Source organism: Salvelinus namaycush, chromosome 4 (assembly GCF_016432855.1).
Source record: "Salvelinus namaycush isolate Seneca chromosome 4, SaNama_1.0, whole genome shotgun sequence".
Taxonomy (NCBI): domain Eukaryota; kingdom Metazoa; phylum Chordata; class Actinopteri; order Salmoniformes; family Salmonidae; genus Salvelinus; species Salvelinus namaycush.
Genome location: NC_052310.1, coordinates 49,130,599 through 49,274,777, shown reverse-complemented (window position 1 = coordinate 49,274,777; position 144,179 = coordinate 49,130,599). Strand labels below are relative to the sequence as shown.

At 41.7% G+C, this 144,179-nt stretch overlaps 3 protein-coding genes across 3 annotated transcripts in view; 1 reads left to right on the top strand and 2 right to left on the bottom strand.

Annotated features, from left to right (window-relative positions):
• LOC120045907 (protein FAM13C-like) overlaps positions 1-7,470 on the top strand; it is a 16,301-nt gene extending 8,831 nt beyond the window's left edge. Inside the window, exons 10-12 of the mRNA XM_038990836.1 lie at positions 6,251-6,453; positions 6,568-6,669; positions 7,260-7,470. Of these exons, the coding sequence (XP_038846764.1) occupies positions 6,251-6,453; positions 6,568-6,669; positions 7,260-7,383 (429 nt within the window). The 3' untranslated portion in view covers positions 7,384-7,470. The remainder of the gene's footprint in view (positions 1-6,250; positions 6,454-6,567; positions 6,670-7,259) is intronic.
• A 1,626-nt stretch (positions 7,471-9,096) lies between these two features.
• On the bottom strand, positions 9,097-45,016 carry LOC120045644 (phytanoyl-CoA hydroxylase-interacting protein-like). The gene is made up of 5 exons (XM_038990560.1): positions 44,911-45,016; positions 15,226-15,422; positions 13,916-14,090; positions 13,656-13,773; positions 9,097-9,634 (listed from the first exon to the last, which is right to left on the bottom strand). The coding sequence occupies exons 1-5, from the start codon at positions 45,014-45,016 to the stop codon at positions 9,097-9,099; spliced, it is 1,134 nt and encodes a 377-aa protein (XP_038846488.1).
• Positions 45,017-70,190: 25,174 nt separating this feature from the next.
• Positions 70,191-140,271, bottom strand: LOC120046585 (protein bicaudal C homolog 1-A-like). The gene is made up of 21 exons (XM_038991951.1): positions 139,890-140,271; positions 112,065-112,111; positions 101,042-101,111; positions 93,639-93,718; positions 91,238-91,399; positions 90,189-90,242; positions 87,720-87,902; positions 86,462-86,713; positions 84,466-84,597; positions 81,401-81,584; positions 80,501-80,662; positions 79,950-80,137; positions 79,705-79,846; positions 78,539-78,710; positions 77,966-78,137; positions 77,809-77,848; positions 77,040-77,212; positions 76,618-76,780; positions 75,903-76,066; positions 73,859-73,973; positions 70,191-73,452 (listed from the first exon to the last, which is right to left on the bottom strand). Exons 1-21 carry the CDS (start codon positions 140,080-140,082, stop codon positions 73,325-73,327), a joined length of 2,976 nt encoding a protein of 991 aa, XP_038847879.1. The 5' UTR covers positions 140,083-140,271; the 3' UTR covers positions 70,191-73,324.
• Between the last annotated feature and the right edge of the window lie 3,908 nt (positions 140,272-144,179).

Genomic DNA, 144,179 nt, shown 5'->3' with positions numbered 1-144,179 from the left:
AGCACCCTACAGGTAGGTAAATGGTGGTTTCTTCCCTCTTCTTTCTGGCGAATGATGAAGAACTGCAGGCTACATGTGTGCAATGCAGAGGCCCATTGGAGGCTTGTCAACTTCAGAACATTAAAAAAAAACATAAAAAATCATCACCTGTCTGCCTTGATGTTCATAAAACTCCACCGACCTGCTCTTGCGCAGTGGAACCCAGAACGATACAGTGCATTCGGAAAGTATTCAGACTCCTTGACTTTTTCCACATTTTGTTACATTACAGCCGTATTCTAAACTGGATTAAATTGTTTTTTCCCCCTCATTAATCTACACACAATACCCCATAATGACAAAGCAATAACAGTTTTGTAGAACATTTTGCAAATGTATTAAAAATAAAAAACTGAAACATCACATTTACAAAAGTATTCAGGCCCTTTATTCAGTACTTTCACCGCATTCTTATCGGCAGACTCAATAGCCTTGGTTTCTCAAAAGACTGCCTCGCCTGGTTCACCAACATCTTTATGTTGGTGAATGGGGTGCCACAGGGTTCAATTCTCAGGCTGACTCTTTTCTCTGTATATATCAATGATGTCGCTCTTGCTCAAGTTTTGTCTGGGCCACTCAAGGACATTCAGAGACTTGTCCCGAAGCCACTCCTGCGTTGTCTTGGCTGTGTGCTTAAGGTCGTTGTCCTGTTGAAAGTTGGACCTTTGCCCCAGTCTGAGGTGCTGAGCACTCTGGTGCAGGTTTTCATCAAGGATCTCTCTATACTTTGCTCCGTTCATCTTTCCCTCGATCCTGACTAGTCTCTCAGTACCCGCCGCTGAAAAACATCCCCACAGCATGATGCTGCCACCACCATGCTTCATCTTAGGGATGGTGCCAGGTTTCCTCCAGACGTTACGCTTGGCATTCAGGCCAAAGAGTTCAATCTTGGTTTCATCAGACCAGAAAATCTTGTTTCTCATGATCTGAGAGTCCTTTAGGTGCCTTTTGGCAAACTCCAAGCGGGCTGTCATTTGCCTTTTACTGGTCACTCTATCATAAAGGTCTGATTGGTGGAGTGCTGCAGAGATGGTTGTCTTTCTGCAAGGTCCTCCCATCTCCACAGAGGAATTCTGAAGCTCTGTCAGAGTGACCATCGGGTTCTTGGTCACCTTCCTGACCAAGGCCCTTCTCCCTCGATTTCTCAGTTTGGCAGGACTGCCAGCTCTAGGAAGAGCCTTGGTGGTTCCAAACTTCTTCCATTGAAGAATGATGGAGGCCATTGTGTTCTTGGGACCTTCAATGCTGCAGAATTTGTTTGGTTACCCTTCCCCAGATCTGTGCCTCGACACAATCCTGTCTTGGAACTCTACGGACAATTTCTTCTACCTCATGGCTTGGTTTTTGCTCTGACATGCACTGTCAACTGTAGGACTTTATATAGACAGGTGTGTGTCTTTTCAAATCATGTCCAATCAATAGAATTGTCCACAGGTGGACTCCATTCCATTTGTAGAAACATCTAAAGGATGATCAATGGAAACAGGATGCACTTGAGCTCAATTTTGAGTATCATAGCAAAGGGTCTGAATACTTATGTAAATAAGGTATTTCTGTTTTTACTTTTAATACATTTGCAAAAATGTCTAAAAACCTGTTTTGACTTTGTCATTATGGGGTATTGTGTGTAGATTGATGAGTGAAAAATTATTTAATCCATTTAAGAGTAAGACTGTAAAGTAACAAAATGTAGAAAATGTCAAGGGGTCTGAATACTTTCTGAATGCACTGTATGTGACCACTTGGATACAGCAACACCGTTCTACTGAGGACACCCAAACCAGAGTGGCCACCGTAAAGCCCAAGAGCCTGACCCTCTCTGGATGTTGCTGTAGCCCTGTTTGGGATCTTTAGCCTATATTGACTATTGGTTGAGACACAGGGCCTTTTAGGGTAGGCTATTTCAGGGTGGGAAATTGGAAATGTGAATTAGGCCAAGATGGAGGTAATAATGCATTTAGGTTTATTGCGTCTCAATATAGTTTATTGAGATGCATGAATACACCACACCAAAATGTTGATTGTGTGGCCGTTTTAAAACACATTTCTTGCAATTTTACGTAGTAATGATTTATGTTCACTACTTGGTCAATTGATTTGATGATTAAATCTATGCAGATAAATTATATAAATTGATAGTTCTGGCCTTTGTTTTCTTTTATTCTGTAATAGGGTATATTGTAACCATGTGTTCAAGCTAATCAAAACAATGTTTATTTAGCGCTGTCCTTTTACAACCACGAAGAGCGCTCCAATCATTTACAATAACACTTATCAAGTTATGTTGCCTACGCCTAATAGTCCTACTCATCATTACTATTATTATTATTATTATAAATTATCACTTCTCACAAATGGTGTTCATTTAGTAAAGTTAGATCAAAGCTGAATCAATGTCTTGTATTTTATATAACTGAACCGAATAGCATAGCTGGCATTTAACATTACTGTTACACCAAAAACACCTACAGTTGAAGTCGGAAGTTTACATACACTTTAGCCAAATACATTTAAACTCAGTTTTTCACAATTCCTGACATTTATTCTTCGTAAAGGTTCCCTGTCTTAGGTCAGTTAGGATCACAACTTTATTTTAAGAATGTGAAATGTCAGAATAATAGTAGAGAGAATGATTTACTTCAGCTTCTATTTCTTTCATCGCATTCCCAGTGGGTCAGAAGTTTACATACACTCAATTAGTATTTGATAGCATTGCCTTTAAATTGTTTAACTTGGGTCAAACGTTTCGGGTAGCCTTCCACAAGCTTCCCACAATAAGTTGGGGGAATTTTGGCCCATTCCTCCTGACAGAGCTGGTGTAACGGAGTCAGGTTTGTAGGCCTCCTTGCTCGCACGCACTTTTTCAGTTCTGCCCACATATCTTCAATAGGATTGAGGTCAGGGCTTTGTGATGGCCTCTCCAATAACTTGAATTTGTTGTCCTTAAGCCATTTTGCCACAACTTTGGAAGTATGCTTGGGGTCATTGTCCATTTGGAAGACCCATTTGCGACCAAGCTTTAACTTTATAACCTGATGTCTTGAGATGTTGCTTCAATATATCCACATAATTTTCCATTCTCATGATGCCATCTATTTTGTGAAGTGCACCAGTCCTTCCTGCAGCAAAGCACCCCCACAACATGATGCTGCCACCCTCGTGCTTCACGGTTGGGATGGTGTTCTTCGGCTTGCAAGTCTCCCCCTTTTTCCTCCAAACATAACGATGGTCATTATGGACAAACAGTTCTATTTTTGTTTCACCAGACCAGAGAACATTTCTCCCAAAAATATTATCTTTGTCCCCATGTGCAGTTTCAAACCGTAGTCTGTCTTTTTTTTATGGCGGCTTTGGAGCAGTGGCTTCTTCCTTGCTGAGCGGCCTTTCAGTTTATGTCGATATAGGACTTGTTTTACTGTGGATATAGATACTTTTGTACCTGTTTCCTCCAGCACAAGGTCCATTGCTGTTGTTCTGGGATTGATTTGCACTTTTCGCACCAAAGTATGTTCATCTCTAGGAGACAGAACTCGTCTCCTTCCTGAGCGGTATGATGGCTGTGTGGTCCCATGGTGTTTATACTTGCGTACTATTGTTTGTGCAGATGAACATGGTACCTTGTGATTTGTGAAGGTCTACAATTATTTTTCTGAGGTCTTGGCTGATTTCTTTTCCCATGATGTCAAGCAAAGAGGCACTGAGTTTGAAGGTAGGCCTTGAAATACATCCACAGGTACACTTCCAATTGACTCAGCATCTCGGCATTCATCTCAGCAACGTGACATTCAAGAAGATTGAAATGCATAGGCTATTCCCATGAAACTGATTGAGATCAATCAAATTATTGGCATGGAGATGCAGTTTCACCAGTAAAACTTGAATAATTATAATTCATGATTGACAGTGATGATGGCCTATTTAGAAATTAGGTATGCCTAACTTGGTGTTTGAGGGTATTCAAAATATAACATTTTCTTGAGACAATATGTGTGGGAATAGGCGAACGTTGCAATTGGAGGATGCATTTTAGGCATCATTTTTTATAACAGGGCTCTCCAACCCTGTTCCTGGAGAGCTACCATCCTGTAGGTTTTCATTTTCAAGCCTAATTTAGGACACCTGATTCTAATAATTAGCTGGTTGATAAGATTAATCGAGTTAGTTACAACTGGGGTTGTAATGAAACCCTACAGGACAGTAGCACTTCAGGAACAGGGCTGAAGTGCCATGATAGGCTATTCAATAGGCTACATCTGTCAGTACAAACTTTGATTGAGGAAATGTTGATATTATTTACATATTTTTTTGCGCTCCATCTAAAAAAAAATTGCAATACACCACTGCAAGTAAGATCTTTGGTAGGTCTGTAACCGGTGGTGTCTGTATGTGTTCCCTGCTGGCTTCATCCATCTGAGCAGAAACCAAAATGCAACCGCCCCATGCTCATTATGAACAGGGTAATAAAGGACCTAGAATGACAGCACCATGGACAACTCCTCCGTTCACCTGCTATTTTGATCTGCCACTGACCACGTTTTAGCATTCTTCTCCATGTACATTGTCGTAGCCTATCGATTAGTCTACACTGTAATTCATTAAACTGGACTGGATTATTTTACCGCACCAGCATTGCAATCCAATGCATTCACGATTTATGCAATAAACTGAGATATATTGCTATGTTTTACATTTGGGCTATGCTATAGAAGGCTATATCGGTCCCCTAATACAGAAATAATAAAGGCCCAGTGAAAGATTGTGAAAGATTAAAAAAATTATACAAAACTATATACAGTATCAGTCAAGTTTGGACACACCAACTCATTCAAGGGATTTTCTATATTCCATAACACATATGGAATCATGTAGTAACCAAAAAAGTGTTAGACAAATCAAAATATATTTGATATTTGTGAATCTTCAAGGTAGCCACCCTTTGCCTTGATGACAGCTTTGCACACTTGGAATTCTCTCAACCAGCTTCATGAGAAATTATTTTCCAACAGTCTTGAAGGAGTTCCCACATATGCTGAGCACTTGTTGGCTGCTTTTCCTTCACTCTGTGGTCTAACTCATCCCAAACCATCTCAATTGGGTTGAGGTTGGGTGATTGTGGAGGCTAGGTCATCTGATGCAGCACTCCATCACTCTCCTTCTTGGTCAAATAGCCCTTACACACCTTGAGGTGTGTTGGGTCATTGTCCTGTTGAAAAACAAATGATAGTCCCACTAAGCCCAAACCAGATGGGATGGCGTATTGCTGCAGAATGCTGTGGTAGCCATGCTGGTTAAGTGTACCGTGAATTCTAAATAAATCACAGACAGTGTCACCACAAAGCATCCCCACACCCTCACACCTCCTCCTCCATGCTTCACGGTGGGAACCACATATGCGGAGATCATCCTTTCACCCACTCTGCCTCTCACAAAGACATGGCGGTTGGAACTAAACATCTCAGATTTGGACTCATCAGACCAAAGGACAGATTTCCACCAGTGTAATATCCATTGCTCGTGTTTCTTGGCCCAAGCAAGTCTCTTCTTCTTATTGGTGTCCTTTAGTAGTGGTTTCTTCGACCATGAAGGCCTGATTCACGCAGTCTCCTCTGAACAGTTGATGTGGAGATGTATCTGTTACTTGAACTCTGTGAAGCATTTTTTGGGCTGCAATTTCTGAGGCTGGTAACTCTAATGAACTTATCCTCTTTTCCTGTGGCGGTCCTCATGAGAGTCAGTTTCATCATAGCGCTTGATGGTTTTAGCGACTGCACTTGAAGAAACTTTCAAAGTTCTTTAAATTGACTGACCTTCATGTCTTAAAGTAATGATGGACTGTCATTTCTTTTTGCTTATTTGAGCTGTTCTTGCCAAAATATGGACTTGGTCTTTTACCAAATAGGGCTATCTTCTGTATACCACCCCTACCTTGTCACAACACAACTGATTGGCTCAAATATATTAAGAAGGAAATAAATTACACAAATGAACTTAACAAGGCACACATGTTAATTGAAATAGATTCCAGCTGACTACCTCATGAAGCTGGTTGAGAGAATGCCAAGAGTGTACAAAGCTGTCATCAGGCAAAGGGTGGCTACTTTGAAGAATTTGTTTATCACTTTTTGGTTACTACATAATTCCATATTTGTTATTTCATAGTTTTGATGTCTTCACTATTATTCTACAGCCTCTGTGCTCTGATTCCCTACAGGAAGAAGAGGAGTGTTCTGATGAAGAGTATGTGAAGGACAGCCCCTGTCTACCTCATACAGCGTTGCACTGTGTGTCTTCAGAAGAGTCACTGTGTCTACCGCATAATGAGGTAGCCAACACACCTCTCGTGTCACCTCTAGAGGAGATCAAAAGTCTACAGCCACCCAGCGTCACCACAGCAACACTGCACGAGGCATCAAGGTATGCCCCTGGTTAACTTCTCTTGCTAGTGCATAGAGATTAATTTGGGAGTGAGACCTTGCTGTATGTATTCTTGTCTCACTCCTCTCTGTGACCCCTCCTACTGTACTGTAGATCAGAGTTACTGGAGCAGCTGAGGGTGACACGAGCAGAGAAGAAGAGACTCCGTTCAGTACTCCGAGACTTTGAGGACCACTTCTACACACAGACCGGCAGGTAATACTCGTTACACTTCACTGTTTGCTTTTTCTTTAATTTTCTTTTAACAAACTGGAACATTTGGTATCCATAGTTCAACAATGCCTTGTGAAAAATAAAATAAAACATCCACCAAAAGAATTCAGCAGAATGATACAACAGCGTGATGCACACTCACGTTAATACGACACATAGAAGTACTCAGGAGAGAGACGGAGAGATAGACAACTGCTCTGAACTACAGTATACACATATTTTGTACATGTAGCTGTTTTTTTAAGTAGGGCTCTATTCAATCTGTAACACTGAAGCATTACAGATTCCCCAATAGAAATGTAAAGGTCATTTCCGATTGAGCCGACATAAGCAGCGTTTACCATGAATGCATTCTCCACTTAAGCGGGAACATTTCCTTTAAATTTCAATCACGCTGTAAAGCTGAATTTTCATGATGCAGATTGAATAGAGCCCTAAAATACAATGCTTTAATTACAATACTTACTGTACAATGTTATCTGAATAAGGCAACACAAGGACTATACCAGTAAAGGAAGCTGCAGCTTGTCTAAAATGTTAAGTTAGTATATTTCTCTTCCTCATCTTTAAAGGAATGCCCAGAAAGAGGACCGCGGGCCCATGGCAGAGGAGTACTGCGAGTACAAGAACCTAAAAGCTAAACTCCACTTACTGGAAGCCCTGCTCAGTAAACAGGATACTTACAAGACTGTCTAAGCCTCCTTCACAGTGGGACTTTTATTTTGAAACACTTTTTTACTCATTTATAGGACCTTTATTTTCAGAACAATTTTCAAAGTGAAATACCGGTACTTCTTGTCATGTTTCATGCCATGGTTACATGGTGATGCACTTTAAATTACTTTGATGTTGACTGACTCTCACTTTGGTTAAGAGTGATGGCAAGATGATTCAAGAGTTGCTGGGCGACATCCAGCAATTTTTTGTCCCTTAACAAGTACTTTGTTATTTATGATAACGAATGATATTTTATGCAACTGATGGAATTATAATATTTTATGCAACTGATGTAGCGAGTGTAACAGTTTAATTTTAAGGAAACAAAGAGAACAAATATAACACGGTTGATGTTAGATACATGTTATCAATTTCTAAGCTATTTTATGACACTATTGTTACTTGCATTTTCTTCTCGCAAAACTATTCTCAGTATAACAGGTGGTGTACTATGTTCAAATGTGGCACTTTGAAAAGTGCAATCTTGGCAAGGAGGATATGTCATCCAAATATACAATCCGACAATCCTGTAGAATGTTTGTGTATGTCAATCCGTTTTCAGTCCCACATTGTACTATGATATGTTTTAGTTAATAGTTGACATGATGCATTGTGGCAATTCAAGTTATACATTACCTTGAAAAAAATGTGTGATTGTTGGCATAGGGAAAGTTACTCCTGCAGCCAAATGTGTTTTTCATCCCAAAATGCTCATCTTTACTATGACCAGATCTCTTGACATTGTGCACTTCTGGTTTCTATATATATCAGTAAAAAATAAATATTTTCACATTTACTTTGCTAAACACAGTTTATGGTTTCCTTATAACTAGAATAAATAAAACATAACATTTCAGTTGACAGCATCATGCTCTTAAAGGCTACCAAGTAGTAGTTACCAAGTTGATCTCAGAGTTAATTTGCTTTTTAGTGGCTGTTGCATTACTATAGTTATTCTACAGCAAGTTATTTCCATTTGTGTTACCTTTGGCATAAAGATGATGACACTGCAGCCCTAAATTAGTACCAGTCTCTGCCAATAGAGGGAGGGAGGTATGGAGTAACTTGGATCTGTTTGATATGAAACCAAACTAACACCTTCCAGAAGAGACAGAAAAAGAGGAACACAACCACCTGTCTACCTGGACTGAAGTGAACAGAAAAGGTCAAAGGGAGAAGGAGATGTTTGAAAAACAACAGGAGGGAAAATCTATGAGAAAAGCTGTGTGAATAAATGCAGGCAACAATGAACGTTTGGTTAGAACATTTAAAGGGATCAGTCAGTTAATTGACCAGTGTTGGCTAGCCGGTTTGGATGATGCTGACAAAGGGTTGTTAGGGTCCCACACTTAAGCTGTAGATCTTTCAGTTGGGGCTCCTCCCTCTTTTGCATTGTTTCTCTTCTCATGGGGTTGACGGGAGGCTGGAATAGAGTTCCACACTTTTGGGAGGGTGGTCCTTTGAGGATGTAAAGGGTTATGGATGATGTGTTTTGTTTATGTGTATGTTTGTGTGTGTATGCTATTGGATTGTGAATTCTAGCACCGCACCCTGTTGTTACATTTCTTTCACAGTCTGGGTCCCTCTTTTGCACTGTTCTTCTTTTGGGAGGGTGGTTCTTTGTGGATATAGAGGTGTGTAAAGGTTGGGGTTACATGTGTGTGTGTAGCACAGGTCCAGTCCAGTCTCCCACTAGCGTCCCACGCTGATGTTGCAGGTCTTGCAGCTGGGGTCCTTCTTGGCGTTGACAGTAGAAAGGCTCATAAGCTGGTGCCCGCTGATCTCTGCCACCGTGCCCAGCGCCAGGTCGACGGGCTCCGTGTAAATCACCTCCAGGATCACATCCTGGGCGTGCCGGAACACCAATGCTCCGTCCTCGTCCAACGTGCACGTCAGGAAGTGGTTGTTGGTGACGTCGAGCGCTTGCAGCCTTGCCTTACAGAAGTCATCGCCGGGCGAGCCCTGTGGTGCCAGCACCAGTATGACGTAGTGGTAGGCTGTATACATGCAGTAGAAGTCCCCAAAGTAGAGATTAGTCTTGGGGTTGAACAGGGTCTCAGCCTGGATCTCAAAGCGTGTACGGCCATAGGGGGAGTCCTGGGGGGGCTTGCCTGTGTTGAACTCCGTGTTGCAGCTGAAGTAGATGCCTTCCAGCTTGCCACTGATGGGAGAGCCGTGGCTGCCACTGTTGTCCTTTACAGCTGGGAGCATCCGGTTCCCATGCACCTCCCTGGAGAGGAAACATGGACAACTTTCTGAGTATTCACTATACTATAGATTACAATGCATCATCAATACAACCAGGGATTAGGGTAGTAATTGGATCCTATGAAAAGCTTGTCGATGTGTTTCTTGATAATGCAAACAAGATCCAACTGCTCTTAAACGCTAGTAAAACCAAATGCATGCTTTTCAACCGTTCGCTGCCCGCACCCGCCCGCCCGACTAGCATCACCACCCTAGACGGTTCCGACCTAGAATATGTGGACAACTATAAATACCTAGGTGTCTGGTTAGACTGTAAACTCTCCTCCCAGACTCATATTAAACATTTCCAATCCAAAATCAAATCTAGAATCAGCTTTCTATTTTGCAACAAAGCCTCCTTCACTCACGCCGCCAAACTTACCCTAGTAAAATTGACTATCCTACCGATCCTCGACTTCGGCGATGTCATCTACAAAATAGCTTCCAATACTCTACTCAGCAAACTGGATGCAGTCTATCACAGTGCCATCCGTTTTGTTACCAAATCACCTTATATCACCCACCACTGCGACCTGTATGCTCTAGTCGGCTGGCCCTCGCTACATATTCGTCGCCAGACCCTCTGGCTCCAGGTCATCTATACGTCTCTGCTAGGTAAAGCTCTGCCTTATCTCAGTTCACTGGTCACGATAACAACACCCACCCGTAGCACACGTTCCAGCAGGTATATCTCACTGATCATCCCTAAAGCCAACACCTCATCTGGCAGCCTTTCCTTCCAGTTCTCTGCTGCCAGTGACTGGAACGAATTGCAAAAATCGCTGAAGTTGGAGACTTTTATTTCCCTCACCAACTTTAAACATCAGCTATCTGAGCAGCTAACCGATCGCTGCAGCTGTACATAGTTCATCTGTAAATAGCCCACCCAATCTACCTACCTCATCCCCTTACTGTTTTTATTAACTTTTCTGCTCTTTTGCACACCAGTATCTCTACTTGCACATCATCTGCTCATTTATCACTCCAGTTAATCTGCTAAATTGTAATTATTCACTCCTATGGCCTATTTATTGCCTACCTCCTCATGCCTTTTGCACACACTGTATATAGACTTTCTATATATTTTTTTCTACTGTGTCATTGACTTGTTTATTGTGTTATTGGCTTGTTTATTGTTTATTCCATGTGTAACTCTGTGTTGTTGTCTGTGTCACACTGCTTTGCTTTATCTTGGCCAGGTCGCAGTTGTAAATGAGAACTTGTTCTCAACTAGCCTACCTGGTTAAATAAAAGTGAAATTAAAAATTAAAAAGTTCTTAGAAAGGCTCAATTTCGGAAACAATGAGTAAAAAGACAGAGCTAGGGCTTGATTCAATCCATATCATAAAAATTCAGTGTTTCTAGCACGATGAAATGTCATGGTAATTTCAGATTTAAGCCGACATATGCTGTGTTTACTGAATGCAGTCTCCTTAAAATGTATATCTCGCTGTATCTCAGATCTTCAGCACAACGGATTGAATCGAGCCCCTGATAAATGTAATCTAGGGCTGAATTCAATTCTTATCACAGAAGTATCACGGAAGATCTGCGTTATAGCTCAATTTAAATTTAAAGGCAATGTTCCTGCGTTCGCGGATACTGCATTCACAGTAAACACTGCATATGTCAGCTCAATTGACAATACCTTTACATTTTAACACAGATCTTCCACGATACATCCGTGATACGGATAGAATCCAGCCCCTAGTTAATGCAAATTGCTCCTCAGTTTTCTGCTTGGTAAACAGACACCTTCCTTTGCACTAGACAGAACTCAGAAAAAACAACACACACACGGATTGTATTCGGAAAGATCTCTGGATGCCAAGAAATGAATAGTAGAAACTTGAAAAAAGCACAGTGCTCCTGAGGAACGTATAAATTGGCAGTCAGATCTCCTACGATGCAAATCCGAGCTCCAAATGCTTCAATTATTGGTGTAATTACATTGGTAACACTTTAAAAGGTTATCATGATAACCATAATTGTCTCTGTCATGGTAATTATCAAATTATTCAGGTCCCACCCGGGTCATCATAGCAAAGGCCTCATTTTACGGTCCTTCACGATGCTACACCACAGAGAAATGAAAATCAGAGAAGATAAAACTAGAGAGCAGAAATATCTGCTCCTCCCCCAAAAATACATAATCACTTAAGACACATCAGCAAACATTTTAAAACACAACAGACTCATCTCCTCTCAGTCTCGTTCACTCCGTTTCTCTCTCTCTCTATCTTGCTTTCCAGTCATGTTAGTCTGCCAGGTGTTCGCTACACACTCCGATTCCTCTTTCTTCAGAATATACTTTAAAAGGCTTTGCTTCTCCGAGCACAATGCTTTTTCTTCATTTATTCCAGCAATTACAGCGGTAGGTTTGAAATTATTTGGAAAAATTAATCCAAATCCAATGCATGCGGTCATTGGGAAGGTAATTTGTTCCAGCATATGCGCAAATGGAAAAAAATTATTATTATTTTTTTTTTAAATGTTATACTTAGCTTGTGTAAGCTGCTGTTTTGTAAAATAGTAATTTGGAGGTTTTGTGACCATGTTACTCTTCTAGTTCAGAATGGAGAAAAAACTACAAGTAAATAGATTTCAGAACTGTTATGTTACTGAACTATAATCTGCTAACCAGGGTACTTTACTTTTTGTATAATGCAATGTAGCAGAGTTTATGAATGGATTTGGAGAACTAATACGATTTCTGTCAACATTTTTTTTGCAATAATACCCTTCTGTTGAGCTTGGGCAACTTTAATGGGGGCCACAAAAAATCAGAACTCATCGTGAGGGGCCACAGTGGCTCGCGGGTCTGCATACCCACATCCATACCCACACACGCAGTCAGAGGCGGCCTTAGCCTTTTGGGGACCTTGCAAGCAAAACATTTTAGCTGCCCCCCTCTTAACAGAGGAGAGAAAAAAAAACATTTTAGAGTTAATTTCCTGCAATTCTACGCATTTTTCCATGGGGAGGAGAGAAGATTTAGCAACTTTAGAACTAATTTCATGCAGTTCTATTAATTTTGCAGTTTTTAATATGATATCTGAGTGACAGTAACAAAAAAATCAATGGGGGCCCATGGTCGGTAATTCGAACATGATTACTACAAGTTTAGATATACAGTATGGCTAAACTAACTTAGCAATCAAAAATGGATTTGCTGACATGGGCTAATTGAGTGACTGTCAGTGACATAACAATAAAAAAACTGCTGATTCACAATCAAATTTCAATTGTACCATTTTTTGGGGAGGGGGATTGATCCACGGGCCTACAAAAGGGGGGGCTGCCAGTTGCCCATCCCTAACTTCCCAAATACAGAACTAGCCCTACACATGCAGATATTTTTTATTGTTGTACTTCTACCCCTTTTTCTTCCCAATTGGTAGTTACAGTCTTGTCCCATCACTGCAACTCCCCTACGGACTCGGGAGAGGCGAAGGTCGAAAGCCATGGGTCCTCCGAAACACAACCCTGCCAAGCTGCACAGCTTCTTGACACACTGCTCGCTTAACCCGGAAGCCAGCTGGCGACCGAAGTCAGCTAGCAGGCGCTCAGCCCACCACAAGGACTCACTAGAGTGAGATGAGACAAGGAAATCCCGGCCGGCCAAACCCTCCCCTATCCTGGACGACACTGGGCCAATTGTGCACCGCCTCATGGGTCTCCCGGTCACAGCCGGCTGTGACACAGACTGGGATCAAACCCGTGTCTGTAGTGACGCCTCAAGCACTGCGATGCAGTGCCTTAGACCGCTGTGCCACTCGGGAGGACCCTGCACATGCAGATCTGAGCATATAAAAAAGGCTTCAAACCATAACATCTGGACCCTTTCCCTTGAGCTTTGAAGAAAGCATATGACCATTTCAGTTGAAAGGGAAGGCGGTATTAGCAAAGATCATGTGCAGCCCTATTTATCTCCATATTACGTGATTCCACTTGAAATGTGGACATCAGAATACATTTTCTGGTTGTTGTGCAGACATACGTACCTGGCCTGGTCAAAGTACTCTTTGTTCTGGTTCCTGTAGAACACAGAGAAGCGCAGCATCCTCCCTGCGATGACCTCAGCCTTCTCCAGCAGTTGGGTTAGATGTACTGTGGAATAATCTGGAAACAGGGGTTCGGATTAGCCATTAGACAAATATAAGAGAATATAGCATGTCCATCATATAAAAGGCAGAAGGTTTTAGGGATAGAGAAAATATCAAAAAGCTTTGTTTCCCTGCCCCTCTTCTGCTCCTTGCCTCACCGGCAGTGGTGAACTCTATGATCTCGCTCCACTCTGACACAGCGTAGTCTCCGTCAGTCTGTTTGGAAGCTGTCTGGACGGCCACAGTGTACTCTGTACGCGGGCTGAGGAACCAGTGACCCCTCACCGTCATGGGCAGAGGAACCGCCTTCGCCACCAGCTTAGTGGGGACATCCTGGACGGGGACACAGACAGAGTGCTTACACCTAACATACACAAAGCTTACAACTCTACACACAAACTCTGCATTAACACATTGTTCACTGTTCAGCTGCACAAGCAACATATCATATGTATCAATGGCAGTAGGGGCCTCCTTATTATATATATATATATATATATATATATATATATATATATATATATATATATATATACACTTTAATGCCACATACACACCAAAACAGAAACTCAGCATAAATACACCTCTCAGTGTTAAACTGCTCAAACGACACATGTATTGACTGTAGCATTCCCTTATCCCCATGTCCTCAAAATGTATTCACTGTATACTATGGAGCCTAGTATTATACTTCCTATCTCCTCCATCTATGCATTAGCTGCAGGACATTGATTGGGCCTGCACACCCTGCAGTATTACACCAGCCCCTGTGTAGCGACAACAGCAGTACATTAATGCACAACATCGTCCCTGCATGCTGTAATGAAAATAACTGCATGCGGTCTATATTCACACAGAGAATGGGAAGAAAAACACTTCCTTTAGGGGGGATTTTATGGTCACTACACCCATAATGTGAGCTGGGAGACTGATGAAATAGGTCTGTAAGATTTTACATTAGATGCATTCGATTAACGGCTGAAACAGCAGCCATCTTGTGCAATTAGTCTCTGCTAGCGTTATGTGATATCGTTACTGCTCAGAGATAAGTCTGCTAGTAGAGTACACAAGGCTATCTGGTGTTAGAGAGTGTGTGGGAGTGTCAGTTCTGAGCACTGGTAAAAGGTTACACCTGATACACTTCTTGTTTGGAGTAGAAAGGTTATGATGTGGGTAGATACTGGTTGGTGTTCTAGCTCTAACTAAATGACTTCCCTCATCATGTAAAAATAATTTGATAGACAACTTCCTGCTCGAGGGAGTTTTTCCCTAGCCACTGTGCTTCTGCCTCTGCATTGCTCACTTTTTGGGGGGTTTAGGCCAGGTATCTAAAGCACTTTGTGACAAATGCTGATGTGAAAAGGGCTTTATAAAATACATTTGATTGATTGATTGTATTACAGAATTAGGAAATGTCTGAGCTATTCCTTTGAAATAGCCTAGTTGTTGTCGTTGTGTGATAGGTTACCTTGTGTTTGAACTTGTTGGAGTTCTTGTTCTCCTTCTTATTGAGGTCAATGAAGTAGTGAGTGATGCGCTCCTTGACACGGGGCTCCATGTCCCAGCAAATCTTGAAAGAGTCACATGTGATGTTGCTGATCTTGATGTTCTGAGGGACAGGAAGCTCCTCCATCTCTACGATGCCGCTGTCCTGGGATTTATTACCTGTGGCACAGGGACAAAAGGAGTGGTTAGGCTTTAATGCTTTCACATTTTACTTAACTACTGACGTTTATTTTTTTGAGACACCAAATACATCAGATATGGCTGGCCCTACAGTCCCCTGCACTATAGGGTGCACTTCCAGCACTCAGCTGCCTCTGTGCTCTGTGGAGCACTTACCATAAAGCAGGGAGCTCCACCGTGTATCTGTTGTCATGGCAATGCTGCAATCCCTTCAGATTACAAGCACATACAGTATTAAATATTTCAAACGCTGGTGATTATCGTGACTCAACCCCACACAGATGGATCTCTTAATAAAGCCTTGCTTATTTCTTTCATGGGGGACATTTTAATTTAGTCACAAAGAAAATGTAAGTAAGAGGTGCTTTGATAAGCCTTTCAGTCAGGGTCTGTCAGACCATGTTCTAGTCCAGCACAGGTGTACGTGGCAAGGATTGGACAAATTCATCATTTCCTAATTAAATGTATTGTCAGACACCTTTTGGTGCTATGTTTATGTGTTTATGAAAATGTAATAACACAAATACTTCTATATTTCTTAATTCCATTCTTTAGTGTGTATTGTTATATATTACTGCACTGTTGGAGCTAGGAACACAAGAATTTCGCTACACCCACAATAACATCTGCTAAATACTGTGTGTATGTGACCAATAATACTTGATTTGATGTGCATGTGCACACTCTCCCTCTCTCTCACGCACACACGCACGCACACACACACACAAGACCCACAGAAATACAAATAGCCCTATACACCAAAACAAGTGAGTGAATAAGAGCTTTGTAACATGACCATGAGCTTAGAATCCACTACACACAAAAAAGAAACACTCTTGGCATGGCAACAATATGTTTTCTGTGCAAGCTCTAAATACAATAACTAGATGCAAGAATGTGGAATTCTGGGTTAATGCACAGGACACAATAAACAATGGGAAAAGCAGCAGACCATGGAACTCCTATCTCTGACCATGAGCTCTGAGGCTGGATGATAATTGAGTATTTCCACAAATTGGGTCAGGTTTTTCTCCCTATACACAAACACCATGGGTGAAACAGTTTCACCATGTTAGATTGACCATTCATATGGAGTATTTACAATCATGTCAAATTAATCATTTATACTGAGGTTATTGAACTAGGCATGAATAAATGTGTTTCTGCCAAGGGCCACCTTTCAACCTAGGTCGTCTGTTCTGTGCTAAACAAACTTCTGCCAAGCCAGTTGAAGAGTAGATATTTTCCAGAAAAGTAGCATATTACAATAAAACTTAGACACACTACTGGGACAACATACTCCCTTGACAAATGAAAGCAGGGGGGTTGTAACGGCAGTCTAAGTCGTCCTCCTCATCGGACGAGGAGAGGCGAGAAGGATCGGACCAATATGCAGCGTGTTGTGAAGACATAACGAATTTATTTAATAAAGACGAAAAACACTTCATAAACTACAAAACAATAAACGACGTTACAAGACCTGAACATGTGAACTTACAGACAACGAAGAACGCAATGAACAGGAACAGACTAACAAACGAAACAGCCCCGTGTGGTACAAACACTGACACAGGAACAAATGAACGAACGAACCGAAACAGTACCGTGAGGTGAACAAACACAGTCACAGCAAACAATCCCCCACAAACAAACAGTGTGAACAGCCTACCTTAATATGGTTCTCAATCAGAGGAAACGTAAAACACCTGCCCCTGATTGAGAACCATATCAGGCTAATTAAACATGAACCCAACATAGAAACACATAACATAGAATGTCCACCCCAACTCACGTCCTGACCATACTAAACAAATACAAAAACAAGGGAAAACAGGTCAGGAACGTGACAGGGGTGTAACTCACAATAACCCTTGTAGAAACAATTGTCTATTTTTCCTGTAGGCCCCACCCACTTTTGTCCTAAAGAGTGTTTAGCTGATTAACAGGAACAGTGATCTTTACCTCACAGAGAGGTCACCTTTCCTTATTGCCTAAGCTGCTCAATGAAAGAATGTACAGTAGTACCAAACAAAATGAATGAACCTGCCCCTAGGTAGAGTAAAGTAGCAACAGGTTGTAGACGTAGCAAAGTGGGTGGCAGGTAGCCTAGCAGTTATAGCGTTGGGCCAGAAGTCACTGGTTTGAATACTTGAGCCAACAAGGTGAAAAATCTGTTGGTGTCCTTCAGCAAGGCACTTACAGACTCAAACATGGAGAGGTTGAACAAGTCAGTGAAGACACCTGCCAGTTGGTCAGGGCATGCTGGGAGTACACGTCCTGGTAATCCGTCTGGCCCTGCGGCCTTGTGAATGTTGACCTGTCCTTCTGGACAGACTGGAGAGGTGGGTTGGCCTCCAGTCCAGTTCTAAATTGGTTTAGGACCTATTTAAAATCGGTCAAGAGTTTTGTCACCCTTGGATAACATAACTCAGAGAAAATAGATATCACGTGGCATTCCACAAGGTTAGATTTTGGGCCCGGTACTGTTCAGTTTTTAATATATGTTACCCCTTGGAAGCGTTATCAGAAAGCACAGCATTGATTTTCACTGCTACGCAGATGAAACGCAACTTTGCATATCTGTGTCATCCGAGGATTCTGAACCTATACTTTCTATTGCCTCTTGGGAGAGGCTGCTGACATCAGCCTTGCTGCTACTGATTCTTCACTCTTCTCTGTCACTGCAGCCTGACTGACTGCTCTGTATTGGCCTGGGTCATCAGCTGTGTTACAGATGCCTGATCCATCTATTGACTAAGATCATGAGTGCTTTCAGAAAATGTACTGTAGCCTATCTATAGGCTGCTCACCTACACTTGTTGAGGGATACACAATGAACGGTCATATACAAACGCATTCCTTAAAGCATAGATAAGTAGAACGCTGAGCTGTAGTCAATGACTAGCATTCTCACATAGGTGTTCCTTTTGTCCAGGTGTGAAAGGGCAGTGTGGAGTGCAATAGAGATTGCAATAGAGATATACGTTTGGGTCTTTGCGTGTCAAAAAAGATACAGTAGCACTGTCAAAGCTGTACAAAAAAGTCTGCAAACAAGCAAACAACAGCCACAAACGATGTGTTTACAATACCGCATTGGTAATATAGCATAATTTGTTCGACCGCAACTTCTGGGGTAGCTAGCTTTAGCTTGGTGCCTAGCTAGACCCAATACAACCCGCTTGAAAACAATGACCAGTAGAAACTGCAGTCATTTTCATTATTCTTAGCAATGATTTTGGAATCCTTGTGAGTAAGTATTAGCTAGGTTAGCCACTTGTTGTTAGCCTATTGAAATGTAACTTCAGTTCATGATAAATAGCTGGCCAGCTACCTAACCCTGTTGCCCAAAGCTAACATTATAAGCAGCCAGCTAGCTTCATCTGGCTAGTGAGGCTCGACCGGACCGGGTTATGTGTTGTGAAGCTAGCCACAATACGGATTAGGCACAATAGCGGAATATGCAGTTTGCGTTCAAAATAAAAGTATGTCATTGACAGTGATGCAAATAAATACAAATAGTAGAATTATGCCATACTTTTATTTTAAAGGCTAACCACATAGTCCACTATTGTGGCTAATCCTTATTTTGGTCAGTGTGGTGTGTGTGTGTGTGTGTGTGTGTGTGTGTGTGTGTGTGTGTGTGTGTGTGTGTGTGTGTGTGTGTGTGTGTGTGTGTGTGTGTGTGTGTGTGTGTGTAACCTTTATTTAACTAGGCAAGTCAGTTAAGAACAAATTCTTATTTACAATGACGGCCTACCCCGGACGACGCTGGGCCAATTGTGCGCCGCCCTATGGGACTCCCAATCACGGCCGGATGTGACACAGCCTGGATTCGAACGCGAGACTGTAGTGACGCCTCTTGCACTGAGATGCAGTGCCTTAGACCGCTGCGTCCATGTGTGTGTGTTAACTATTTAACTGTACTAGAATGCTTAAAAGGACGCTACATATTTTTTATATCAGTTATCGGTATTGGGTTTTTTGGCAAGGAAAATATCAGATATCGGTATCGGCCAAAAATGTAATATCGGTGCATCACTACTGGAATATGTTCCCGGGATTCTTCCGATGGCATTGAGGACAACACCACATCAGTCACTGGCTTCATCAATAAGTGCATCGAGGACGTTGTCCCCACAGTGACCGTACGTACATGCCCTGACCAGAAGGGTAGAGCTGCTGCTTTCAAGGAGTGGGACTCTAACCTACAAGCTTATAAGAAATCCCGCTATGCCCTCCGACGAACTATCAAGCAGGCAAAGCGTCAATACAGGACTAAGATCGAATCGTACTACACCGGCTACGACGCTAGTCGGATGTGGCAGGGCTTGCAAACTATTACAGACTACAAAGGGAAGCACAGCCGAGAGCTGCCCAGTGACACGAGCCTACCAGACGAGCTAAATAACTTCTATGCTCGCTTCGAGGCAAGTAACACTGAAACATGCATGACAGCATCAGCTGTTCCGGACAACTGTGTGATCACACTCTCTGCAGCCGATGGGAGTAAGACCTTTAAACAGGCCGCAGGGCCAGACGGATTACCAGGACGTGTACTGCGAGCATGTGCTGACCAACTGGCAAGTGTCTTCACTGACATTTTCAACCTCTCCCCATCTGAGTCTGTAATACCAACATGTTTCAAGCAGACCACCATAGTCCCTGTGCCCAAGAACACTAAGGTAACCTGCCTATATGACTACCGACCCTGCCATCCAGGACCTCTATACCAGGCGGTGTCAGAGGAAGGCCCTAAAAATTGTCAAAAACTCCTGCCACCCTAGTCATAGACTGTCGCTACCGCACAGCAAGCGGTACCGGAGCGCCAAGTCTAGGTCCAAGAGGCTTCTAAACAGCTTCTACCCCCAAGCCATAAGACTCCTGAACAGCAAATCAAATGGCTACCCAGACTATTTGCATTGCCCCCCCCCCCCCCTCCATATGCTCATGCTACTCTGTTATTATCTATGCATAGTCACTTTAATAACTCTCCCTACATGTACATATTACCTCAATTACCTCGACACTGGTTCCCTCGCACATTGACTCTTTACCGGTACCCCCTGTATATAGCCCCGCTATTGTTATTTACTGCTGCGCTTTAATTATGTGTTATTCTTATCTCTTACTTTTCTGGGGGTATTTTCTTAAAACTGCATTGTTGGTTAAGGGTTTGTAAGTAAGCATTTCACTGTAAGGTCGTCACCTGTTGTATTTGATTTGATTTGATTTATTAGGCCTAGGTCTAGAATGAACTGTGATACTGTAGCTGTGCTAAATGGTCAACTATGTCTAAGGGACACACACAGCTTGTTAAAATATCATATCTTTGTTTCCAAAGAGGGTGATACTAGTAGGTAGGTAGGTACTTGCTTAGCCATATTAGATTATTTTACACTTGCTAGACTAAATGGGCTACCAACTGTGTAGTCAACCATGAAATTACGTAGGGTATTTCCTTCTGACAAATAATAGGCCAAAATGCATGATCATTTTCATGCGATTTTCAGTCTGTGGAGCTTCTTTACCCTCTCTGGCCCTCTCCCCTGAGAAATAGAGAGAAATGGGAGCTGGAAGAAAGATGGCTCGGGCCTGTTAGCTAGCTAGCCATGCGCTATCGAAGCACTTGCACAGGTACACATCTGCATAGCTACTTGAATTAGCTAGGCTGTTAATGAGAAGTGCAGTAATTTACCCCGCAGCTAGCAAGCTTGTGGCACAATCATGTTCTGAGCAAAAAACTTTGGCATTCAATAACATTGATCCAGAGAGCTAAGGGAGTGCACGTTGTTTATTATAATCAAATCAAGCTTTATTTATATAGCACATTTCAAACATGAATGCAATGAAATGCGCTTCAGAGGAAAAAACAAAAACTATGAAAATACATATAGAAATATTTACTACCCAACAAACAAAAGAGGATAAAAAACAAAAGAATAACAATAAAAACTGAAAGACTAAAAAGCACTAAGGAAAAGCAAAGCTAAAGAGGTGTGTTTTAAGATCTCTTTTAAATATATCCACAGTCGCCCCCCCTCCGGTTCTCTGACAGGCTAATGCTATTCCAGAGGCTGAGGGCATAATAACAAAAGGCTGCCTCCGTGCCTCTTGGTCCTAGGCTTTGGGATAATTAAAAGGCCAGTGCCAGAGAACCTGAGGGACCTACTGAGTACATAACTTTCGTTATGTAATGTGGTGTAATGTGTGCTCTTCGTTTGGTCTTGGTCAGTACCCGTGCTGCAGCATTCTGTGTGTTTTGCAGTTGAGCAATGGCCGTCTTGGGTAGACCAGACACGAAAGCATTATAGTAGTAATAAAAGCATGGATGAGTCTCTCTGTATCAGCCTGAGATAGAAATATATTTTGGTCACATTCCTAATGTGTGATTCAAAATTGAGTTCAGAATCTAAAATGACACCTAGGTTTTTTACCTGGTGCTTTATCTTTATTGCCTGTGAATTAAAATGTGCAGCCAGATTTTCTCTGTGCTTTGGCTCCAATACTAAGTACCTCGGTCTTGTCTTGATTTAGCTGGAGGAAGTTGTGAACCATCCAAGTATTTAACTCACTACTACAGTATAATTTATCTGTGGAGCTAAAATCCTCTGATGACACAGAAATGCAAAGTTGGGTATCATCTGCGTAGCAGTGAAAATCAATGCCGTGCTTTCTGATAACGCTCCCAAGGGGTAACACATATAAACTGAACAGTACCGGACTCAAAATCTAACCTTGTGGAACACCACATGTGATATCTATTTTCTCTGAGTTATGTTCACCAAGGGTGACAAAAAAAACAATTGACCGGTTAAATAGGTCCTAAATCATTTTAGAACTGGACGGAGAGGCCAGCCCACCTTTCCAAGCCCTAATTTATGGATTTCACATGACCGGGAATACAGATATGCATCTGTTGTTCACAGAAATGCATCTGTTGTTCACACAAAAAGTAGACGTGGATCAGAAGCCCAGTCAGTACCTGGTGTGACCACTATGTACCTCATGCAGCATGACACATCACCTTCACACAAAGTTGATCAGGCTGTTGATTGTGGCCTGTGGAATGGTGTCCACTCTTCTTCAATGGCTGTACGAAGTTGCTGGATATTGGTGGCAACTGGAACACTCTGTCATACACGTCGATCAAGAGCATCCCAAACATGCTCAATGGGTGACATGTCTGGTGAGTATGCAGGCCATGGAAGAACTGGGGAATTTTTAGCTTCCAGGAATTGTGTACAGATCCTTAAGACATGGGGTTGTGCATTATCATGCTGAAATATGAGGTGATAGCAGTGGATAAATGGCACGACAATGGGCCTCAAGATCTCGTTACTGTATCTCTGTGCATTCAAATTGCCATTGATAAAATGCAATTATGTTCATTGTCCGTAGCTTATGCCTACCCTACCCATACCATAACCCCAACGCCACCATGGGGGCACTCTGTACACAATGTTGACATCAGCAAATCGCTCGCCCACACAACGCCATACACAATGTCTGCCATCTGCCCGGTACAGTTGAAACCAGGATTCATCTGTGAAGAGCATTCTTCTCCAACGTGCCAGCGGCCGTCGAAGGTGAGCATTTTCCCACTGAAGTCGGTTACGTTGCCAAATTGCACTCAGGTCAAGACCCTGGTAAGGACGAAGAGCACGCAGATGAGCTTCCCTGAGACGGCTTCTGACAGTTTGTGCAGAAATGATTCAGTTGTGCAAACACATAGTTTCACTAGCTGTGCAGGTGGCTGGTCTCAGACGATCCCACAGATGAAAAAGCCGGATGGGCTGGCATGGTTACACTTGGTCTGCGGTTGTGAGGCCGGTTGGACGTATTGCCAAATTCTCTAAAATGACGTTGGAGGTGGCTTATGGTAGAGAAATTAACATTACATTCTCTGGCAACAGCTCTGTTGTACATTCCTGCAGTCAGCATGCCAATTGCACGCTCCGTCAAAACTTGAGACATCGATGGCAATGTGTTGTGTGATCTGCACATTTTAGAGTGGCCTTTTATTGTCCCCAGCACAGGGTGCACCTGTGTAATGATAATGCTGTTTAATCAGCTTCTTGATATGCCACACTGGCCAGGTGGATGGATTATCTTGGCATAGCAGATATGCTCACTAACAGGGATGTAAACAAATGTGTGCACAAACATTTTGAGAAATAATACATTTCCAGGAACTTTTACTTCAGCTCATGAAACACGGGAGGAACACTTTACAGGTTGCATTTATATGTTTACAAATGGATTGCCCTTCCTTCAGCAAAATATATTTTACCAAAATCCTCTCTGAACACTTGAAAAAAAAAAACAAGTGACCCTCCACTATATCTACCGTCTACTGTTTACGCTCACTTCTTGGACAGACCAGAGAATTAGAGATGCAGTTTTAGATACTGTTCTTTAGAAACTGTTCTTCGTCCTTTAAGCATTACATGGCAACGCAGGAATTTTGATAGCGCACATGGCTGCGGGCCAGAAGGTTGTGAGTTTTCAGACCACGGTGGAAAATAGTAGAGGTGGAAAGATCTATTTTATAGTAAAAGCATTGAATGAATCTATCATCGTTTTTGCAGTTCCGAGGAAAAAATTTAAATGTCATGCAATTCTACATATTAGCATAAGCTTTTTAATACCACACAAATTACTGAAATTACAGGCTAAGAATAGATCAAGAGATAGGCCTGTGTTCATCTTATCATATTTATCCAATGCCTCCTAGGCCTACCGACACAGAAAAATGTAAGCTGGTTACTCTTCTTCCGAGGTCACAAGTGTTTCCCAAAACAACAACCTCTCACAGTCTCATGTCAGAATTAAACGTTCACCCAAACATCAAATTCCGAAGTGTTTAAGGTTAAGTTTAGGCATTAACTCAGAATTTGTATGGCCTGTCCCTAAACGCTGTCTGGGTTTAAACATATTCGATTGTACAGAAAGTGAATACCTTAATCAATGAATAGTGACAGTATAAGATTACTTCCCAAGCAAGTCAATTGTTTGTCTCCTCGGCTATAGAAGGTTTTGGCTCAGCCTCGATGTCAAAGAAACATAACAATGATATTCTCGTCTTTCCCGAGCATTTTACAGCTTGTTTCTAGCACCGCGGACCAATGCGCTGTTATAGATCACTTCATATAATCGGATGTTTTTTTATATACACTACCATTCAAAAGTTTGGGGTCACTTAGAAATGTCCTTGTTTTTGAAAGAAAAGCTATTTTTTTGTCCATTAAAATAACATCAAATTGGTCAGAAATACAGTGTAGACATTGTTAATGTTGTAAATGACAATTGTAGCTGGAAACGGCTGATTTTTTATGGAATATCTACATAGGCGTACAGAGGCCCATTTTTAGTAACCATCACTATTGTGTTCCAATGGCACGTTGTTAGCTAATCCAAATTGATCATTTTAAAAGGCTAATTGAGCATTAGAAAACCCTTTTGCAATTATGTTAGCACAGCTGGAAACTGTTGTTCTGATTAAAGAAGCAATAAAACTGTCCTTCTTTAGACTAGTTGAGTATTTGGAGAGTTGTGGGTTCGACTACAAACAAGAAACTGAAGATCTCAGTTGGGGTGTGAGTGGCTCTGCAGAGATGGACCAGGCTGCCTATCTACCTCCATCAGGCAAGAGGAGCCATTAATCTGGCTTAAAACCTTCAGGTTCTGTCATGGGCAGAGGGGTGTGAAGTCCACCATTGGGGATTTCTATCCACCTGGGGATACCAGCCCACGTGAGGTGGCCCTGCCCAGGTAAGGAGACCCATAAGTGCAACAAGATAGGCTACACTGTCTAGGATTTCTTCATAACCCCAAATAATAGACCTGCCTGTCTTGTCTGATAACTGCATATAACCTCGCTACTGTTATTTTACTGCTGCTCTATTTGTTTAAAAAAAAATTACTGTATGTATTCGGCGCATGTGAATAATACGATTTGATTATATCGCATAGTATGCATTTGTTGATGTAGTAACCACGAGCACAACCGTTCCTTGATTTTAACTGGCGGCTTTATTCTGTAGATTTAGTCAGAATTATCACCTTCCGTGAGAACTATAAAGTAAATGGAAATACAGTTAAGCACACTCTTACAACCTCCTTATCTTACGAGTGACTTATTAGCTTGGTATAACTCTGAAGTGCTTACATACACAAACAGTTTTGCCGGCGCTATAACAGTATCAGATTAAACACATGAATAAAGGAAAAATACCTCATTGGCTGCTTATTACAGAATGGAGGAAATCAAACTTCACACTTATTATTCCTGGCATGAATTCACACTTCATTTTTAATTATTATAACTTTACCATCCTAACATACTTACGAACTACACCTGACATGAAAATTTAGCTAACACAGCGCGGGATTGCCTTCCCTCCAAAAGTGTGTTGCTACAATAAGGATCCCCGTTACAACAGTTATTAGCTACGTAGTTCCACTCGTCTTATCATTTCCCCCGCAAAGCGAACACGTAAACAATTCAAACAAAAAACAACGACATAACCTGTAAGTCTAACTGTCAGTTACAGTTGAAGCTCAATTTTTAAATTCAAAACTCCCTACCATCATGTCTAAGCCGATATGTCGCCAATGTTGATAAACATTTGCAAATCAATTGAGGTACACAACACACTACCCGCCTCTCATTACCGAGAACAACTATACCGGATTTTTGCAAGTTCGTTAGCATTAGGGTTGTTAAATGTTTTGCCCAAACCTAGCTCATATTCTAGACATTGGATTAAAACCAGGCTACTGCGTCCATTAGGTGACCATTTATATTTAGATCCATTTGGACTGAATACGTTTGTAGGTGCAACAGTTTTTATTATATTCACAATTTACCGCTCACATGCACATTTTTGCCTAGTAAAAACCAATGATGTGCTGAATATCAGGTAGCTAGGTATATTTAGCTATGGAAGTTTTTCCATATGGCTGAAGTCATCTGCGTAAACTGCTGACCTGTACACTTGCGTGTAATCAGAGCACAAGCTAATAAATTAGCTAACGTCCTTGGCTGCTATTACGGGCCCGTTGGATTCAACGAACTTTGGGGACACTGCCACGCTGCTAATGTATAATACATGCAAACACCAAAACAGACGTGTCGCTGTTAGAAGATCCCGAGAAAATTCTAGCCCTTACCTTATGCATTAATTCAGTACATTCCATTCTCTGTCAATGCAAATTTATTGTCATTATAATCCAAATTTGCGTTGACTGATCAAGTGTCAAGTTACTTTTCAATGTGTTTCCGAAAAGCTGAAGTCGCCATCCACAAGTAAAAAGCAGCAGGGTTGCTCAAGAAGCATCCAGGTAACGTTAAAACAACGCCATCATAATGATCATTTCTTGCTTGTGCGACCTGTGCGCAAGTCAAAATAAAGCGCCTTGTTTGCTAACTTGGTTGCCTACGTGATAAAATGAAACTGTTTTCAACATATCAACTGTTTCATAAAAAAAGTATGTTTAACCAAACAAGATAAACGTTCAATCAGTACTTAGTGAATGAACCAACATATTTTGGAATGGGCAGCTTGGTAGGCCACCAAGCTGCCTATTTAAATGGTGTCTATTTGAAGTATCTGTAACAGGGTTCGTAGTGTAACGGTTAGCGTCACTGGGATTTGAAAGATATTTTGACCATTCTCTTTCGTGTATAGTTTGACACCCGCTCCCATTCCGGACACCGGCGCATGCACGCACGGGGTGTGCTTATTTTTTTTAAATGTCTTAGATGTATGTAAAATAGACTTTGGGCTCATTCGGAATCGTTGAGTGGCAAGGAACAGGGAGTGTGACGTGTACTAGTAGTTGTGCGCGCGTCTTGCTACTACGGAGGAGAGAACCGTGGCGAGACCAGCTCTCAAACTCTCAAGACGACGTTGCCCTCATTCATTAGATGCACGCCATCCCTACCGTACAAATGCATGCGATAAGTTGCACAGGTTGTAAACGTTTATCCTTTTCAGGCGCAACTTTCTGTCATTTGAGAAGCTATGACTTACGCTTATTCATATGCACACAGTACATTGCACACTATCAGTAGCATTTATGTATGTTCTGTTCCAAATCTGAGTACTCCCGTCTGTTTTCATATTTATACATTTGGGAATGTGTTTTTTTTTGTTTTTTTTTTTTAACTGGAGTTGGACAGCTGTGTACAGCTTTATTAAGAACATTGGTACCTAAAGGATTTAGAGCACCTATCCAATGTCAGATTTATAAGAATGTATTCTTAAGTGTTTTGTACTTGTTGAATTTCTTTGTATTTTACAGGTGTTTCTCAGCAGTTTGTCATTTGTAAACAGTGTTTGTATCAGCACTTACCAAAATTCCTATTGATGAGCTGAAGGGTTATGCAGGCTTTTGTTCAAGCCCAGTGCTACCACACCTGATTTTACTGCTCAGCTATTCATCAATACCTCAGCTGCTCATCAAGACCTTATATAGTAGAAGGTGTGGTAGACCTGGGCTTGAACAGGAGAGCCTGCATAACCCTGTAGCCCATCGAGATATAATGGCCATCCCTGAATTGTATGTACAAAGTTTACTGATGAATGTACATTGCTCAAATTGGTCCACCTCTGAGGAGCCTCCAATTGCTAAAACAGGACCATGTTTGCAAAAGTGTTTCTGAGCTTATGTCAATATTACATAGGTAAGCTAACGGTTACAGAAATCAAGAATGCAGACAGGCTCCATAGACCTATCTATATGAGTGGCTGTCGAACCCAACGTAAAAGGTGGTGTGTATCTACTGACTAAAATTGGGTAATGCCTTAGTGTGGGGTGGTAAGAATGCAATACATTACCTTGTATGTGGTACAAATCACGTTATTGTGGGAGCACCTCTAAGAGTATTAGGCTGTTTGAGAAGGTGCTGTTTGAGAAGGTTTGAATCCTAAGCAACCTGCCCAAACATTGTTTGATGTACAATAGACCAACATACTGTAGTAGGTCAAAGCTGTGAGCTGGAAAACCTTGGTAGAGCATGGGTGAAGTACACATTGCGGTGCTCATGTGAATTTATTTTGTTTTTTGGCTTCAGACCAATGGCTACTTCTCACTTAAAATAGGCCTATAACATACGTTTTGTGTAAGTTTGTGATCAGCAGCATGCTCTGTCTATCAGTATATACATAAGGAAGAGGCATTACTCATCTAATTTCTATCTTCCCTGTCTCTCTCTGTCTTATCAGGGGCAGTATGTATTTCCTGTCGCCTCATGCCACCGGCCCAGAGCCACACTACTTTGCGCTTTTGGAAATCCAAGACCCTGTCTGCCTCCTGCTGTGGGTCATCAGGCTCATAGAGTGTGAGAGATCACATGGTGAGAGCACATCTGTCAATAAAAGTGTAGTTAATTTCCTGTCTTGACCTGTTGCTTAGCATCTGACTTTTTTGTTTCAGGTGTTCTTCATGGATAGTAATAAAGGCACCTGCCTGTTCTCTCTTTTTTTGCTATTGGAAGAAGACCACTACTCACCGCCGACGCTCCACCTTCATTCTATGGATGCGATTGTTTTTATTTTCTATTGTCTGTTTGTGTTCAGTGTTCACTATTAATAAGAAAAGTTTGCTCAAGTTAATATTTTAATGGCACACCTAATAAAACATAGTCGAGCATTGAACATTCATTGTTTTGTTGTGATCATTTTACTATACTGTATGAGTCATAGAAAGTTTGCTTTACATTAATGGAGCTGTTGGCCTGTTTGGCCCAGGCCTTGTGATACTGTAGATGCGTATGAGTCAGACATGACTGCTTTTCATGGTATTGTAGGTCTTCTCCCAAGCTAACCTAGTGTGATGATGATCCTTGCCTGAGGCCTAGAATGTGTTGGCTCACATAACTAGCACCAAGCAATGGTCACAGACTATTCAAGTTCAAGGCCTGTTCCAGATCGGCTTCGAGGTCATTGTTGTCAATATGCCCGTTAGATAATGGAGGCCGTGAGGTCCAGCCCTGACAGACTTATGATAAACTAACAGTGCGTATAATGAGGGTAAATGTTAGGTCATTAAAAATACATTTACCAATGCAACATAGCTCAAGAGCTCATCAAACCCAAAAGAAAGGACGCAGTGGAAAACAGAATTTTGCCTGGGTGGGAGACAGGGAGTCCATGGAAGTACATACTGTATACATTATTTGCATTTCTGAAATGGCATGCAATATATTCCAATTTAATTTCAGAGGATTAGAAATGAGCCTTGTCATACTGCATGCTCTAAGCCAGCTGTCTGGTGTGTAAAGACACTGAGCTCACAGTTATGTAACTAGCTTATTCACACAATCCCACGGGTGCAGTGGGGTGTTTATCCTTGTCACATTTTGAAATAGAAACATTGGCATGATACAGGTCTGACTTAAATCTGCATTGCTGTTTTTATGCAGTTGCTTTCCCAATGAAATGTGTGTGAGCTCTGTAAATAACATATTTTATAAATATGATACATAAACATTGGCATAGCAGGTTTCATTCAATGATTGAATTCATGGCTTACAATCTCATTTACGAGCTACAGTATGTACAGGGAAGGCCAAGAATTGCAGTTTGCTGCAAATGTGTCCTTTACCTTAACCTTGTCAAATGAAACTAATCGAGTTTAATATAATTTGAGCACTAGGGTGAAGTTAAACAAAATCAATATCAACCTAGTTAACATACATGGCGTGTCTTGTGACTTGAGTGGAGTTTTCCTGAGTGTCGACATGACCCATAGGCTATGAATACAAAGTCGAAGCATTTGGAAATCTGAATGCTGTTGTAAATCCGTAGGTGCTGCCTAGGACCATTTGTTTTTGGTCCATTCTTACTCTAAAAGACTCCAACACAACACTACAAACACCAAGTGGGATTTAGGGCAGGCCTTTGAAAATCACTGTTTTGTCCTTATACACTGGCAAGAGAGCACAAGCTGAGAGTGAAAGACGTTGCCAGAGAAATAACATCCTACTAGTAGCGAAACAAAGCTCAGTTCATACAGCTCCATACAGTTACTGTGTGTTACGTATTATTCCAATCACAGGGTAATTGATCAACAAAGAAAACAACATAAAAACAATGTCTAAGAATTCTGAGTGATGGACTAAATAAAACCATGTATATCACAAAAGAAGCCCGCTGTAAATATAACCAGCTGTTCTAGCAAACTAATTCAATCCAAAATGCCTCTTGGGGAAGGACGATAAGAGCGTTCATTCTTAACTTGTCAAAAAATAGATGAGTCATTGTGTTTCATTAGCATAGAATTTGTTAATGACACCAGAGTGAAATGAAATTAGGCCTATGTTAAATCCCTCAACAGAATACTTTGGCTTAAAAATCAATCCATTATGGAACTTTTTACATAGCATTGTTGATATACATCATAATTTTGATCAATAATACCCTTTTACCTAAATAACCATTTCAATTTCAACATAATTTTGTCCTCCAACTAGGTTACACATTCTGTTCACAAGAAAGGGTTAAATCTGCAGAGAGCTCTAAGAGCAGTGTCTGGTCTGGATGAGGTGGACAGCAGCAGTGTAACTGACATGGATTACTCTTCCTGCCAGACACACTCATGGGTCAACTGCCCACACAAAATATGGTCTCTGAGTTGTCAGAGAGCCAGGACAATGAATCAAATCACATCTTTGATATGATTTGCTTACACCACTGGTATGGAGAGTATGACTGATCTCTATTGATCTCTCCATTTCCCCATAAAGTTCCTGGAGTTATCGCTTAAAAGGTTTCTCCATTATTTCCACTGGCTTTTAGGGGATTTGAGTCTAAACCTCTCTTGTTAGTACATTGTAGAAAAACAAATGGCAACAGGCCTGAGCTAAAGTTTGGTAAAATTGGGCTCTTGGGGAGGGGCTTTACTGTTACTGTTCATTTAGTTGTTGCTACTGCAAGACAGATGGTAGGCTCAACTCACACACTCGGCCTGTATCCGACAGTGAGGCTGGCTCTGATGGTGTCACAGCTGGAATGGCGGTTGGGAGGTCTCTCAGAAAACTGACACAGTACTTGGTTAAATGAAGTTCACCCATCCATCATGGACCACCCAGTAACCTTCCCTGAACCTTAGACACTGTCACTAGCTGGCTAATACTCGGCACTCTACCTTGCACCTTAGAGACTCCTGCCATATGTACATAGATTCATTGAACACTAGTCACTTTAACAATGTTAACATACTGTTTTATCCACTTTATTTGCATATGCTGTATTATAGTCATGGCTTATCCTATATAACTACTGCTGTACAGACCTTTTCTATTCACATACTGCCCATTCTGTCTATACACACCCTTCACATATGTACAATATACTGTATATTTATATTCCGGACTATGGTCCGGAAGCTAATTTTCTGCAATTCTATACATTTGTCCTTGTGGTTTTGTACTGTCCATTTAAATACTGTTTTCACAACAAAGTTCATTCTAATATTTATATTACTGTACATTGTATTTTAGTTACACTGTTTATACACACTGCATATTTATTTATATACTGGATTCTTGACATAGCTCACTCTAATATACACTGAGTGTACAAAACATTAAGAACATCTGCTCATTCAATGACATAGACTGACCAGGTGGATCCAGGTGAAAGCTATGATCCCTTATTGATGTCACGTGTTAAATCCACTTCAATCAGTGTAGATAAAGGGGAAGAGACAGGTTAAAGAAGGACTTTTAAACCTTGAGTCAATTGAGACATGGATTGTGTATGTTTGCCAATCAAATCAAATCAAATGTTATTTGTCACATGCGCAGAATACAACAGGTGTAGTCCTTACACTGAAACGCTTACTTACAAGCCCTTAACCAGCAATGCAGTTTTAAGAAAATACATAAAAAAGTAAGAGATAAGAATAATAAATAATTAAAGAGCAGCAGTAAATACCAATAGCGGGGTTATATACAGGGGGTACCGGTACAGAGTCAATGTGCGGGGGCACCCTGTGTCGAGGGAATTTAGGTAATATGTACATGTAGGTAGAGTTATTAATGTGACTATGCATAGATAATAACAGAGAGTAGCAGCAACGTAGAATGGGGGTGGGGGGTGGCAATGCAAATAGTCTGTGTAGGCATTTGATTAGATGTTCAGGAGTCTTATGGCTTGGGGGTAGATGTTACGGTTCCCTCCGGAACTTTCATTACGCACACCTGTCCCCTATTTCCACTGATTAGTACTTGTATAAGTGTGCCCTTTGGTTTCCGTTGGGCTGTCCATTATTGTTACAATGTCCGTTGGTCGTGTGAGTACCTGTGCTATGTTGTTTTGGCTTTCGTGCCACGTATATTGTGCAGATGATTACGGGTCTCGTCCCATGTGATAATCATTGTGCAATTGTGTATTTATTCGAGGTACTCCTCGCTCTTTTGTTTGGGTTTCTCCCCTGTGTTTTGTATTCGTGTTTGTTTGTTCTTCGTCCCCGTGCCTTTACACGGCACGCTGTAAATTGGGAAATAAAAACCCCTATTACGCATTCCTGCGCCTGTCTCCCGAACCCTTCATACCGACGTGACCGGCCCGTCCGACGACCACGCAACTTCGACAGCTGCATCGGGTCCTGATCAACCTGCACTGCGTTACTGTGATCGCCCTCGAGGCCGGTGTCGTTGCGCTGCTAATGCAGCGTGTCAAGGGGTTACTGTCACGGATCCCTCCGGATCTTTCATTACGCACACCTGTCCCCTATTCCCACTGATTAGTACTTGTATAAGTGTGCCCTTTGGTTTCCATTGGGCTGTTGATTATTGTTGCAGTGTCCGTTGGTGCGTGTGAGTACCTGTGCTGTGTGTTTGGGCTTTTGTGTCCTTGTGGATTGCACAGATGATTATGGTTCTCGTCCTGTGTATTAATCATTGTGAGCACGTGTCATTTATTTGAGGTACTCCTCGCTATTTTGTTTGGGTTTCAACCCTGTGTTATTGTTTGGTCTTCGTCTCCGTGCCTTTACATGGCACGCCGTAATTTGGGTACAATAAAAACCCTTATTACGCATTCCTGCGTCTGTCTCTCGAATCATTTATACCAATGTGACAGTAGAAGCTGTTTAGAAGCCTCTTGGACCTAGACTTGGCGCTCCGGTACCACTTGCCGTGCCGTAGCAGAGAGAACAGACTACGACAAGGGTGTCTGGAGTCTTTCACGATTTTTAGGGCCCTCCTATGACAGCACCTGGTATAGAGGTCCTGGATGGCGGGAAACTTGGCCACTGTGATGTACTGGGCCGGACGCACTACCTTCTGTAGAGCCTTGCGGTTGGAGGTCGAGCAGTTGCCATACCAGGCAGTGATGCAACCCGTCAGGATGCTTTCGATGGTGCAGCTGTAAAACCTTTTGAGGATCTGAGGACCCATGCCAAATCTTTTCAGTCTCCTGAGGGGGAATAGGTTTTGTCATGCCCTCTTCACAACTGTCTTGGTGTGCTTGGACCATGTTAGTTTGTTGGTGATGTGGACGCCAAGGAACTTGAAGCTCTCAACCTGCTCCACTACAGCCCCGTTGATGAGAATGGGGATGTATGCAGTCCTCTTTTTCCTGTAGTCCACAATCATCTCCTTTGTCTTGATCGCGTTGAGGGAGAGGTTGTTGTCCTTGCACCACACGGTCAGGTCTCTGTCCTCCTCCCTATAGGCTGTCTCATCGTTGTCGGTGATCAGGCCTACCACTTTTGTGTCATCGGCAAACTTAATGATGGTGTTGGAGTCATTCCTGGCCGGGCAGTCTTGAGTAAAAAGGGAGTACAGGAGGGGACAGAGTACGCACCCCTGAGGGGCGACCGTGTTGAGGATCAGCGTGGCGGATGTGTTGTTACCTACCCTTACCACCTGGGGGCGGCCCGTTAGGAAGTCCAGGATCCAGTTGCAGAGGGAGGTGTTTAGTCCCAGGGTCCTTAGCTTCATGATAAGCTTTGAAGGGACTATGGTGTTGAACGGTGAGCTGTAGTCAATGAATAGCATTCTCACATAGGTGTTCCTATGTGAGAGGAACACCTATGTTTGGGTAGCTCTTCCTTTTGTCCAGGTGTGAAAGGGAAGTGTGGAGTCAAATAGACGTTGCATCATCTGTGGATCTGTTGGGACGGTATGCAAATTGGAGTGGGTCTAGGGTTTCTGGGATAATGGTGTTGATGTAAGCCATGACCAGCCTTTCAAAGCATTTCATGGCTACAGACGTGAGTGCTACGGGTCAGTAGTCATTTAGGCAGGTTACCTTAGTGTTCTTGGCCACATGGACTATGGTGGTCTGATTGAAACATTTTGGTATTAGAGACTCAGACAGGGAGAGGTTGAAAATGTCAGTGAAGACACTTGCCAGTTGGTCAGCACATGCTCGGAGTACACGTTCTGGTAATTCGTCTGGCCCTGCGGCCTTGTGAATGTTGACCTGTTTAAAGGTCTTACTCACATCGGCTGCGGAGAGCGTGATCACATAGTTGTCCGGAACAGCTGATGCTCTCAAGCATGTTTCAGTGTTACTTGCCTCGAAGCGAGCATAGAAGTTATTTAGCTCGTCTGGTAGGCTCGTGTCACTGGGTAGCTCTCGGCTGTGCTTCCCTTTGTAGTCTATAATAGTTTGCAAGCCCTGCCACATCCGACGAGCGTCAGAGTTAGTATAGTACGATTCGATCTTAATGGTTTGTCAGAGGGCAGAGCGGGATTTCTTATTAGCTTCCGGGTTAGAGTCCCGCACTTGAAAAGCGGCAGCTCTACCCTTTAGCTCAGTGTGAATGTCGCCTGTAATCCATGGCTTCTGGTTGGGGTATGTACATACAGTCACTGTGGGGACGACGTCATCGATGCACTGATTGATGAAGCCAGTGACTGATGTGGTGTACTCCTCAATGCCATCGGAAGAATCCCGGAACATATTCCAGTCTCTGCTAGCAAAACAGTCCTGTAGTTTAGCATCTGCTTCATCTGACTACTTTTTTATAGACCGAGTCACTGGTGCTTCCTGCTTTAATTTGTGTTTGTCAGCAGGAATCAGGAGGATAGAATTATGGTCAGATTTGCCAAATGGAGGGCGAGGGAGAGCTTTGTACGTGTCTCTCTGTATGGAGTAAAGGTGGTCTAGAGTTTTTTTCCCTCTGGTTGCACATTTAACATGCTGATAGAAATTGGGTTAAATTGATTTAAGTTTCCCTGCATTGAAGTCCCCGGCCACTAGGAGTGTCGCCTCTGGATTAGCGTTTTCTTGTTTGCTTATGGCGGTATACAGCTCATTGAGTGTGGTCTTAGTGTCAGCATCAGTCGGTGGTGGTATGTAGACAGCTACGAAAAATATAGATGAAAACTCTCTAGGTAGATAGTGTGGTCTACAGCTTATCATGAGATATTCTACCTCAGGCGAACAAAACCTCAAGACTTCCTTAGATATCGTGCACCAGCTGTTGTTTACAAATATGCATAGGCCCCCGCCCCATGTCTTACCAGAGGCAGCTGTTCTATCCTGCCGATAGTGTATAACCCGCCAGCTGTATGTTATTAATGTCATCGTTCAGCCACGACTCGGTGAAAAATAAGATATTACAGTATTTAATGTCCTGTTGGTAGGATATACGTGCTTTCAGTTTGTCCCATTTATTTTCCAGCGATTGAACGTTAGCTAACAGTACTGATGGCAAAGGCAGATTAGCCACTCATCGCCTGATCCTCACAAGGCACCCCGATCTCTTTCCACGAAATCTCAGTTTCTTTCTCCAGCGAAGGATGGGTTTGAGGGCCTGTTCAGGTGTTTGGAGTATATCCTTCCCGTCCGACTCATTAAAGAAAAATTATTTGTCCAATTCGAGGTGAGAAATCGCTGTTCTGATGTCCAGAAGCTATTTTCGGTCATAAGAGATGGTAGCAGCAACAATATGTACAAAATAAGTTACAAACAATGCGAAAAAAACTAACAAAATAGCACGGTTGGTTAAGAGCCAATAAAACGGCAACCATCCCCTCCGGCTCCATCATTCAGAGGGTGAATAGGCAAGCCTAAAAATGCAAGTGCCTTTGAAGGGTGTATGGTAACAGGTACCAGGCGTACTGATTTGTGTCAAGAACTGCAACACTGCTGGGTTTTTCACGCTCAACAGTTTCCTGTGTGTATCAAGAATGGTCCACCACCCAAAAGACATCCAGCCAATTTGACACAACTGTGGTAAGCATTGGAATCAACATGGGCCAGCAACCCTGTAGAATGCTTTTGACACCTTGTACAGTCCATGCCAATTGCAAAAATCTCTGAAGTTGGAGACTTTTATCTCCCTCAACAACTTTAAACATGTGCTATCCGAGCAGCTAACCGATCGCTGCAGCTGTACATAGTCCATCGGTATATAGCCCACCCAATTTACCTACCTCACCCCCCATACTGCTTTTATTTATTTACTTTTCTGCTCTTTTGCACACCAGTATCTCTACTTGCACATGATCATCTGATGATTTATCACTCCAGTGTTAATCTGCTAAATTGTAATTATTCGATTTATTGCCTACCTCCTCATGCCTTTTGCACACATTGTATATAGATTCTCTTTTTTCTACCATGTTATTGACTTGTTTATTGTTTACTCCATGTGTAACTCTGTGTTGTTGTCTGTTCACACTGCTATGCTTTATCTTGGCCAGGTCGCAGTTGCAAATGAGAACTTGTTCTCAACTAGCCCACCTGGTTAAATAAAGGTGAAATAAAAAAAATAAAAAAAAAATGCCCTGACGGATTGAGGCTGTTCTGAGGGCAAAATGGGGGGGCCGACAAACAATTTGTTAGTTCGACATGATGGGATCTTTTTGTGTTGGTAAAATTTATTATGTGAGAAATGGCAGTGGAAATGCCTTTTTACACATATATGGATATAATAACCATCATATCAAAGTTAACTTGGGAGTCACCTGAATATAAACGTCCCTTTTTCAGGACCCTGTCTTTCAAAGATAATTCGTAAAATCCAAATAACTTCACAGATCTTCATTGTAAAGGGTTTAAACACTATTTCTCATGCTTGTTCAATGAAGCGTAAACAGTTAATGAACATGCACCTGTGGAACGGTCGTTAAGACACTAACAGCTTACAGACGGTAGGCAATTAAGATCACAGTTATGAAAACTTAGGACACTAAAGAGGCCTTTCTACTGATTCTGAAAAACACCAAATGAAAGATGCCCAGGGTCCCTGCTCATCTGCGTGAACGTGCCGTAGGCATGCTGCAAGGAGGCATGAGGAATGCAGATGTGGCCAGGGCAATAAAATGCAATGTCCGTACTGTGAGACGCCTAAGACAGCGCTACAAGAAGAAAGGACAGACAGCTGATCATCCTCGCAGTGGCAGACCACGTGTAGGCTGAGAGAGGCTAGACTGAGGGCTTGTAGGCCTGTTGTAAGGCAGGTCCTCACCAGACATCACCGGCAACAACGTTGCCTATGGGCTCAAACCCACCGTCGCTGGATCAGACAGGACTGGCAAAAAGTGCTCTTCACTGACGAGTCGCGGTTTTGTCTCACCAGGAGTGATGGTCAGATTTGCGTTTATCGTCGAAGGAATAAGCATTACACCGAGGCCTGTACTCTGGAGCGGGATCGATTTGGAGGTGGAGGGTCCGTCATGGTCTGGGGCGGTGTGTCACAGCATCATCAGACTGAGCTTGTTGTCATTGCAGGCAATCTCAACACTGTGCGTTACAGGGAAGACATCCTCCTCCCTCATGTGGTACCCTTCCTGCAGGCTCATCCTGACATGACCCTCCAGCATGACAATGCCACCAGCCATACTGCTCATTCTGTGCGTGATTTCCTGCAAGACAAGAATGTCAGTGTTCTGCCATGGCCAGCGAAGAGACCGGATCTCAATCCCATTGAGCACGTCTGCGACCTGTTGGATCGGAGGGTGAGGTCTAGGGCCATTCCCCCCAGAAATGTCCGGGAACTTGCAGGTGCCTTGGTAGAAGAGTGGGGTAACATCTCACAGCAAGAACTGGCAAATCTGGTGCAGTCCACGTGGAGGAGATGCCACACCAGATAGTGACTGTTACTTTTGATTTTGACCCCCCCTTTGTTCAGGGACACATTATTCCATTTCTGTTAGTCACATGTCTGTGGACCTTGTTCAGTTTATGTCTCAGTTGTTGAATCTTGTTATGTTCATACAAATATTTACACATGTTAAGTTTGCTGAAAATAAACGCAGTTGACATTGAGAGGACGTTTCTTTTTTTGCTGAGTTCATGTAGTGTGGTTTGTCCTCCCACTACGACTCGGAAAACCATGCAGTTTATTAGGCAACAGATTCAATAAGTCATCACGAACTTCACAGGGTGGTGAAAGTGCACAAGATATGCTTGATCCAATAAATATTGAGGGTCTTATTCTGGTAACATTATGATCGATGTTTGGCTGCCGTTTGAAAAATATAAATAATCTCGCTCTTATCCATAATAATCTCATAATGTAGGTAGCCTACCTGCACTGTATCCGCCAGCTGTTGGCTAGAGCGCACGTGCCAAGACCAGAGTGGGCACGTTTGGGACAAAACCATCACAGTGTTGAAAATGTGATGGAAACCCTTTTAACTAGCATTTTTCATTCGGTACAGATAAATGTAACCACAAAAGTCATTTTTTCTGTGTACTATGTTATCACGCACAGACTTTTATCCACAATAAGTTAGTTTGCTGGAAACACATCTCTGGTGGTAAAATGTGCATATTGTTTAGTGCAGATTTTTGAATATTCACATGAAAATCTGGATAGAAACCTAGCTACTGTTGAAGTGCTATTTGGGTTGTTAATTGGAATCGTTCTGATATTTCTTGATTTCTTGTATTATTGCTTTATTGGATTATTTGTGTACTTGTTTGACATTTTACTGCATTGTTAGGAGCTAGTAACATAAACATTTTGCTGCATCCACTATAACATCTGCAAAACTGTGTAAGCGAGCAATAAACTTTGATTTTATCAAATCAGATCAAATGTTATTGGTCACATATACATATTTAGCAGATGTTAATGCAGGTGTAGTGCAATGTTTGAGTTCTTATCTCCAACAGTGCAGTAGAATCTAACAATTCACAACAATACACAAATCTAAAAGTAAAAGAATGGAATAAAGAAATATATAAATATTAGATAGAGCAATGTCAGAGTGGCATTGATTAAAATACAGTAGAATAGAATACAGTATATACATATAAGATGAGTAAAGCAGAAATAACACACAAAAAAATGAAATACTGCAAAGTTGCTTAGTAGCTAGAAGCAGAGCTGTCATGTCTGTCTGCACCATCTTGCCAACATGGTAACTAAACTGAACTGGTAACCACTGGACATAGACGTGATACATGTATATTGAGATTAGTCCTGGTTGGCACACATTTGAAGTGTGGCTGAATTTCTTATACAGTTTTTAAATAGGATGTCTGTCTTAAACATTAAAATTGTAATGGGTCCTTCAAATGTTGATGTCAGTTCCAGTTATTTTCTTTCTCTATGCAGTTCCCAGAGCTATTCTTGAGACAGAGGGGAAAGGCTCAGTCACATGTGCCTTCTCAATGCTGAAAACCCCCACCACTTTATACACATCGCAATGCTAAAATATTGATGGGCCTCTGACAAAGCCATTTTCTAGTCTGGGTTGGCTTGGGAATTCTCACGTTTGTGTTGACGATTAAATATTGATATTTGCTAGATATTTTTAGACAGGGTTGTGATACTGAAATTAACATTAAATTAGCAATTTTATAAATACATTGGAGAAAATCCAATACATTTCCAAGAGAACTAAATGTATTGTATTCCTAGACAGCAAACAATTCGTTAAAGGGCACAGTCCCTACATTTCGACAAGCCTAGCAGCGTAAAAAGTAAAACACAGAGAACATTAATTAAAGTGACACCAACCCATCAAAATAACTTGCTGCCAGCTTTAGTCTGTCAAAGCAGGATAAACTATCAAATCAAATTGTATTTGTCACATGCGCCGAATACAACAGGTGTAGACCTTACAGTGAAATGCTTACTTACAACCCCTTAACCAACCAAGTTTTAAGAAAATACAAAAAAAAAAAGTAAAAGTAAAAGTAAATAACAATAGCGGGGCTATATACAGGTGGTACCGGTACAGAGTCAATGTGCGGGGGCACCGGTGTCGAGGTAGTTGAGGTAATTATGTACATGCAGGTAGGGTTATTAAAGTGGCTATGCATAGATTATAACAGAGAGTAGCAGCAGTGTAGAATGGGGGGGGGGGGGTGCAAATAGTCTGGGTAGCCATTTGATTAGCTGTTCAGGAGTCTTATGGCTTGTTTAGAAGCCTCTTGGACCTAGACTTGGCACTCCGGTACCGCTTGCCATGCGGTAACAGAGCGAACGGTATGACTAGGGTGGCTGGAGTTTTTGACAACTTTTAGGGCCTTCCTCTGACACCTACATGTGAAGTTGAGGAAAACTGTCTGTGGTGTTAGTGAGAATGCATTTTCAGGAGATGATCCTGTCCTACACTTGATTAATTCTAAAAACATGGTTTAAACTGATTTCATGTTTAGGTGGGCTGTCAATAGGCATGGTTTTATTGTTATTATCATGATGTTGGACCTATCATCAATGATATTGGATCAGATATATTGTAATCTACATGCAAATAGGAGTGCTCAACCCCAAAACACACACAGATGGTCATAGGCCACATCAAGCATCATCAAAGCTAGTGAACAAATCAGCCTGTCTTGGGAAAGGAGCTTCATACTCAACATCCAATTATAATGTTTGGTAAAGAATGTAGGCGCTTTTTATTACCCTGTCATTTCATTTCCCCTCAGGATCTGTAAAGTAATGACAGAGATTGTTGTGCTGTTGTACTACAAACAGTGGGCAGCTCAAGCACACTTATCCCTTATTTACCCAGTATTGACTGACAAATTGGAGAGTGCTTGTTTGCTGCAAAGGGGCCAAAGCACAGAGCACAGAGCACAGAGCTGGCACCAACAGCAACATCCATAAAAAAGTTCAGCCTATACCTATACCTATATATACTAAAATTTGAGTTTTAAAATCAGGCCAGAGTCGTAAGGGAATATAAAGAGCATCCCACTCCATTATATGATGGGCAGCCGCCCCAGGAAATGAGAAATAGAACCAGAGGTACAATTGGTGCACTGTGTTGGCAGGGTCTAACTGCCCTGCTTGTGTGGCCTAATGAAGACCACCATTGACTGGATAGGGCCTAGACAACAGCCCCTATGTACAAATCAAAAGACACATTATCAAGCTCAGTTTGAGCGTTCACTTTCAATATCTTTCTAAATGCACATCTGTAATATTTCTGTGACTAGGCCATAGATTATAGTTAGTTGATTATTGTCTTGCAATAAAATGTACAGTGCCTTTGGAAAGTATTCAGACCCCTTGACTTTTCCCACATTTTGCTACGTTACAGCCTTATTCTAAAATTGATTAAATTCTTTTTTTTCTTCATCAATTTATTACAAATAAAAAACTGAAATATCACATTTACATAAGTATTCAGATCTTTTACTCAGTCATTTGTCAAAGCACCTTTACCACAGGTGGACTTAAATACTCTCAGGAGAGACCTGAAAATTGCTGTGCAGAGACGCTCCCCATCCAACCAGACAGAGCTTGAGGGGATCTGCAGCATCATACCCAAGAAGACTCAATGCTGTAAATGCTTCATAATGACAATTACAGCATTGAGTGTTCTTGTCATTATGTGCATGTGATATTTCAGCGATTACAGCATCTAGTCTTCCTAGGTATGACGCTACAAGCTTGGCACACCTGTATTTGGGGAGTTTTTCCCATTCTTCTCTGCAGATCCTCTCAAGCTCTGTCAGGTTGGATGGGGAGCGTTGCTGCACAGCTATTTTCAGGTCTCTCCAGAGATGCTTGATTAGGTTCAAGTCCCGGCTCTGGCTGGGCCACTCAAAGTCATTCAGAGACTTGCACCGAAGCTACTGCTGTGCTGTCTTGGCTGTGTGTTTAGGGTCATTGTTCTGTTGGAAGGTGAACCTTCGCCCAAGTCTGAGGTCCTGAGCACTCTGGAGCAGGTTTCCATCGAGGATCTCCCTGTAGGTGGATAGGTGGAGTTCTGCAGAGATTGCTGTCCATCTGGAAGTTTCTCCCATCTCCACAGTGGAACTCTAGAGCTCTGTCAGAGTGACCATCGGGTTCTTGGTCACCTCCATGACCAAGGCTCTTCTCCCCCGATTGCTTAGTTTGGCCGGGCGGCCAGCTCTAGGAAGAAGAGTCCTGGTGGTTCCAAACATCTTTTATTTAGGAATGATGGAGGCCACTGTGTTCTTGGGGACCTTCAACGCTGCAGACATTTTTTGGTACTCTTCCCCAGATTTGTGCCTTCACACAATCCTTTCTCTGAGCTCTACGGACAATTCCTTCGACCTCATGGCTTGGTTTTTGCTCTAACATGCACTGTCAACTGTGGACCTTATATAGACAGGTATGTGCCTTCCCAAATCATGTCCAAGCAATTGAATTTACCACAGGTGGACTCAAATCAAGTTGTAGAAACATCTCAAGGATGATCAATGGAAACAGGATGCACCTGAGCTCAATTTCGAATCTAATAGCAAAGGGTCTGAATACCTATGTAAATAAGGTATTTCTGTTTATTTATTTTTATAAATTTGCAAAAATGTTTAAAACACAGTTTTGACTTTGTCATTATGGGGTAATGTGTGTAGATTTCTGAGGAGTTTTTTTTATTTAATACATTTTAGAATAAGGCTGTAACGCAACAAAATGTGAAAAAAGTCAAGAGGTCTGAATACTTTCTAAAGGCACTGTAATGCAATATAGCACTGAGTATGTATAGCGTATTATGTAGCAAATTAATTTGTCCATGTTCTCTCACTCTATTGTAAAATTGTCTGAGTAATTAGAGTGAAGGGTGTGGATGCTCCATCTTTAGCTTTGTTTATACCTGGCACATCTTTGGTCCTGATTTTGTCCACATTCTGATTATGCCCACATTTTCAGATATGGTATTAACACACCTGGTATTAAAATGTGTCTCTTATCCATCGACTGTTTCCACATTGTGACCAGATTTCCTGGTCCCTCCCTGTATGCAAATTATTTCATGGATAGTCTTTCACAATAATATTTATTTATTTATTTTAAGCCACATATTGATGTCATAAGTCAATGGTACCACCTGTCAATGATTTTAGAAGATGGATCATGATGATTTAAATAGTTTCACTGTCCAGAGCCATCTACAATTGTGAGATAACCAGACACAATGTTTGCCTGACTACCTCGGGAGGGGGCAAGAAGATCTGATCACAATCTGATCACAATGTGTCTTTTGAACATCCACACCTGTCTACAAATGTGGGCACAATTAGGACAAAGGACACATGTTAACACCAGGTATAAACGAGGCTTCTGTCTGCAGATGTGTGCAGCCATCTTTGAGCCCAGTCCCCCATTGATGATGACTTGCTATTTTTTCATTCAGATCAGCCAACATAGGCTATACATCGACAGAGTAGCCTAGGCTGGGCCTAGGAACAGCTGGTCTCCATTTGCATCTATTTCTCAAAACTATCTTAATGTTGCAAATGTTTTAATATTCCTGAAATCGAAATGTAAACTTCAACAAAACCTTTTAATGATCAGACCATAATGTTTTAACCATTGTACAGTGATTCCTCTGTTGCATACCAAAATAGTTGTATTTTCAAAATGCAGCTGAATCCTCAAAGATAGTAGCTTTTCTTAGTCAGATCATGTTAAATAATGCAGTTCAAATCTATCTTTGTATCGGCTTGTGGATGTGGTTTCTGACTTAAAACAGCTCTAACTGTAGGCTACTTCAATATATACTATATATGTGTAATGTCAAGCTTTGTTCAGAGCTGCACCAGGCATGAATAACGTTAGTTTCCCCTTTTCATTGAAACCTTAGCAAAAGCGATACACCGGCTGCTGTCCACGTCCATGGTTCTGAAATGGTGAAACTCCATTTTCCTGAAATGCCATCATGTGGAATTTATGCCCGTTTCATAGTGAAACCCTAAATGCATATGATGCATACAAAAGATAGGTTATGTGAGGAAAATGCATTGATGTCCTCAGCTATTCCGCGCACGCAGCAGCGCACCAGTCGCCGTCCAAATCGGATTAACTGTAAACCTGCCGTATTATTACATTTTCATCATAAAATAAGGGAGAAACAGAAACCCTAGCCACTATTTGGACCCTTATTCAGTCATTCTGGCACCACTATAGATGGCTAGTAGAGCGTGGCTGTAATCTTTCATTAGCTGATGGAAGGGAATATTCTAATGCCCACAAAATGAAATTGGTGGAGTGGATGGGGGTAATCCCTGGAATTTCAACGCCTAGGCTACATGACAATCCAAAATGCAGTTTATTGTGCGCTTACCCTCTCGCTCGCATAACTGTATACCGTCCAAGCTGAGGTTCTTTATCATGCCCTCACACGGACTCATCGGGCTGGTTAAGTTGTGTCCCAATCTTGGAACCTCCATTTCTACAACAGAGCCGGGATGCCTCTCCTGGTATCGGTGGAATTTCGCTCGTTTTGCCGCAGGACTTGCTTTCTTCACATTCGATCAAGAAAGAGAGAGATAGAGTGACCGGTTCCCAGCCCCTTCGCTCCCTCGCAGCATCTCTCTCCAGGGTGGTGGGGCTAAAGGCGCGTCAGCAAATCGTCACGAGCGCATAGCACACTGCCAATTTGACGCTGCAACGTGAGAGGCATACATACTGCGAAGATATGCCAGTCCTTATAATGTATTGTCTATATTACACTTTTCTACTTAATAGGTCCCAGGCGCGCGCTATCGTCCATGTAAGCCACAAGTGTTTCCCCTATTCTGCCGCAGGACAGTGGAACACGAATACCCGAGATTGAGCAACAATTTATGTAGCCTAACTTCCACCCCCACCGGTTTAACTCAATTTTAACCTACATACACATTGTTTATTTTGCGTTTCGTTTCTGCTAACGTCATCCAAACAAGATCCATAGGCCTATAGCCTTATTTGGAGATATCTGCGCGTCTCGCGTTCTCTCCACAGGAGCGCAGGTGCAAGTGGCCCACGCATTAATGAAGCGGGAACGACCCATCTCACCTTTCATAACAAGAAGAATAATGTATTTTGAACAGCTGTGGCCTATCTCTGCCACAATCCTTTAGCCATGCGCCTTTTCTTGAGTCTAACGTGACACAGAAAGTCTATTCACATGCGAGATTTCACAGATGGCTTCATTCTAAACGTATGAAAGACTACAAACTATAAATGTATTTATCCATGAAATTGCCTTGAGACGATTAATACTGACCTCACAGTTAGCTCTCTCTCTCTCTCTCTGTCTGTCTGTCTGTCTGTCGCGGTTATCTCTCCCCACACCAGGTCTATCACTCCGCCACAATGACAGGATCGTCCAAACATGAGGGTCAAACCAAACTCACAGACAACAATGAAAGACCAGTCCTTGTATGTCAAATATTTATTCAGTGCTGAAGCAGAACTAAATATGCTATTGGCAATAGGATTAAAATTGAACAATATGATAATATTTAATTCCAATAGAAAACGGGATGCCCTCCCACTGGGCACAGACTTCAGTTCAATGTCTAATTTTGATTTACATTTGGTCGAGTTGTCAACTAACCTTGAATTCAACTTGAAATCATCACATGTCATCATGTCATTGGATTTAGGTTAAAAGTTAATGACAAAAAGTGGAAATGCCTTTTGTTGATTATTTTTTGCAAATCTAATCATTTTCCCACATTGATTCAACGAAACCACGATGATTCAACCAGCTTCAATCGACATTAGCGCAACATTGGAGTGACGAGGTGTTACTTTACATTCCACCATTGTTTTGAGCGTCTCAGGGTATTTGGACAAATATGTGTGTTATCTTTTCAGCAGGCCCACACTCTGTCTGCGACTGCACCAACAGGACTACTGAGTCATCATGCTGAGAAGGCAGAGGCAGTAACTAACTGCTGCGTATATGTGATTTAATACACTTGGGAATAGGGAATCCCTAAACCCGCCTATATAGATACACGCAGGCACTAACAAAAGGACGCGCACGTGCTTGTAAACACACACACACGCACGCACGCACACACACACACACACACACACACACACACACACACACACACACACACACACACACACACACACACACACACACACACACACACACACACACTATGGAAACACAAAACATGACAAATGCCAATTCCTGCAGCATATTCAATGTCAACTAAGAATGTGTTGCTGTTCATATTAGGCTACCGTGTCTTTATCAGTGTGCTACTTAATTTTGGTCCAATACAGGGCAAATATGAAGACCCCGCTGATATGGTACTGGTGCTCCTTGTATATATAGCGTCATTGTGTATTTTCATTCCTCTTGTGTTATTATTTTTTTGTCTTTAAAAAAAACTGCATAGTTGGGAAAGGGTGAATTGAACATCCATAAGACATTAATCACCATGGCTTTTTCAAATGCAGCACACTAATGATATTCTAACTCTAAAATTGTATTTGTCAATGGCGCTGAATACATCTCCGTTTTGTCGTTTGTCGTTATTCGACTGGCCGGTGTTGCCCGGAGTTCATTCGCCCGGGAGCCATCTCCTGCCTCTCGTCCCCCATCTGATAGCGGAGTCAAATGAGCACAGCAAGAGGAGCATGGCAATCAACGATGGTCGCATGTCACGAGCCGTGGAAGCAGTGGCGGAACTAGAGTTTTATACATGGGGTGGCCATGGGGTGACCAGGGGGTGGCCAAGGCTACTTCAGGGGGTCCATAGACCATGACAGAAAATTTGTGTGTAACACTAACCTGGCATCTAAGGAGCATGAATGAATCCTATGATTGCTGATTAGCGGTAGAAGTGAAAGTTCACTTAACCTGGAGTTCTTCAATGTGGCAAATAGTGTGGTCCAAAAGGATTACTTCACTAGAATTCTTTAACATACTACTGCAGCTCTCTCTCTCGCACGCACGCACAGTACTGTACTCACGTACTGGAGAGACTTGGGTCACTCTGTTTTCATGAATATATAATCTGGGTGAACATCCTAAAGATTTTCAGAAAATAAAGCTCAAGCACCAAGAAATTGGATAGTTTATTTACAAATAATCACATTTACAAAAAAACTAACTGCAATTTGTCATACCAGGTATCAAGCAGAAATGGACTTGAAAAACAAAACATTTTTTGGTGCACATATTTATCAAAGTTCCAAAGACTGGGCCTAATATAGTTTATAAGAGGTCAAACAGTAAGTTTTGTAGTGATTACTACGTTGCTGAAGTAAATAACATTTGTTGGTCTGTGGTGTGTAATGAGGAGCAAACAGACGATGCACTTGACACATTTATGAAATTGCTTATCCCAGTTACTAATAAGCATGCACCCATGTGGATTGATGAGAAATTGACAAATTGTATGGTTGAGAGCAATGAGGCAAAAGGAATGTCAAATACGTCTGGCTGGACAATCGATTGGCAAACATAATGCAAATTGATAAATTATGTGAATAAACTGAATACAAAAAATAAGAAGAAACTACACTATCAAACAAAGATAAATGACATGAAGAATGATAATAAAAAGCTTTGGAGCACCTTCAATGAAATTTTGGTAAAAAAGGCAAACTCAGCTCCATCATTCATTGAATCAGATGGCTCATTCATTACAAAACTGACTGATATTGCCAACTATTTAAATAATTTTTTAATTGGCAAGATTAGCAAACTTAGGCATGACATGCCAGCAACAAATGCTGACACTACACATCCAAGTATATCTGAACAAATTATGAAAGACAAGAATTGTAATTTTGAATTCCTTATAGTGAGTGTGGAAGAGGTGAAAAAATCATTGTTGCCTATCAACAATGACAAGCCACCGGGGTCTGACAACTTGGATAGAAAATTACTGAGGATAATAGCGGATGATATTGCCACTCTATTTGCCATATCTTCAATTTAAGCCTACTAGAAAGTGTGTGCCCTCCGGCCTGGAAGAAAAAGTAATTCCGCTACCTAAGAATAGTAAAGCCCCCTTCAGTGTCTAAAATAGCCGACCAATCATCCTGTTACCAACCCTTAGTAAAGTTGTTGAAAGAATTGTGTTTGACCAGATACAATGTTATTTTACAGTAAACAAATTGATGACAGACTTTCAGCATGCTTATAGGGAAGGAAATTCAACAGGCACAGCACTTACACAAATGACTGATGATTGGCTGAGAGAAATTGATGATAAAAAGATTGTGGGGGCTGTTTTGTTAGACTTTAGTGTGGCTTTTGACATTATCGATAATAGTCTGCTGCTGGAAAAATGTATCTGTTATGGATTTACATCCCCTGCTATATTGTGGATAAAGAGTTACCTGTCTAACAGAACACATAGGGTGTTCTTTAATCCAGGTACAATAAGGAATTCCCCAGGGCAGCTGTCTAGGCCCCTTACTTTTTTCTATCTTTACTAACGACATGCTAACGATCCATGGCTTTGGGTAAAGCCAGTGTGTCTATGTATGCGAATGACTCAACACTATACACTTCAGCTACTACAGCAACTGAAATGACTGCAACACTTAACAAAGAGCTGCAGATAGTTTCAGAATAGGTGGCAAGGAAGAAGTTAGTCCTAAATATTTCAAAAACGAAAACCCTAAATTTCAACTAAATGTTGTAATAAATTAATGTGGAAATTTAGCAAGTTGGAGTGACTAAACTGCTTGGTGTCACGATCGTCGTTGTAAGCATACTCAGACCAAAGCGCAGCGTGGGATCGGTTCGACATCTTTTTATTATAAGAGAACCGAACAAAAAAACAATAAAGAATACACGAAACGTGACGTTCTGTAGTGCTCACAGGCAACAACACAAAAACAAGATCCCACAAAACACAGTGGGGAAATGGCTGCCTAAATATGATCCCCAATCAGAGACAACGATAAACAGCTGCCTCTGATTGGGAACCATATCAGGCCAACATAGAAACAAAACACCTAGATAGGAACACCCCCCCAAGTCACACCCCGACTTAACCAAAATAGAGAATAAAAAAGTCTCTCTATGGTCAGGGAGTGACACTTGGAGTAACCCTGGCTTGTAAACTGTCATGGTAAAAATATATTGATACAACAGTAGCTCAGATGGGGAGAAGTCTGTCTATAATAAAGCACTGCTCTACCTTCTTAACAGCACTATTAACAAGGCAGGTCCTACAGGCTCTAGTTTTGTCGCACCTGGACTACTGTTCAGTCGTGTGGTCAGGTGCCACAAAGAGGGACTTAGGACAGGGCAGCACAGCTGGCCCTTGAATGTACACAGGGAGCAAACATTAAATGTTAATCTCTTCTTGCTCAAAGTAGAGGAGAGATTGACTTCATCACAACTTGTATTTGTGAGAGATATTGACATGTTGAAAGCACCGAGCTGTCTGTTTAAACGACTAGCACACAGTTCAGACACCCATGCATACCCCACAAGACATGCCACAGGAGGTCTCTTCATAGTCCCCAAGTCCAGGACAGACTATGGGAGGCGCACAATAGTACATAGAGTCATGACTACATGGAACTCTATTCCCCATCAGGTAACTGATGCAAGCGGTAGAATCAGATTTAAAAAACAGATAAAATACACCTTATGGAACAGCGGGGACTGTGAAGCAACACAAACATAGGCACAGACACATGCATACACACACATGATAACATACGCACACATACACATGGATTTTGTGTTGTACATATATGGTAGTGAAGTATGGGCCTGACAGCACACACTTAGCGTGTTGTGAATTCTGTAATGAATGTAATGTTTTTAAAATGGTATAGCTGCCGTAGCGAATGGGGATCCATAATAAATACAAATACAACATTGTATTCAGCCGCATGTGACAAATAACATTTTATTTGATTTTGAGTTAGAATCTGATCAATGTGCTGCGTTTGGAATGCCATGGTGATTAAGGTCTTATAGCAGCACCGTATATGATGAGTGTGTGTGTATGTGTGTGTACGTACAGTATGTAGTGTATGTTTGTTTGTGTGTGTGTGGGTTTGTGTGAGTGTGAGTGTCAGTGTAGAGAGTGTTTCGATAGAGTCGTGTGAGTATGCATAGGGTCAGTGCAAAATAGGGTCAATGCAGAAAGTCTGTGTAATCATTCGATAACAAATTCCGCAGTCTTATGGCTTGGGGATAGAAGCTGTCTTGGAGCCTGTTGGTCCGAAGATTCGATGCCCCAGTAACGCTTGCCGGACACTAGCAGGGAGAACAGTCTATGGCTTGGGTGGCTGAAGTCTTTGGCAATTTTTCGGGCCCTCCTCTTACACCGCCTGATGTAGAGGTCCTGGATGGCAGGGAGCTCGGCCTCAGTGATGTACTGGGCCGTCCGGACCACCCTCTGTAGCACTTTGCGGTCGAGGGCGGTGCAGTTGCCATACCAAGGCCAGTGCTCACTTTCAGTAATGAGATTTCCTGGCCAAAAGTATATCTCACTAAAATTGAAGGTCAATATGTTTATTGCTTTCTCTAAAGCTATTTGTATGACAAAAGATACCAGAGAAATATTACTCTCAAATCAAGCTATTAAAACAAATATAACCAAATATAACCAAATACACACAGTATGTTTTATAAAGTCTGGAAACTGTTACAGTATAATGTAAAATGTAGACCTACTACAATAGCCTCTGGATTGTAGACAACATGAGTCGTTTCTGTGTATGTTTGCACACAGTGTTATATCAGGCCAGCTTTGGAGAGACAGACTTGGTAATGACCCCTGTTGTGTTATTGCAGTGCTTTGATTAACAGAGAAAACAGATTAAGACAGCATCTGTTTTGGATGGTCTGTTTACAGTACAATTTAATGTAATTAACCGAAAGGTAATCCATATACAGTCATCGCACAGCCATATAACTTCTATAACCTCTATAACCTCTACTAGCTAACTAACAGGAATATAAATTCTATCATTTATAACATGATTATTACCTCTATAATTTTCCTTGCTTACAATTTGAGCATTATCTCTGTGCTTATCTGGTTCTAGGGAGGAGGAAGATAAGGATGACTGATTCTGTATCCCTTCTCCCCCTCCCATGCTCAACCCTAGGGGGAGTCACCCTGCATTAGCATCAGAGCCCGCCGTGGGAGGGGATGTCGCTGCGCCTTCCGCACTGATCTGTGGCCATACCAGTCCATTTCTTTAGTTCCCGTCTCTTCTCATTGCAAAGGCTCTTACTAAATGCACACATGCGGCCCATTTGTGTGTGTGTGTGTGTGTGTGTGTGTGTGTGTGTGTCATGTCTTCATATTGTATTGGCAGTTTCATCATATTGCTCACTCTGTTCCACTTAGATCACAGAGCCCACATGAGACCAAGGTGACAGATTGAAGGAGAGAGAGGAGAAAAACCCACAGGGGGAAAAGGGAGTGACTTGACAAGTCAAAATAAAATAAAAATACATTTGCTACAGATTGAAGGGTGGATGTGTGTGTGTTGGCTTTAGGCAGCCTGACATGGGTAGTTTAATGGGGGAGTGTGACCTTTATAGACCAGTGTCGGTATGTGTATTCAATGTGTATCTAAACATGTATGTGTCTATGGACTCCTTTAGTGGCCATCTAATCTACAACTCTCATCTTGGTCTCATCTGGACCAGAGAGCTAATTTGGCCTTTCACAGCCACTGTGGAGACTGGCAGAAGCCCAGTAGCAGTCCTCTTATAGGGATTAACACTTAGCTTACTGATGACTGCCCCCCTGGGGTGAACACTGGACATGCAATGGTGTCACAGTCGTTATGGGCCGCTGAAATCTCTGACTTCCGACTTCAGCGCGTTCAAGACAACTAGGAACTTTGGAGAAAAAAACTAGCTCCGACTGGGATTTTTTTTTTAACGGTTATCCAACTCGGGATTTCAAGCCGTGAACTCAAGCTTCTTTCTAGAGCTCCGACTTTCCGACCTTAAGATCACAGATGTCATGATTTGACCCCGTTTTTTTTCAGAGATCCCAGTTGTTTTGAAATTACCATTACAGTTTACCAACACAGTTCATCTCACAGTTAATCTTTTACGCTGCTGCTAATCTCTGTTTATCATATATGCAGTCACTTTAACTATACATTCATGTACATACTACCTCAATTGGGCCGACCAACCAGTGTTCCCGCACATTGGCTAACTGGGCTATCTGCATTGTGTCCCACCCACCACCCCCTCTTTTACGGTACTGCTACTCTCTGTTCATCATATATGCATAGTCACTTTAACCATATCTACATGTACATACTACCTCAATCAGCCTGACTAACCGGTGTCTTTTATGTAGCCTCGCTACTTCTATAGCCTCGCTACTGTATATAGCCTGTCTTTTTACTGTTGTTTTATTTCTTTACTTACCTATTGTTCACCTAATACCTTTTTTGCACTATTGGTTAGAGCCTGTAAGTAAGCATTTCACTGTAAGGTGAACACCTGTTCTATTCAGCACACGTGACAAATACACTTTGATTTGATTTGGTAATGTGTTTGAGTGTGTGCATGTCTCAGTGAGTGAAATGGAGCTTGCCTTTGATTTGCATTGAACTCGGCCTTTGCTGTTAGATTAATGGCCATGCACAAAGTGAGAGAGTTTCCAGAGCCTGCTCACCAAGACTTGTTCGTTCCATCCAAGTTATGAGTGGAAATCTAATAATTATAATAGATAAATAAGCATAAAAAGACAGTTGTAAGGAAGATTCCATGGTGTTATCACTTAAATGCTTTGATCACATGAGAGTGCAGTATGAGTCATTCACTACCTTGGTGGATGTAATCATGTTCAAGTTTGTTTATTCATCATATACACGATATACAGGAAACTGCCAAAATAAAGGAAACACTTGAGTAAATGAGGGATACAAAGTATATTGAAAGCAGGTGCTTCCCAACAGGTGTGGTTCCTGAGTTAATTAAGCAATTAACATCCCATTACACTGCAAAAACAAATCTAGTGGATTCATCTAATCATTATTTTGTAACTGATTTGACAGCCTTTTTGTGTTTACTCAACTTTTCAGTCAAAGTATTACCTGAACTTAACAATTTTAGTTCGCCCAAACTCCACCTTGAGAAAACAATTTGGTTAGGAACACCCACAAAGTGCTTTTAACAATGTTTTCAACATACATAATTGATACACATTGACATTGTGCATGTCTACAGTAATTATTATTCAACTAACTGGGATTTGAACAACCTCTTGGTTCACGGCATTCCGATTATCCCTGCTATGGCACCATGTCTGTGTAAATTATCAGTTCATCTGACTATTCTCTCATCATCCATTTCATTTACTTATTTACTTGTTTTGGGGATTTCCGTTTTAATGTTACTCCTTAAGCACTATGATAAATAATAGTTTTTCTTGAGTGCACTTTTAACAGAGCTGTGATTTACTGTGAAGTGCAAAGTATAGGAATACAGGTGAAATCAGTCATTGATACAGACATAGTGGCGTAGCAGTAAGATAGGAATGCTGTGAACCAAGAGGTTGTGAATTCAAATCGCAGGTGAGGACATGTTCGATAATAGTTACTGTAGAAATGAACATAGACAATGTAATCGTGTGTCAAATAAACTCGTCAAAAAAAGAAACGTCCCTTTTTCAGGACCCTGTCTTTCAAAGATAATTTGTAAAAATCCAAATAACCTCACAGATCTTCATTGTAAAGGGTTAAATAACTGTTTCCCATGCTTGTTCAATGAACCGTAAACAATTAATGAACATGCACCTGTGGGACGGTTGTTAAGACACTAACAGCTTACAGACGGTAGGCAATTAAGGTCACAGTTATGAAAACTTAGGACACTAAAGAGGCTTTCTACTGACTCTGAAAAACACAAAAAGAAACATGCCCAGGGTCCCTGCTCATCTGCGTGAACGTGCCTTAGGCATGCTGCAAGGAGGCATGAGGACTGCAGATGTGGCCAGGGCAATAAATTCTAATGTCCGTACTATGAGACGCCTAAGACAGCACTACAGGGAGACAAGACAGACAGCTGATCATCCTCATAGTGGCTGACCATGTGTAACAACACCTGCACAGGATCGGTACATCCGAAAATCACACCTATGGGACAGGTACAGGATGGCAAAAACAACTGCCCGAGTTACACCAGGAATGCACCTCCATCACTGCTCACACTGGCCGCAATAGGCTGAGAGAGGCTGGACTGAGCGCTTGTAGGCCTGTTGTAAGGTAGGTCCTCACCAGACATCCACAGCAACAATGGGCACAAACCCACCATCGCTGGACCAGACAGGACTGGCAAAAGATGCTTTTCACTGACGAGTCACGGTTTTGTCTCACCAGGGGTGATGGTCGGATTTGCGTTTATCATTGAATGAATGAACTTTACACCGAGGCCTGTACTCTGGAGCGGAATCGATTTGGAGGTGGAGGGTCCATCATGGTCTGGGGCGGTGTGTCACAGCATCATCGGACTGAGCTTGTTGTCATTGCAGGCAACCTCAATGCTGTGCGTTACAGGGAAGACATCTTCCTCCCTAATGTGTAACTACTCCTGCAGGCTCATCCTGACATGACCCTCCAGCATGACAATGCCACCAGCCATACTGCTCGTTCTGTTCGTGATTTCCTGCAAGACAGGAATGTCAGTGTTCTGTCATGGCCAGCGAAGAGCCTGGAAGTTTGCTGAAAATAAACACAGTTGACAGTCAGAGGACGTTTCTTTCTTTGCTGAGTTTATGTAAGTTGAAAACATTGTATGTTAAAAACACTTTTGAATGTGTGTTGGTGTCCCTAATGTTTTTGCTAAATGTGGGCCAACTAAAAATGTTACATTCAGTTAACACTTTGATCGAAAAGTTTAGTAAACAAAGGCTATGGAACCAGTTACTATATAATGATTAGTTGAATCAACTAGATTTTTTTTTACAGTGCATGCTTAGGGTCATGCACAAAAATACCCAGTTGACGGATCCGGAGCAGACCGGTTGCCTTCGCTGAGGTGCAGAAACCTGACGAACGGGCTGAGGCGTGAGAGCCTGATGAGCCGGCTGAGACCTCCCTGGTTTCCTCGGTCGAGGCATGGGAGCCTGTCAAGCCAGCTGAGGCAGGGGAACCTGACAAAGCGCTGGTTCGGACACCAGGACCCGACATCCCCTCCAACACAAAAAAATAAAACACCCACCCTGATGCTTCCCTTTGGTGAGGTGTCATTCTGTAACGTGTGCGCTGGGAGTCGGGAACCAAGTTCAGGGAGTGCATAATTGAATGAACATGAACAACGTACAGACAGCAATATGAAATAGAAACAATGACGCCTGGGAATGGAACCAAACGGAGTGACATATATAGGGCAGGTAATCAAGGAGGTGATGGAGTCCAGGTGAGTCTGATCAAATCAAATCAAAGTTTATTTGTCACGTGCGCCGAATACAACAGGTGTAGACCTTACAGTGAAATGCTTACCTAACCAATAGTGCAAAAAGGGTATTAGGTGAACAATAGGTAGAAAAAGAAATAAAACAACAGTAAAAAGACAGGCTATATACAGTAGCGAGGCTATATAAAAGACACCGGTTAGTCAGGCTGATTGAGGTAGTATGTACATGTAGATATGGTTAAAGTGACCATGCATATATGATGAACAGAGAGTAGCAGTAGCATAAAATAGGGGGTTGGATAGGGGGTTGGCGGGTGGTGGGTTGGACACAATGCAGATAGCCCGGTTAGCCAATGTGCAGGAGCACTGGTTGGTCGGCCCAATTGAAGTAGTACGTACATAAATGTATAGTTAAAGTGACTATGCATATACGATAAACAGAGAGTAGCAGCAGCGTAAAAAAAAGGGGTTGGGGGGGGCACACAATGCAAATAGTCCGGGTAGCCATTTGATTACATATTCAGGAGTCTTATGGCTTGGCGGTAAAAACTGTTGAGATTCCTTTTTGTCCTAGACTTGGCACTCCGGTACCGCTTGCCATGCGGTAGTAGAGAGAACAGTCTATGACTGTGGTGGCTGGGGTCTTTGACAATTTTTAGGGCCTTCCTCTGACACCGCCTGGTGTAGAGGTCCTGGATGGCAGACAGCTTCTGACCGCTTGCCATTCGGTCAGAGGCCCGAGCAATTGCCGTACCAGGCAGTGATGCAACCAGTCAGGATGCTCTCGATGTTGCAGCTGTAGAACATTTTGAGGATCTCAGGATCCATGCCAAATCTTTTTAGTTTCCTGAGGGGGAATAGGGTTTGTCGTGCCCTCTTCATGACTGTCTTGGTGTGTTTGGACCATTCTAGTTTGTTGTTGATATGGACACCAAGGAACTTGAAGCTCTCAACCTGCTCCACTACAGCCCCGTCGATGAGAATGGGGGCATGCTCTGTCCTCCTTTTCCTGTAGTCCACAATCATCTCCTTAGTCTTGGTTACGTTGAGGGATAGGTTGTTATTCTTGCACCACTTGGCCAGATCTCTGACCTCCTCCCTATAGGCTGTCTCGTCGTTGTCGGTGATCAGGCCTACCACTGTTGTGTCGTCTGCAAACTTAAATGATGGTGTTGGAGTCGTGCCTGGCCATGCAGTCGTGGGTGAACAGGGAGTACAGGATCGTGGATTTATCGGTGGTGACAGTGTTTCCTAGTCTCAGTGCAGTGGGCAGCTGGGAGGAGGTGCTCTTATTCTCCATGGACTTTACAGTGTTCCAAAACTTTTTGGAGTTAGAGCTACAGGATGCAAATTTCTGTTTGAAAAATCTAGCCTTTGCTTTCCTAACTGACTGTGTGTATTGGTTCCTGACTTCCCTGAAAGTTGCATATCATGGGGACTATTCGATGCTAGTGCAATACGCCACAGGATGTTTTTGTGCTGGTCGAGGGCAGTCAGGTCTGGAGTGAACCAAGGGCTGCATCTGTTCTTAGTTCTACTTTTTTGAAAGGGACATGCTTATTTAAGATGGTGAGGAAACTACTTTAAAGAACAACCAGGCATCCTCTACTGACGGGATGAGGTCAGTATCCTTCCAGGATACCCGGGCCAGGTCGAATAGAAGTTCTGCTCGCAGAAATGTTTTAGGGAGCATTTGACAGTGATGAGGGGTGGTCATTTGACCGCGTACCCATAATGGATGCAGGGAATGAGGCAGTGATCGCTGAGATCCTTATTGAAAACAGCAGAGGTGTATTTGGAGGGCAAGTTGGTCAGGATAATATCTATGAGGGTGTCCATGTTTACGGGTTTAGGGTTGTAGGGTGGGTTCCTTGATAATTTGTGTGAGATTGAGGGCATCTAGCTTAGATTGTAGGACGACCGGGGTGTTAAGCATATCCCAGTTTAGGTCACCTAACAGAACGAACTCTGAAGATAGATGGGGGCAATCAATTCACATATGGTGTCCAGGGCACAGCTGGGAGCTGAGGGGGGTCTATAACAGGCGGCAACAGTGAGAGACTTATTTCTGGAGAGATTCATTTTTAAAATTAGAATCTCGAACTGTTTGGGCATAGACCTGGAAAGTATGACAGAACTTTGCATGCTATCTCTGCAGTAGATTGCAACTCCTCCCCCTTTGGCAGTTATATCTTGATGGAAAATTTTGAAGTTGGGGTTGGAAATCTCAGAATTTTTATTTATGTTCCCTGGTTGACACAGACTTAAGCCTTCTACCTTCCTTCTGGATCCTATCCCCACCACCTTCTTTCAAAACTGTTTTTAGAAGAAGTGCAAGCTATTATTAATCATTGCCTGTTCACAGGCACTTTCCCCACTGCAGAAAAAACATCTAGATTCTTCAGCTACATTATTGTATTTTTGAAAAATGCTTTTCTTTTTAAATTTCAATCTGGTTTTCGTAACCACCACAGCACAAAGACAGCCTTAGTTAGTGGTAAATGATCTTAGTGCCAACACAGATGCCAAACAGCTCTCTGTCCTTGTACTCTTGGATTTAAGTGCTGCATTTGACACTGTTGACCATGATGTCCTTCTGGACAGACTGGAGAGGTGGGTTGGCCTCCAGTCCAATTCTAAATTGGTTTAGGACCTATTAACTGGTCAAGAGTTTTTGTCACCCTTGGTGATCATAACTCAGAGAAAATACATATCACATGTGGTGTTCCACAAGGTTAGATTTTGGAGCCGGTACTGTTCAGTTTATATTGCTGTGCGTTTTGTTGCTGTGCGTTTTGCTGCCAACTTTACTTTACTTTGCTAGCTGACAACTTTACGTTTTTTTGTTTTGTTTTTGTTTTTAATTACCGTTTATATTTTTAGTTTTTCCATCGCAACTTTTTTCCCTCATTCAACTTTTTCACTCCGGACGCTTTATCTGGACATGGTTCGTCAACACCTTCAACAGCCGAAGCTAAGTAGTAACATTAACATGATGTCTTCTAATTGCAGTCGCTGTACTCATAATATACAGGAGAACGATCGCCTTTCGGCGAGAATAGCTGTGCTACAAGCCCAGCTTCAGACGCAATCGTTAGGCAAGGGTAATTTCAGTGTAGGAAAGGAAGAAACAGCGTCTGTGCCACCAGTAAGTACAGATAGTAACGTTAGTATAAACCCCCCCGCACAGTCCCCACAGCCGGACAACTTTCTCATGGCTTCTGGAGGGAAATGCTGTTGGAATGCTCAACCGGTGTCGCTCATTCAGCCGACAGAAACTTTCAACCGGTTCTCCCCATTATGTAGCGAGTCGGAGTCTGAGTCTGAGTCTTCTCTTGTCTCTACTCCTCCCGTTACGGGGTCTGAGACGCCGAAGGCTCCCACCATTAGCTCTGACAAATTGAAAACCCTAGTCATTGGCGACTCCATTACCCGCAGTATTAGACTTAAAACGAATCACCCAGCGATCATACACTGTTTACCAGGGGGCAGGGCTACCGACGTTAAGGCTAATCTAAAGATGGTGCTGGCTAAAGCTAAATCTGGCGAGTGTAGAGAGTATAGAGATATTGTTATCCACGTCGGCACCAACGATGTTAGAATGAAACAGTCAGAGGTCACCAAGTGCAACATAGCTTCAGCGTGTAAATCAGCTAGAAAGATGTGTCGGCATCGAGTAATTGTCTCTGGCCCCCTTCCAGTTAGGGGGAGTGACGAGCTCTACAGCAGAGTCTCAGCACTCAATCGCTGGTTGAAAACTGTTTTCTGCCCCTCCCAAAAGATAGAATTTGTAGATAATTGGCCCTCTTTCTGGGACTCACCCACAAACAGGACCAAGCCTGACCTGCTGAGGAGTGACGGACTCCATCCTAGCTGGAGGGGTGCTCTCATCTTATCTACCAACATAGATAGGGCTCTAACTCCTCTAGCCCCACAATGAAATAGGGTGCAGGCCAGGCAGCAGGCTGTTAGCCAACCTGCCAGCTTAGTGGAGTCTGCCAATAGCACAGTCAGTGTAGTCAGCTCAGCCATACCCATTGAGACTGTGTCTGTGCCTCGACCTAGGTTGGGCAAAACTAAACATGGCGGTGTTCGCCTTAGCAATCTTATTAGGATAAAGACCTCCTCCATTCCTGCCATTATTGAAAGAGATCGTGATACCTCACATCTCAAAATAGGGTTACTTAATGTTAGATCCCTCACTTCAAAGGCAGTCATAGTCAATGAACTAATCACTGATCATAATCTTGATGTGATTGGCCTGACTGAAACATGGCTTAAGCCTGATGAATTTACTGTGTTAAATGAGGCCTCACCTCCTGGTTACACTAGTGACCATATCCCCCGTGCATCCCGCAAAGGCGGAGGTGTTGCTAACATTTACGATAGCAAATTTCAATTTACAAAAAAAAAAATGGCGTTTTCGTCTTTTGAGCTTCTAGTCATGAAATCTATGCAGCCTACTCAATCACTTTTTATAGCTACTGTTTACAGGCCTCCTGGGCCATATACAGCATTCCTCTCTGAGTTTCCTGAATTCCTATCAGACCTTGTAGTCATAGCAGATCATATTCTAATTTTTGGTGATTTTAATATTCACATGGAGAAGTCCACAGACCCACTCCAAAAGTCTTTCGGAGCCATCATCGACTCAGTGGGTTTTGTCCAACATGTCTCTGGACCTACTCACTGCCACAGTCATACTCTGGACCTAGTTTTGTCCCATGGAATAAATGTTGTAGATCTTAATGTTTTTCCACATAATCCTGGACTATCGGACCACCATTTTATTACGTTTGCAATCGCAACAAATAATCTGCTCAGACTGCAACCAAGAAGCATCAAAAGTCGTGCTATAAATTCTCAGACAACACAAAAATTCCTTGATGCCCTTCCAGACTCCTTCTGCCTACCCAAGGACGTCAGAGGACAAAAATCATTTAACCACTTAACTGAGGAACTCAATTTAACCTTGCGCAATACCCTAGATGCAGTTGCACCCCTAAAAACGAAAAACATTTGTCATAAGAAACTAGCTCCCTGGTATACAGAAAATACCCGAGCTTTGAAGCAAGCTTCCAGGAAATTGGAACGGAAATGGCGCCACACCAAACTGGAAGTCTTCCGACTAGCTTGGAAAGACAGTACCGTGCAGTACCGAAGAGCCCTCACTGCTGCTCGATCATCCTACTTTTCCAACTTAATCGAGGAAAATAAGAACAATCCAAAATTTCTTTTTGATACTGTTGCAAAGCTAACTAAAAAGCAGCATTCCCCAAGAGAGGATGGCTTTCACTTCAGCAGTAATAAATTCATGAACTTCTTTGAGGAAAAGATCATGACCATTAGAAAGCAAATTACGGACTCCTCTTTGAATCTGCGTATTCCTCCAGGGCTTAGCTGTCCTGGATCTGCACAGCTCTGCGAGGGCCTGGGATCGGGAGAGACACTTAAGTGTTTTAGTACTATATCTCTTGACACAATGATGAAAATATTCATGGCCTCTAAACCTTCAAGCTGCATACTGGATCCTATTCCTACTAAACTGCTGAAGGAGCTGCTTCCTGTGCTTGGCCCTCCTATGTTGAACATAATAAACAGCTCTCTATCCACTGGATGTGTACCAAACTCACTAAAAGTGGCAGTGATAAAGCCTCTCTTGAAAAAGCCAAACCTTGACCCGGAAAATATAAAAAACTATCGGCCTATATCGAATCTTCCATTCCTCTCAAAAATTTTAGAAAAAGCTGTTGCGCAGCAACTCACTGCCTTTCTGAAGACAAACAATGTATACGAAATGCTTCAGTCTGGTTTTAGACCCCATCATAGCACTGAGACTGCACTTGTGAAGGTGGTAAATGACCTTTTAATGGCGTCAGACCGAGGCTCTGCATCTGTCCTCGTGCTACTAGACCTTAGTGCTGCCTTTGACACCATCGATCACCACATTCTTTTGGAGAGACTGGAAACCCAAATTGGTCTACACGGACAAGTTCTGGCCTGGTTTAGATCTTACCTGTCGGAAAGATATCAGTTTGTCTCTGTGAATGGTCTGTCCTCTGACAAATCAACTGTACATTTCGGTGTTCCTCAAGGTTCCGTTTTAGGACCACTATTGTTTTCACTATATATTTTACCTCTTGGGGATGTTATTCGAAAACATAATGTTAACTTTCACTGCTATGCGGATGACACACAGCTGTACATTTCAATGAAACATGGTGAAGCCCCAAAATTGCCCTCGCTAGAAGCCTGTGTTTCAGACATAAGGAAGTGGATGGCTGAAAACTTTCTACTTTTAAACTCGGACAAAACAGAGATGCTTGTTCTAGGTCCCAAGAAACAAAGAGATCTTCTGTTAAATCTGACAATTCATCTTGATGGTTGTAAAGTCGTCTCAAATAAAACTGTGAAGGACCTCGGCGTTACTCTTGACCCTGATCTCTCTTTTGACGAACATATCAAGACTGTTTCAAGGACAGCTTTTTTCCATCTACGTAACATTGCAAAAATCAGAAATTTTCTGTCCAAAAATGATGCAGAAAAATTAATCCATGCATTTGTTACTTCTAGGTTAGACTACTGCAATGCTCTACTTTCCGGCTACCCGGATAAAGCACTAAATAAACTTCAGTTAGTGCTAAATACGGCTGCTAGAATCCTGACTAGAACCAAGAAATTTGATCATATTACTCCAGTGCTAGCTTCCCTACACTGGCTTCCTGTTAAGGCAAGGGCTGATTTCAAGGTTTTACTGTTAACCTATAAAGCGTTACATGGGCTTGCTCCTACCTATCTTTCCGAGTTGGTCCTGCCGTACATACCAATACGTACGCTACGGTCACAAGACGCAGGCCTCCTAATTGTCCCTAGAATTTCTAAGCAAACAGCGGGAGGCAGGGCTTTCTCCTATAGATCTCCATTTTTATGGAACAGTCTGCCTACCCATGTGAGAGACGCAGACTCGGTCTCAACCTTTAAGTCTTTACTGAAGACTTATCTCTTCAGTAGGTCATATGATTGAGTGTAGTCTGGCCAAGGAGTGTGAAGGTGAACGGAAAGGCTCTGGAGCAACGAACCGCCCTTGCTGTCTCTGCCAGGCCGGTTCCCCTCTCTCCACTGGGATTCTCTGCCTCTAACCCTGTTACAGGGGCTGAGTCACTGGCTTGCTGGTGCTCTTTCATGCCGTCCCTAGGAGGGGTGCGTCACTTGAGTGGGTTGAGTTACTGACGTGATCTTCCTGTCTGGGTTGGCGCCCCCCCTTGGTTTGTGCTGTGGTGGAGATCTTTGTGGGCTATACTCGGCCTTGTCTCAGGATTGTAAGTTGGTGGTTGAGGATATCCCTCTAGTGGTGCGGGGGCTGTGCTTTGGCAAAGTGGGTGGGGTTATATCCTTCCTGTTTGGCCCTGTCCGGGGGTTTCTTCGGATGGGGCCACAGTGTCTCCTGACCGCTCCTGTCTCAGCCTCCAGTATTTATGCTGCAGTAGTTTATGTGTCGGGGGGCTAGGGTCAGTTGGTTATACCTGGAGTACTTCTCCTGTCTTATCCAGTGTCCTGTGTGAATTTAAGTATGCTCTCTCTAATTCTCTCGTTCTCTCTTTCTCTCTGAGAACCTGAGCCCTAGGACCATACGTCAGGACTACCGGGCATGATGACACCTTGCTGTCCCCAGTCCGCCTGGCCTTGCTGCTATTCCAGTTTCAACTGTTCTGCCTGCGGTTACGGAACCCCTACCTGTCCCAGACCTGCTGTTTTCAACTCTTAATGATCGGCTATGAAAAGCCAACTGAGATTTATTCCTGATTATTATTTGACCATGCTTGTCATTTATGAACATTTTGAAAATCTTGGCTCTCTCTAATTTTCTCCTTCTCTCTTTCTTTCTCTCGGAGGACCTGAGCCCTAGGACCATACGTCGGGACTACCGGCCGTGGTGACTCCTTGCTGTCCCCAGTCCGCCTGGCCTTGCTGCTATTCCAGTTTCAACTGTTCTGCCTGCGGTTATGGAACCCCTACCTGTCCCAGACCTGCTGTTTTCAACTCTTAATGATCGGCTATGAAAAGCCAACAGATTTATTCCTGATTATTATTTGACCATGCTTGTCATTTATGAACATTTTGAAAATCTTGGCTCTCTCTAATTTTCTCCTTCTCTCTTTCTTTCTCTCGGAGGACCTGGGCCCTAGGACCATGCGTCGGGACTGCCGCCCGTGGTGACTCCTTGCTGTCCCCAGTCCGCCTGGCCTTGCTGCTATTCCAGTTTCAGCTGTTCTGCCTGCGGTTATGGAACCGCCACCTGTCCCAGACCTGTTGTTTTTCAACTCTTAATGATCAGCTATGAAAAGCCAACTGAAAATTATTCATGATTATTATTTGACCATGCTTGTCACTTATGAACATTTTTGAACATCTTGGCATAGTTCTGTTATAATCTCCACCCGGCACAGCCAGAAGAGGACTGGCCACCCCTCATAGCCTGGTTCCTCTCTAGGTTTCTTCCTAGGTTTTGGCCTTTCTAGGGAGTTTTTCCTAGCCACCGTGCTTCTACACCTGCATTACTAGCTGTTTGGGGTTTTAGGCTGGGTTTCTGTACAGCACTTCGAGATATTAGCTGATGTACGAAGGGCTATATAAAATAAAATTGATTGATATATGTTACCCCTTGGCAGTGTTATCAGAAAGCACAACATTGATTTTCACTGATACGCTGACGATATACAACTTTACATTTCTGTGGTGGCAGCAGGTAGCCAGCCTAGCAGCTAAGAGCATTGGGCCAGTAACCAGAAGGTAGCTGGTTCAAATCACAGAGCCAACTAGGTGAAAATCTACCGATGTGCCCTTAAGCAAGGAACTTAACCCTAATTGCTCTGGACAAGAGCGTAAATGTGTCATCAGAGGATTTTAGCTCCACGGATAGATTATTAGACAGTATTAGTGATTTAAATACTTGGATGGCTCACAACTTCCTCCAGCTAAATCAAGACAAGACTGTGGTACTTATTATTGGAGCCAAAGCACCGAGAGAGAATCCAACCACACATTTTAATTCACAGGCAATACAGATAAAACACCATCTAAAAAACCTGGTTGTTATTTTAGATTCTGATGTAAATTTCGAATCAAACATTAGGAATGTGACCAAAATAGCTTTTTACCGCCGTTTCTTTCTCAGGCTGATACAGAGAGACTCATCCATGCTTTTATTACAAGCAGGGTTGACTACTGTAATGCTCTCCTGTCTGAACTACCCAAGAAAGCCATTGGTTAACTGCAAAACATGCAGAATGCTGCAGCACGGGTACTGACCAAGACCAGAAACTGTGGACATATTTAAAAGAGATCTTAAAACACACCTTTTTAGCTCTGCTTTCCTTAGGGTGTTTTTTAGTTGTTCAGTTTTTGTTATTATTTTGTTTTACATTTGTTGTGTAGTAAATATTTCAAGTTTTATTTGTTATTTATTAGATTTTTCATGTGAAGCACATTGCATTGCATGTCTGAAATATGCTGTATAAATAAAGCTTGATTTGATTTGAATAGACTTCCAGACACTTTGAAGCTGCTCTGGTAGCTCCTGGTGGCCAAACACCCTATTAAGACACTTTGGCAGTTACCTGTACATGGGGTACACAGCGCAATGAAATGCTTACTTGCAGGATGTCATGTGGGAGTAAACTGAAATGAAAGTATTTCCGATTCACTTAGGCCCAAACATGACTCTGAATCACAAGGACGCTCTTGATTAAACTAAACTAAACGTAGACTAAATAACTGTGACCTTAGACACTGACAGGGTGACTTTGTGAGCCAGAGCTGATGAGGATAGAATCAAAGAAAGCACGGTTGCGTAACATACAGTGATTTCACAGTGTTCAGACCTCTGTGAGGCCAAGTGTGTTTGTAATGTTCTGACTAAACATTATCATGGCCAAATCTGATTATCTCCTCTAAGAATTTGGGGAATTATAATTTAAAAAAATGAATAATAATGTAACATTATAATCCACTGTATAGCCTGCTATACAGACTAGTGTGTATATGATACTTCAAATTAACACCACCCAAATGACCATATCCTTTCTCATCCACACCTTCCAGCGATGTTTGCCTGTCAGAGTACTGGTCTGTTGTGGGTTTACTGCTGGGGGGGGGGGGGGGGGGGGGGTCATTGAACGCATGGTTAGTTTGTAATTAAATAACTTTTAGTCTCCATGGTTTATTCTGTGACACTTGTAGTACTAGCAGTAGCAGCTTCTCGCTTTGGTACAGCACTTAAAATATAAATTTTCACACAAATAAATAACTTCTGCTGCTCCATTACATTATACTCTATGATTACATTTTAGATATACAGTTGAAGTTAGAAGTTTACATACACTTAGGGTGGAGTCATTAACTTGTTTTTCATCCAATCCACAAATTTCTTGTTAACAAACTATCGTTTTGGCAAGTCGGTTAGGACATCTACTTTGTGCATAACACAAGTCATTTTTCCAACAATTGTTTACAGACAGATTATTTCACTTAATCACAATTACAGTGGGTCAGAAGTGTACATACACTGAGTTGACTGTGCCTTTAAACAGCTTGGAAAATTCCAGAAAATGATGTCATGGCTTTAGAATCTTTTTATAGGCTAATTGACATCATTTGAGTCAATTGGAGGTATACCTGTGGATGTATTTCAAGGCCTACCTTCAAACTCAGTGCCTCTTTGCTTGACATCATGGGAAAATAAAATAAAAATCAGCCAAGACCTCAGAAAAAATATTGTAGACCTCCACAAGTCTGGTTCCTCCTTGGGAGCAATTTCCAAACGCCTGAAGGTACCACGTTCATCTGTACAAACAATAGTAGGCAAGTATAAAGACCATGGGACAACGCAGCCGTCATACCGCTCAGGAAGGAGACGCGTTCTGTCTCCTAGAGATGAATGTACTTTGGTGCGAAAAGTGGAAATCAATCCCAGAACAACAGCAAAGGACCTTGTGAAGATGCTGGAGGAAACAGGTACAAAATTATCTATATCCACAGTAAAACGCGTCCTATATCGACATAACCTGAAAGGCCGCTCAGCAAGGAAGAAGCCACTGCTCCAAAACCGCCATAGAAAAGCCAGACTACGGTTTGCAACTGCACATGTGGACAAATATCATACTTTTTGGAGAAATGTCCTCTGGTCTGATGAAACAAAAATAGAACTGTTTGGCCATAATGACCATCGTTATGTTTGGAGGAAAAAGAGGCAGGCTAGCAAGCCGAAGAACACCATCCCAACCGTGAAGCACGGGGGTGGCAGCATCATGTTGTGGGGGTGCTTTGCTGAGAGAGTCTCTGGGTTCGCGCCCAGGCTCTGTCGCAGCCGGCCGCGACCGGGAGGTCCGTGGGGCGACGCACAATTGGCTTAGCGTCGTCCGGGTTAGGGAGGGTTTGGCCGGTAGGGATATCCTTGTCTCATCGCGCTCCAGCGACTCCTGTGGCGGGCCGGGCGCAGTGCGCGCTAACCAAGGAGGCCAGGTGCACGGTGTTTCCTCCGACACATTGGTGCGGCTGGCTTCCGGGTTGGAGGTGCGCTGTGTTAAGAAGCAGTGCGGCTTGGTTGGGTTGTGCTTCGGAGGACGCGTGGCTTTCGACCTTCGTCTCTCCCGAGCCCGTACGGGAGTTGTAGCGATGAGACAAGATAGTAATTACTAGCGATTGGATACCACGAAAAATTGGGGAGAAAAGGGGATAAAATGTATTTTTAAAAAAATAAAAAAAATGTCAGGAATTGTGAAAAACTGAGTTTAAATGTATTAGGCTAAGGTGTATGTGAACTTTCGACTTCAACTGTACATTTCATTCATGTGGCAGCTGCCCAAAAGAACAGGCATAAGTGTTCTAAAAATGAAACCTCTCAAAAGCAATATACTGTAGAGACCAGGGTCGAAGTCAATTCCATTTGAATTTCAATCAATGCATTGTTTTTATTTTATTTATTATTTAACCTTTAGTTAACTAGGCAAGTCAAGAAGTTGAATAGAAAGTACAGAATATTTCTACAAAAGTCATACATTAAAACAGTGAAGCTACTAAGGTGACAAGAGGTCAGGTGATGACACTGTCTGGAAAGCCTTCCCTGTCTGGAACTATCCTCAGTGACATTTGCAGGGGAGGAGAAAATATTTTTGAATGCCATGTTTTTAACTCTTATTTTTAGATATCATCACACCGTCTTCGTTGATGTCAAAAGGGTAGCACTGTTTACAGGACAGATGAAACATGTCTCTATTGTTATTTCAATAACTTAATTCAAACTGAGTAACAATTCCAGGAGGTATTTCTTCTTCCCACCACATCCATTGGACATGAACTATAGATTCACATAAATGCAGTGTTATGTTGTGTAACATAAACACATTCAGCTTTCTCTCCCCAGCATGGCTCCTATTCAGATAACGATGCTCTGTGAGATAATGAGGGGAATTATAGTCTACACACTATGCTTTAGAAAACAGTTAAATGAAGTCACCTGTTTCTAGCGTGAAAGGAGAAGATCCATTTGCAATGGATGAAAGATTTCTACATCAGAGACCATACATCTGCTGTGGGAAAGAGGGCTGCAATGGGCCTCAAATTTTACAACCTCATAAAATGAGCATAATTAAATCATTCTGTAAGCTAAATAAGATATACCATAAATAGGCCTACATGAAAGATAGTCCTACATACAAGAATTTGACATTTTGACACCAGTAAAAAGATGAACTATTATTTCCTCTTAAAAGCTATTTTCTGCAAAAGCCTAATAAATAATTAAAGGAGCATGTTCTGATATTAACCACTAAGGCTGAATTATTACAAATGCTTTTTTGTAATTTAGCTCAATATATTGGTAAGCCAAGTGGAGTGTTTTTGTTACTGTAGTACCCCCTGGAGGAGATAAACACAAACATTCAGTCAGTCATGGATTGGATTTACATAGTGTTTTTTCCACCAGGTGCTGATAGGGGTTTACATCGCATGCAGCAGAAACTCCCCACATCCACCACCAATGTGTAGCACCCACCTGGGTAATGCTATGGATGCCATTTTTACGCCAGAGAGCTCATCCCACATCAGTTGGAGCGAGAGAGAAATACAATAGATTGTCAAAGTCAAAAAGGGAAAGGGTATAGCTGTGACCTGAGTGGAAGGATGATGCATTCAGCAGAACACGTTGCTACCCTCAGTGCACCGCTGACCCTTGTGTCACTATTACACAGGACTGGATTACATCTGCCAGCTGGTGCCTCTCTCCCTCCCTCCTCTCTACAGGTCATCTGAGGGAAGAGAGGGAAATAGAGAGGGGCAGATACAGTGGAAAGATAACAGTACAGCATCCTTGTTCAGTACGGTGTCAATGCATGCAGGATGGGTGGTATGGGTTAGTGTGGTTCCTCTATGGAGTGGATGGTATGGGTTAGTGTGGTTCCTCTCAGGAGTGGATGGTATGGGTTAGTGTGGTTCCTCTATGGAGTGGATGGTATGGGTTAGTGTGGTTCCTCTATGGAGTGGATGGTATGGGTTAGTGTGGTTCCTCTCAGGAGTGGATGGTATGGGTTAGTGTGGTTCCTCTCAGGAGTGGATGGTATGGGTTAGTGTGGTTCCTCTATGGAGTGGATGGTATGGGTTAGTGTGGTTCCTCTCAGGAGTGGATGGTATGGGTTAGTGTGGTTCCTCTCAGGAGTGGATGGTATGGGTTAGTGTGGTTCCTCTCAGGAGTGGATGGTATGGGTTAGTGTGGTTCCTCTCAGGAGTGGATGGTATGGGTTAGTGTGGTTCCTCTATGGAGTGGATGGTGTGGGTTAGTGTGGTTCCTCTCAGGAGTGGATGGTATGGGTTAGTGTGGTTCCTCTATGGAGTGGATGGTATGGGTTAGTGTGGTTGCTCTCAGGAGTGGATGGTATGGGTTAGTGTGGTTCCTCTATGGAGTGGATGGTATGGGTTAGTGTGGTTCCTCTATGGAGTGCATCTATTCTCTGTGATTAGATCAAGGAGATCCTGCCTCTGGGGATTAGTGGAAAGCTCTGGCACCAATCGGACATCAAGAACTGATTATCGGAGCGTTTGGGTCTCACACACAGGCTTTCCTCAGCTCTGGTTACCAGAGTGTTCTATCAATTTCACTCTTCACACTTTTCCACTGAATATTCTTCCTCACTGTAATAGTCAAATGTATATGTGCTCTGAACAAAAACAAAAAGGAAACATCTTACTGCATACATTTATTACCTTTGTAATAACACTTCAATGTTTTGAACAAACTTTTTTGCTCATTTGATAACTCCTCCAAAACACATCTGTACTATATTTACAGATATAACAACATAGCTAAAACAATGTCCTTCTCAACAATCGTATCAACAAGAGCTATAGGCAAAGTTCCTCAATTCTTCTGTAGAACCTTTTTTGGAACAGTACCTTTCTCTCACACAAAACTGGAGATAAATTGCTAACAAGCATGGCTGCACAGGATACAAAAGAGATGCAAAACATACATAAATTCCTTAGTGGTTTACATTCATTATAAATGTTGTACCATTTCATCTAACTCAGTATAAGGTAGACCCTTCAAATGTATCCCTTTGGGAATAACAAGAACTAAACACACACATTTAAGACATAATAAGTGTAGGGACAGGAAGCTGGTGGTAAACTTTGATTGCAAATTACTCATTAAACCAGATAAAAAAGCATCAATAATCCTCACTAACAACATTCACTTGACAGACAACATCTCTATTACCCTCCAAGCACACAAATGACCGCAGGCGTAACTTTACAGAAGCAAAAAAAAATATTGTCTGGTTTGCAGGGTAGCTACCATGGCTCAACATAACTGAACTGACATAATCAATGCTGAACAGCTTCAATATAGTACCATGATAAAGGGTTGAACACAACCCATATTTTTGGTAGAACAAATCCCTTTTAATTTCCTGTCTTTTTAAGATTTCAAAGAAAATGACACACTACTGGTCAGAAATGACAACCAAGTCAGGATATCTTATTGATACGATAGTGACATTGGCTCAAATCAGTTAGAAGTGGTATGGCGTAAACACAAGATACAACAGATCTTCATGAGAAAAAGCATGCAAAAAGAGAAAGTGACTTCTCTCTGTGCGTGATTAAAGAATGGGTGATGCTAAGACTTCTGCTGTCAGTGATGTTGCTGTTGTGTGGAAACAAAGTTTTGGCATGTAAGTTGCTTTGAAATGTTCTCTCTATATCTGCTTCAGCATTCTGTACCTACTGTCATTTAGCTTCAAGATTTCGTTTTTCACTTTGGGCTCAACATAGAGTTCACTGCATTGTCCGTCAAATACCGTACCATCTACCAACAAACATTCTGCAAATGAAGATGAGTACTTCAAACTAACAGTCTATATGATAGAATGCACAAAGACTATCAACTTCCAGGCTTAATATGGGGGTTCAATCTTAAACAGTTACAGCAAAAACATTCCAGAGTCAGACAGCATAACAAAAGGGTATGAGAATACTGTTTTACATGAACATAATACAGAGATCAGAGTGACTTCGTCCTTTGATGATAAGCAGCACCACTGCACCCCTAATCCTGTTACTTCATCAAATATAGCTTTACAAGAATCCCAGATATCTGATTGCACAACTGATACTGAAAATTGGATATTTCCACTATTCTTAATTTAAGCTAGAATACATGTTATGAGGACACAATCTTGGTAAATGTAGAAATGTGTCTAGGCAGGGGCTGTCATATGAAATAAAGTTGAGTTTACATCTATGGTGTGAGTTCCCTCCTAGGTGAGAGGTAGTGTCAGTCCAAATAGCTATATTCTAATAGAAACAATTCCCTGCTGAGCAGCTTAGAGAGAGAAGTGGAGGCATTCTACACTGTAGTAGTGTGGAGGCATTCTACACTGTAGTAGTGTGGAGGCATTCTACACTGTAGTAGTGTGGAGGCATTCTACACTGTAGTAGTGTGGAGGCATTCTACACTGTAGTAGTGTGGAGGCCTTCTACACTGTAGTAGTGTGGAGGCCTTCTACACTGTAGTAGTGTGGAGGCATTCTACACTGTAGTAGTGTGGAGGCATTCTACACTGTAGTAGTGTGGAGGCATTCTACACTGTAGTAGTGTGGAGGCATTCTACACTGTAGTAGTGTGGAGGCATTCTACACTGTAGTAGGTTGCTTCTCTGTCCGCAGCTCTAAAAGCGGTTAAAGTGTAAGGAAAGATAAAAGCACACAGTCTTGGAATAATGACATGTCTCCTGAATAGATAGAGGAACACATAGTAGGATTCAACACAGAAAGACTAACTGACAAAGACCATTGACATGACTACAGGAGACAATGACAATGACTAAGAAAACCACAGGAGGCCAACAAACAGAATCAGAGAGAGGGGCCTGCTGTTTTGACAGACTGCTCTCTTTCTCTGCTGCAGTCTCATGACACAGCCTGACGGCACCAAAGATTATGGGGTAAAGGTAATTATCAAAGAGACTAATAATGAACTAATTAGAAACCACAGGAACTCATTCGTGAATGTATAAAGTAATGAAAACATAAAAAAATACATGAAACTGATTATTACCCCAGAAAGAAAATTAAAATTATGTGAATACAAAATAATACAAAATAATATTTTTCTAAATACATATGACATACAGACTGCAGCCCAACTACAGCAGCTGCTGGTGGATACAACACTGGCCTTCGTGGAATGTCAATCAATCAAAACACTGAGGGGTCCAAGGTCAATCCACTAGGTTCTGCGTTTAGTTGTTGATGTCACTTTATTGACTTCATTTCCCCATCTCACTAAGTGCTTACATTTGGCTTGGTACAAATACATCTGTGCTTTGAGTTAATACAAAATGCATAGGTATTCCAATATGAGAAATCAGGCTTTCACAGGCAAAATTGTTAAAGTGCATGTCATTGATAACACAGCATACTACAAATGCAGTATCAATGTAATTATTTTGTACTAATCATTTGGCCTGTTCCCTTTAACAAAAATTGACAACTACTGGGCAGTACCTGTCCTTCATAATTAGTAAAATACCCTTCATGCATAGATACTCCACAGAAACATCTAACCACTATGTGGAGTGAACACTGGACTTTCTATACCACAGATGGCTCTTCTTATTTTTGGCACTTCTGGTTAAACTATGGCTTCTTGTTATGGCCTTAAAAAAAGAGAGAGAAAAAAAAGAGTTGAATAGTCATTGTTCAGCATAAGCTGGAGGGTGGACCACTGAGACCCAGATAGGCTGGAGACTGGCCTACAGAAGCCCAAAGAGAGGCACTGAAGGCTGGTTCTCTGTCGTGTTAGGTCCTGGCGGAGTGGAGCTCTACCACCGACCGCTGACACTAGCCATGTCAGCGTGGAACTGACGAGACAGGCGACCGCTGGCTCCCCCTTCCAGGAAGGAGGATCTGATAGGAGCCTCAAACAGCTTCCTTCGGTTCTTGTTCAGTTCTGGAAAAGACAAAAGAACACAATATTGCATATCAATTGCAATTCTTAAAGATATAAATGTTCGATACCATATGTTTTTCCATTGAGAAATACAAGTCCGACAAGTCAATTCAAACTGTAATCCATATGAAAAGAAGTTCCAGTTTATTGGTCTTCCGATGCAGTCAAGACTTAAAATCAACAATGACAGGAAAATGTGCTTCAAATAGCCAATGAAAAATGAGAACAGCTCAAAGCATTGAAGTCCATTTCACACCGTCTCCATCAGGAGAGGTTCTGGCACGCCCAACACACCCCTCAACACTTCTGACAGACTTCTGACAGGAGCTATTATCAGCGGATCAGCCTGATCTCCCACATGTCATTGGAACTGGGTTCACACAAACACACAATGTTTGGACATTACCGTAGTCATTCACACCAGAGATGGCAAGCAGCATTTTCCTGCGTGCACCAAATGTGGTGATGCCCAGCTCTTTCAGGTCCTGGTCTGTAAGAGTGAGGAAGGTCTGGAGATCGATCTGAAAAAGAGTGCATGTGTACAGTCAGTATGTTTATTATGTCACTGCACACAATACCATTTTTTGGATAACAAAATTAATTCCCCCTTTGCCACATAAAAAACCTGGGGCCTCATTTATAAACTGTGCGTACGTACAGAATATAGCCCAAAATGTTTGTGCGCCAGTACACACAAAAGTTGTCATTTATAAAAATGTAACTTGATGTGAGAAAGTTCTCACCTCCCTGCAAACGTTAGAAATATTGTATTGCAAGCTGGGGTGATATGATAAGCTTATTCATAAAAAAAAACAAAAAAAACAAGAAAACATTAACAAGAATGCAGCCATTTGCCATTAATGAGAAGAGCAAAAATCAATGTGTTTTGTTTTTAGAATCTAAAATAACTAAACAGAAATCTTTTTCCTATTTATTTTCTTTTCATAACCATTGCAGAATTAATTCCTCATCTTTTCTGTTCGTGATTGGTTCATATTCCTGAAGTAGCCATACAACAAATTACAATGTGCATCTCTCATTTCATAGGACCTAGTAGCCAAGTAAATAGATAGGCTATATGTATTTCAAGTTTTGCAATCCCATAGGCAGCACAGTTTATAATATGCAGTCGAATTTAAAAGGTGAACAGTTGATATTTTACATTGAAGTAGGCCTATTTATGCTACTGTTAGTACTGTAATTGCATTTTGGGACATTCGTGTAATCTTTTTTTTCCTTTAAGAAATCGCTGGCATTCCATCATATTTAGGTTGGGGGAAACGTTGATGCAAAACATTGTTGAATTCAAATGTTCTGTTGACAGGTCCACAACAATTTGCCATTGTTTTCTCTTTCAGAAACTGACAAAGTCCTTTACCAGATACAACATAAATTACTGCTAAAGATAAAAACCTACATTTTGAGATTATGGCTAAAAACAATATTATTTGTATTTGTCAAACAGCAGCCAAGCATCGATCATCATGTCACCAGAATAAGACCCTCGTTATTTATTGGAAAGGATCATTAAGCTCATCCCCTTGCACTTTCACCACCCTGTGAAGTTCATCATCATTTATTTAATCTGTGGCCTAATAAACTGTATGGTTTCCCGAGTTGTAGTGGGAGGACCACACAACATATCACGTGACTCCAAGTTTACATGGGTTATTCTATTAATATTTGCGCATAAAGGAGTTTCCTCTGCCATTTCTCGCATAATTACATTTTACAGACACAAAAAAATCCCACCATGTCTAACGAACAAAATGCCTGTCGGCTCGGTCGTGACGTTTTTCATGCATCAGTTAATTCATCTGCATGAAATGGTTGGATGGAAACGTGGTTATTGTCACCTTAAAAGGTGAATAGCGAGCATTTTCCAGGAAGAGTTTTAATGCTTGTTCACACTCACACAGTTTTACGACAGGTCTGATTTATAACGGTAAACATGCATATGAATGGCGTGCACCAAGTTTATATATTTCAATATTTTTGTAGGTGCGCAGACTTTTCAGAAATGGCGCACATAGAAATTTAGTGTGAAATTTACAACGGTTATAAATGAGGCCCCTGAAGCCTATCCATTATCAAGCATTTGCAATATGTGTGCTCTGATTTCAATAAAAGTAGTTGGATATAAATAGTCTAGTCACTGGACCATGAGGACCACTCCAAAATATGTTGCAAAAAAAGCTTAGTCTAGGTCAAGCAATGGGCAGCTAAAATGGAACTCAAAGCTCCCAGAAAAATGTTTAAATCCATTTATTTATTGACAATTTCCACTCGAAAAGTTTAATATCAGCATGAAAATCTTAGCCTAAGCACTGGTCTATCCATCCGTAAATTCTAGCCTCTCTCTGATATAGTCAGCCAAGCAGGGATGGATGGAGGTGTCTGCTCCCATGTTAATGTGGCTATCCCATGCTACGGCAGCTATAGACCAGTACCTCCTGCTGTTGGAACACGTCTGTGTATTTCCCCAGGCCCAGCTTGCTGAACAGCTCCGGCAGGTCCGACCCTTTCAGAGAGGACTGAAGACTGCACCCGTTGCTCCCGGTGATCGAGGAGATACAGTCCATGTAGTTACTGCTGCTCAGATAGTGCTCTGCAGCTGCCAATCAAAATATGTCACAGGAACACAAGACAAGTCAGACAGTCATCATTAAAGACTTTCATAGAAAGTTATCATTGTAAAAAAGAATGTATGCAACATAAAATAAACCCTGACGTATCTTGCTGCCAAAACATTGTGACTAAATATTTGTATCCAATTAGAGCAAGAGAATGCTTTTTGATTGTTTTTAATGTGTGCAATATAAGCCAACATACTGTGGATAAAATGTGCTTCTCTACAGCATTTTCGGTAGTGATAGGCTTTGATAAATAATTGGATACAAGGGCAAAAACAGGAGTCGGATATGAACAGAAGTATCTGGTCTCTAGTGCAGGTGTGTTGGAGGAATGAACCCATCTACTCCCACACCCCCTAACGTTTTCATTAATGAGGCAATTTTTACACAGCATCTGCTGTTCAAGGTTAGATGTTTTGAATTATTTATCATCAAAACTTTTAAGAGTTTACTTTAATTACATGGGAGTGTGATGATCTAGCCTTCTTGCCTTTCATTCAAAGTTCAGATGGGTATCTGCTGAGTAGCTCACCGGATTTGTTCTGCTTCCTCTTGGGACTGCAAACAGACACTGGGAATTCGGCGTGGCTGGGAAGACCGTTCCCACCCACATTCCTGTCTCTCCAGTTGTCAGAGTCACTGCCGTTGCCCACCCCCTCTCTGCTGCCGGAGCGGGAAAGAGACAGGGGGGAGCCCTGGGGGAACAGAAAGGGGACATCAGATCATACTGGGCTGTAGTTTTAACTTCGCATTATTTGGTTTAGTTCTGTGAATCAGAGTATCAATTTAGTTTAGTTTTCAATAATTTACTTTTTGCTTTACATGTTGGCTTTCATTGTTTATGCAATCCATGATGATGCTTCATATTAGTCTTTGCATAAGCTCCATATCAGGAATGTTACTATAAACACGTTCTCTTCAACAGCAGAAAAAACCTGGTCCATTGGTGTTTACCTCATAGTCGGAGTTTACCTCGTAGGTGGTACTCATGGTGGGTTTGTAGGGCACGTGGTTGGCCCTGCGCAGCTCCTTGATGGTCTCTGCTGGCATAGACTTGGAGAAACCCAGACCACTCCACGTGTTAGTGGGGGTCCGCACCTCAGTCACAACAGGCTTCTTCAACATGGCTGGACACAGACACAGATAAACACCTCTGTCACCAATTAGTGCGAAAGGTCAGAAAAACGGACACAGCATTCCTTTATTTTCCTCCCCAATTTCGTGATATCCAATTGGTAGTTAGTCTTGTCCCATCGCTGCAACTCCCATACGGACTCGGGAGAGGCGAAGGTCGAGAGAGACGTGCGTCCTCCGAAACACAACCCTGCCAAGCCGCACTGCTTCTTGCCACAATGCTCGCTTAACCCGGAAGCCAGCCGCACCAATGTGTCGAAGGAAACACCGTACACCTGGCGACGGTGTCAGCGTGCACTGCGCCCGGCCCCGCCACAGGAGTCGCTAGAGCGCCACAGGAGTCGCTAGTGCGCGATGGGACAAGGACATCCCGGCCGGCCCAACCCTCCCCTAACACGGATGACACTGGTCCAATTGTGTGCTCCCTCATGGGTCTCCCGGTCACGCCCGGCTGCGGCGCAGCCTGGGATCGTACCCGGATCTGTAGTGACACCTCTAGTGATGCAGTGCCTTAGAACGCTGCGCCACTCGGAAGGAACACAGTATCCCTTGAGACTAGACAGGAATCGCCTGAAAGATTGACACTTACCCTTGGTTGCTAACAGCTTTTTCTGTTCATATTCAAGCGCCTAAAAAAGAAATGGAGAGGAAGGTCAATGTCAGTTTTAATACTTGTCAAATTCCCATTAGTCATTTATTGATACGTGAGTGTGTGTATGTGAGAGAGAGAAGTGGAGATGGAATACCTCTAGTTGGCCCTGCATGTTAGCAAAGGAAGAATGTGGTGCCAAGCGGATCCTGTCCCTCTCATTCTGCTGTGCTGCCCTCTCTGCTGCCCGCTCACTGCCCGGTGCCCTCTTATCTGTCACTGGGCTGTCTGAAGCACTCGACTCTGGGTCTGACAGTAGGCAGTCTGAGCTGTGGGAGGGGCACAAAAGAGAGGAACAACTATATTAAAAAGACAAGGTACAAACCCCATCACAATAGAGTAGCCTATAGCACAGAAAGGACATACAGCACAGCTCAACAGGGTATGGCATATTTAGACAAAGCATGACAGAATGCAGTACAACAGTGCAGTCCCCGGCTTTGTCTCCAAATAGCACCCTCCTCAAGCCCTTTTCCCTACTGAAGTTCCTCCTGGAAAACTTAAGTCCTTTCTACATCAGCAGTTGTCACAAAGTGCTATTATTTTCTATTCTATGAATGTATGGGAGTCATACCCACTGAACTAGAATGAGTTCTAGTCCTATGTTCATATCCTTTAGGCATGGGAATGGAAGAGTGAGGACATCACTTAGATGTAGGTAGTGTCTTACTGTAGCTCTGGACAGACATACTGGAGATGGGAGTTCTTGGTCCCCTGGAGGAGCTCCACCGCCTGCCGTTTCCCTGACGTCTTACAGGAAGCCAGCATCTGTTTCAGCTCGTTTCCATTTGCTGAGTGAGATGGGCTTCTGGGCATGCCCACTTCCACAAAGGTGTCAGAGCCTGGTGGAGAGAACGTAAACGAGCATTTGTGAAGAAACGGTAACGTGGGATATTATATTTCTTCCTTCATGATTTAATAATGTCGATCAGTAGGCTATATATCTGGCTGTATGTACTATTATATCCTTTACATGTGACAAATAAGATACAAAGAATTGCTAGATTCTTATAGAATCCCTGTGTTTGACAACCAAGTTTTTGTACTTCCATTGCAACCTCTTCTTTAGAGTGCATTATTGCTTAGCTTTCCATTGCCTGTCATGCATATATTACAGTACGTTCTTTGCACCTGTAAGTCACTCTGCATGATGGCATGAGCATGACTAAATGTAGCTGCTAAACCTCACAGTAGGCACCTGTGTTGATAAAAAACAAAAGCGGTCAATAATGAAGGGGCTTTTTTCTTCTTCTCCCCCTCTTCCAGGCAGTAACCCAGCCTGCATAACATGATCTGTGTGTGTATCTAGACCTTGACAGCGTAAAATAATAATATGTCAGTCATCTTAATTAACATCTCCAAGCTATTATGTTTAGTTGATTCACCCTGGGCTCGATGGTAACGGGGAGCAGAGCCAGAGCCAGTTGGGACAGGTTGGAGAACACAGGAGGTGGTCAGGGAGAGGAAACAGTTACTACTGTCACCAGCCAAGCTGGGGCTGAGGAGTCCACGGAGCTCCAGCTCCAACAACATGGGAACGTGAGGAGTGTGAGAGCAAGGCTACACTCAAACCACACATGTTAGAGATGCAGGAAACTCGGGACCTCAACCACTGGAATACCAGTCATTAAATGTCACCCTATTGCAACCTAATAAAAGTGGTTTAATAATGGGGACTAGACCGCATAAAACAAATATATTGTGGTATAAATTAATTTAGCAGTTTACAAGGCCAAATACCTAGGTTTCCTTGTGGGTTCCATAAACCTCTTTATAGTATATCTACAAGAGCTATACATGTCCATGTTGTCTGTAGGTGCGGTGTGTGTGTGGTACCTTCGTCTTGGTTGGACTTGCTGGAGCGGGGTTCTGACGGGTTGTGTCCGCTGGCCTCCTGGACCGAGTCACACTGGTTGGGGTTCAGAACCGTGTCTGCCAGTGACGCACTGGACATCCTACCATAGACTGAGCCAGGATGCTGCATACAAACACAAATGTAGCTCTATACATTATACTCACTATAGGCAAGGTATATATTCAATGTAACAGCTAGTGAGTATATGTCTATGAAAGTCATTCACCTTGACATGTCCATTGATGGTACAGGGGCCTTTGGAGCAGTCAGGGACCCCGTTGGTCTGCTTGTCGATTGGGGCAAGCCCGGGGGGAGGGGGGGGGGTGTTCTGGGTGTACCCCTGGACCCCAGAGAGCAGGATACTGCTCAGAGTGGCCTGGGCTACAGGGTGCATCATCAACTGAGACGAGAAGCCTGGATACACGAGGGAGAAAATACTACACCTTTATCATAACATTTTCATCATATAATCATTTATTACATTATACAGAACAATCTCAAAGTGCATAACTATTTTAAATGGACACAACTAGACATGGCAACTGACAAAAAAAGCACAGCTGATGCTACAAAGGACACAGCTATTAACAGAAATCCTTCCTAAAGAGAAAGGTATTTAGGGACGTTTTAAAGAGCCCAGAGTCTGTGGTGCCTTCAGGTAGTCCGGGAGGGCATTCCAGAGGCTGGGTATCAATCCCTTATAGCTATTTGTGAACAAGGTGCGAAACCTGAAGGTGTGAGACAGAGAGAGATTGTGCACTAGCCGTCTGTACTCACCTTGGGTGCTGGTGAGAGAGCTAGGCCACAGTGAGGAGGAGGGAGACGGGGTGCTGGGGATGGGGTTCTGCATAGGGCTCATGGAAGAGTTCAGACTGTTGAGAACAGAGTTTGGAGCTGGGGAGCTACTGAGAGAATGGGGCACTGATGCACCTAGGAAGCCTGGAGGAGAGAAAAACACAGAGAAGGCTGTACCTCAATACAGTATCACTCTAAAAATATTTTCTTCCCACACCAGTGATAGATATTATTGCATACTACCACATCACTCATCAAGTCCTTTCATATCAGTGGTCAGAAAATAAAGAGAGAGACATTTGAGAGAACTGGTCTTTGACAAATATAACTCAACAGTCAATAACTCCATGTTAAACTGCTACTCTATGTTTCAACCAAATGTATCAAAGAAGACAAACAGGTTTGTGGGTTTTACAAACAGATCATTTAACTCCAGAAATAAGGCTTGGATTTCCTTGGCAGGCTGGGCTGTAATCTGATGGAGAGGGATGTAGTAATTAACTATAGGCTGAGATGTGGAGGCCCATATCTTACCCATGAGCCTTTGGGTTCATACTGTACACCCCAGGAAGGGACTGTCAATGTGGTCAGTTTCCAGACATAAACCTCCTAACAGTTTATCCCATGATACATAACTCATGATTTATTCCGTTGTAAAGGAGTTTGTCTCATGTTATTTTCAATTGTATTTCTTATTACTTATTTTCGCAAGATAACAATACAGTTGGATTACATACAGTAAGACACAAGCCTCTTTCTCCAATCACTGGTCTATAAACGTGTGGGAAAAGGCCTAGGGATGACATTTGTAGAAAGACAATAGATTTCCTTTGAGCATTCTCATAATGGTGTAAGAGGTGGATGCAAAGAGAACTCCAGTACCCAGACTGCTCAGCCCCAGGCCAGCTGAGGCCAGGATGTCCAGGCCGACAGGACAGATGAGGGTGGGGCCGTTGGTGGAGGGGGACATGGCTGATGACACCCCGTTGCTCTCCAGACCCAACAGAAACTTCCGGGCCTCGTACATGTTCACTGCATTCCGCTCCACACTCTTTACTATCACAGACTGAGGAAGGGAGTGTGAGAAAGAGAGAGATGGAGAGACAGACAAGTGGAACAGAGAAAACAACAACATGGCAGGTTGTCATCAGTATGAACTGTACTTCAGCAACATGAGCGAGGAGAATAGGAGATAATACTGGTTCTTCAACTTCTGTAGCATAATTCGTCTTTCTTTAATGCAATTAACAGTGAAATCAAAAGGGATTAGTAAATTGTCAAAACATAATCTTGATACAGTGGTTTTATTTCAATTTAAGTGTGAGAAAGCGTATGTGAGTTTGGGGAGCATATTCAACTTTCTCCAGTTTCAACATTACCATATAGAGTGCTTAGAACATAGCGATGAATAAAAAATTAACATGCACATAAATGTTGTCTTTGGACCTGCATTTTCCAAAGAGGGCCCTGCCAAATTGAGTCCAGTCACCATCTTTCTTTCTCCACACCCTTCTTAATGGAGTAGCCGAATAGCCAGAAGCAGAGCGGTGTTTGGAAGGCCATTTGGATTAGTGCTGTGATCTCGTTAATGTATAGGTCTGGGTAGGGCTGAGTTTACATTGGCACCACACCACTGTTCCCCACGGGCCTGTCTGGGATTAGGCATCATGCCAGGGCACAAGGAGGGAAGGGCACCTGGCTAAAATGTTTAGGTTGGGGCCAAGTAGGTTTGGTGTGGCTAATATATTGTTTGGATTTGGCTTATGATGTGCAGTGCTTTACAGTTAAGGCCAGGAGATTTTCCTGACCTTTTGACCTGATCAGAAAACACCTTGGGCCCTAGCTGTACCATCACTCTAGTAAAGTAGCTCTGGATTTGACCACTATGTCTACCATAAGCCACCTCCAAAGTAGTTTTAGAGAATTTGACAGTACGTCCAACTGGCCTCACAACGGCAGACAATGTGCAACCACGCCAGCCCAGGACCTCCACATACAGCTTCTTAACCTGATGGATCGCCTGGGACCAGCCACCAGGACAGCCAATGAAACTGAGGAGTATTTCTGTCTGTAGTAAAGCCCTGTTGTGGGGAAAAACTCATTCTGATTGGCTGGGACTGGCTCCCCACAGTGAGTGGGCCTGGCGCCCAAGTGGGTGGGCCTATACCCTCCCAAGCCCACCCATGGCTGCACCCCTGCCCAGTCATGTGAAATCCATAGATTAGTGCCTAATTCATTCATTTCAATTGACTGATTTCCTTAAATGAACTGTAAATGTGAACTGTAACCTGTAAAATCGTTGAAATTGCCACATGTTGCGTTTATATTTTTGTTCAGTATATGCCAATTTATCTTACAATTTCTACCAATCTGCGTGCCAGTTATGGTTTAAATATGCAAATTTTTGTGTAACGGTTTCATTTAAATGTATAATAACGTCTTCGTATCTCAAATTCATTGTTATGTGCTTAATCAAAATTCTATTTAAATCTAAATGAAAATGATACAAACCTAAAAAGTAACTTTTATTGCCATCTCGTACAATGCTGTGTACTACTCCCTTCACAGAACAGAGCAAACTGGCTCTAACCAGAATAGAAAGAGGAGTGGGAGGCCCCGGTGCACAACTGAGCAAGGGGACAAGTACATTAGAGTGTCTAGTTTGAGAAACAGATGCCTCACTAGTCATCAACTGGCAGCTTCATTAAAATAGTACCCGCAAAACACCAGTCTCAACGTCAACAGTGAAGAGGCGACTTCGGGATGCTGGCCTTCTAGACAGAGTTCCTCTGTCCAATGTCTGTGTTATTTTGCACATCTTAATCTTTTCTTTTTATTGGCCAATCTGAGATATGGCTTTTCTTTGCAACTCTGCCCAGAAGGCCAGCACCCTGGAGTCACCTCTTGACTGTTGGTAGGGGGTGTATACAGAAGCCTTATTTGGTAAAAGACCAAGTCCATATTATGGCAAGAACATCTCAAAGAAGCAAAGAGAAATGCCAGTCCATCATTACTTTAAGACATGAAGGTCAGTCAATCTGGAAAATGTCAAGAACTTTGAAAGATTCTTCAAGTGCAGTCGCAAAAACCATCAAGAGCTATGATGAAACTGTCTCTCATGAGGACCGCAACAGGAAAGGAAGACCCAGAGTTACCTCTGCTGCAGAGGAGTTACCAGCCTTAGAAATTGCAGTGGAAATTGGTGGAAATCTGTCCTTTGGTCTTATCAGTCCAAATTTTAGATTTTTGGTTCCAACCGCCATGTCACCGTGAAGCATGGAGGAGGTGTTATGGTGTGGAGGTGCTTTGCTGGTGACACTGTGATTTATTTAGAATTGAAGGCACACTTAACTAGTACGGCTACCACAAAATCAAAATCAAATCAAACCACAGCATTCTGCAGATACGCCATCCCATCTGGTTTGCGCATAGTGGGACTATCAATTGTTTTTCAACAGGACAATGACCCAACACACATCCAGGCTGTGTAAGGGTTATTTGACCAAGAAGGAGAGTGATGGAGTGCTGCATCAGATGACCTGGCCTCCACATTCACCTGACCTCAACCCAATTGAGATGGTTTGGGATGAGTTGGACCGGAGAGTGAAGGAAAAGCAACCAACAAGTGCTCAGCATATGTGGGAACTCCTTCAAGACTGTTGGAAAAGCCTTCCAGGAGAAGCTGAAATGCATTTCAGGTGACTACCACATGAAGCTGGTTGAGAGAATGCCAAGAGTGTGCAAAGCTGTCATCAAGGCAAAGGGTGGCTACTTTGAACAATCTCAAATATATTTTGATTTGTTAAATACTTTTTTGGTTACTACATGATTCCATATGTGTTATTTCATAGTTCTGATTATTCAACAATGTAAAAAATATTAAAAATGAATTAAGAAAAACCTAATTGGGGTCAGCACTAACTAGATGTTCATGTTTAGTGTGGTACCTTGCTGGGCTGCTTTGGTTTGGGCTTGATGCTGATGAAGACATCCAGCTGCTCCATCAGAGCTGTGATACACTGGGGCTCCACCTCAATGTCCTCTTTAATGTCAAACATCAGTACCAGGGGCAGGCAGCCCTGTGGAACACACATCATCACATCCTATGAAACAGACCCTTGTTATAGAACTATCACCATGGGGCAGAGTTTTTCCTGACCAGACATTTAAATTACATGACATTTAAAAGTATCCCCACAAACCGAATAGGGGTTGAAAATAAGATAAGCACCTAAATTGGAACGCAGTGGCTGTACAGTCATTAACATGCTATACACATGTTGTCAGAGCTCAGGGTCTCCACTTTACAGCGCTGTATGGGATTCAACTGACTGACGCTCTAAGCGTGAGCACGAAGCACAAGATGCCCCCATAGCAACATTTTTTTGTTGTCTGAGAAAGAGGACTATGTTTTCTGAAAGATGAGAAATTGAGGATTATAATAAATACCACTTTGATGTCATACAAGCAAACCACACACCCTTGAGTCCAAATCTGCGCTTCATATTTCCAAATGATAAAGCTCACGTCATTTACAGTATCATCATTTGTGATCACTATGTTTGATGTACAGCTACAAGGATGACATGGAGTCATACCCTGGGTTGTTCTGAACAGAATGAGCTTATGTTTGTTGTATTGTGAAAATTAGCTGTGGAACATGCAGCTGAATGTACTCCATAATATGCGCATCAAAATTACCAACCGTTTCCCTAAAGTGCTTCTGAAAGCCTAACACTGTAAGATTGTATTGTATAACTTAGCTAGTCATGTTGGCAATAGAATAAGCTTTCAAATGATGCCCACAGACTGCGATTTATAATGGAATGTTTTTGGATTGCATAAAAAAACAACAGTAATTGTGTGATGGTGGGGATGCAGGGCTGTGCTGCAAACAAATTGTGCACACTTTGGAGAGGTTTGTGGCCTCTTGGAGATACCAGTTAGACCTCTCACTCAAACCCTTGACATTTGTTTGTCTTATGTTGCACCTACCACACAATTTCCACTAATATTTTTTATTTTGTTACTAAATGTATCCAGAGTATTTTCTGATTTTGTTATTGAGAAATGCCTACGAAAAGCACAGTAAATGTAAAATGCACAAAAAAATCCAGTGTAATGTTTGGGATCAGTCTCGTGTCAGGTGAACTGTTGTATCCTCACATTTGGTCTAATCATTTCCCCATAATCTCCAAAGTGTTCTCCTTTCAATTGCTACCATGGTTATGCATATGCTTCTCATATTTACTCTGTTTGAAACATTTTCATGTGGCCCTATCCATCGATATAGGCCAATTGTCACACGTGTAAAGGGTTGAGAGAAAGCTCAGTTGAAAAACAACACTACTTGGGAAATTCCAAAACAATTGACCAAAACAGCCTGTTTTGCATGATCCCACCACGAATTCCTTCCTACTTTATATTCAGCTGGGCGATAGAGGACTTCCCACCGTGTGTAATTAAATCAGTTTGGGCCAAGCTGGTGGTGACAGGCAGGGTCCGGAGCTGTAATTTACAGTCTGAGAGATGGTCTAAAGATGGCTCTCTGTGGGGGAGGCTCATCTCCTTGTCAAATGCCCAAAGGGGCCTCTTCTTGTGTGTCCCACTTCCAGACAGAGAAAAGTTAAGTTTACAAAACAACTTTAAATTTTTCTACTTTGGTTAAGACTGACGCCACAGACAAAGAACGGCAACACTGGCTAGCATAGCTGCTCTATATTATGGTTAACGTTTAAGCAGGACGCCAATAAGTCTTTTACCCAAAAGACAATTAAATGACCAACAATTTACACATTTGCAACCCACATAACTGATAAAGTGCCTTGGTCAGAGACAAAACAAAACTGTGGTTTAAATCAACAAAAATCCATATGCAGGGTAATTTTCCAACAGAAACAAGGCAATTATTCTAATCTATACAAACCATGCATGGACACATACCATGAGGTACTGGCGCGCCAGGCAGACAGACTCGATGGTGCCCTGGATGTAGACAGTAGATTTCTTCTGGGGGCTGTTAGGGTCAGGGAAGTGGATCTGGGCTCCTGTTCTCTGGGTGATGTGTTTGATGTTGCTGCCGTTACGGCCCATCATGAAGAGGTGGTGCTGAGGGGCGATGTCCAGGTGGGTACTGACTGAGATGGCACTGGCAAGGCTTCCCGCCAGGTGCTCCAGCAGCATGGCAGTGCCCCTCTGGGATGAGAAGAAAATCACAAATCTATCAATTCAATCAGTAAATCTGCAGCATCTAGTAATATTTTGACTAGGATAAAAAAAAAAAAAATCTTTCAGTGTGTGGACAAATGCTCAAAGGTGAGTGAGTGACTGTGTGGATAGAACTTTCTACTAAAGTTACCCTCTGGGGCAAGGAAAAAAACACAGCTAAAATTAGATTAATTTGCACATCCAAATGTGGCAGAAGAGCAGGAAGAAAAACCAATGAAAATTGTCCAGTCTGTTTGCTTCTCCCAAGAGCAATATTTATTCGAGCTAGTGAAACAACATTTCAACCATAGTTTACACCAAAGTAAACCACTGTTTTTCCATTTCACCAGGCAGCCGACAGAATTGTCGGATTCCCTGCCTCCTCTGCCTCTGCAAACAATCACTGGAGGAATTGGAAGGACTTCCAATGGAACTCCAGCCTTCAGCCACTGAGGCCAGCACAGCAATCCACAGTGGTTTTGGCAGACCCCTTTTACAGAGCAAGATCTCCAACCACATAGCATACATACTCCCCCAAAACCCCAGCCCCGATCTGGCCAGCATCCCAAGTCAAAAGGAACCCTCTACCCATCCACTAACTCAACTCCCCCTAGGCTGGGTTGTACTGAATTGCCATAGTGAGGGTGGGTCAGCGGTAGGTGTGTGGGGGGGGGGGGTCCTGGGATGTTGGATTGAAAGGCTCTAGGCACCAGCCATAGCTCTAATGCCCAGGGTGGAGGAAGGGGAGAGGAAGAGGGCGCTCCAGACGACTTATATTAGACATTTACTCAGGAGGGAGATTTACTTGCTCATGGGTTACAGAACAGTGCTTGGCTTTAAAAGCAACAGTACTGTAATTCCCACTAGGGAGCTGACCAAGCAACCCTCTGGTCACAGCAGTCCACTTTTCTAACCACAAAGCCCCAACCCCTGTTATTCTGTAAGTAGTGTGGTGTGTTGGTGGGTAGATGTGTGGGGTGTGGCCAGGCCTCACCTTGACGGCACTAGAGTTGTTCTGGGAGCCGCGGACCACTCCGGTGGTCCCGTAGAGACGTGTGGGGGGCTTGAAGGATACGGTTAGGTTGTAGGTCTGGGAGATGTGCTGCACTGTGGGGGAGCCTGGGTCAGGCTGCACGATGGCCGGCAACTCAAACGACAAAACTAGAGGGAGCAGCTCCTGAGAGAGATCGACGAATAGACAAAGATAAAGATTGTGAGATAGAATTACAAAGAGGGAGGTAGAGAGAGAGAGCGAGACATGCATACAGTTATTGCCATCTTGCTATTACCATCATCATACTATTCTTTTGCGATCTTTACACAAATGTCCTGTAGTAAGTAACAGAGTCCATTTGAATAGTGAAACAGTAAAGACATAAGAGTGAAAACACATGTTGAGAGAGATCTCTTAACATAGGGTAGGCATGTGCACATCTACACAGACATAACATGTCCCACTTCAGCTGGGTTGTGGCCAAACACGGCATAGACATGTTTTAACTCAATAAAACCCCTTGGTGTCTATCACAACGGGTTGAACTGTGCCAATACTCAGAAGGGACCTAACGCATTACGCCCTTCATCAGGCACATGCTACAGCACACTTCCATTAGGAGCCGATTAAACATACAGTACAATGCTGTAGTAGCAGATCATGTCTGCTCCTAGACGGTCTGTTGATATTCAGACTGTAAATGTTAAGGTTAAGTCACTAAATCATACATCAAGTCACGCCATCAAAGAGAAGAGACCTGACTAAAAGTGGACCCCATCACTCAAATCACAGAAGTCATTCAAACAGCCTAGAGAGGCCAGATTTTGCCAAAAAGTTCATACATACACTTAAGTCTACTCGTGTACGCGCACGCACACACTTATCCAAACACTCCGTCTTGGGCAGTGCGCCATAGCTTAGGCTGCCAGAGAAGGGCAAACAGCATGAATTACACTGACCAAAGAAATGAGCCCATGATTAATCCCATATGTTTCTGGGCCTACTTTTATATCGCATTTCAGGGGTTCCACTGTTAAGGCAGAGATATTTAGGTCAGTGAGAAGGGAAACACAGAGAGGACAAACAGTACGGCCCGACCAGGCTATGAATGAAGAATGGCTCAGACAGAGCTGACATAAGCTTTTTAAAACAGGTCTTCCTGGCAACTTTAAGCTTCATATTTATTCAATCTGAAGGTGTGCGTGACTTCTGCAGACAAGGGCAGAAAGGCAAATATTGTATAAAGACTGTATAACGACTACATAAATCACGGACAAAGCTACAGACTAAAACTTCCATCATACACCATCACGTCTTCAAGGGCTGCAGTACAACTCAACTTTATCCTTCCCTTCAAAACAGCTCTAACAAAGACCTGGCACAAACAAACTATAGCGAAGGTAAAAACCCATCCAATCACTGTTTTGGTCACAGGCAGAGAGGGGTGAGGCCACCCAGGACCATTTACTTTTAACCCAAACAGTACAGAGGCAGATCCGGAGCAAACAAACTATGAAAGGTTTATATCAAAGTGGCAACTGACAGTGATTTGTTCCTTTTCATTCATTTCTTATGGCAGCCAACATGGATATCAGTGCGAAACAAAGTAGGGCTTGTATTTGGGTGAAGGAGTGGAGGGTTGCTGGACGTTTGGGAGGAGGGTCGCTGGGCAGGTGTTAATACTGTATGTGGGGTGGCTGTACAGATGTCCTATGGTTGGTGAGTAGTTGTACTAAGTGGTATGAGTAAGTCCAGTGTACAGGTTTGGGTAGTGGGCAGTAGCTGGGCTGCTGTTTGAAAAGAGGGGTGCTGAGTGATTGGGTGGACTGGTGGAGTATGGCTGCTAGTGTTTGGCTTTGGGAGGAGAGGATTCATGTCGCTATTACAGCTTATTTACTAAACCCCTTCCTACAACAATGGTATGCTCAAACATTACTTCTAAATTCAATTGGTTAACTTTTTTTAATCAAGGAAGTGCATGAACTCGGTTGCTCCCTGTTGCCTGTGAAAACACAATCACGTGTGCTCGCACTCTTGCGCTCTACTTTCTTCTCCCTCTTTCTTTCCTCTCTCATTGAGCTTATTTGTCTTGGTCCACTTGGAAAAAAAGCACATGCGTGTGAAGAATTGTGATGGCGGCGAAACACAAGGAAGGTCTGGACAGCAGAGGCTCACACGAGCGGAATGGCCCACCGCCCTCTGAGCTGGAGCCGAATCTGAGGCGAGCCGAGCACACTCTACAAGGCCAGACGCACTGTGTGCTGGGTTTGAACTGTTTCCTATGTGCCCTGTGCCACATAGGCTACGGCCAGAGCATTACCTCCGAGTTCACAGGCTCCACAGCTATCACATGCAGTTATAGGACAACTAAAGGATGACTGTAGTGACACAGGCTTACAATATAACAGCCTGTTCCGAGTTCTATAGTCCAGACCTCCGAGACCTTCATAGAAATGACATCCAACTTACCCTGATTTTGGCGCGAGCTGCCTCTACCCCTCCTGGCTGACCTGCAATGGACACCTGTTCAGATGGAGCGACAGAAGTCATTGTTATAGTTTAGCTATTACGGTTACATCAAAACTGGAATCTAAAACTGGAAAAAAAATGTATTTCCATTTGGTCCGGTCATTCTAATTTCCATAGCTTATGTTATGTTTTTATCAAAACCCAATCAGAATAACATCATGAAGAGAAAAATGGTTTGTAGGCTTTTACCATATTTAAAAACCAACCCGTAATTTCAAAAATTGCCTTTCAACACTTCACATCCTGAATGCGTGCCTGCAATTAAAATAATTGCGACAGAAATCTAAAAAGGAGATAAATGCCTTCATTAGATATCCTGCCAGCGGAGCGGTAATCTCTCTCCTCCTCTCTTCCTTTTCAAGCCTTTCATCTGTAACTCACCATAATGGAGTAAGGCAAGCGCTGACCCAAAGAACCATAACTTCTGCCAACTTTAATCAGCACTTCTGAACAAATTAAGCCTCAGTATTTGAGACCAGCTGTTACCATCTAGTTTGGGTCAGCACTTCCTCCTCACGCAAATGCATGCCCACACACTGGGCTTGAGGTACAAGGTGTTTAAGGTAAAGGATAGCTTGCAAAGTTTGGTGTGTGATTGCATGACACATGCGAAGAGATTGGCAGCTTGCCTCCTCCAGAGGTGTATGTAAATGGAAATTACAGCCGCTTCCAACTGCTTGTCTATCCAATCCAGCCCAAACACACTGGCTTCCTACGGCACAGCCAATCAAAACAACCAATTACAGCAACATGGTCATTTAAAGCCACTCTAGCAACTAACAAATGGGACATACTCAAATGAGAACAAACCAGCTTAATATGTGGTTAAAATAGTAAATACAGGTGAATAAAGCCTGTGCAAATATAGAACCTTTGACAGTCCCACACAAATGTGGTTAATGATGGCACAGCACATTCATTCATATTCAGTCTATCAGATCCTGTGTACATTGTTAATTGTACATATACAGTGGTGTATCTCTCCGTACCTGGTTGCTCTTCTCCGCCTGATTGTTGCGGTTGGAGTCGGGGAAGTGGATGTGGCAACCCGTGTCCTCCATCACCTTCTTGATGTTGTTGCCTCCCTTGCCGATGACGTGGGAGTGCTCTGTGTGGGACACGTCCATCTTAAGGGTTACCCTGTTAGTCTGCTGGAGGAGAGGAAGAAGGGGGAGACACTCATCTTAAGGGTTACCCTGTTAGTCTGCTGGAGGAGAGTAAGGAGGGGGAGACCATCTTAAGGGTTACCCTGTTAGTCTGCTGGAGGAGAGGAAGGAGGAGGAGACACTCCTCTTAAGGGTTACCCTGTTAGTCTGCTGGAGGAGAGGAAGGAGGGGGAGACACTCATCTTAAGGGTTACCCTGTTAGTCTGCTGGAGGAGAGTAAGGAGGGGGAGACACTCATCTTAAGGGTTACCCTGTTAGTTTGCTGGAGGAGAGGAAGGAGGGAGAGACACTCATCTTAAGGGTTACCCTGTTAGTTTGCTGGAGGAGAGGAAGGAGGGAGAGACACTCATCTTAAGGGTTACCCTGTTAGTTTGCTGGAGGAGAGGAAGGAGGGGGAGACACTCATCTTAAGGGTTACCCTGTTAGTTTGCTGGAGGAGAGGAAGGAGGGGGAGACACTCATCTTAAGGGTTACCCTGTTAGTCTGCTGGAGGAGAGTAAGGAGGGGGAGACACTCATCTTAAGGGTTACCCTGTTAGTCTGCTGGAGGAGAGGAAGGAGGGGGAGACACTCATCTTAAGGGTTACCCTGTTAGTTTGCTGGAGGAGAGGAAGGAGGGGGAGACACTCATCTTAAGGGTTACCCTGTTAGTCTGCTGGAGGAGAGGAAGGAGGGGGAGACACTCATCTTAAGGGTTACCCTGTTAGTTTGCTGGAGGAGAGGAAGGAGGGAGAGACACACTCATCTTAAGGGTTACCCTGTTAGTTTGCTGGAGGAGAGGAAGGAGGGAGAGACACTCATCTTAAGGGTTACCCTGTTAGTTTGCTGGAGGAGAGGAAGGAGGGAGAGACACTCATCTTAAGGGTTACCCTGTTAGTTTGCTGGAGGAGAGGAAGGAGGGGGAGACACTCATCTTAAGGGTTACCCTGTTAGTTTGCTGGAGGAGAGGAAGGAGGGAGAGACACTCATCTTAAGGGTTACCCTGTTAGTTTGCTGGAGGAGAGGAAGGAGGGGGAGACACTCATCTTAAGGGTTACCCTGTTAGTTTGCTGGAGGAGAGGAAGGAGGGGGAGACACTCATCTTAAGGGTTACCCTGTTAGTCTGCTGGAGGAGAGGAAGGAGGGGGAGACCCTCATCTTAAGCATGGCCTGCCAGACAATGTACTTAATAATACTTAGTGAATGATACGATAGAAATCTTACATGCATAAATATTCAATTCTATACCACATATATGACTGTAAACCATGGCAATATTGTGAATATTGACACAGCTTGAATGCCCCTCGCGTAATAAGCCGAAGACAAATAGGATGCATCTCTTCCACCAAGACCCTGGCTCTGGTCCGACACCACTGCCAGGCAGATGGTTCCACCATGAGAAGCTCCACTTAGAGAGGCATGAGGACTATAACCAATCATATCAAACATAAACCCTTTCAGATGGCTAATTACACAGAGAGCTAAAGCAGATGAGCCTAAAAGTATGTTAAATATTTCAAAAAGTTTAATTCGACAAATCCATTGCTATAAAATGCCGACTAATCATGGTTGTTTCATGTTGAACTCATTGGGGTGCAATATGTGAATACATTCAGTTGGACAACTGACTAGGTATACCCTTTATGTAGGCAATCATGTGTGACTGTGCAGAGAAAATACTTGTTTAGAGTGTTAGGCTAAAACCTGCCCACAGGGGGTGCTATGGTGTGCCCCTTTTGGGATGTGGATGTTGGTTGCCATAGAGACAGGATATGCACCATGCCGAGCCAATACACACTCAGGAAATTAAGTACTGGCCATCTTGGTGGCAATTCATATCACACGTCTGAGAAAGCCGCCTGTCATTTGAACTCTGTTGGAGATGGAGTGAGTGAGCCAAATAAGGTGTGAGAGAGAGGGAAAATGGACTGGGAAAGATGTGGAAGGGAGTTATTTTCTAAAATGGTGGACCCCTGCCACCTCGGTGAGATCCACAGGGCCCCTTACTCTCCATCCATCTCACTTTGCCTCCATCACTCCGTTTCTCAGTGTGTTACCAAGCCACTCAAATTGAAACAGAACCAATTAGGAAGTAAACCAAGGTTTCCTAGAGCATGAAATGACAGCCAGAGACACTCACTGGATACATCTGTGACTACCATCCCCTAGTTGATAAATTACCGATGTCAGTGTTGGTGTTGCCATGAGAACAAAACAAACACCTTTCCATCATTCATACGCACCTTTGTGTCGAGGACTGACATGATTCGGTCTTTGGCTTCCCTCACATTGTCTCTCTTTCCACAAACCTTAATGTGCGGATCTGAAGGGAGAGACGTGATGGAGAGGTTGAGATTGAGGTACGGATAGAACAAAAGGAGACAGAAAGAGGCTATGAAGAGATTATATTATCACCTTTTCCCAAGACTATACATCAGGTGAATGCATTGATGGCATTCATGATTATGACATCAGACAAAACACTGTTGAGGTAAATGCTAATTTCAGATGTGCCAACTCTCATTATGGGCTGTTACACAGCAATGTTGGATCAAATGTGTAACCCCCCCCCCGACATTTAGAAAGTTTGCATAGAAAATAGACACAACAACTGCCTGCTAGGGTGCGTTTCTGTTTAACTATCTTGTGTCGATAAAAACAGCTGGAAGTATGCTCAATGCTCATGACTGTAGAGTCCATTTGGCCGTGTGGCGAGCCAGGTCCTAGGAGCCCCGTGTTGACTGTATGGAGGGGCAGGAAGTCAGTTAAGCTCCTTCCAGGAATCCCCCTCCCCCCACACACCACAAATAGCTCAGATTTACTGTACTCCTACAGAAGAAAATATTTCTATTTAGAGTTTACTTACGGACATTTTTTAACCTATTGACATTTGTTGGGTTTAGAGATTTTAGAGCTGTTGAGCAGGAAAATGCAGATAAAAGCCTATACTGTTAAACAGAATAGTACATGGAAATGTAGGTAATCACTGAAAGAAACAGAACAGTGTGTTATACTGCGCTGTATAGGCCTAACACCACAACAAACTCCAATTACATAAACCAAACAGAAACTCTCCATAGAGTTTGGGGCTAGAGCGTTGGACTAGTAACCGCAAGATGGAATCCCGGCGCTGACAAGGTAAAAATCTGTCGTTCTGCCCTTGAACAAGGCAGTTCCTAGGCCGTCATTGAAAAAAAGAATTTGTTCTTAACTGACTTGCCTAGTTAAATAAAGGTACGATTTTTTTTTTTTTTTTTTTAAAGAGTCACAAAACATAAAGTGAGGGGAAAGCACATGAACTGGCCCTGATCCCCACTGAGGAGAGATCTGGGTTGGCTAGGCTCTGGAATGCTGCTGCAGGGAAGCGTTTAGGAGCCTCTGTGCTCCACGTTTTACGGGCCTATGGGGGGATTGTGGGAGCAGTGGAAGGCTGTGTGGATCTCGTCAGTGTGACATGGGACCTTCGTGGCTTCAACACTGAGGTGAGATCACAGAAGGGTGAAAAAACAGCTGTGAGACGATATTTTGTTCCCCACAAAAACAACCCAAAAGCCTCTCAAGTCCACAATGGGTTACATCACGATAGGAGTGGGTGCCGTCTGAGACAGAAAAACAAAGTAAAAACACAGCAGTATTAGAAGAGACCCTCATAGCTTTGGTTTCAGGAAACGTTCCAAACACACAGCTGTGACTAGAGACCAGCAGAGGGTGTTGGCCTTCCGCTCCCCTACCCATCTGGCACTCATTACATTAGGGGGCTAAATTAGTGTTGCTATGTGTGATGTTAAACACCCCCACATTTTTTAAGTGTGACGCGTGTACGCTTATGATTGATTGTGGAATAGAAAATGAACACCTTAAGTCTTAATTTGGCACACAAAACACTCAGAAATACATACAATATGACAGCTGAGAAGAAAGGTCTTGGAAGTTGACACTTGACACAAAAGAAACCATTTGACCCCTCTCTGCTTACCGTCAACGCTAATGACTTTTTCCAGAATGGGTTTACATTATTTAAAGCCAGGCACCACAGGCTAAAATATAATTTTTGCATCTACTTATCCATTTTGATTTTTTTGCGGGGTATTTTGGTCCATTAATAGGAGTATTTTCAAGAAGAAAAAAATAAGTGTCAAAAAGTTAAATATACATTTATTTTACTAGTTTTAAGTTTTATACTACTGTCAAACTTTCAGGAATTGTAACCACTTTTAAATGGAAATGCATCCATAATTTCATAGAATGTAACAAACTGGACTACATACATTAATTAGTAACTTACTTTGAAGAGATGGTGACTGATTGAGTCTAATAGGTGTTTCGCGTTTGGTAGTGTAAATCCATTGTACTTGGTCTTTAAAGCAGCAATCACCGCAGCTGAAACAATGAAGTATTTTCCCTCACCCTGTTTCGGTAAAAAGCTTGATCTCTCTTTTGTTGCTGATCATTTTCCTGCCCTGCAGGAAATGCAAACTTGTAGTGTATTAGAGGTTAAATACGGCTTCTACAATTTGTGATTTCCACTTAAAAATGTCAGACTTGCTTGATTTGCCCTGACGAAAAATTTAGCAACCAAAAATGGATGTAGCAACTGCAGATTGCCCCTTTAACTGCCATTTCCCAAAAGTCACTCTTCCCACATGCCAAAACATTTTTCTCAGTCTCAAAAGCATCTACATTAACCAACTTCTAAGTGGTTATTCTTAGACATATTCTCCAGACTTAAACAAAGGGAATTGTTGATATGCTGTCAAAACACTTTTAGCGATTACATTTTCTTTTTAAAAGCGTACATTTATTATTTTACAGATAGAAAAATGAAAAAGGTATTCCACAATCTGCTATGTATAAATCCAGTCCTGGAGTGTCTTAACAAAATAAAACCTAAATATTTAGGCTGAATTCATCTAGTGTCCAGAAAAATGTATTTGCATGATATGCAAATACGTTCCTGTTTTATGAGATTACCTAAATTGCATATACAGTGCCTTGCAAAAGTATTCACCCCCTTGGCATTTTTCCTATTTTGTTGCAATACAACCTGTAATTTAAATAGATTTTTATTTGGACTTCATGTAATGGACATACACAAAATAGTCCAAATTGGTGAAGTGAAAAAAATGTAGTTTCAAAAAAAAAAAAAAAAAAAAAAGGAAAGGTGGTGTGTGCATATGTATTCACCCCCTTTGCTATGAAGCCCCTAAATAAGATCTGGTGCAACCAATTACCTTCAGAAGTCACATAATTAGATAAATAAAGTCCACCTGTGTGCAATCTAAGTGTCACATGATCTGTCACATGATCTCAGTATATATACACCTGTTCTGAAAGGCCCCAGAGTCTGCAACACCGTTAAGCAAGGGGCACCACCAAGCAAGCGGTACTATGATGACCAAGGAGCTCTCCAAACAGGTCAGGGACAAAGTTGTGGAGAAGTACAGATCAGGGTTGGGTTATAAAAAAATATTTGAAACTTTGAACATCCCACGGAGCACCATTAAATCCATTATTAAAACATTTAAAGAATAGGGCACCACAACAAACCTGCCAAGAGAGGGCCGCCCACCAAAACTCATGGACCAGGCAAGGAGGGCATTAAGCAGAGAGGCAACAAAGAGACCAAAGATAACCCTGAAGGAGCTGCAAAGCTCCACAGTGGAGATTGGAGTATCTGTCCATAGGACCATTTAAGCCGTACACTCCACAGAGCTGGGCTTTATGACAGAGCAGTCAGAAAAAATAAGCAAACATGTTTGGTGTTCGCCAAAAGGCATGTGGGAGACTCCCCCATACATATAGAAGAAGGTACTCTGGTCAGATGAGACAAAAATGTAGCTTTTTGGCCATCAAGGAAAACACTGTCTGGCGCAAACCCAACACCTCTCATCACCCGAGAACACCATCCCCACAGTGAAGCATGGTGGGGGCAGCATCATGCTGTGGATATGTTCTTCCATCGGCAGGGACTGGGAAACTGGTCAGAATTTAAGGAATAATGGATGGCGCTAAATACAGAGAAATTCTTGAGGGAAACCTGTTTCAGTCTTCCAGTGATTTGAGACTGGGATGGAGGTTCACCTTCCAGCATTAAGTACACGTTTAAAACCAACCAGGGCTTTCTGTAAGGCAACAAAGTCAGATTGCAGCTCAAACATAGCATGGTCAATAGTTGGGGCAATGGCATACATAACAGTGTAGTCTGCATACAGAATTAATAGATAGACCAATATTATTTATATAAATAGTAAAGCGAACAGGTCCCAATACCAATCCCTGCAGTACACATTTAGCAATATACAGGAAACTAGACTTGGCACCATCAGAAAACACGCATTGTGTCCTATCTGACAGATAATTCTCAAACACTTGCAAGAAGCCCGATCCAGGCCTATTTGAGCCAGCCTTTGAATTAGAGCATAATGGTCAACAATGTCATAAGCCTTGGAAAGGTCTATAAATAAGGCAGCACAATGTTTTTTTATGATCTAAGAAATGTAAGTTAACACATCATCTAGAACACATATAGCAGACTTTTGAACAAATAAAACCTGACTGGTACACATTTAAAACAGAATAGGAAGTTTCAAAAGTTATTAGCTGAGAGTTGGCCTGTGATTCTAAAACTTTGGAAAGGCAAGATAACTACCATCCAATTTATCTAAGTCAGAAGGATCTCATCTGTGTAGGGGGAGGACTTGTGCTGCTTGCCTAAAGTGGAGCAAACCACTCGATTTTGTCCCTATGTTATATCGGCATTGAACATGTCACCCTCCCTAGGAGAGGTGGTGACCTTGACAATTTATTGTTAAAACGAGAGGCTGCCTGGATCTGTAATTTAAAGACCCTTGCTCCCTTCGGTCTCAACGTAGACTTTGATCTGAAGCCATTCTTGTGATTCTGCTATTCATTGTAAATGTTTGTAGGCCTATGGTGAAATGTTCTGGTAAAGTGTAATATTAGCCTAAGATACTGTTTCTCCTATGAATCACTGACAGAATATTCATGATTCCAGAAAGTGGTACAAATAGTTTGAGTTTTGACAACCCCCAATTTAAAAATGATTGACTTTCAGATAGCTGGTGATTCAAATTTAAACGTAATGGAGTAGCAGAATGGCATGGGTATCCATAATTTGTCTCCTGTAGTTGTGTTGATGGCTAACCTCAGCTCAAACTCACAGGTGTACGATATCCAGTCATTGTGGGTAGATGTCAGGGTTGATTACAGTACCTAGAAGACAGAGTACTCTCTCCCCTCTAGCTGTTAAGCAGAAAGGGTCACAAATACATGTATTTTTTCCTCCAAATGCACAAAAATGCAGTGCATACACCCATGAGATAACTGGAAGAGATTATTGGACATTGTTCATACCCCTCCTTTTGGAATATATAATACTAAAAGGCTGATAGCCAACAAATCATAGGGCTGAATATAAATGGACAAACTGTTCTTCCAATGTGAATGAGCTTAAGAGGTTGACTAGGAGTAGAAGAGCTGTTAAAAAGATTTAGGGCTGTCCCCGACTCAATGAAATCTTAGTCGAGCGAGAGTGGTCTGTTCTTTCAACCAATCGATTGGTCAACATTTTAAAAACGTGTATTTTTCAATATATAGATATAACAGTTTTGCTTCCGCCCTATAGCCCTAGGCTATTTGCGCAAGGGATACGAAGTAATCAGTTAGGACTATTTTATGATCTTTCCACCAAATCAGAGCATGAAGACTTTTCAAATAGGCTACATTGTGGAACTATTGTCATTCTCAATGGATATAAAAACTGGCTTTGTTGACTTGCTGTTTGAGGCAACGAAGAAAATACTTTGAAAAGCTCCACAGTGATGGTGAGTTAAGACAATCAGAAATAGTATCAGATCCCCAAATGGGCACATTTATAGGCCTACATTTGTGAGCAGGCCAGGTAGCCTAGGCCTAGTTATGTGTAATCAGGTGCGTGTCCTTACTCCAGATGGACAGGAGCGCTCCAAACAAAAAGACAATGAACACATTGACAAATTGTAAATGGAATGAACTAAACCAAAACTTATAGCCTAGGTTGTGCGCTCTGCAAACAACGTGTTCACTCCTACAGTACAATGACAACGGTAAGACGGTAATAATAATATATTGAATGCACTAACAGAAATTACAGTAACCAAATAAACATTGATGATTCGAAATTATGGGAATTAACGGTAAATGTACTACTGGTGATACTGGTGTGCCATCCCTGCGGCCTTCACAATGGATTAGTCCACTGAGACAGGCGTGAATCAGACAGGTATCTCATGTGCCATCATTTAAAAACATATATATACACTTGACAACAAAAAAATCTGGGTCGACAAACAGCCTATTGACCAAACAATCGACTAAATGGGGTCAGCCCTAAACATTCCAGTGTAAACTCCAACTTCTGGGTCAAGTTCAGGAAGTTGTTTTGGGATTTCACATCTTCATGCATACTGGCATTCCATTGGGGTCAACAAAGGGGGCATGTCGAAACCAACCCCTCCCCCCCCCCAAACAAGCTTTAAATAGCAGTAGTATTTTATTGGCAGTGCACTGGAACTTCTCAGACATTACATGCAGATAACTCCTAACTCAACATCCCTCGTACAAACTCACAAATTGGTGCAAATTCTGACCAGAATGGCAAACTCTGAAATTACTGACCAGAGAGAAAAGTAGAAGCTTTCATCTTTAAACATAAATGTTTTTAAAGTAAGTGGTGAAACGATGAATGCTGCTGCAACCTTGATATACATGTCCCCTCTATAATTACTTCCAGTGGTGTAAAGTACTTAAAAGTAGTACTTTAAGTACTTAAGTATTTTAACTTAAATAGTATCTGTACTTTACTTATGATATTTGACAACTTTTTCTCCACTACATTCCTAAAGAAAATATGTACTTTTTACTCCCATACAGTACATTATCCCCGACACCCAAAAGTACTCGTTACATTTCAAATGCTCAGGCAGGGCAGCAATATGGTACAATTCATGCATCTATAACTGTGTCATCCCTACTGCCTCTGATCTGGCAGACTCACTAAACACAAATACTGCATTTGTAAATTATGTCCAAGTGTCGGAGTGTGCCCGTCTGTCCATAAATAAAATTAAAACACAAGACATTTGGTGTATAACTTTTACTCAAGTATGACAATTGAGTACTTTTTCTACCACTGTACTTAAGTACATTTAAAACCAGATACTTTTACTCAAGTAGTATTTTACTGGGTGACTTTCACTTTTACTTGAGTCATTTTCTATTATGGCATCTTTACCTTTACTCAAGTATGACAAAGGAGTACTTTTTCCACCACTGATTACTTCACTAAGCACATTCTTTCAGTTAAAAATAAAACACTGATTCTTCTCGATTATAAAAATGACTTAGGGGGGTCATTCAGGGCTAAAACTAACAAACCTATGTTGTCATTGCAAATTAACTGATTTTTAGTCTTCATGTACAGACATCAGCAAATATCTTCCAAAAACAAAACTTAAGACTTACATCCGGTAATGAAAAAGCAACATTGGAGTCAAATGTAGAGCAGTTAACAAGAAGGATGTTCTGTTACTTTTGATATAACCACCGCTGAACTGTTGTTGTACAATCAAAAACAGACAACATTCACCTTTTTTGGACTTGGCTCCGATCTTCAATTTGGAAGGCCACGCTATCTGTGTTTTGGTTTCATCCATGACCTGAAACAGATATTGGTCACATTCAATAAAAGGAAAAAGAAAGTGTCATTACATATCTATGTTTAATATACTGAACAAAAATGGAGATCAGGAAAACAATAACACCATAATGCTTCTTCTTGAGACTGCCTATACTGTAGTCCGTTTAAATGACCAATTTTACATGACAGATAACTTGGTACACATTGATATATACAAATCTTAACACGTGTCATTTTAAACATAACAGAAATCCTGCCTCACTTCAAATAAACAGTATAAATGAGGACCACGTTCTAGTAAGCACTAGCCAGAAAAATTCACACGTCTGCTGTGTTTATGGCTGATTGAATGTGGCTCGAGGCTTGTCTAAACTTTGGACAATGCCTCATTGCCTCTACTGCCCTACACCTCCTCAAACCTCTTGCCATGCTGACTTTGGAGAGCACGCACCTATGAAGAGAGGTCTACGATCTACACATTTTGGGGAGAAATCAACCAGAAATGGTATGATCCAGCGAAAACATGGCTTTTGATATAAGCTTACTGAAACAAATGTACTCTGTGACAAAAAAAGCCAACATCTCCATATTTTCTGAAAGTGGACTGGGTGTTGTTGGCTTAGGAACACGTGAAAAGTGTCAGCTGCAATCTATGTGAGAGCCCTTTGACAAAGCTACCCATCGTAACCAGGAGCATATGCATGAATGTGAAACAAAAAAAGAAAGAGCAAAAGTACAAGTCCGAGAGGAAAGAGTGTGTTATTCTGAGGTACTACAGGCATCGTCCACACGCTCATGAGGCCGCTCACCGTCACATAACTTCCTGAACATAGACTGGGGATCAAACAGTTCAGCCATGAGAAACATGAACCATCTGCATCGCCTAATGGAGACCTGCTGACTGGTGGTTTACATTAGAAACTAAAATCTCAGAAAACCATCCATCTCCAAAACACAGAGATCTGTCCTTGTCCTTCAATTTCCTTGTTTTCACAAAGGTCCTGTCGTGATTATTTGTTTTAACGCGTACCAGGGGCTCGTGTTTTTAGGTGGAAAAGGAATGAACTCAGACTGTCTTGGACACGTGAGCACCCTATGAATGTTCCCTCATACAGTATGAAGCTGCTCCATGTTCTTCATTGACTCCAGTGGTTATGCAAGGACCTCCAAACCTCACATGGGAACCCATGCAGAGAGAGACAATATGCTTAGAGCAGATGTCCATGTCGATAAAAAGTTTGGATGGAAATCTGGTTATGTGAATAAAGTCTAATAAAAAAATGTAATGACAGACCTGATGGGAACTTAGATTCACGCAATGATATGTTTTGTGGTCCTCTCACTACGACTCAGGAAAGCATGCAGTTTATTAGGCTCAAGATGAAATAAGTTACGATGAACTTCACATGGTGGTAAAAGTATGTTTGGTTTTTGGCATAATGGAGCCCATGTCATCCAAAGTTTTCCAAAAAGCACCTGGATGATCATCAAGACCTTTGGAAGAATATTCTATGGACAGATGATTCAAAAGTATAACTTTTTGGATGACGTGGGTCCCATCATGCCTGGCGAAAACCAAACTGCATTCCACTGTAAGAACCTCATACCAACAGTCAAGTATGGTGGTTGTAGTGTGATGGTTTGGGGATGCTTTGCTGCCTCAGAACCTGGACGACTTGCCTTAATAGAAGGAACCATGAAATGGAAGGAACCATGAATTCTCCAACGTATCAGAGACTTCTACAGGAGAATGTCAGGTCATCCATCTGGGAGCTGAAGCTGAAGCGCAGCTGGGTCACGCAGCAAGACAATGATCCAAAACACACAATCATGTCTACATTAAAATGGCTAAAATGAACACATTTGAAGTTTTGGAATGGCCTAGTCAAAGTCCAGACCTAATCCCAATTGAGACGTTGTAGCAGGACTTGAAACGAGAAGTTCATACTTAAAAACCCACAAATGTCGCTGAGTTACAGCAGTTCTGCATGGAAGAGTGGGACAAAAATCCTCCACAGCGACGTGAGAGACTGATCAACAACTACAGAAAGCGTTTGGTTTTAGTCATTGCAGCTAAAAGGTGGCACAACCAGTTATTGAGTGTAAGGGGGCATTTACCTTTTCACACAGGGACATTGGGTGTTGCATAACTTTGTTTTTTAAATAAATTCTGATAATAATCTGATAACATTCAGTATCAAAAATATGAGTGGGGAAAAGGGACAAATGCTTTTTCACGTGACTGTATGTGATCATATACAAATGTAAGAAAAGCAACTATTTCAATGAAGAACACAGCCTTCATTCTGCAATTTTCTATCTTAATCCAGTACATTATTCATAGAGGAAATGTCAAAATTCTTCCATATGTTTGGGAAGTGTAGGCCTGCTTGGCATCCTCCAAACTGACCGACAGATTTTCCAGAGCCAGTCTGAAACACCTGTTGGGCAGTGCTAGTTGAACATGTGCATTTTCACTCCAGTATGACACACTCTTAAAGACCACTGATGGTTGAGTGGATGGCCCTTCAAGCATCACTGAGTGTCTCAAACATACTATAATCAAAATACAAATATGGAAAGTGAAGTGGAGCATAAAGAATAGTTCACAATCTTACTTTGGGCCAACAATATGAAGATGAGGATAAATATTTTTGCAGTTATTAGAGGGCCCCATGTAAACATGAATAATGATTATATCTATTTATAAGCACATTCGACTGCTCTGGTCAATTCAAATTGCAAAGATAAGATTTATTGAACCTTTGAAAATGTAGCCTATACAACATAACTCAAATATCTGGTCAGAGTTAGGCTAAATTATCCATCCCCGTTGTTTACACACCACATATGGGCTGATGAACTGCCATGCAAGCACATAATTATGCTATGTAGCATCACTGATTGTGCGGCCTATCCACAAACCTTACAAACATAGGTTTTGAAAAAAATAAATACTTACTATTTTTTTTATTAAAAAAGTCTCAATTTAATCCAGTTGCTATGTCTCTGCATTCTTCATTGAAACCAATAAAACAAATCCACTACAGTATTGGCAGCCAAAAAATGCTTCCACGATATAAAACCCATTCCTACAGTATAACAAATGTGTCTTGTTGAGTTGCATTTTTCATTCTCTCACTAAAGACCTTGGCTCATGTTACTGGTCTTGGGTATTATATTTGTCTAATGGCAAGAAAAGCCCTGCCAAGCTAGAGTTCTCATGAAAGCCCTTGGCTGTGGCACTTCTAACCATTTCACAAGATAATACAAATAAAATAGAGAACCAAGAAGGTCGTCTTTTGGGTGAAAAAAAAATAAAAAAGACATATTTTTGGATGGACTTCCTATCTAACGAACAGAATAGAGCAGTTTGTTTTCTGAATCGAACAGATACTGATGTATAGGATTCTAAACTGCTTGGACTTCATGTGGGGGGCGGCAGGTAGCCTAGTGGTTAGAGCGTTGGACTAGTAACTGAAAGGTTGCAAGATCGAATCCCGAGCTGACAAGGTAAAAATCTGTTGTTCTGCCTCTGAACAAGGCAGTTAACCCACTGTTCCTAGGCCGTCATTGAAAATAAGAATTTGTCCTTACCTTTATTTAACTAGGCAAGTCAGTTAAAATAAAAATGTGGAAACGGTTTTGCTTCCAACTATGAGGACATGGTATACAGTTGACCTCCAATAATCTAGGACTCTGTAAATAACATTTTACACTGGGAAATATAGCCCCAGGGATTTCCAAATTCCACATATATGATAAGGCCCACCTTTACCAACGTTCCACACCAGCACTGCATCAGAGAGACTGTCTTTTTAGCACATTCTCTCCATCATGATACACGTGAGCATATTATCATAAATTTTATATGAACCACCCCCGTAGTAGACTTTCACTCTATAAACAAAACTATGTGCTCCCACTCAACAGTATGACAAACACATCTCTGGAACATTTTGTTCATCATATCCATCAGGAATTTCGCTCTGCGCCCCTCCCCCCTTTGGCTCTTTCCCTGCCCAATTTTATCAGTCTCATGGGCCAATAATGGGGTTTCTGCTTAATTCCACAAAATTATTTTGTCCCGGTGAAGAAACACAACTCGCCTTTTTATTCTCTATGGTGCTTTGAAATTCTTCAGGTACACCAGAGCAACTACAGTATGCAGATTTATGCATTTCTTCCAAAATATAGACATTTCCAAAACTAGACACATTCCAGGAAAGGCCAGGGAATGGACTATGATCAGATATGATATCACATGATACAATGGATACAGGGATTGTATACTGTAGCATAGCAACATGCAATGCAACACAAAAGTTATGAGATGATCACTGCCCTTTGTTGCATCCAATCAGGAAATGTATGCCTCAGTAAAGGCCAGGCATGTTTGGAAAGCCAGTTAATACAAATCAGATCAAAACCCTAATATATGCAATTATATAGATTCCCTAAGTCCAAACTTTACAGGCAATTACATTTTTTGCCACCCTCTATTTCTTCTCTATAGGGTCTTGTTCAGGAACTTGCTTCCTCTCCATAGTTGCGGTTCTTGGCAAGGCCATACAGATGGGAGTGATTTCTGACAGACCACACACCATTTTAAGGGTGGATAGCGTTTATTTTTATGAAGGGCCCAGCAAATACCTCTCAAATGGGTCAGCTATTTGCACAAATTAGGTTAACTATACATTTAACGTTCCACTCTTCAGTCTTTCTGCTACTGTGCCCTTTTCAAGTAATGCATACATTTAGCATTGTGATCAGTTTCATTACATATTACACTGATTGGATCTTGCAGGAGGGTCAGATACATACGTAGTGCTATAACCCAAATCGAACTGGATGTCATTTTGGGAATGTCATCAAAAACAGTCACATGTGCTTTGTGCACGTGAGAGTATACAATGCCTGTAGAAAGTCTACACTCCCCTTGGATTTCTTCACATTTTATTGTGTTAAAAAGTGGGATTCAAATTGACTTAGTGATTTTTTGTCAACGATCTACACAAAATACTTGAATGTCAAAGTGGATGAAAAATTCACATTTTTAAAAGATTAAGGAAAAATAAAACCCTAATACGCCCTGATTAGGTAAGTCTTCACCCCCCTGAGTCAATACATGTTAGAATCACCGTTGGCAGCGAATACAGCTGTGATTCTTCTTGGGTAAGTCTCATAAGAGCTTTACACACCTGCATTGTGCAATATTTGCCCATTCTTTTTTTTTTTATCTTCAAGCTCTGTTAAGATGTTGGCTAGATAGACATTTTCAAGTCTTGCCATAGATTTTCAACTAGATTTAAGTCAAAACTGTAGCTTGGCCACTCAGGAACATTCACTGTCTTCTTGGTAAGCAACTCCAGTATAGATCTGGCTTTGTGTTGTAGGTTATTGTCCTGCTGATGGTGAAATCCTCTCCCAGTATCTGGTGAAAAGCAGACTGAAACAGGTTTTCCCCTAGGATTTTGTCTGTGCTAAACCATCCTGTTTCTTTCATCTTAAAAAACTCCAGTCTTTCCAGATGTCAAGAATACTCATAACCTAGGGCTGTTGTGACCGTATTACCGCCACACCGGCGGTCACGAGTCACGAAGGCAGTCAAATTCCATGTGACCGTTTAGTCACGGTAATTAGGCTTCTCCAAGCTGTGATGCTGCTGATGGTCATTAATAGCCTGCCAAACTTGATAACTCCCTGGTACTCAGCACTCTATCATCCCTCTAATTGAACTAGTGTAGCCCACAGCCATTTGGCATAGCCAGATCAGGACCAAACGTAAGGACAATTCAGAGTATGCTATTCTGTAATAGACTACATTTTCTTCATATCATGCTTCTTTAGACCTGTCGAAAATAAAGAATGGATTTATTGTGAAGGTGCAGGCTATATTACATGGATTTATTAGACTTTTTAAAATGTAGATCTGCATCAGTGGCTTGTAGGCTATTTGTGGAAGCCAGAAGATGCTAAATGTGTTTATGTTAATTAACGGTCAATTACCGTGAGACCGACAGCTATTTGCTTGACAATCACCGACTGATGAACTTTCGTGACCGCCACAGCACTACTCATACCATGATGCAGCCACCACCATGCTTGAAAATAAGGAGGCAGTTACTCTGTGATGTGTTGTGTTGTGTTGGATTTGACTCAAACATAAGACTTTGAATTTAGGCCAAAAAGTTGTGTTTTTTTGCAGTTTTATTTTAGTGCCTTTTATTTTAATGCATACATATGCATGTTTTGGAATATTTGTATTCTTCTTTTCACTCTGTCATATAGGTCATTAAGGTAAAGTCACTACAATGTTGTTGATCCATCCTCAGTTTTCTCCCATCACAGCCATTGAACTCTGCCATAGCTGTTTAAAAAATGGTCTCGGGTGACATCCCTAAGCAGTTTTGTTCCTGTCCTGCAACTCAATTCAACTGCATCTTTGATGTGCCTGGGTGGTTTAATACATCATCCACAGCATAATTATTAATTTGACCATGCTTGAAGAGATATTTAATGTCTGATTTGTTATTGTTACCCATCACTGCCCTTCTTTATGAGGCTTTTAAAAATCTCCCTGGTCTTTAGTAGTTGAATCTGTGCTTGAAATCCAATACTTGACTGAGGTACCTTACAGATGTTGTATGTACTGTATGGGGCACAGAGGAAGGGGTAGTCATTCAAAATCATGTCACACACTATTATTTCACACAGTGAGTCCATATAACTTATTTGTATTTATTATGGATCCCCATTAGCTGCTGCAGCTACTCTTCCTTATTATGGGATTTATTAGGCAAAATGTTACTTCTGAACTAATTTAGGCTTGCCTAAACAAATGGGGTGAATACTTAAGCAACGACTATATTTTAGTTATTTAATTTGTTATTCATTTGTAAAAGTTTGTAGAATTTTCTTCTCACTTTGACATCATGGAGTAATTTGTGTAGATCAATGATAAAAAAAATGACAATGAAATCTATTTCAATCCCACTTCGTAATGCAACAAAAAGGTTCAAGGGGGTGTAGACGTTCTGTAGAGTTTTCTATGTGTGTGTGAGGCATGGTGGCAATCAACATGGATGGAGTGGACTGTCTTCCTGTATCACTGTTGATTCAGCTGTGTGTGTGTGTGCGTCTGTGTGTGTGTGTGTGTGTGTGTGTGTGTGTGTGTGAGAGAGAGAGAGAGATAGACAGAGGGTTTAGGGGTTAAAGGGATGGGGTGGGTGTTCTCCTGTTTCAGCTGAGAGTCTTAGTTAGTGATCCATCCACTGTTTTCTTCCCATGAGACTGATCGCATGAATTTAACATGTGCCAACAATCCATGTGCTAACTCTCACGAGCTCCATTATGTTTGGGGAGAAGACCTTTACCTTAAGGTGTTCAACTAATATGTGCATAGTTCAAAAGACTATCCTAAATTAGGAGCAACTGCACAATATCTGCTACTTTTTAAAACATAAAATGTTTTCAAGTACTTAGAGGAACCAACCAATTTAGATTGGTTTGCTGTAATGGACACCTCGCAAAGTCAGCAACTTCACTTAAATAATCATACAATTAATTCCTTCATTGCGATGTGATGACTAATTTTCACCCTTTCTTCACTTTCTTCCTCTACCTTGCTATCCCTCTAGTCTCTACCAAAATAATCAAAAGATTTTCTTTTCTCACCCACTAGACAGCACAAAACTACAGGGCGGTGTTGTACTTCTAAAATAATGAAGTAGAATCCTTCTGGCCTCAGATCAGAGTGCATCAGTGCTCGTATATCAAGCTGGCGTTGTTTACAAAACCACAGCCGAGGGATGAGGGAGGGAGGGACTGGCTCAGCACTCAAATGAATTTGACTGAAGCCTCCACTAAAGCTCTGTGGTCCATAGTCTACCAGTCCAACTCTTCACAGTCCAATAGCCCACCAATCCAACACACCAAAAGGTTTAATGGTCCACGATCTACCAGTCAAACTATTCACCGTTCAAACATCGTATGGTCCAACAGCCTGTCGAACTGTTCAATGGTCTTTGAGTTAAATTGTCAAGTAGTTTCCACAATACATAATAGCCTACACAAAGTATGTTGTCCAACAGTCAAATACACCAAAAGGTCCATAATCACAATACATTACAAATGGTTTAATACACTGATCTGAGTGGGAAACAATGCTTGGACCCAGCATGAGGGGGAGAGAGAAAATGGGGATGGATGTGGTTGGGTCTGAGAGCTGGCCTGAACGGAAAACAAACAGACAATGAGTAAGAGAGTGATCTACCACAGGGAAATGCCTGCAAGAGTGTTTTGTTTTTCTCTTACTGACCTCACAAAAACTTGCAGCTAATTTCCAAGGAACTGCTGGGACGCCATTCCTGTATGTGCAGGTGTGTGTGTGTGTGGAGGGGGAATCATTGTGTGCATTTTGTGTGATATATGAGGGACTGCATACGTGTGTGTGGTACATGGGTGTGTTTGAGGGAAGGAAATGGTGTAAGTAAGACTTCCCATTTTCATCGACTTCAACATAGTCCAGACACCCCATACATTTTATTTAGAATAAACCGTTCCAGATGTCTACAATGTTTATTTTTCTGACATTAATTGGGTCTGTGTGGTGGTCATGCTATCGCAGGGAAATTCCAGACCCATTTGAATGGAAATTCTTCAATAAAAACTTCAGTCTGTGTTATTGGCCTTTTCCTATCGCCAAACATAACTACGATTAATGTACAATTATTGACCTTTTAACTTCTGACCAGCATAGTTTGGAATGGAACATTGGCATAGTAACGATTGCATGTGAAGACAGGGCAGTGGCTTTGGAAAAGCATAATTGGCAAGCCAAGGCACCACCTACAATTATGTCAGATAAGTTTAATTCAATAAGCTACATACAGTGCATTCGGAAAGTATTCAGACCCCTTGACTTTTTCCACATTTTGTTACCTTACAGCCTTATTCTAAAATTGATTCAATATTTTTTTTCTCCTCAATCTACACACAATACCCCATAATGAAAAAGAAACAGGTTTGTAGAAATGTTTGCAAATGTATAATAAAAAATAAAAATAGGTTGGATGGGAAGCGTTGCTGTACAGCTATTTTCAGGTCTCTCCAGAGATGTTTGATTGGGTTCAAGTCTGGGCTCTGGCTGGGCCGCAAGGACATTCAGAGACTTGTCCCAAAGCCACTCCTGCATTGTCTTGGCTGTGTGCTTAGGGTCGTTGTCCTGTTGGAAGGTGAACCTTCGCCCCCAGTCTGAGGTCCTGAGAGCTCTGGAGCAGGTTTTCATCAAGGATCTCTCTGTACTTTGCTCCGGTTATCTTTGCCTCGATCCTGACTAGTCTCCCAGTCCCTGGCTCTGAAAAACATCCCTACAGCAAGATTCTGCCACCCCCATGCTTCACCATTAGGGATGGTGCCATGTTTCCTCCAGATGTGACGCTTGGCATTCAGGCCAAAGAGTTCAATCTTGGTTTCATCAGATCTTGTTTCTCATGGTCAGAGTCGTTTAGGTGCCTTTTGGCAAACTCCAAGCGGGCTTTCATGTGCCTTTTACTGAAGAGTGGCTTCCGTCTGGCCACTCTACCATAAAGGCCTGATTGGTGGAGTGTTGCAGAGATGGTTGTCCTTCTCCCATCTCCACAGAAGCACTCTGGAGCTCTGTCAGAGTGACCAAGTTCTTGGTCACCTTACTGACCAAGGCCCTCCTCCCCTGATTGCTCAGTTTGGCCAGCACTAGGAAGAGTCTTGGTGGTTCCAAATGTCTTCCATTTAAGAATGATGGAGGCCACTGTGTTCTTTGGGATGTTCAATACTGCAGAAATGTTTTGGTACCCTTCCCCAGATCTGTGCCTTGACAAAATCCAGTCTCGGAGCTCTACGCACAATTCCTCCACCTCATGGCTTGGTTTTTGCTCTGACATGCACTGTCAACTGTGGGACCGGTGTGTGCCTTTCAAATCGTGTCCAATCAATTGAATTTACCATTGGTAGACTCCAATCAAGCAGTAGAAACATCTCAAGGATGATCAACGGAAACAGGATGTACCTGAGCTCAATTTCCAGTTTCATAGCAAAGCGTCTGAATATTTGTAATACATTTGCTAACATTTCAAAAAACCTGTTTTTGCTTTGTCATTATGGGTTAGTGTTTAGATTGCTGAGGATTTGTACTTATTTAATCCATTTTAGAATAAGGCTGTAACATAACAAAATGTGGAAAAAGTCAAGGGGTCTGAACACTTTCAGAAGGCACTGTATTTAGAGACAAAACACATGTCTAGAATTTATGGTAAAAAAAATTATGGGAAGGCGCCCGGTTTGCCTTTCTTGGACATGAAATGGCTGTAGGGACAGTTAAATTAAATGACACAGCAGTAGGCAATTTAACTTCCCTCAAAACCAGAGATGGAAAATAAACAAAAAATTCTAAAATAAACCAATGTCCATCACTTAGTTAATTTAAAAGTATATTAACATACTATGGAGGGAGTTCAAACACTTCAGGAAACAGCACTTTAAACAGGAGCAGTGTCTTCAAACACTTTTCCATTTTCTTTCAGGCAATTACTTGGATGCCTATGCAATAACGTAGAGCAGACTAGTACAAACTCAACTGAGTCTTAGAAAAAAATGAAAATGTTTGATGGTAACAAAGTATGACAACAAAGCGGATGCATGTGTGTATGAATGCGTTGTATCCATCTCTGTCTGTAGATGCTCTATGTGCGGAGAGTGGTCCAACATTGGCCTATCAAATGTGCAGCCTCAACCTGTCAAGCACAAGCCTGACTTGTGCAAGGGCCACGATAGTTTCAGGTGCATTTGTTTCAAGTAAAAATTATACTAACGTATCTGCAACCAGGACCCTATTAAACGAACACCAGACACTTTCATCACCTGAAGGTAAGTGCTCTCCTCTGGATTTGAACACAATCCAAACATAATCTAATAATACAGATTAGAGATTTACCTTCTGAAAGAAATCCTCGCCACCATTGACCCGTCCCCCAGCGGCCGCTGTAGAGGAGAGGAAAAAGAAACAATTCATGAAACCATTAACTGTTAAATATACAATACTGTATAAAATTCACAGAGCCTAATCACGCTTCGGTTATCCAATGTCCTGGGAATGTGAGGATACCATGACTAAATCCAAAAATATACTTTTCAGTGGATCTCCATTCCTTGGGTATTGTCATTGGCACATCAGTATATCAAATTTTGGGATTTAGATAGACGTCAAACTTATTCTTGATAATCCTTATAATTAGATACAGCTTCCTGTTAACAAATTGCTGAACTTTGTATAAAAGGTCTCAGTGCTATACTACCATTATGGGTGATCCATCTTTTTTAGATATTCACACTTTTGGACAGACAATGTCTCCTCCTGTATTAGTATGGTGCCATAAGGCTGGCATGAGGAATGTTAGCTACCAGAGAACTGACAGATACCTGGCAGAGCACACAATTTTGTAAAGATATCCATGAGTATAAGAAATATTATTTGAAAGACTTGCCATGAAAATATACTAAAGACCTCTGCTTCTGGTACTATATAATATGGGCAAGGAACAGTCTCCCAGCCACAGTAAATATACAATCATTTGTTTCTGATACAGATTATTCTGCAAGTCCTTTTGTCTGGCCTGTGGCTTTTCTGTCTCCGCAGAGCATTTATCCGTCATTTGAGGTGGTTTCTGTATTCACTTGATGGATTTACCACATTTTCAGCGGAACTGGGTGAGGAGCACCACAGAACTGGTGTACAGTGATAAATAATGGCCTTGATGTAATGACAAGAATTAATGTAATGTTCTGCTTAGTATCACCTCTGGATTGCAATGCATTTTCTTTAGAAAAATTACAGAAAATGTCAACATTCAAAATTATTATCTGGCTATAATTGGTCCATGGAAACACACAGTATGTACCTTGGCTAAATACTGTAGGACAATGTCATATGTAGGGTTGCAAATGTTTTTATTTTTATTTTTTATAAATACATCCACTTTCCCAAAATGTCCAGGTTTTACAGAAATCCCAGTTGGAAGATTCACAGAATAAGCAAAATAACCAGAATACTCCAACCAGGATTTCTTTAAAACTGTGGATTCTTCTGAAAGATTCCAGAATTGTGCAACCCTAGTCATACGTCACCATGATTTTCTATTGAAATACAGTACTTTTGCTTTCTTGATATCAACATGTAAATAATGGTGTGGAGGGTTTGACAACTTGAGTATCAATATATCTGGTCCTGAGATTGATCCAAGTTGCTTCCCCACTCTGAAACATGGCCAGTTTCATTAGATTTAAACCTTAATATGCAGACATGTGCAAAGGTACCTTCTTAATTGTCCAGTCATGATCACCATGTGATCCATAAGGAGTGGTGAAATGCAATACTAGTGGCTTGGCATGATTTGAAAGAAAACAAATATTTCACTGTTCATTCTCAATATAACATTTCCTCGGTAAGAAAAAAAATGTAGGAATAAGATTAATGACCCCAACTGGTGTTTTTTTTGATTCCTCACAAACTGGCCCTTGGTGATGGAGTAATGCCTTCATAAAGTACATTGCACACATGCTTGTACTTACTCCCCCGCAAAAACACCTCTGCAGCTATTTCACACGAGGGCCTGCTTCATTCAGAACAATGTGGCCCATAAAAGTAGTATTTCATGTGAAATTTACACTCACAGTCCCTAGATTAGTCTGAAAGTGGCAGCTTTCTTACAGGGAACAATATTTTTAAAAGAAAGTACCAATAGTTATAAGGGTTTGATATTTTAACAGAAGTAAAGAGCGACTGCCTATGTGGCATCGATTCCAGTCAGAAACAGTTATTCTAGTGTCAAAAATTGGTCATAAAGTTAGTCTCGTTTAAAACGGAGTTTGGAACATCCGTGCGTCTCAAAGGGTAAATGAAGGTTGGGTTTTGATTTGACAATGTCCATTTGCCCAATAACATGGGTGAACAGCTGCGGTGATTGCACTCTATCCAATAGCATAGACATAGAGACAGACCTGTCCAGCAGCTCCAACTTTGTTTACATAAGACATGTCATACATTTTTTTTACTTGAGAAATACTGCGCCAATCACCTTAGATGTAAAATTGCACAACTAAAACATCCTCGGCAAAAACGTCAAAATTAAATACAGATTTCTTGAGTCATCTTAGGTTCATTCTGGGGATTTTGAGGAAGTGAAATAGGCTTCCGCGTCTACAGTGTCTCATGGGGGACAAACATCATTAAACAAAAGCGCGAAATCGGTCAGAAACACACCTCCAAGACTGGAATCTCGTTTTCCTAATGTCCAACAGACACATGCCAAATCGGTATGTTCAGTGGCTCTAAGGAAATTATGTGTTTAAAAAAAGTGTCTAACTGCAGGGAGCCTGGCTAATATACCAGTAAGACATGTCGGCGCTGCCAGTATGCTGTGTATGAATAATAGGCTAAAATTCTCAAATTGGAATTGAAAAAAGAAGCGCAGGTTGGGGTCAACATGCCCTGTGGGAGTTGTTGGTCATTGTAGATGAGGAGTGTGGTGAATCACACAGTTGAGAGGAGGTGGGATTATTACTATTGGAGGTCCAAGGGATGAGGTAGATGGTACAGCCTATTAGGGCCACACTAGGAGATGGGATGATACTGGCCTAGCATGTCTGACTTTGGGAAAGATTAAGCCTCTGGTAGTGGGTGGGCCGGCATTATTGGAAACATACAGTATCAAATTATAGAATAACACCAACAGAAAGGAATACTGTTCAGTAAAAACAATACACACTGATTCATCAAAATACTAACATTGTCTTAGTTCTGTAGATTATAAGACAATGAAGACATAGCAGCAGGTGTACTGCAGCAGGTGTACTGTAGCTTAGCATTTTCAGGTTTAGCCAAGAGTTATTTAAAGACACACAGAAAACTAGACAGAAATAAACCATACAAAACTCCACTCTCAAGCAGAAAATGTGTTGATCAAATCTCAATGTCCACAACATAACATTTTTATTCAAGTGGTAGAATGAGAATTTAAACAACTGGGGTCAAAAACCAGGCCCGGGAAGGAAAGCCACTAAATCTCAGTGACTGTAAATGATTTATTTAAGGTAATTTCCATGTAAAAGGACCCATGAGCACCAACATGAAGTTCATAGGAGAATGTCAAATTGGGTGTCAAATGAAAGCCTTTTTTTGTAGTGCTGAGCGATTAACTGAGAATCCTGTTATTTTTCGTTTTTTAAACAACTATTTGACCAAAGTCGGTACAATTATTTGAATTCCATTTTGTTCGTTTTTTGCTGAGAGCTCAATGCACACATTGCACAGTTTCTCTAGAAATAAATCAGATCCAGCCTGAACTGTGCAATGTAGTAGGGAGTTTAACAGGCCAATATTCTACATAATTACCACGTTTTATGTGCTAAACTAACTACAGTGACGATAATCCATTGCGCATCTATTTGTCCGGTCTGTGTTTCTTTTAAGCCTGCTACAGAAAAGACAGAAGAATGCCCAATAATGAGGTGATATAGAAAGCAGCTGTTGCTTCAGGAAGTATCTACCTGAAAATACATGACCTAAGTGATTGATAGTTGGTATTCAGCAGTCATAAAAGTATGCCTTATTTACGTTGAAGAACTACAAAAGTGATTGTCAGACAGCATAGGCAGCAGCTCTATAGATAGATGACTTGAAATTAAAAAGTCAGAAAAATAAAACAAATGTACACAACTAAAATATTTTCTAAGAGTAAAGTAATGTGAAGAAATTATTGTTAAGTGTAAGCAGTAATGGGCAGACACTACCATCATGGGACTTTTATTAAATTGTTTTATTCTGTGTTGTTACAGCGTTCAACCCACATAATTCATAGTAAATTTAATGTTAAAAAAAATTCTCGAAACCAAAAACCATGATTACTTTTTTAATAATCGAACCGAAACAACCTCAAAAAGCAGTAATCGCTCAGCACTATTTTCGATCAATTCAACCATTTTCCATCCTAAAAATGTGGAATAAGCAAAGGCTTTGATTACTTGTCAAACAGATGGAAAATGGGTCTTAGAAAACATCTACCAGAAAAATGTAATGTATTACAAATACACCAAAAACAATAATGTTGAGGTAAAGAACCCTGCCAATACACTTATATTTAGTTCTGCTTTCTGTAAGTTTAAGAAACATTGCCTTGTGCCTTGAAATTCCATTACCAAAAACACACATATCTTTAAAATATTTACAAATGTATGTACCTCATAAGGAGAATAATGAAAGTGCACAGAAGTAACAAGGTAGACCTATCAATTAGGTATAGTACTTTATACAGATACATTTTGTTTATGAATTATTAAGTGATAAAAACTCAATTCTGTTACCAAATCGCTAACAAATTTTCAGACAAATTGGTAATGCAATTTCTGCAATCAAATTGGATAGAAAGGGAATTCATAGCAGTCACAAACCACAGTTGGGTCACCTGCTACGATCCTCCCTTCCAATGGCATACTGTTATGTTCAGCTGATAACTGTTTTTATTTCCTCTTTCTGTCTTCTGGTCCTTTGTAGCTCAGTTGGTAGAGCATGGCGCTTGTAATGCCAGCGTAGTGGATTCAATTCCCAGGACCACCCCTACGTAAAATGTATGCAAGCATGACTAAAGCCATCAGCATGCTTTAGTTCCGCTGGCGCCTAGCCGAACTCGGCTAGCCAAACAAGTGTGCTCACATACTCTCTTGAAAGACATTTGGTTGAAAAACGAGAATAAAATGGGCAATAGTACGGTTTGTCCATTATGAGATGCCATAGCCAGTATACACTTCCTCAAAATAGAATGAATCTTAGATAATGTCAAAATTTGACAGATTTCTTGAGTTTTTGCGGAGGAGACCTTAGTCGCGCAATTTTACAATCTAACTAAGATGTTTGGTGCAGTATTTCTCAATGAGAAAATGTGCATGAAAACAAGTAATATCTCGTTGAATGACAAAGACTTTATTGAAGAATTCCTACTGTTGACCAATCACAGATGAAGGGGTGTAGACTACAGCTCCGAAACTCCAGCTTGCCTCAAGAAAACACTTAACGTGCCCATACAGTTGAAAAACCTCTTTACCGAAGAGTGTGCAAAGCTGTCATCAAGGCAAAGGGTGGGTATTTGAAGAATCTCAAATATATTTTGATTTGTTTAACACTTTTTTGGTTACTACATGATTCCATAGTTTTGATGTCTTCATTATTATTCAACAAAAATAGTAAAAATAAATAACAAACCTTTTAATGAGGTGTTCTACTCATTTAAGGGTTTTGACTAGTAGTGTACATTTACTGTACTGAACTCTACTTAGTGTGTCCTACTTTGATATCCATACTTGTAAAACATAGAAGTCTACGACTGGTTTTTGATTTTGTCCGGTCCACACCAACCATAATAGTCATTATGTAGAATAATAGCCCCAAATGCAAACGAGGATATTGCATACTTTTAGCTTTGTGTACCTACTTAAGATATGTCACCATGAAGAGAATGGCATTCTTATCCATAATTATGCATTCCTGTACAGTACAGATCAGGGACCCATGATCAAATCCCATTACCGGATGTAAATCCGCTTCACTTATTGTAGTTCAATAAGCAAAAGATAATGCATAGCTGACACCCCATTCTTTTGTATTTTAGCCCCTTTTTTCTCCCCATTTTCGATCTTGTCTCATCGCTGCAACTCCCCAACGGGCTGGGGAGGCAATGGTCAAGTCATGATTCAGTCGAAACATGACCCACCAAACCACACTTCTTAACACCGGACCACCCACTTAACCCGGAAGCCAGCAGCACCAATGTGTCAGAGGCAACACTGTTCACCTGACGACCAAGGTCAGCCTGCAGGCGCCCGGCCCGCCACAAAGAGTTGCTAGAGCACGATGAGCCAAGTAAAGCCCCCCCGGCCAAACCGACCCCTAACCTGTGCCAATTGTGCACCGCCCTATGGGACTCCCGATCACGGCCGGTTATGATACAGCCCGGGATCGAACCCGGGTCTTCAGTGACGCCTCTAGCGATGCAGTGCCTAAGACTGCTGCGCCACTCTGGAGGCCGACATATTTTAATCTTAATTCGAAGCAGATATTTAAGAGTTTTTGGAAAACATGGTCACATAAAAAAAACTGAGGAAGATATTGCCAAAATTCTGTTACCAAACTTTGCATCTGAACAGTTCTTCCAGTAAAAACCTTTTTGTAAAATGTTCAGTGTAAATTGTTAAAAGTAGTCCTTGTGCATAGTTGTTAGGTATGTTAAACTTTTAAATAAATGGTTTCCGTTTCTGAAAAATCTGAGTCTCAGCTGGAATTGCCCTTAAACAAAAGCATTCATCTAAAAATGTTCATCCTCCGGCGGACCCCAATTAAAAACAGTCTGAAATAAAACGTGAACTAGATCGAATGATTAAAGTACTAATGACAACCATCCGTAATGCACAAGAAGGACCATCAGACCAAAATACTCCAAGTCCAACTATAAATGCCTTTGAATCCCCTACACCATAAATCCACTAGATCAACAGGCCTGTCACCATGTTTGAAGTTATTGGCCATTCAAATGTACTCCATCCTTCTATTATGAAAAAGTGGGAGAAATAAAAAACATTCTCTGGCATATGATGCAAGACTGTTGTAAAACAGTGTGCAACAACAGGGTTTTCTAAAGATGCTGGCAGGCAAATATAAACAGATTATGATGCTTTGAGATAAAAGGCTTACTAATCACACAAGTGGATATGTGTTGCACTTCAACTCAGCCTCAGTGGAAGAATACAAATACAATGTGTTTTCTAAAATACCTTATTCCGTAGCCTTTTACACTCATACCCGTATACGGGTTGAAAATGGCAGATTTGGGTAGGCTTGGGCAGTGTACAATATATACCACCGACAGGATGGTTTTTCAATACCATCAATATCGTTTAAACTATTTCTTTGAAGTTTTTCAATAGATTTTCATATTTGTAGCAATTTTTTTTAAAGTAAATACCTGCAGTCAACATTTTCAATACATTAGGAGATAAAGCAGATCACGTTCTTTATGTCAGCTGTCACATTATGAAGCTTACATAGTTCTCCAGAACAGCTGAGCCAGTCATGTATCTGTTTGTAAATAGCACAACAAGAGAAAACGGGAGCAGGTGAGTCCATCTGTGTATTGACAGGGGTTGCGTTTTATATTGAAAGTCAGTATTGTTAAGCTTCAATAGAGTGATCATGGACAAGCAACTATAGTTTTCATTCACAGAAAATACATTAGTGCAAGACATTCGGCAGAAAATAGCTTAATATTTATCAGACGACAACATAAGTGCTGCGCTATTTTGTTGGCAGCCACACAAGTAAATGAGCTTACAATGAAAAAGCAAGGTGTTTTTTGCAAAAACGATGCATGGTCATCATATTTCTAACGTTTAGGCCTATCGTAATCTTTCTTGTTCACATCCACTTGTAAATGTCCAAACTCACCAAAAATGACATTTGGTTGCTCCTACCTATCTATATACACTGTATGTATAACTTGATGAGCTGGATTGCCTGTCTTTGCATTTTGTTTATTTTCATTTCTGCTGGTTAGCATATTTCACATGTGCTAATTTTGTTAGCATTCTGGTAATAGAAGCCCAAATGGCTTTTTTTTCCATTTTGTTTTGCGCCACCTTGTGTACAAAGCCGGTAATAACATAAATCCCGGTGTGAGATAAAGTATGACAATATGAAAATCTGGATATCGCCCAACCCTACTAATAAGTGCCTAATTTGGAATGCATTGGCTACTGCAACATGCTACAAATGATGTCAGAGCGCAGTCTCTGCACTTCACAGTGCTGTATGGGTCTTGACTGACAGCCGTTCTGAACTTGAGCACCGCACTCAACAAGAAACTGCACCCATCCCTCCCGCTAAATTGGGCAATTTTTGCAATTTTTTTGTTGTCCGAGTGAGGGAAATGCTGTAAATTAAGAGGAGTCAATGTATGTTCAAAAAATACAGTTGGAGTCAGAAGTTTACACACACCTTAGCCAAATACATTTAAACTCAGTGTTTCACAATTCCTGACTTTTAATCCTAGCAGGAAATCCATTTTAGGTCAGTTAGGATCACCACTTTATTTTAAGAATGTGAAATGTCAGAATAATAGCAGTGAGAATTATTTATTTCATTTTTTATTTCTTTCATCAAATTCCCAGTGAGTCAAAAGTTCACATGCACTCAATTAGTATTTGGTAGCATTGCCTTTAAATTGTTTGACTTGGGTCAAACGTTTTGGGTAGCCTTCCACAAGCTTCCATAAGTTGGGTGAATCTTGGCCCATTCCTCCCGACAGAGCTGGTGTAACTGAGTCAGGTTTGTAGGCCTCCTTGCTCACACACGCTTTTTCAGTTCTGCCCACACATTTTCTATGGGATTGAGGTCAGTGCTTTGTGATGGCCACTCCAATACCTTGACATTGTTGTCCTTAAGCCATTTTGCTACAACTTTGGAAGTATGCTTGGGGTCATTGTCCATTTGGAAGATCCATTTGCGACCAAGCTTTACCTTCCTGACTGATGTCTTGAGATGTTGCTTCAATATATCCACATCATTTTCCTCTGTCATGATGCCATCTATTTTGTGAAGTGCACCAGTCCCTCCTGCAGCAAAGCACCCCCACAACATGATGCTGCCACCCCCGTGCTTCGTGGTTGGGATGGTGTTCTTCGGCTTGCAAGCTTCCCCCTTTTTCCTCCAAACATAACGAGGGTCATTATGGCCAAACAGTTCTATTTTCTTACATCAGACCAGAAGACATTTCTCCAAAAAGTACGATCATTGTCCCCATGTGCAGTTGCAAACCGTAGTCTGGCTTTTTTTATGGCGGTTTGGAGCAGTGGCTTCTTCCTTGCTGAGCGGCCTTTCAGGTTATGTCGATATAGGACTAGTTTTACTGTGGATATAGATACTTTTGTACCCGTTTCCTCCAGAATCTTCACAGGGTCCTTTGCTGTTGTTCTAGGATTGATTTGCACTTCTCGCACCAAAGTACGTTCATCTCTAGGAGACAGAACGCGTCTCCTTCCTGAGTGGTATGACGGCTGCGTGGTCCCATGGTGTTTACACTTGCATACTATTGTTTGTACAGATTAACGTGGTACCTTCAGGCGTTTGGAAATTGCTCCCAAGGATGAACCAGACTTGTGGAGGTCCACAATTTTTTCCCAATGTCTTAGCTGATTTCTTTTGATTTTCCCATGATGTCAAGGTAGGCCTTGAAATACATCCACAGGTACACCTCCAATTGACTCAAATGATGTCAATTAGCCTATCAGAAGCTTCTAAATCCATGACATAATTTTCTGGAATTTTCCAAGCTGTTTAAAAGGCACAGTCAACTTAGTTTATGTAAACTTCTGACCCACTGGAATTGTGATACAGTGAATGATAAGTGAAATAATCTGTTTGTAAACAATTGTTGGAAAAATTACCTTTGTCATGCACAAAGTAGATGTCCTAACCGACTTGCCAAAACTATAGTTTGTTAACAAGAAATATATGGAGTGTTTGAAAAACGAGTTTTAATGTCTCAAACCTAAGTGTATGTAAACTTCCGACTTCAACTGTAGATGTTGAAGACTATAATGAATATCGCTTTGTCATACAAGCAAGTCAAACAAGTATAAATGTGTGCTTGACATTTCCATATCATAAAACTCATGTCATATAGCGTCAACATTTATGATCACGTTTGATCTACAATGACAAGTTGACATGGCATCACACCCTGGGTTGTTCCGAACAGAATGAGACTGTTTGTCTCTTGTGAAGAAAATTTGCTGCAGAACACGCACCGGACTCCTTTCTATGCGCACCAAAATTACGATTGGTTTTCTCTGAATTTCCCTGTGAAATCCAAAAACTGTAAGATCATATTTTATAACTTAGCTAGACATGGCAATAGGACAAGCTTTCAAATGATGGATTGCGTTTTTGGATTGCGTAAACAACAGTAATTGTGTGATGGCGGGGATGCAGGGTTGTGTTCCAAACAAAACTAAGTGTGCTTGCTTAGTTCCTCAACGACACAGCTAGGAGAGCTAAAAATAGCACCTTATAGTTGAAGTCTCTTCCGAGTCATAAAAATACATTGAAATTACTTAGGAACGGGCACACTTTGGAGAGGGGTGCGGCCACTTGAAGACACCAGTTAGTCATCACACTCAAACCCCTTGCCATTTTTTGTGTTATGTTGCACCTACCCCACATTTTTCAGGAATATTCTCATGTTACTGAATGTATCCAGAGTATTTTCTGATTTCGTTATCAGTAAATGTCAAATGCACATAAAATCAACAGTGTAATGTTTGGATTCAGTCTTGTGTCAGGTGAATTGTTGTGTACTCAACTTTGGTCGAATCATTTCCCCATAATCTCCAAACTGTTCCCTTTTGCTTGCTACTATGCATATGCATTCCATATTTATTCCGTAAGAAACATTTCAATGTAGCCCTATCCATATAGGCCAATTCCCACGAGTGTCAAGGATTAATAACACATGTACTGTATAGGGAACACAACACAGCATTTCCAGCCAGAGGAGCTGGTGGTATGACTGGAGACAGTAGTGTAGTACAGGACATAAGGCTATGTGAGGAGTGAAAAACATCCTGACAGCAGATGCATGGCGTGCAACTGCAGCAAGCAGGCACGTGTATCAGAGTGCCTTCTCTATAAAAACCAAAACAATGTGTGACTGGGTTAAATGAAGATTAGGTTAAACGAGGACAAGCCATGGACTCATGCTTCCAGCTTCTTAGAGGAATCTATGGGTTTCACCATTAAGTAAATTTATGATTAGTAATCGCCTATGTGACCATTAAAAAAAACGCTATCAAAATTAATCATACCCACACACCCATTAGTTTAACATGTGGATATTCTACATTCCAGCTAAACCAAAGCATCATTTCTGTCACTATAAAATAGCTCCAGGGAGCAGTATGGAGGATGCACCACGAGCCTGGACAGATTAATTAAGTCTGGTACCCATTATGAGTACAGAGAGTGATATTCTCACTTGTTTTGGAGGGTTGAGGGGTAAGAAGAATGTAACAGTGTTTGAGCTGTAGAATTATGGCATCATTCCACATACAAACTAGGCTTGGATGGTATACCGTATAGCGGGGTGTTTGGAAATAGCCACGGGATGGTTTTTCAATACCGTCAACACTGTTGAAACTATTTTTTTTAATACAGTTGAAGTTGGACGTTTACATACACTTAGATTGGAATCATTAAAACTCGTTTTCAACCACTCCACAAATTTCTTGTTAACAAACTATAGTTTTGGCAGGTTGGTTAGGACATCAGCTGTGTGTATGACTAGTCATTTTTCCAACAATTGATTAGACAGATTATTTCACTGTATCACAATTCCAATGGGTCAGAAGTTTACACACACTAAAATTCCAGAAAATTATGTCATGGCTTTAGAAGCTTCTGATAGGCTAATTGACATCATTTGAGTCAATTGGAGGTGTACCTGTGGATGTATTTCAAGGCCTACCTTCAAACTTGGTGCCTCTTTGCTTGACATCATGGGAAAATCAAAATAAATCAGCCAAGACCTCAGAAGAAAATTGTGGACCTCCACAAGTCTGGTTCATCCTTGGGAGCAATTTCCAAACACCTGAAGGTACCACGTTCATCTGTACATACAATAGTACGCAAGTATAAACACCATGGGACAACACAGCCATCATACCGCTCAGGAAGGAGATGCGTTCTGTCTTCTAGAGATCGTACTTTGGTGCGAGAAGTGCAAATCAATCCCAGAACAACAGCAAAGGACCCTGTGAAGATGCTGGAGGAAACGGGTACAAAAGTATCTAAATCCACAGTAAAACGGAGTCCTATATTGACGTAACCTGAAAGGCCGCTCAGCAAGGAAGCCACTGCTCCAAACCGCCATAAAAAAGCCAGACTACGGTTTGCAACTGTACATGGGGACAAAGATCATACTTTTTGTAGAAATGTCCTCTGGTCTGATGAAACATCAAATCAAAATGTATTTGTCATGTGTGCCGAATACAACAGGTGTAGACCTTACAGTGAAATGCTTACTTACAGGCTCTAACCAATAGTGCAAAAAAGGTGTTAGGTGAACAATAGGTAAGTCAAGACATAAAACAACAGTAAAAAGACAGGCTATATACAGTAGCGAGGCTACATACAGACACCGGTTAGTCAGGCTGATTGAGGTAGTATGTACATGTAGATATGGTTAAAGTGACTATGCATATATGATGAACAGAGAGTAGCAGTAGCGTAAAAGAGGGGTTGGCGAGTGGTGGGTGGCGGGACACAATGCAGATAGCCTGGTTAGCCAATGTGCGGGAGCACTGGTTGGTCAGCCCAATTGAGGTAGTGTGTACATGAATGTATAGTTAAAGTGACTAAGCATATATGATAAACAGAGAGTAGCAGCAGCGTAAAAAGAGGGGTGGGGGGGGTGGGGGGGGGGGGCACACAATGCAAATAGTCCGAGTAGCCATTTGATTACCTGTTCAGGAGTCTTATGACTTGGGGGTAAAAACTGTTGAGAAGCCTTTTTGTCCAAGACTTGCCACTCCGGTACCGCTTGCCATGCGGTAAAAGAGAGAACAGTCTATGACTGGGGTGGCTGGGGTCTTTGACAATTTTTAGGGCCTTCCTCTGACATCGCCTGGTGTAGAGGTCCGGGATGGCAGGCAGCTTAGCCCCAGTGATGTACTGGGCCGTACGCACTACCCTCTGTAGTGCCTTGCGGTCAGAGACCGAGCAATTGCCGTACCAGGCAGTGATGCAACCAGTCAGAATGATCTCGATGTTGCAACTGTAGACCTTTCGAGGATCTCAGGACCCATGCCAAATCTTTTTAGTTTCCTGGGGGGGGGGGGGGGGGGGGGGAATAGGCTTTGTCGTGCCCTCTTCACGCCTGTCTTGGTGTGTTTGAACCATTCTAGTTTGTTGTTGATGTGGACACCAAGGAACTTGAAGCTCTCAACCTGCTCCACTACAGCCCCGTCGATGAGAATGGAGGCGTGCTCGGTCCTCCTTTTCCTGTAGTCCACAATCATCTCCTTAGTCTTGGTTACGTTGAGGGATAGGTTGTTATTCTGGCACCACTTGGCCAGGTCTCTGACCTCCTCCCTGTAGGCTGTCTCGTCGTTGTCGGTGATCAGGCCTACCACTGTTGTGTCGTCTGCAAACGTAATGATGGAGTTGGAGTCGTGTCTGGTCGTGCAGTCATGAGTGAACAGGAGGGGCCTGAGCACGCACCCCTGTGAAGCTCCAGTGTTGAGGATCAGCGTGGCAGATGTGTTGCTACCTACCCTCACCACCTGGGGGCGGCCCGTCAGGAAGTCCAGGATCCAGTTGCAGAGGGAGGTGGTTAGTCCCAGGATCCTTAGCTTAGTGATGAGTTTTCAGGGTACTATGGTGTTGAACGCTGAGTTGTAGTCAATGAATAGCACTCACACATAAGTGTTCATTTTATCCAGGTGGGAAAGGGCAGTGTGGAGTGCAATAGAGATTGCATCATCTGTGGATCTGTTTGGGCGGTATGCAAATTGGAGTGGGTCTAGGGTTTCTGGGATAATGGTGTTGATTTGAGCCATTACCAACCTTTCAAAGCACTTCATGGCTACGGACGTGAGTGCTACGGGTCTGTAGTCATTTAAGCAGGTTGCCTTTGTGTTCTTGGGCACAGGGACTATGGTGAACTGTTTGGCCATAATGACCATAGTTCTTTTTGGAGGAAAAAGGGGCATGCTTGCAAGCCAAAGAACACCATCCCAACCGTGAAGCACGGAGGTGGCAGCATCATGTTGTGGGGGTGCTTTGCTGCAGGAGGGACTGGTGCACTTCACAAAATAGATGGCATCATGATGCGGGAAAATTGTGGTTATATTGAAGCAACATCAAGACATCAGTCAGGAAGTTAAAACTTGGTCGCAAATGGGTCTTCCAAATGGACAATGACCCCAAACATACTTCCAAAGTTGTGGCAAAATGGCTTAAGGACAACAAAGTCAAGGTATTGGAGTGGCCATCACAAAGCCCTCACCTCAATCCTATAGAAAATTTGTGGGCAGAACTGAAAAAGCGTGTGCGAGCAAGGAGGCCTACAAACCCGACTCCGTTACACCCGCTCTGTCGGGAGGAATGGGCCAAAATTCACCCAACTTATTGTGGGAAGCTTGTGGAAGGCTACCCAAAATGTTTGACCCAAGTTAAACAATTTAAAGGCAATGCTACCAAATAATAATCGAGTGTATGTAAACTTCTGACCCACTAGGAATGTGATGAAAGCTGAAATGAATCACTCTACTATTATTCTGACATTTCACATTCTTAAAATAAAGTGGTGATCCTAACTGACCTAAAACAGGGAATTTTTACTAGGATTAAATTTCAGGAATTGTGAAAAACTGAGTTTAAATGTATTTGGCTTAGGTGTATGTAAACCTTCGACTAAAAAAGTAGGTACAAATATTGAAATGTACAGTTTAGGTAAATATCTGCTGTCAACTTGTGCAATACGTTAGGAGATAAAGATCCTGTTCTTCATTTCACCTGTCACAATTTTTCGCTAGGAAGTTTACCGGTAGTCCCCATTCACGTGGAATATGAGCTGAGATCTTATCAATAACTAAAACTAAACTAAAAAGCACAAAATTGCTGAGGGTTCACAAGGAGGGCATGTGTTAAACTGTATTATGTTGCATCACCTTCTTGGATAAAAACCATGGAAAACAAAAAACTAAGTGAGAATAGGCATAGGCTTGACATGTCAAAGTGGACAGGGATGAAAAATAAGTGTCATACTGTCACATAAGGCTTTAGCAGTGGAATTATTCAGTTTGGAGCTTTTTTGGGGCATGAAAATTAAGGAAAACCCAAAGGCACCAGCTAAAACTCTAAATCACTAGGCCTGGTGAGACAAATCCTGATCGGGCAGCAGTAACAGAGTGACTTAAGCACAGATGACATTGGGGTATAGACTAGAAGAGTAAGGCTTTGGTAGCCTACTTAGTGTGTTTATGGACATTAGAATTAAAGCGAAACACAAAACTCTTTGCTCTGACACAAATAGTTAAAAAAATACTAAATGACAAGTAATCACCGGTTTAAAAAGAGAAGGACCGTTAATACAAGGTAAATGAATGCTTATGGTGGCTTAATTACCAACAGCTAATATATCACAGATACAAGGAAATCAATGTCAGTATATTAAGACTGAGTTGGATCTGCCAAATGCTGGAGCAAACAAATTCTAGTTCTGAACCTCTGAAATTTCAGTTTTCCAAAATTTCTGTCCAAACTCTCTTGTATGTACTTGTGAGCTGTCTGTATGTCCTTAGGCCAAGTCTGAACAAACTACTACCACTCACAGATAGAATGGAGTGGAATATAGAAAGAGGAGGATGTTGTTTTCTCACCATGATTCTCCACCAACCAGAGGCTCTCAAGCTGAACACTATGAACTTAAGTACCCATCAGCTGATTCAACATGGACCCGACAAAGTGCGCATATAGGGGAGTATTTTTAAAACACACCTGCATACATGCCTAACTGCGCACTCCCCCACACGCACATACACACTTCAGTTATTGCTTAAGACAAAAATAATTCACCAGTCATTAACGTGCTGCATGCAATACTACGCCGTTTCAAATCTTGCCATCCCCATCCATCTCTCTGAGAAATGATATGACAGTGGGTTAAGATGTATCTACCGGTACATGTAAAGCTATAATAAAGGACCACTGGAATGTTTAGACAGGATGATAAACAGAAGGATGTGTCACTGACAAGCTTGTTCAAATAAATCTACTCTAAATGAGCAGGATCAAAGACCTGATATTTTCATCCAGTATACAGTATCACGTTATAACAGACAGGTTGCTGGCAGCACTTGAGTGGGAAAGCAAAATGAAAACAGATACAGAGAGTATTATTTAGTCTCTTCTTCTGTGGTCCTTAGACAAACAATCACACAGGTTTGCATCCATTCACTAAACTTCAGTTCCAAGGTAGCTCTCAACTCCCACACTATTAACATAAGTAAGGACAGAAGAACCAGGGGAAGTAGTAGCAGTGTTTCCCCTATATTTATTTAGCAGCGGCACAATGCTGCAAGATGCACTTTTAAGATCAGTGTGACAAGTTACAACATCGAATCGCCCAAGAAACCTCCTGTAATCCTGGAAGTGTAGCCAACCCTTTAAATATATGTACAGTGCACTCAAAGTATTCAGACCCCTTGACTTTTTCCAAATTTTGTTACGTTACAGCCGTATTCTAAAATTGATTAAATCGTTTTTTCCCCCCTCAATCTACAAACAATACCCCATAATGAAAAAAAAGGGGTTGGGATTTTTTCTCTCAAATTTATTACAAATAAAATAAAATAAATTTAAAAAAATCACATGTACATAATTATTCATACCCTTTACTCAATACTTTGTTGAAGCACTTTTGGCAGCGATTACAGCCTCGAGTCTTCTTGGGTATGACGCTACAAGCTGGGCACACCTGTATTTGGGGAGTTTCTCCCATTCTTCTCTGCAGATCCTCTCAAGCTCTGTCAGGTTCTACACAGCTATTTTCAGGTCTTTCCAGAAATGTTTCATCGGGTTCAAGTCCGGGCTCTGGCTGGGCCACTCAAGGACGTTCTTCCATTTAAGAATTATGGAGGCCATTGTGTTCTTGGGGACCTTCAATGCTGCAGACATTTTTTCATACCCTTCCCTAGATCTGTGCCTCGACACAATCCTGTCTCAGAGCTCTATGGACAATTCCTTCGACCTCATGGCTTGGTTTTTGCTCTCCAAATCATGTCCAATCAATTTAATTTACCACAGGTGGACTACAATCAAGTTGTAGAGACATCAAGGATGAGCTCAATTTTGAGTCTGAATAGTTATGTAAATAAGTTCTGATTTTTATTTGAAAGAATTTAACAAACATTTCTAAAAATCTGTTTTCTCTTTGTCATTATGGGGTAGTGTGTAGATTGATGAAGGAACATTTTTTATTTAATCCATTTTAGAAATAAGGTTGTAACGTAACAACATTTGGAAAAAGTAAAGGGATCTGAATTCTTTCCGAATGCCCCAGGAAGACCCAAGCCCTTATTGTGTTCCTGTCCAGAACGCAGACTGCTGTCATCTCCAAATGGCTCCTTTTCACAGGGGAAAAAAGTATGTGCAGTTGCCAAGCAACTGTGAAATAATAAATACATAAACAAACTCCCAGATGTGTAATGTTGCAGTGGAGTTGACATAGTGCCAGTACTGGACTCAGTTACCAAGGTCTTCAGGTTGAGAAAATAATATGATACAGAGCTTACACAACTCACAACTCAACATCCGTAAACACTAGACAGTTTAAGACATACCACATAAACAGTTAAAAATAAAACACACAAATAACAAAATTGTTCCTTTTTCCAACGATAAATACAAGTCAAATAAGGGCAATTCCACAGTGACGGAATTTCTCTGACTTTTCACTTAAAAAAAAAAATAAAAAAAAAGGTATGCCAAACAAAAACCAATGATTTCAAAAAGTTTAACAAACTATACAACTCTATGCACAATGACAACTTTGAACAATTTAAAGTAAGAAAAATAAATTACTGGAAAAAATGTGCAGATACGTTTTTCGAACAGAATTACAGTAAAATCTCCCTCAGTTTTATTCTGTTATCAAAGTTATCTGCACAGTTCCTGTAAATGTGTTTTTGTAAAATCTTCTGTGGAAATTGTTAAAAGTACTCCTTGTCCATAGAGTTGTATGGTTTGTTAAACTTTTAAAATCAATGGTTTTTGTTTGGTATACATTTTAAAGTGAAAATCTGAGTTTCAGCGTAATTCCATTACCATGGAAATGCCCATAACATATCTACAACCATTGAGTCAGTCTGTTGGTTTAATTGCTAAATAAAAGTTAAGATAATCTGATGCAGGAATGCGTTATCACATCCTGGGTATTTTCCCATTTCACCCCCATGTGTGAATTGTGAGCGAGTTGTTGCAAACTTTCCAGAAACATTTCACAACCTGAGCATTCCCCTAGTACCTGGTATGTAGTGTGAGATCTGGCTCCATCAGAGGGGCTGGAGGAGTGTGTCTCACCCCAAACTTCTTGTTTTGCATTTTATAGCAGCCGTAAACCAGACAAAATGTAAATCTGCACTTTGAAGGTGCAGAAGAAAAAGGGCTTTGAGTGAAGTAAAAAAAAAAAAACAGGTATTCATTTCACCTCATTTAGTTTCAGAAGCAAAGAAATGGGTCAGAGAGCTCGAGTCAAGTCAGACCATTGAAATACAATTCCATGTTTTATTTTCATGAGTAAAGAAACTAAATTATATTAGAGGATCTTGAACGCTTCATTATGCTTTGGAGAAAGGAATTCACTGCATAAGAAAAGTTGAATATAATTGTATCACCATTTTTCAGAAAAGGTTGGAAGAGAGGGGAACTACAATATACAAAAGGCACAGATCCAGATAAAATAACAGTATGATTAGAAAATCAATTAAATCATTTTTAATCACATACCGTTTTGGCATAATGTATGCTCCCCACAATGTTGAGAAGCACAGCATGCTGTTAAAGCTCCAATTATTTTATTCTACTATGGTATATTTTAGGTTTACACAACTTTCTTTGAGCTCCCTCATGATCCATTACAGTAATGTCCACAGTAAACACCACTTAAAATAGCCCATTAGTTTAATAGTATATGACTTTGGACCCTTTCAATGTCTGACAGTATGTGGTTCTGGAGGTTAAAACAACAGGCCTGTGTTCTCCTGCAGTAGAGAGAGAGCCCGGAGCACATTCCCCACACCACACTCACTTCCTGTCAAAAGCTCTTACTCAGCACCAAGGAGGAAGACAAGAATGGGGGCCTGTATACACACGCACACTCCACACTGTTTCAAGACAGAATGTGGACATGTGCAGCAGAGAGGAGACATACCCTTTTTCGGTATTTTGACCCAGTTTGTGAGTCTGCCTTTTTCCATACAGAATGTTTTACATACGAGCTCAGCATCAACGTACTCTGTTCCATTCCTATTGGGCGAGAGTGGGTAATGTTGCAGGGCATGGACTACTTGGTGTCACTGTACGGTTAGTTATTGTCACAGGCTTTGTTTTTTCCCATTTATGTTTTGAGGTTGGACTTTAGCACGTATAGCTCATTGGCCCGTGGGGCGCACCGACTTGTCACCTCGTTAGTCAGTGTGTGTTACACCTGTGCTGGTTGCCATCTCATTGGTGGGAGGGTATTTCACCTGTGCTGGCCTAGGTGCTGTTTAAGAGTGGCTGGCCCAGGGCTCCAATTGTCTTGAGAGATGTGGAAGGACAACACCTTTATTTGGCTCTCCCTATTTTGATTTCTAAACAAACAATCCTTTATCCAAATCCCCTGGTTTCGTTTTGCTTCCTGTCTTTAACTTGTGTTTTTCTTTTGTTTGCCTTTTCTTGGGCAAATTTAGTGGGCGCTCAGTGGACACCGCCAAGAGTGAACAAAAAGTTACAGTTCATAAGGAAATCAGTCAATTAGGCCCTAATCTAGGGATTTCACATGACCGGGAAGACAGATATGCATCTGTTGGTCAAAGATACCTTAAAAAAAAGGTAGGGGTGTGGATCAGAAAACCAGTCAGTATCTGGTGTGGCCACCATTTGCCTCATGCAGTACGACATCTCTTTCGCATTGAGTTGATCAGGCTGTTGATTGTGGCCTGTGGAATGTTGTCCCACTCCTCTTCAATGGCTGTGCCACGTTGCTGGATATTGGCAGGAAATGGAACACGATACACTCGATCCAGAGCATCCCAAACATGCTCAATCTGTGACATATCTGGTGAGTTTGCAGGACATGGAAGAACTGGAACATTTTCAGCTTGCAGGAATTGTGTACAGATCCTTGCGACATCATCATGCTGAAACATGAGGTGATGGCGGCGGATGAATGGCACGACAATGGGCCTCAGGATCTCATCACGGTATCTCTGTGCATTCAAATTGCCATCAATAAAATGCAGTTGTGTTCATTGTGCGTAGGTTATGCCTGCCCATACCATAACCCCACCGGCATGGGGGTACTCTTTTCACAAGGTTGACGTCAGCAAACCGCTCGCCCACACAATGCCTTAAATGTGGTCTGCGGTTGTGAGGCCGGTTGGAAGTACTGCCAAATTCTCTAAAACAATGTTGGAGGGACAGCTTATGGTAGAGAAATTAATATTAAATTCTCTGGCAACAGCTCCGGTGAACTCTCTCGTGACATCTGTGGCATTGTGTTGTGTGACAAAACTGCACATTTTAGAGTGGCCTTTTATTGTCCCCAGCACAATGTGCACCTGTGTAATGACCATGCTGTTTAATCAGCTTCTTGATATGCCACACCTGTCAGGTGGATGGATTATCTTGGCAAAAATGCTCACTAACAGGGATGTAAACAAATTTGTGCACAAAATTTGAGAGAAAGAAGCTTTTTGTGCATACGGAACATTATCTTTTATTTCAGCTCATGAAACATGGGACCACCACTTTACATGTAGCTTTTATATTTTTATTCAGAGTAGATTGGTAGTTTGTGACCAGAGAACCATAAAAACATGTATTTATTTTTTACTTCACACCACATTCAAGTTCTTCCTGCACCAAAGTACTTGAGGTAAGGTGACCAGATTTTGGAAATGAAATGCAAAAAAAGTTGTTTGGAACAATAAAGCTATCCATTTTCACTTTTATTAATTATAGCACAGATATGTACTAACCCATCCACAGTTTTCATTATCTTATCCTTTCTAGTAATTATAGAATCACCCATGTTTTGTAGCCAATGCTGAGCATGTTGTTCATGTGGTTAAAATGTAGCCCATCACTGATCAAACGTTCTCAGAAGGTCTCATAAGGTCTGAGCAAACGAGTTTTACATGCAAATCTGATTGAACACAGGGTTAGATTATTTAAATATCAGCCTCAATTTAACTTTGAGTTGCTTTTTTCATTCTGAGGGCTAATCAGTGACATTTCCACCAAAATCGGGGACTTACCCCGGAAATCAGGGATGTCTGGTCATCCTAACTTGAGGGCTGCAGACAGTTTGACACCTTACAATCATTAACGGATTTAAAATGGGTAATGCCTTTACAGGCAATTTGAGGCATTTCAATATGACCATGTCATTTTATTTAGAAGTAGGGCACCAAAACAAATTGTAATAATCTGTAACGGAGGTTCTCCACGGTCGGGGGACTTATTTCTATTCAACTCATTATTTCCCATAATTCTTCTGAAAAATAATCTGATCCAAATTGGTAGGGAAAATATGCCACATAGGCCTAAACAGTGTTAGTGGGTATTTCCTTCTAATGTGGTGATGTACAGTGTAGTCATCATGATGTTTCTGGGTAACTGTTTCTCTCCGACAACAACCCCTACTCTCCTCCAACTTAAAATCTTACACACTCCCTTCAGCTCAAAAACTCTGATACAGATAGCAGGGGAAACAGACAAAACAGAGGACACTATAAAACGTATATATCCTCAGCCCCACTTACAGTATACACGTATCAATTCAGTTAGAAGTGATATAATGCCTCTCATAGTAAAAACAGTCTTAACATACAGTAGATCCATGTGTGTGAACGTGCTGGAGAATATATGCATTTCAACACCTCATGACTATCTGGAACAACAGATACTGGCTTAATGGATTTTATAGGGAGGATTGGAAAGAAGTCACACTGCAATGCAAGCCAAGAGAGACCTATGTATAGCTATTCAGATAAGATGTCTCATTACTTCACAAAATAAAAACCCACACACATTCCTAACAGGTGTTTTTTTTTACTACTCTAAATGAAGACTTCCAAAACTTCTCAAGACTGGAGGTTGAGATGGGAAGAAATGTTGTTGAGCACCTTTAAAACATTAGCAAGGCTTTATACAGATCCTTGTCCTTTTGCATAGTGCAGGTTACACAAGTTTCAAAGCAAGGGAGTCCATAGATACGGTCACAGACAATAAAACCTGGAGTAAACATATACTGGAAGTTCCCACACAATGATTTCATTATGGGTCAAACTCTGGGCTGTGTCCACTTCAGGACAGAGTCCCACATCAACAAAGCCCTCTCCTCTAATGAAAACAGAGCCAGATGTTACAACGCTGAAGTTAACATGTAAGGACCAATCAGAGCATCCTAAACAGGCTTGGAGGTACATATACAGTGCATTTGAAAATTATTCAGAACCCTTCCCCTTTCCACATTTTGTTACATTACAGCCTTATTCTAAAATTGAGTCAATTGTTTCCCCCTCAATCTAATCACAATACCCCATAATAACAAAGTGAAAACAGGTTTTTAGAATTTTTGCAAAATTACAACAACAAAAAATATTCAGACCGTTTGCTATGAGACTCGAAATTGAGTTCAGGTTTGCATTGATTCTCCTTGAAATGTTTCTACAACTTGATTGGAGCAATGAGGTCGAAGGAATTATCCATAGAGCTCCAAGACAGGATTGTCGAGGTACAGATCTGAGGAAGGCTTGGTCACCTCAGGGAGGTGGCCTCCTCAGGGAGGTGACCAAGAACCCGATGGTCACTCTGACAGAACTCCAGTTCCTCTGTGGAGATGGGGGAACCTTCCAGAAGGACAACCATCTCTGCAGCACTCCACCAATCAGGCCTCTATGGTAGAGTGACCAGCGGAAGCCACTCCTCATTAAAAAGGCACATGACAGCCCGCTTGGAGTTTGCCAAAAGGCACCTAAAGGACTCTCAGATTCTCTGTTCTGATGAAGCTGAGATTGAACTCTTTGGCCTGAATGCCAAGCCTCACATCTGGAGGAAACCTGGCACCATCCCTACGGTGAAGCATGGGGGTGACAGCATCATGCTGTGGGGATGTTTTTCAGCAGCAGGGACTGGGAGACTAATCAGGATTGAGGGAAAGATGAACGGGGCAAAGTACAGAGAGATCCTTGACGAAAACCTGCTCCAGAGCTCTCAAGACCTCAGACTGTGGTGAAGGTTCAATTTCCAACATGACAATGACCCTAAGCACACAGCCAAGACAACGCAGGAGTGGCTTCGGGACAAGTCTCTAAATGTCCTTGAGTGGCCCAGCCAGAGTCCGGACTTGAACCCAATCTAACTTCTCTGGAAAGACCTGACAATAGCTGTGCAGCAACGCTCCCCATCCAACCTGACAGAGCTTGAGAGAATCTTCCGAGAGGAATGGGAGAAACTCCCCAAATACAGATGTGCCCAGCTTGTAGCATCATACCCAAGAAGACTCGAGGCTGTAATCGCTGCCAAAGGTGCTTCAACAAAGTACTGAGTAAAAGGGTCTGATTACTTATGTAAATGTAATATATTTCAGTTTTCTATTTAAAAAAAGGTTTTTGCTTTGTCATTATGGGGTATTGTGTGTTGATGAGGGGGGGGAAACGATTTAATCAATTTTAGAATAAGGCAGAGGCATAACAAAATGTGGAAAAAGTCACGGGGTCTGAATACTTCCGAATGCACTGGTTAATTGTGCATATATTAAAAAAAACACAAGGATAATCTTACTAATGTTAAAGAAAGGATGTCTTAAAAAAAATTGACAAGCCCCATGGGATAGAGTACATCCTGGAACTCCTAGATAAAGGCTATTGCTGTTTCACGGTTGAGATTGTATGACCACTCACCCTGAACCACTTAGAGATTCTCAATTGGATTGCCTTAATTCCTTGCATCCTTTCCTCCCCTCCTTTTTGAAAAAGGTGAAAGGTAATCGAGGAGGAAACAAATACACTTGTATAAAATGAAAACTATCCTTTTCCACTACGGCAAATTATGGTTAGAGGTGGAATCCTCAAATACACGTGTAACGTGGTAAAAAAAATAAATGTAACTAGTTGTGCTAGACATGTTATTGATAAAACAACAAGTAATGTAAATGTATGCATGCTTTTCTCCTGAGAGTACAACAGCTGTTTCAAAGGTGGTGTGGCGGATTTCAAAATTATTCCACCAGAGGCGGCACTCGAGGAGAGGAGCAAACTCCTCCGTTTACCTATTAACTAATTGACATGCTCATACATATGGCGACCACTTATCGGTTTCCGGGTCAAGGAGGAAAAGAAGAAGGGATGAGTTGAGGAGGATTGACTTCTCCCAATTGAGAAAAGGCCAATGACTGACCAGAGATGGAAACAAAGAGTAATATTCACTTCATGCCATGGGCTGAATGTTAACATGGAGAATTCCTGCCATGGTCATAGAAGGCACTAGAAAACAACATGTTAAAAGAGATTGTGCACGCACACACACGCACAACGTTGCATACAGTATGTCCGGCAGACTTGGGTTTAGGGACGGCCTCTTGTTAAGTTGTTTTCCTGGAAAAGGCAGGGATGACATGGAGTTTAAGGAATGCAGAGCAGCGTAGCAGCAACGGGGCCACAAACAGGTGGAGTTGAGCTAGCTGTGAGTGTGTGTGTGAGTGTGTGAGTGTGTGAGTGAGTGAGTGAGTGAGTGAGTGAGTGAGTGAGTGAGTGAGTGAGTGAGTGAGTGAGTGAGTGAGTGAGTGAGTGAGTGAGTGAGTGAGTGAGTGAGTGAGTGAGTGAGTGAGTGAGTGAGTGAGTGAGTGAGTGTGAGAGAAACAGAGAAATGGGGGTTACTTTAAAACCAGCTGCCATAATTCCTGTATACAAAAGACAAACTGCATATTTTCTTTTAACCAAAAAAAGAAAACAAGGCCATTAAATTCAATTAACAAAGAGTGCATCCTCAAAATCCTCAGGCTCGCCTAATTAACCTAAAACTGTTTTTATTTAAACTTCAAAACATAATTTAAGAGCAGGTTTGATAACTGTGCTCCAATTAAACAATGATTTTTATTATAACGTCCACCCAAACAGACCTGGATTATATTGGGCACACTCATACACCGAGGAGAGGCTTAGAGCATGAAACATTCATCGGAGATTAACTTGTTATAATCAAAAGAGTACCGTAATGAAAAAGAAAATAATCAAGGGATAGTAGAGCAAACAGAATCCCACTGACTAGATATCTTCATATCCAACAGGATAAGAAAGAACAGTCATGACACACTAAGACATGGGTTGTCTTGTGTCAAGCTGAATATGAACCCCCTTGTTTTGTATGATATTATTTGAGTTTTCATGGGTTGTTTTCATTGGGTTGATCATCTCATATCTTGTTAATGTTCCCCGTATGGTCTCCTTTGGCTGTTTCTCCAGCTGATGGCGACTCACTATCTTCATGTGGGATTGATAAAGAATCTTCTTCAGTTACATAACGCTGGAATCTTCCTCTACAAGATTGTGTGTTGCAATAACGGATGATGATCTCATCCTTTACACACTCCTAGGGACATCTCATTAGAGACTGACCACACACAAACCTGACAGTCATGTAACTGTTCACTGACATGACAGTGACAGAGATTGATGATTAGATAGGAGAGTGAAGGAAACGACCACCACCTGGAAAACTATAACATTGGATGCAGGTCCGCTTTGTATCTCAGCCAGATCTATGATTCTAGGTTTGTACAGTACAGCAAATATAGACTATATGATCTATTAACTAAAATGGTCTTCATAGACACTTTTAATGAGGTTTAATAAGCATTAAGAAAAACGTAGGCTTTTAAAATGGTGATGCTACCAATGACCAGGAAATATTTCTAGGCTAGTTTGATCTCATTAAGGGGTCTTACTGAGAGAAGTGTTTTCGCCAGCTATTGAGGAAGGTAAAACTTGAGTCATCACCATAACACACACTTGCTCATAGCGACTCCTATTGGTTGAGTCGTGTGCATGCTCCTCAACTGCTGACCACAGCACAAACATTATTGATGCATGTGTGCTGACCATAGCCGTGGGAAGTAGTTTGGGTGCGGGGTTGCTGCGATCGTTTTTCTGAGGGGGTGGGGTAGAGCTGTAGAAACATTACTGAAGACGTCTATATATCGGTCCGCTAATACAGGACTAGTAAAGGCCAAGTGCACTACTTTTTTGAAAAAATTGAAACTAAATGTATTCTGAACAAAAATATATAATACAACATGTAAAGTGTTGGTCCCATGTTTCATGAGCTGAAGCAAAAGTTCCCAGAAATTTTCCATACACACAAAAAGCTTATTTCTCTAAAATGTTGTGCACTCACAAGTAACCCGGACGAAGCTGGGCCAATTGTACGCCGCCCAATGAGTCTCCCGGTCGCAGCCGGCTGCAACAGAGCCTGGACTCGAACCCAGAATCTCTAGTGGCACAGCTAGCACTGCGATGCAGTGCCTTAGAATACTGCGCCACTCGGGAGGCCCCAGCATTTGTAACTTGGGTCTGATAATTATCTGTACAAAACAGTTAATCTGATAGTACTTGTGGAATATACAAATACTTGCTTGATGTTTTCCAGGTTCTTGAAATACTTTGCAAATGCAACTTACTTCTATGTGAAAACTGAAATGGTCTACTCTTCCTTTTCCATTTTAGTAGATGCTCTTATCCAGAGCAACTTACAGTAGAGTGCATACATTTTCATACTTTTTCGTACTGGTCCCCGATGGTAATCAAACCCACAATCCTAGCATTTCAAGGGCCATGCTCTACCAAATGAGCCACATCATCGTCACAAACCACTTGATGTCTCAATGTACTCAAATATTGTATTGTGCATTGTTATTCTTCATGGTGATGGAAAGTCTATGGGTACAAACCTACATGACCATACAGTAGTGTACATTTGCATTAAGTGGTTTGTAAGGATGGTAAATTAATACTGCACAAAAAGTGTTGTTTGATCAAGAAATATATTTAACTTAATGTGGATGTTGTGTCTTTGCCCATAACTTTACACCTTTTGAAGTAAATTTTTGAGGAATTATTTTGATTCTGTCTGTCATTCTAATGGTATTCAATCGCAGAGAAAGGGACAGGGCAACAACTCTTACAATTCCACCTATTGAATCCTGCAAGATACTGTGGATATGCAGATTTTTTTTGTTGCTCCTGCTACAGACTTCTACATCAGTCTGCTAATACTAGTAAAGGCCCAGTGCACTACTTTTGTGAAGAAAAATAAATAAATATATATATAATTTTTAACAGGGGGTGTTGCAGCACCCTCAGCACTCCTACTTCCCGCGGCTATAGTGGTGACCGTGACCACACGTAACAATGCTAAACTTCAGTCAGAATGAAATAACTAGTATTGCATAAACTATTGTACCGTGTCTATAAAGTTTGTTTTAATGCATGTAATATTGATTGAGGCAACGTTCTATATTAGACTATATGCCCATCCTAGGGGGGAAAAAACTACGATATGACATTGATTATATCTCAATACCATCCCAGTAGAAAACACAAATGTCAAGTTGCTTTCTGTGGTCAAAAGAAAGTACAAAGAAATGTTTCAAATTATGACAAAAAAAATATGCTGGACAGTCTAACGGCAGGATACGCTACAAAGTCAAACATAGGCCTACAAATTACTGGACAAGAAAATAAGCAACTGAACGTGAAGGAAAAAACTACAAATACCATATGAAGGGTAAAACAGTTTTTGGAAGCATAATGTTGGCATCGTTCCCATTCTCAAACAAAGGAATGTTTTAACATTTTGCAAAACATGGCAAAAATATTTCTGTATTTGTTTCTTTACCTAATAACATGATTTCCAGTTTCTTGCGGTCCACTCGAAATCTCTCCTCCGTCCACTCCGGGTCTGGTAAGGCATGGGGTCCGCTCAAGTCATCCTCGGAGCCGGGGACCGGGGAGTCAATACTACACTCGCTATTTGAGCCCTGGTCCGACTGTTGCAAGTATCCGCTCAGAGAGTCGCACTGGGCAGCCATTGCGCTGCACAGCAACGTTTCCAATGGCCACTGCGTTTCGAAAAAAATGTAAACTACCACGTTGTGGATTGTAAAACCTACTTTCCCTTATTTATCTTTCACTTTGAGATTTTGTCCAGCCTCATTGTTGCGCAGTGACTTCTTCCTCGACCGTTTCCTCGAGCCCCTCTGTTTTCCCCATTGAGTGGCGGTTTGCGGAGTCTAGAACACAAGTAAAGTTTCAGGTGTCAGACACAACTCGAAGATGTGGGACTCCTCCCAAATGTAGTTTCTTTAACATGTACTATTCCTTCCTCTCATTTGTCCCAATAAACAGGTTTATTTTCCATTGATCCAGGTTTATCCGACAAAAGCAACGTCGCAACAAAAAAAAAATCGTTTGAAAATGTGTAATGAAAACGGAAGATAGGTATAGGAGGAATGTTCTATAGATCGACAACATTTGTATTCGTTCGGCAGGGGTTGATTTTCTTTTGTCTAACTTTTTTCATTGCGACAAATTATGATGTAAACGGTGTTTTCGAATAAATTAGGATTGCCGAATAATTTTGAAGGTACGCAGGTCACATGATGTCAACAAGTATCCTACCCTAACTATAAAGCTCCACTCCACATTTAATTCTAAGGGATGGATTGAAATTTACAGAATGGTTACCTGGAGAAAAATGGTGGCGGGTCATGCTTTTTCAATTTCAATCAAGGGGAGGATTTAGTATTTTTTTCAATCTAGTTCAGGGGAGGGTCGTGTAATTTGTCATTTATTCTCAGTGTTTTAGAATCAGTTACTAATTAGGCTATAAATTGATGTGTGCTCGATGTTGCCCCTCATCTCTGATTCTCAGCTGGTTCTGCAATATCAAGTGCGCCTATAGGCTATTTCGTGTGTTCTCAATCAAGTGATTCATTGCCTATATGCTATAGGCTACGAAGTGCATGCTCGGGAAAAGCACAAAGCAAAATTATATTTCTATTGTAGCTGCTGGGATGGTGTAAATGACACAAGTCAATTAATATTCCAACTCTAAACCCTGCTCTGCTCTTGCTGATCAAAAACGATGTGGTGTGCTGCCTAACCATTGGCTGCTGTGTAGGCCTATGGTGGCAGTTCAGGAGGAGAGTCAAAGGCTTCTTCTGAAAAACATTTTTGATTAAGGGCTAGTACAGAAAATTCACTCTCTTGCGTGCGGACTAGCCTATTGCCTAATGTTCAGTTTGAGAAGGAGAGCTTGAAGATGAGGAGGACCGAAGGTCAACTTTGATAGCTTGTTACTACTATAATTTATTTTATTAAAATCAATAGGTTTCTTGCCCATGATGTATTTATCAGCGTTATTGACCTCACAATAAGCCAGATTCGAGTAACTTACATTTTGGTGCTGAAACATGAAGCAGCAGCAGCTGTGCCACAATCAATCTGCCTGTTTGACAGATTCAATTAGGATATAGCCTGCTATATCCATAGATGTGTAGGTCAATTCCGCCACCCACCATGCACTCTTTAAATACCTGACCTCCGTGTCAGTGAAGGGCTGTAAGTTAAAAACAAGACTCAAATTGATGGGGTAATGCCTATGTCATAGGCCTACCTTTTATTAAAGAAAATGGCAAAAAGCCTATGCCTTGTTAGCTTAAGATTTTGAAGAAAATAAAACGGATCCGATTACACAAAGTGATCAATAACAGTTATTTAGGGTGGCAGGTAGCCTAGTGGTTAGAGTGTTGAGCCAGTAACCGAAAGGTTGCTGGATCGAATCCCTGAGCTCACTAGGTAAAATTCTGTTATTCTGCCCTGAGCAAGGCAGTTAACAACCCACTGTTCCCCAGGTGCTGTGGATGTAATTAAGGCAGCCCCTTGCACTTCTCTGATACAGAGGGGTTGGGATAAATGTGGAAGGCACATTTCAGTTGAAGGCATTCAGTTGTACAACTGATTAGGTATCCCTTTATTTGGTCCGCGATGCTTTATGCTAGAAACATGTCTATCCATGCTGGCTTTTGCGGGCAACCTGAGACATGAAACAGATAGGTGGAAGGGCATACAGGCTGTAGCCAATTTATTATTGAGCAATTTACCTAAATGGGTAAAGGAAACCTTTAACAACTACTTAATTTTTATTCGACAGTAAACATGTTTCCATCCACAGCTTGAATGTGAGGAAAATCATACTGTATAAATCATGACAGCTGTGATGGAAACAGGAAGTTTCAGTACAATTTTATAAATGCTGACAGATCATTTGTTAAATCGACATAGTAGGAACTTTTTGTATCAGTAAAATTAACTATATGAGAAATGGTGGTGGAAACACCTTTATGCGCAAATATTGATATAACAACCATCATATCAAAGTAAATTTGGAGTCATGCGATGATATGGTGGGGTGTGGTCCTCCCACTATAACTCGGTAAACCATACAGTTTATTAGGCTACAGATTAAATAAATGAGGATGAACTTCACAGGGTGGTGAAAGTGCACAGTGATCTTGATGCTCCTTTCAAATAAATATCAACAGGTTTATTCTGGTGACAGGATGATCAATGCTTGACTGCTGTTTGACAAATACAAATATTCTTGCTCTTATCCATAATAATCTCATCACGTAGACTAGAGTGCACGTGCCAAGACCAGAGTAGGCACAACTTGCTATTTAACACAACAGTTTTTGTGACAAATCTATTGGTAGAGAGCGAACAGTCTTGCGACATGCAGGAGACCTGGTTCAAACCCAGTTAGTCACAAGAGCAAGATTAAATAGGGAGGGGAAAGGCTATCCTCAGGAGGCCTATGACAGGGCTTGTCAAAAAGTATTCAACCCCTTTGTTATGACAAGCCTAAATAAGTTTGGGACTAAAAATGTGCTTAACAAATCGCATAATAAGTTGCATGGACTCATTCCGTGTTCAGTAATTGTGGTTAACATGATTTTTGAATGACTACCCCATCTCTGTACCCACACATACAACTATCTGTAAGGTCCCTTAATTGAGTAGTACATTTCAAGCTTGGATTCAACCACAAAGACCAGGGAGGCTGTTCAATGGCTTGCAAAGAAGGGCACCGATTGGTAGATGTTTTAAAAATAAAAAAGCAGACACTGAATATCCCTTTGAGCACGGTGAAGTTTTTAATTACACTTTGTCATTACAAAGATACAGGCGTCCTTCCTAACTCGGTTGCCGGAGAGGAAGGAAACTGCTCAAGGATTTTCACCATGAGGCCAATTGTGATTTTAAAACAGTTACATGGTTTAATGGATAAGATATCAGAAAACTGAGGATGGATAAACAACTCCACAGTATTAACATAAATGACAGTAAAAAGAATGAAGCCGGTACAGAATAAAAATAAATAAATTTGCAACAAGGTACTTAAGGGAAACTGTTAAAAATGTTGCAAAGAAATTAACTTTTTGTCCTGAATACAAAGCATTATGTTTAGGGAAAATCCAACACATCACTGAGTACCACTCTACATATTTTCTATGGGATTATAATGATGACAGAATTACGTGAGTTTTTATTTAGAATTTTGTGGTTGCACATTGAGATTCGTGGTTCCAAGGCAAGCCAGTGATTTGCTTATCATGTGAAATATAATGGTACATTTCAGACAAACTCCAGGTACAGCCATTACATTGACAGTGACTAGTACGTTAGCTAGCTGGCCTCTGACATTTATCCTAGCTTTACTATCAACTGGCTAGCTTCATCAGGCAGCTTTATATGCGAGGTGAAAACGAATATATTTGCTAGTTAGTTAACCATCTGATTGATGAAGCTGATTATAAATGCCATCAGCTAGCTAGATGGCTACATTTAAACTGCCGGGTTAAAGCTGGCTAGCTATCTAACTCCCGCCATCATCACTGCAGTGTAGCTAATGTTAGCTAGGTTTCTAGAAAATAAAATAAAAATATTTGAAGCTATATTTTAAAGACTTGTTACTAACTTTTGAACACTTGTCAAACTACTTCATTCTACTGTCTGTTTATTGAATAATTTGTGACTGAAAAAGTTGTTAAGAGAAATGCCCCTCCGAATTTCATTTCAAATAGACTATTAGGCTGGTTGGGTATCATGTGGCTGATCTGTATAA

Coding starts and splice junctions, on each gene's coding strand:
- LOC120045644 (XM_038990560.1), bottom strand. CDS start 45,016: ATGGAGGTTCCAAGATTGGGACACAACTTAACCAGCCCGATGAGTCCG. Junction 14,091..15,225: donor CCAACAAGTTCAAACACAAG/GTAACCTATCAC, acceptor GTCCCCGTCCAG/GATGTCCCCACTAAGCTGGT. Junction 9,635..13,655: donor GAGTACTTTGACCAGGCCAG/GTACGTATGTCT, acceptor TTTCCTCTCCAG/GGAGGTGCATGGGAACCGGA.
- LOC120046585 (XM_038991951.1), bottom strand. CDS start 140,082: ATGGCTGCCCAGTGCGACTCTCTGAGCGGATACTTGCAACAGTCGGAC. Junction 80,663..81,400: donor CCTGGGGCTGAGCAGTCTGG/GTACTGGAGTTC, acceptor TCTCTCCTCCAG/GCTTCCTAGGTGCATCAGTG. Junction 76,067..76,617: donor GAGGAAGCAGAACAAATCCG/GTGAGCTACTCA, acceptor TTTGATTGGCAG/CTGCAGAGCACTATCTGAGC.